At 40.5% G+C, this 129069-nt stretch overlaps 7 protein-coding genes across 11 annotated transcripts; 3 read left to right on the plus strand and 4 right to left on the minus strand.

The window, feature by feature from the left end:
- Window positions 1–5887: 5887 nt before the first annotated feature.
- On the minus strand, window positions 5888–7228 carry purbb (purine-rich element binding protein Bb). Its single transcript, XM_028026179.1, has one exon. The coding sequence runs from the start codon at window positions 7129–7131 to the stop codon at window positions 6223–6225; it is 909 nt and encodes a 302-aa protein (XP_027881980.1). The 5' UTR covers window positions 7132–7228; the 3' UTR covers window positions 5888–6222.
- A 1583-nt stretch (window positions 7229–8811) lies between these two features.
- On the minus strand, window positions 8812–15963 carry ved (ventrally expressed dharma/bozozok antagonist). The gene is made up of 4 exons (XM_028024590.1): window positions 15738–15963; window positions 13444–14095; window positions 12188–12444; window positions 8812–11283 (listed from the first exon to the last, which is right to left on the minus strand). The coding sequence occupies exons 2-4, from the start codon at window positions 13655–13657 to the stop codon at window positions 10912–10914; spliced, it is 843 nt and encodes a 280-aa protein (XP_027880391.1). The 5' UTR covers window positions 13658–14095; window positions 15738–15963; the 3' UTR covers window positions 8812–10911.
- Window positions 15964–24779: 8816 nt separating this feature from the next.
- polm (polymerase (DNA directed), mu) lies at window positions 24780–32731 on the minus strand. The gene is made up of 11 exons (XM_028026474.1): window positions 32238–32731; window positions 31255–31426; window positions 30401–30499; window positions 30128–30298; window positions 29976–30047; window positions 29183–29303; window positions 27155–27287; window positions 26569–26671; window positions 25540–25809; window positions 25386–25469; window positions 24780–25311 (listed from the first exon to the last, which is right to left on the minus strand). Exons 1-11 carry the CDS (start codon window positions 32432–32434, stop codon window positions 25225–25227), a joined length of 1509 nt encoding a protein of 502 aa, XP_027882275.1. The 5' UTR covers window positions 32435–32731; the 3' UTR covers window positions 24780–25224.
- A 2637-nt stretch (window positions 32732–35368) lies between these two features.
- gnsb (glucosamine (N-acetyl)-6-sulfatase (Sanfilippo disease IIID), b) lies at window positions 35369–55895 on the plus strand. The gene is made up of 13 exons (XM_028025128.1): window positions 35369–35889; window positions 38290–38349; window positions 44883–45086; window positions 46320–46385; window positions 46465–46563; window positions 50965–51132; window positions 51251–51333; window positions 52021–52139; window positions 52405–52508; window positions 52606–52707; window positions 52791–52901; window positions 54011–54121; window positions 54201–55895. The coding sequence occupies exons 1-13, from the start codon at window positions 35704–35706 to the stop codon at window positions 54348–54350; spliced, it is 1563 nt and encodes a 520-aa protein (XP_027880929.1). The 5' UTR covers window positions 35369–35703; the 3' UTR covers window positions 54351–55895.
- A 1080-nt stretch (window positions 55896–56975) lies between these two features.
- Window positions 56976–59715, minus strand: mrps24 (mitochondrial ribosomal protein S24). The gene is made up of 4 exons (XM_028025130.1): window positions 59446–59715; window positions 58730–58807; window positions 58326–58437; window positions 56976–57433 (listed from the first exon to the last, which is right to left on the minus strand). Exons 1-4 carry the CDS (start codon window positions 59485–59487, stop codon window positions 57150–57152), a joined length of 516 nt encoding a protein of 171 aa, XP_027880931.1. The 5' UTR covers window positions 59488–59715; the 3' UTR covers window positions 56976–57149.
- Window positions 59716–60602: 887 nt separating this feature from the next.
- Window positions 60603–66429, plus strand: nudcd3 (NudC domain containing 3). The gene is made up of 6 exons (XM_028025129.1): window positions 60603–60961; window positions 61745–62064; window positions 64241–64373; window positions 64460–64603; window positions 64683–64871; window positions 65746–66429. Exons 1-6 carry the CDS (start codon window positions 60764–60766, stop codon window positions 65854–65856), a joined length of 1095 nt encoding a protein of 364 aa, XP_027880930.1. The 5' UTR covers window positions 60603–60763; the 3' UTR covers window positions 65857–66429.
- Window positions 66430–68440: 2011 nt separating this feature from the next.
- Window positions 68441–120194, plus strand: camk2b2 (calcium/calmodulin-dependent protein kinase (CaM kinase) II beta 2). 5 transcript variants are annotated; one of them, XM_028025502.1, is made up of 21 exons: window positions 68441–68784; window positions 75807–75901; window positions 78606–78665; window positions 79867–79921; window positions 80334–80399; window positions 85697–85769; window positions 92404–92506; window positions 95025–95108; window positions 95193–95287; window positions 95400–95522; window positions 96891–96974; window positions 98517–98559; window positions 100028–100099; window positions 101365–101402; window positions 108357–108425; window positions 110027–110071; window positions 110699–110747; window positions 114096–114171; window positions 118059–118153; window positions 118232–118468; window positions 119035–120194. In XM_028025502.1, exons 1-20 carry the CDS (start codon window positions 68723–68725, stop codon window positions 118465–118467), a joined length of 1623 nt encoding a protein of 540 aa, XP_027881303.1. In that variant the 5' UTR covers window positions 68441–68722; the 3' UTR covers window position 118468; window positions 119035–120194. The 5 variants fall into 5 exon arrangements, with proteins under 5 accessions (XP_027881303.1, XP_027881302.1, XP_027881304.1 ...); XM_028025501.1 differs by lacking the exon at window positions 85697–85769 and adding an exon at window positions 86420–86492 and having other exon boundaries at window positions 68442–68784; XM_028025503.1 differs by lacking the exon at window positions 85697–85769 and adding an exon at window positions 86420–86492 and having other exon boundaries at window positions 68442–68784; window positions 101368–101402.
- The last annotated feature ends 8875 nt before the right edge of the window (window positions 120195–129069 follow it).

Genomic DNA, 129069 nt, shown 5'->3' on the forward strand with positions numbered 1-129069 from the left:
AAAGGCTCCACTTCATCGTTGCTCCACGCAGAAGACTCTACTTCCGCTTTGTTGTTCGCCATTCTTGTCTTCTCGTTGTTAACCGCTCACCTCGTGAGGAGGATTTACGTCCTACAATCTATGTTTAGCGCCACTTACAGGTCTGGGGGAGTAAAAGCAGCCTTTAGGTTGAGGTCGTGTGTGTGAAAATATTTCTGGGAACCGTCCCATGTGGATGTGGGGGGTCCGTGTATTTGAAACTGACATCCCATTAAAAAAAAAGAAAGAAAAAATCCCATGTTGCCTTAGAAATGCAGTTTGAAATGCATACCGTTTTATCTGACTCCTGCAACTCTGCATGTTTGTAGTCAGTCAGCCCCTATCTGATGTCACTTTCAAAAGTCTTGGAATCGATATGAACTATAGCACAGTAGAAGTATTTTAGTTGTTTTATTTTATTATTTTAGCTTAGTCCTTAGAAGACAGACATTGTATTTAGTAAAAATTACTATCCATCCTTCCATTTTCTGTACACCTTTGTCCCCAGTGAGGTCTGGAGGTGCTGGTGCTTCTCCAGCGAACGTTTCAGGCGAGAGACGGGGTCACCTGGACAGGTCACCAGTCTGTCGCTGGGCAACACAGAAACAGGACAAACAACCATGCACACACACACTCACACCTACTCACACACCCACACACACACACACTCACGCCTACTTACACACACGCCTACTCACACACACTCACACCTAAGGAGAATTTAGAGAGACCAATTAACCTAACAGTCATGTTTTTGGACAGTGGGAGGAAGCCGGAGTACCCGGAGAGAACCCACGCATGCACAAGGAGAACATGCTGCAAAGCAACAGTGCTACCAAATAACTAAGTACATGATAGCATGAAGTATCTGATTGAAGAAATAAATCTTATTTTTGATAAAGTTCCAAAAGTTTTTAAAAAAATTTTTATGTTCTTTATATTTGTAATATAAGTCAATCCAGGCATAGGTCAATAATTCATCCTATAGGGGGCGCTGTGTGGTGCAGTGGTAGAGCGGGTGTCCCATAAACAGATGCTGTGGTCGCCAATGCTGTCTGGGGTTCGATTCCCGGACTTGAGAGGCTTGCTACATGTCTCTCCCCTTCTTTCTCTCTCTCTGACCATTTCCTGTCAGTAAAGCCAATAATGCCTCTAGTGCCAAAATAAATAAAAACAAAATGAAGTCTTCCTGTAGAACAAATTTTAGATTTTGACAGACTGACACTGATTCTTTAGTCAACACATTAGAATATGCATTCTGAGACTTATTTATAAGATAAAGAGTACTTTTTGGAAAATAAACTTTTATCAGCTATTAAACATACTTTTTAATAAAACATATTTCTATTGAAAATGTTGGGTTTTTTTTGTCTGACGTAATATTCTAATCCTATAAATGTCACGTTTCTATTAGCCAGAAGCAAAAAAAAAAAAAAAAATCACCAAAAATAACAGAAATAAAATCTTGAAAACATCAGCCGTCAGTTTATTTATTGGAAAGAAAGAAACTTTCCAATATCACTAAAATACAAGACTATGATTTTGTAGCTTTTAGCTCTTAGCATCATGCTTTAAAAGTTTGTCCTCCACACTGGTCTGTATTTGTGTTCTTCTGGTGACGCCGTGGCTGGGATGGATCAGCTGACCTGCTTGTGAAGCTGAAACACAATGTTTCCTGGAAACAGCCTCTCTCTACCTGTCTGCACATAGCTGAGTGTGTTTCAGCTGGAGCAGACCTCAGCACAATCAGACTCTTGTACGACTCTGTTCCCTTCCCTCCGCCCCCCCATCCCTCCAGGCGGTGTGGATTCTTATGGCACAGCTGACTCCCAGAATCAGGAATGTTAAGTCAGTGGAGGCTCTCTCGCATTTAAACTCCCAGCATGCCCTGTCAGCACACGTACACCTGGGGGCCTGGCAGCTGCCAAAACTCACCCGCAGAACAACCGGCAAACCGGCTCTGACAACAGGATCACCAGGAGAGGTGGGGGTAAGAGGATGGAATCGAGTTACCCCTAATTACCCCCTACACTCCCAAACACCCCCTCCTTGTCCCTCACATGTTCAGCTGTACACGTTTTCGGTTGAGTGCACAGAGAGATGAGGCAGCGGAGAGTCATGGACGGCAGAACAAGCTCTTGTTGTTCAGAGCTTCAACAGTCCTGATTAACTCTGGTGACAGCAGAGTTCATGTTCTCCTCGCAGGACACAAGTTCTATGTTAAAGGAACCTAGAACTGGTCAAACATACCAACTGGAACCACATTTAAAATGCAAACTTTGTCCTTTAAACAAAACAAAACAAAACAAAAATCTTTAAAAAGAAATGGGATTCCATCAGGCGTCCAAAGTGTGGTCCGGGGGCCATTTGTTGTGCATAAAATCCTTTTGTTCGGCCCCAGACCACAGGTCAAGAATGGTAAAGGTTTGGCCAACAAAATAGAAAACAATTGATGACCCCCAAAATTTGGAGATTGTCAGTTTAATACGGCAACAGCCTGAAGGCCTTTTATGATTTGGACCTTTAATGATGTACAGATTTCATAAATATTTGTGTATTTTTGTTGAGCAGATTAAGCAAAAAGAAAAAAAAATCAATTAAAAATCATAAACATTTTTTTTGTTAATTTTTATTGGAATTAATTTGATGGCCCACAAGTAGCTTCAATTTTCTGGTTTTGGCCCTCAGGGCAAAAAAAAAAAAAAAGATGTGCTAAGTGGAGCAAAGAGTGCAGACTTCTGCTTTTATCTCCTCATTCTGCAGCCTCTCTGACGGGCGTTGGTCTGCTCCATCAGTTTTTGTTTTGTGTAACACAGAAGACTTTCGTCAGTTTTGTATGTTACGGTTATATAAGCGTGCAGCCGTGTGAATGTGAGGGAGACAGAGGAACGACACAGAGTCATTTCATCCAGTTTGTAGACCCTGTTTAGACCAGGGTGTCCAAACTGTTGAACTGACCAAGGCAAGACTCGGTTACTCTGTTGTTTGTGTCGTTTCATTTTTCAATAATTACGTATTAGGCTCCGGCCTTAGTCATGTATAACACCTCTGATGTGTTTTGTATCCAGGAACCTAAGAAAAAGCTTAAAGACCCATTATTTAGCTTCTTAACATATTTTTTGAACATATAGATGTTTTAGATTCTGGTGTTTGTCAGAGTCACTCTCAGCTGAGCCGCGGTTGCCACTAAATACGTTTTGTTTTACCATACTGTACTTTCCATGGATGTAATTGCTGTTGTTATGATTTATGCTGCTGTTTGTTGTTTTTTCTTCTCTCTTCCTGCAGGTTTAGAGGCAGACTGCTAGGATGCTGACTTGTGTTCTCTCTGCTTCTCTCTCTCCTCTACTCCTGTCTTCTTTCTCTTTAAACCTTTTCCCCCTTTCACTTCTTTTTTTTTTTTTCATGGCGAAAGTCGCAATGTTCCACTTGTGAAAGTAAACCTGTTGGTTCTCACTTTGACACTCAGACAAATGGGCAAGCATGATCCTCGACTAAGCTTGCATGACGGGGTAATGAAGAGGTCATTTAGTTTCATTTTATGTGTTACAGGCACAAACAAAAGCTACGTCCACAGGAAGGTCCTGAATTCTCTTATTGATATTTCACAAACTCCCGCAGTGCAAAGACTTTAGTAATTGTTTGAGACGTGGAGCACGATAAAGGAAACCTGGATCTTCTCGAGTCTCTTAAAGTCGCAGGAGAAGAAAAAACGTTCAACGTTCTAGGAAATGGTTTTGGGTTGTTTTAGGTTTTCACCCTATGAGAATATTTTAATAGCTGCAGCCAAAAAGCGATGAAATTGTTTACAGAAAACCAGTTTCTGAAAATTTGAAGCAGTTAATTAAAAAAAAACAAAAATAACAACAAACATTTTATAAAGAGATCCAACTGAATCAAACACTAATATTTACTTATTTAAGCTACAAATCATAAATTCTCCACAAAGTAGGAGCAGAAAAATAGATTTGTTCTCATTAACTGGAGCAAAAAACCTCTGAAAAAAATACCCTAAAAATCCTGTATTTATTCGGGTCATGTTGGTCTGATATTAAATGTTATTTGATGAATGTAAAACTTTTAAGTTTGACATATAAAAACCTGCCCTGCGACAGACTGGCGACCTGTCCAGGGTGTACCCCGCCTCTCGCCCGGAACGTAGCTGGAGATGGGCACCAGCAACCCTCCCGACCCCATTAGGGACAAGGGTGAACAGAAAATGGATGGATGGATGGATGGATATAAAAACCTGTTATAGCAAGAAATATTTCCCAGTATATTTTGGTGTTCTGACAAGCAAAACATCCTGTAAATCACACGGTTTACATTTTCATTGTAATCTATGCATGAAAATTTAAATAATCGATGCAATCAATATATTTTACAAGCAGTAAACATAATTAGATCTATAAGTGGGCAGATCGATCCAAAATATCAATACCAAGTCTGTATCAATATCGGATTGAAATTGAGGTAAGACTTCTATTTCACATTCCCTCTTGAAATCCGTTTTTGTGTTGCAGTTTCTCAATTCTACTTAAAAATCTGGTTTTTCTCTAAAATATTTTTTTTTTGCATTTGAATGAATTAGGGGGAAAAAAATGCACGCACATTTTAGCTTTTCTATTGTTTCTGTTTTTCGTTTTTTTAAGGCGTTTTGTAGATGCATATCAACGTCTCTCCAACGTTTTAACTGAATAAACCAGAAAGAAAAATACAGAAAAACAGCTAAAGGTCAGAAGTTTGATGATACAACCAATAACAAAAAGTATCAGTATCGATATCGTATGAGATTGATACCAAAATAGGTGGTACTGCACATTAAGTCATTATAGAAAAAGTGAAATAAAATAACACAGGTCCTTAACATAAAAATCAAAACACCAAACGTTAAATTTAAACTCGTTTTAATCAAGGAAATCTTTATAATTTCACTCTGGGAAAAAAAATAAAAATAATAAAAAGTCTGGAACTTTAAAATCACATCTTTGTTTTATGAAAATTTACTTTTTATTATTATTTTTTTTCTTTAGTCAAGAAATTTAGATAATACATTTTCTTTTATACATATTTGAAAATATCTTTTGCTGGTTTTGCTTTAGAATATATGTAAGCAGATTTATTTATTTATTTTTTATTTCAATATACTTCTCATTTGGGGGAGAAAAAAAAAAATCCATCAATGCATATCAGTCCAGACGTCGGATACAGCAGCTGTACCAGACATCCATCATGGCTCCGGCCCCTGGACCACAGAGAGCCTGGTGGTTGGGGGGGGAAGAGAAAAACTCCTCGCCGTTTCTGATGTAGCGTTAGAAAGTTGGACCCTAGTGACCGTGCTGTTGTTGTGTGTTGTCCATCGTGGGGCCCGCTCCCCGCGTGTTTATAGCAGTGACCACCAGGGATGCTCTGGTGGTCGCCCTACTGAAAACACTGTGGATTTTGCTTCGCTAAAACAATTGTATGTATAACATAAAACCCAGCTGATTTGCACTGTAACTGACTGCTGGAGTCAAAGCTTTAATTTATTCCATAACCCCCCGACCCACTTAACACCCCCCCCCCCCCCCCCCCCCGGACCCCCCTGTGCTGTGCGGATAATCCTCCCCCTGACATTTTGGGTAATCTTTTCAACGAAGAGCCTACAGATCTCAAACTGTACGTCCCTCTCTGGTTCTCTCTGGACCAGAGCAGGATTAGTGCTCACCTTCTCCATAAACTCCGGCACAGGAAACATTTTAAAAAAAAAATCATCTTAAGCAGGTCCTCACTCTTTAAATAAGAACTATATGTTCCAAACTGGATGGTGGTCATTGGTTTCAGTTATTAAAAAACCAATCAGCTGGTTTTAATAGCACCTCTCTCTCTCTCTCCTCTTTTTTTAAACATAAAAGCATATTTCATCCTTTTTTTTTTAAAACCAATGAGAAATATCTCATTTGCACATTTTTTTCCACTTTCAGAGAATCACACAACCACTCCAACCTTTAACCCTGCAAACCTTTTTGAGATAATATACCAATAAGTCCCTGCACATGTACTTTTTACGCCACAATACTTTTTAGTAGGCTATTACAGCACGATTTGTCATGCACTTTTATCTGTCGCTTCTGCTTTTTTTTTTTTTCTTCTTTAATAAAAAATACCCCTAATGTCGCACATCTGCCGTGTGGCTTGGACTAACAGCTGCTGTGATTCTCCTGCTCAGTCGTCATCCACGTCGTCCCCCTCGGACTCCTCTCTCCTCTCGTACATCTTGTCCCTCTGCCGCTCCTGGATCTCCTTCATCTCCTCGGCGTACCTGCAGAAGGCTCCTCCGAACTTGCCCCAGGCTTTGAACGGGATGGTGATAGAGTTCCTGTAGCTGGGCTTCACCTCGCTCACGCGCAGGAACACTCCGTATTTGTTGGAGCCGACGTCGAAAAAGAACCGCTTAGAGTCCACCATGATGGAGGTGCCCTCCGGGAGCTCGCTGTAGCCCCCCGCGGCCGTGCCCCCTGTCAGCTCCTCGTCGTCTCCCCCGTAATCATCTATGAGCTTAGCCAGGGCGTCTCTGAACTCTATTAGCCCTTGCGCCGGAAGGGCAATGGTCTGGCCGGCCAGCATGCCACCCACGGGCCCCCCGACCCCAAAGCCAGGTCCGCGGTTTACGGTCTGCCGGATCCGCAGGAACCTACCCCGCTGGTTCTCCTTCAAGTCCAGGTAGTACTTGCGGTTTTCCCGGACAAGAAACTCGCTCTTTAGAGCTCGCCTCGGCCCACCATCTTCACCCGAGGTGGCCTGGGCTATTTGCTCCGGAGTGCTAGGCCCCAGCTGGGCGTAGTGCTCGATGAAATCCCCGAGGTAGTCACGGAACTCCGCCGCAACTGACAGCGAGAGGGTCAAGCGACTTTTGGAGCCCCCGGCCCCTACCTCGGCGATTTTAATGAACCTGCCTTTACTGTTCTGTTTGACATCCAAATAGAAGCGCTTGTTCTGAATGTCGAGGCGCTTAGACGCCAGCTCCTGGGTCTCCTGGTCCCGCTGAAAGTGCTGGAAGCCGCCTCCTCCTCCTCCGCTACTTCCACCGCGCTCACTCCCACTGTCACCATCCGCCATCTTCAGCTCCACCATTCGGCTTCTGCCCCCCTCTTTCTGAGCAGCAGCTCCCTGCGTGCAGTCGTCAGCCAGTGTCGCGCGTTCTCCCCTCACGTTCTCCACTGAAGCGCTGTGATTGGCCAAAACACTTGCCACTTCGACAACTTCACAAGTTTATGGCGTTTTTTATTGGTCAAGAAATTTGCCTGCTATCGTCCATCTTTAATATCGCTGGTCAGCCATTGGTCCACAAAATAGTCGAAGTTATGTCAGATAATACGTACTTTTTTCAAACTTTTTATTTTATTTTATTAAAGTTGTAAAATCACAATAGTTGTGTAACATAATTATTTTTATTTTTAAAATACGTTTTTGAATAATAGGAGAAATAGTTTCTTCTTCAATAATAGCTACAACGTGACGTGACTGTCCAGTTCTTTAACTAAAGCCTGGAGTATTAGCTACTGGAAATATAAGTAACTATCAAATGGGCAGATTTTTTTTCACACTTGTTTTCTAAGCCATGGTGTTACTACATAGTTGTTGCATTACCCGATTTTGCAAGTGGATGTCGCTATTGTATACTCTTCACCCTCCACTTCTTCTCAGTCAAGTGTGACAGCATCCTCTCTGTAAGATTAAATGACAACTAAAATGTGGTTTGGTAATATGCAAAAAGTCAAATTGACAAGAGCTCTCACAGTAGTAACACTGAATTTAAGTGTAGCTCAAGTCAGGTTTATTTGTAAAACACATTTCAGCAACAAGGCAGTTCAAAGTGCTTTACATAATGAAAACATCATAATGATCAATTAGATAAGTTAAGATAAGATAAATCTTTATTGTCATTGTCACAAGGACAACGAAATTCAAAGGGTGCCATCAGTCGGTGCACATGCCCAAAAACAAAAAATAACTGTCTCACAATTCACACACAACGCAAGAATCAACAAACAACTGGCAAAAAAAAGAAAAATAAGAACAGCCACATTCTCACATACATCATTCATGATGATTAATGGTTGTTTTTGATTGCATTTAGTTTTGTTATTGCTGTCGGGTAGAAACTGTCTCTGAGACGGTTGGTTCTGGTTCTGGTTGCTCTGTATCTTGTGCCTGAAGGCAGCAGTGTGAACAGAGAAGGTCCGGGGTGAGAAGTGTCCTTTGTGATGTGTTGTGCTTTTCTTAGACAGCGGTCGCTGTGCAGGTCCTCCAGTGAGGGGAGAGGGCAGCCAATGATTTTTTGGGCTGTATTCACAACCCTTTGGAGAGCTTTCCTTTGAGCCGTAGTGCTGCTGTTATACCAGACGCAGATACAGTAAGTCAGTATGCTCTCTATGGAGCACTTGTAGAAGGACACCAGCAGCTTCTCCTTGATGCTGTTCCTCCTGAGAACCCTCAGGAAGTTCAGTCTTTGCTGGGCCTTTTTTATCAGCTCCAAGGTGTTCATGTTCCATGTGAGGCCCTGCTCAATGTGGACCCCCAGGAAACGGAAATCAGCTACCCTCTCCACACATTTTCCCCCAATGGTTAGTGGTGTAATGTCCGTTTTATTCCTCCTGTAATCTATTATGAGTTCTTTTGTCTTTGAGTTGTTGAGGAGCAGATTGTTCTCCCTGCACCACTGCAACAGCCGCTCCACCTCCCCCCTGTAGGCGGACTCATCGCCTCCTGAGATGAGCCCCACCACTGTGGTGTCATCAGCAAACTTGATGGTGTTGCTGTGGTGGGCAGAGGTGCAGTCGTATGTGTACAGACAGTAGAGCAGGGGGCTCAGCACACAGCCCTGTGGAGAGCCAGTACTAAGGCTGAGGGCAGTGGATGTATGTTTTCCCATCCTAACTCTCTGCTGTGATATGAAACAAGGAATAAACATTACATTTTGTCAAATACCATCAACAAAATTATCAGGCAAATATACATCAAATACATTGGTCAATGTTTCACTTTCTACTAATCAAAGGCAACTCTAACTAGACAGGTGGGTTTTTGAAGCCTTGTTTTTAAATAACTGTTTTGGTGGTTTTACAGTTTAGTTTTAGATTATTTATTATTATTATATTCTTTGTTCAGATATAAAAAATAGAAGATTTGAAGTTTAATCTACTATGTCATTTCATCAGGTTTTCCTCCCTGTAAGTCACAGTCCAGTACAAACCAGTAAATCAAGTTCCAAACTCTTACCTGCACAGCCAAGCATTGTGAAGGGCTTCGTTTCCATGGGAACCTTCATAAAGCCAACAACCTCGAAGCTGTCAGCTGGAAGTTGCTGGAACCTCAGTTTCAATTTCCATAATGGTGCAACAATTACATAATTTCACAGCATAATTTCAAAATTGTAAGGGTGCTGGCCAAAAAGCACACCCTCAAGCTTGACTGGATACCAATCAAAATGTCTTCTACCGAAAAGGTTTATGGTCAAATGAGACAAAGTTTGAGTTGAAGTGATGAGAAGTATGAAAAAAATCGAGGCTTTCAAACATATTACTTTCAAGTGGTTAAAATAAAATAGCACACTTAAATACCACTCCACATTTCAAAATCCTTTTTTTTGTATGCTGCTCTTGTAAAATTCAAATCAACAGCCGTAACACCAGAATGATGGAAGCTAATTATAAACAACGCTAACGATAGCAGCTATGTCACACACATAGAATAGCTTTGGAATGATGGAAGCCTCTGCTGTTGACATGTTGGTATGGTGGGCCCTTTAAAAATCTGTTAGGGCCCCAAAAAGGCTTCAGTGCTACCAGCTGATGCCTTGTGTTCTCAGTGCAAACAAAGAGAAAAGAAGTAAACAGCACAATTTTCAAATTATTTTATTTCTTCTGGACAAATGTGATATGTAAAAAAAAGAAGAAAGCATTTGTCCTGGTTGTGTCGTCTTTTACGGCTCAGTTTTCAGAGACATTTTTGGCCATGAAAGTCATAAGAAAGGAACTTGATTTTTTTTTCACACATCACATACTTCACTGTTACGACAAAGAACATCGTCTTTTTCAAATAAAAGTTACATACCGTAGCTTTAACATAAATCACAGCATAATAAAGAAGCACACCTGCACAGTAGAGCCTACTTTCACTCTGCTGAGGAACCCGTTCTCTCTGGCAGGAGCTGCTCACACAGAACACTCGATGATTTTTCATTTATTTAAATTCATTTTCACAGTCACAATAACACTCCACTCTAAACAAACAGCTTCGTCGGTCCAGTTTTAAATAGATCAAAACTGTACAGAGGCAGATACACACTGTTCACATTATTGCACGCCACCCAGTTCAGGTTGGAGTTTTAGGTTGTTAAAAGTCTTTTGGTTCTATGATTAACTAGAGATGCACTGACCTAATATTAATTATCTGTATTGGTCGCAAAATAGAAACCATTTGAAAGAAGGTTTATTTTTTACATGTTTTACCAAGACAGTCTGCCTATTGTTTTTGTTAGATTCAGTTTCTTTATTATTTATGTTAAATTGGCTGTTATACTCACAACTGCACTGACTGAACAGATTAAAGTTGTTTTTACGTGTTTGACCAAACTTGTGAAGCTGTTGGTGTGTTTGTGTGTGCTGTACCGGTGCAGAGTTATCAAATAAGTTTGCAATTGAGTACAATTATGTCTGAGTTGGAAAAAAAAAAGTTTAAAGTCGATTCAGCTGCACTGGATCGGTACTGGCCCATACTTAACTTCAGATATCGGTATCAGAAGTGAAAAAAGTGGATTGGCGCATTTGTATGATTAACAGGATGGCTTCAGTAGTTTTGTTAAAAAATAACAAAATCTGCTGGTTCTAAATTTGGTACCAACATCACCAATCAATAGTACTGGGGGTACGGTGGGTAGGTTCCTCTGAGGTGAGAGGCGGCGGCGGCGGCGGGCAGCATGACTCCTGGGAGGCTGCTGTACTCGTAGAAGGAGTCCAGGGGCAGAGCGGAGGTGCTGGACAGAGGCGAGTTGTACTGAAGGCTGTGAGGGTGAACAAAGGTCGCGGGGGCCTCGGGGTCCGGCACCACCACGGCGGCGGTGGCAGCGGCCGGGTGGTACCTGGGGTACGGGCCGGGCCTGTAGGCCTGCAGCTCGGGGTAATGCAGGAAGTGAGACCCAACGTTGGCCTGGCAGGCGTGGGCCAGGGCGTCCTGCACCGTCCTCTTCAGCTTCATCCGCCTGTTCTGGAACCAGTTCCTGATCTGAGACAAACATCACAGAGGGAACGTACGAGGCTGAAGCAAACGTGACAGATGATAAATGGCGTTTCACTGAAAAATCTATGTGAAGATGAAACATTTTACAAAAAAAACTAAAAAAGTAAAAAGTTAAATGAAACTGACATTTTTTAAATCAATTTATACATTCAGATTTGTTTGGTATCAATAATTAATAAATCCTTTTCTGTCCCAGGTACAAGAGGGACAGAAGAGGAAGTTGAACTTAGTTGAAAGTAAGTAGTACTTTCAACATCTTACAAGATATTTTCACCCTGATTTATTATGAAGGTACTTGTAACCTGGTTACTATCTTATTTTTTTTGTAGTTGTGCCACCCTAAAATTTTTTACTGGCCAGCCTGGCCAAAACTGGTGATGAAAGTTTTCTGGAGACATCAATGCCAAATATAGCCTGTAACATATAGAGTGCAAGTTTAAAGTGAGGAAATTAAAATAAAATTAAAGTTTTGGAATGGCTTAAAAAGTAACATATGAGTTCCAGACAGTGACTGCTTTACTAAAAAACAACCCAAATATCTACTAAGTTCAAAATAATTCTAAGAAAGTAATTTTCTAGGGTTCTGAAAGTAACATGAAAACGTTAAAGTTCCAAGCTGTTTTATTAAATGTTAAAATAGAGAACAAACAAAATGTAAAACATCAAGAATGAATCCTGTTAGATTAAAACACATTTTCCAAATGGTCATAACAAAAAAAAAACATGAATTGAACTTAAAGTATTAATCACTTCTAATTACGGTGCATAATTAGTGAAGACATTTAGAATTGATGTGTGTTAAAGGTTAAAGGTCAGAACAAGAATATGATCTGAGTTTTTTCTTAAGCTGTCTGCTGAGCAGCAGTGGAAGCTAGCTGAGGACAGTCACCTGCTTGTCAGAGAGGTTGAGCTTCTTGCAGAGCTCCGCCTTGTCCTGCGTTCCCAGGTACGCGTTCCTCTTGAACGCCCCCTCCAGGCTGCTGATCTGCTCCGCTGTGAAGGCCGTGCGGGGCCTCCTGCCCACCGGGGGCGACGGTGGAGACGTGCAGGAGGCGCTGTCGGCGTGGGCGGAGGGGGATTGAGGCTGACCGCCTTCGCTCTCGTAGCCGGAGGTCTCCTCCTCGGTGCTGAAACCGGCCTCACTTCCTGCTTACAGCCAGAGACGAGCAGGACAGGACTTTAAGGGAACCTTAACAACGAGCAGACACAGAGCTGAGCGGCCACTGGTGGCGTTATATGAAGGGAAGCACATGGACCACTGTTTCTGTGAAGGTTCCCAGGAATTCTCAGTGGCGACCACAAGGGGGGGCCAGAGGGTGACCATTGCCCCCTAGAGAGCCATGTTCAGTTCATACAAAGACAGTCATCTTCCTCAATCAAAACATAAATGTGAAACCCAATAAATACATTCTAAATATTTTTTTATTTTCACCTATGCCACCCGCAACTTTTTTACCTGGACTTGGACTTGCCACCCCAAAGAAAAATGTAGAAATTATAAAGCAAATGTTGACATATTTGTGTGGTTCTGTGAGAAAAGACATATAATTATCTCATAGTTATTGCTTTGCAGATAAATATAGAGAATAGTATTGTCTTATAAAACTAAATACCAGTGAAAACCAACATGTTTTAATTCTAATTTGTAATATTAAAATCCTTAAATTGTTCCAGCTGATACCGAAAAACATATTATACTAGTTCACCAGAACAAAGACACTAAACTAAACTAAGTAAAAGGTTGTTGAATGTTTCTGCAAAAGTGAAAAGCAAAAGTAAATTGATTACTATTAGAGTAGTAGAAATAACTATTATTAGCCTAAAAATGAATAAATAATCAAATAAATGAAAAATTTTAAATTCAGTAAGTAGTATATTTTAACTGTACTATTATTTATTAAAGTTAAGTGAAAAAAATATATAAAGCTTTAAGTTGTAAAACAGAAATTTGATTAATAAAATAAAGCACAAACTTGAACTATCCTGATGTTGACATTTAAAATGTGAAATCCAATATTTATTGGTACTTTTAGGACAAGAGTCATTAGAATGTTTATGTTTTTTTCCCCATAAAGTGCATAAATAAGCAGCAGATAGCAGTTCTGAACTCGCCGCCTTTAACGGTTTACAGAGTGAAACTCTCACCCTGATTCCTGGGAGACGTTCGGAGCTGAGGAGCTTCCTGACTGATGGTGTCGATGTGCTGCTGCTGCTCCGGTTCTGGAATCTTCTCAGGTTTTGGTTTGCAGTAAAAACCCGGCAGACTCTCCGAATGCGTCCCCCAAACTGCCGGCCCGGATGCTGGCCCCGCCGGCTTGCTGCTCTGGGCCAGCCACTCGATGGAGAAATGGCCCTTCATGCTTACTGAAGGTTCAAGTTTCTCAGTGAATAAGGAAAAAACCTTTTTGTTTCATTAAAAGAAAAAAAAAAGAAAAGTGAAGCTCAGCTCAGAGTCCAGGTCAGAGGGAAGTTCTCAGGACGGTCTCTTGCAAAGGTCAGAGAGTTATGATTGCGTCTCAAAGTGGGGGCCGCATTTATAGCAACCGTCCCCAACCGGAAGATCAAAGCGTGCTGCATCCCCTCCTTCAGTTTTCACAACTGGAGTAATTAAGACGTCCCATTCAGTCTCAATGAGGCTGTTAGAGCCAGGCTCCAGCGAGTCTGGGAAGGACCCCCGCCTGTCCTCCAGCGCCCTCCTCCTTCCTGCCTGCAACAGATAATAGACTCACCTCACCCCAGACCGTCTGCAGCTCCTCCACAGCCGCACCGCCGTAAAAACATGCGGAGCGGCGATTCTCTGCAGGGGAGACATTTCTGCTCAGGACCTGTGTGGAAGCGTGTAAAGGTACAGCACCGAATTCATCTCAATTAGTCTGGAGTCAGGGTTCAACACTCTGGCTTTAATGCAAACCAACCTGAAATGGAATTAATGTTGCATCTGTTTTGAGAATATGTGCTTTTTGTCACTGAGTTGGCTCTTATATATATATATATATATATATATATATATAACACAATTCTAAAACAGTATACAAGGAGAAAAGCAGTTTAAATAAAGTCAAAAAGTTCCATGTGTGACAGCTAATATTTCCAACTTTCTTTGTTTTCATAGGACAGTAGAATCATCCACTGTTTATTTTAACCCTTAAGAACCTGTTAATCAGTTTTAAAAAAAAAGAAGAACAATCTCATTTTAATTGGCGCCGGTCAGAATTTGTTGCTGTTTAATCCCAGGGAAAATAATGACCGTTAGATGATCCCTGGGTGTCGAGCGGCTCATCATCACAGCCAGTAAATCAGGATCAGCTGCTTTAGAAAGACGCTTCCTGCATCTCCAAGTGAGAAGGAGTCATCGGGTTAATAAGCAACATAATGAGCAGTGAGTGGTTTAACATACAGACAACAGTTAATCCTGAGATCATCCTGAGATTAAAGGCAGACTTTGTAAAGACTGATATTACTCATGCAAACACACCACCCACACCCCTTCACACACACACACACACACACACACCCACACACACCTATAGGATGCTGGCTGTGTGATCGAATTCAGCTGCTTCCATATTGTACGCATACTTAAAGTATAACTAACCCCCAAAACTAACTTCTTTTTTTTAGCTGTTAAACTAGTTAAATAGACAAAAACTGCAAATGTCCAAAACAATGAGGTGAAATGACCAGCAACTAGTACCATGACGGCATATTAGGGTTATTGTAGATAGGAAGAAAAAAAAAAGAAAAAGTACATTTGCACCAAAAAACTCAGAAAGTTTGAGATTAATGCCAGAAATTTTCTAGGAAAATCTTGAAGTGTCAAAAGTTGAAGGATTTTTCTAGCAAATTTTCATAAACTGGCAAAACAAAAGGGATGAAAACAGTGAGCTCTGTTACCACTTGCTAGTTTCACATTACGCATTTTTCTGTGCTCTGTATTCATATGAGGTTTTTTTTTATACGAAATGCAAAAGAAAAGGGGAAAAGTGTAAACTTAAGCTACATTACTGCCTCTACTAGTGGACAAAGCAAGTAGACCTTTTAGAGATAATATCCCTGCATTGAGACTATACCGTCTTTTAAAAGACAGTAGGATTTGGATATAGATATCTTAAAATATGTTTAACTGACTCTGTTTAGTTTTTTAGTATTCTAATTGATTGAATTACTGATGATAATCCCAGTTGTGGATTAACTCTTACCACGCCACCATGACGGACCAGAGTTCATTGCGGGGAAAAGCAAGTTGGCCTGGCGACGATGTATTATTGTTCGCAAATGCTGAGTGGATTCAACGTTGCTGTTCGATTTTAAAGGTACGTTAAAGTCAAACAACAGGCTCCGCCGTCGCGCGCGGTAAGAAGTCACGTATTTTCTGGCTCTCGATATATTTCCGCGCGGTATCTGTGCGCGAGAACCGACCGGTGTTAAAAGGTTCTTACCGGGACACTTCAAAGGCAGTCGGCGCTTTGATATCGACAGGCGGGATGAGGGGGAGAGAGAGACGGATCGCCTCGCAGCCTGGAAGCGACCAGTCAGTGTTCAGCCTGAGGCCGGACCAATCACGTGCAAGAATGCTTTCAGTCATTTCATATTTCCCGCTCCAGGAAATAAACTACGAAATAATCAAGCAAATAAACGAAATACTGTGTTTTTGACGTAGAATGTTAAATTTTGAAACTATTTAAATTAAAAAATACGTTATTGATCCCGTAAGGAAATTAAATAAATAATATTCATGATATGATTGTGCATTTTTACTTTCATTATATATATTTTTATGTATTCATTTTTATGTATTCATAAAAATATAAAAATATTTTATTTATTCATTTATTTTGGCGCTCTTGGGACAAAATTGTAAGACTCGTGCATGATTTATTTTGTAAAAGGAATTAAATATAGTTAGGTTAAAATAATCGGATGGTGTAATCTGTAGGGTCTTTCAGGGCTCAAGTAACTGAAAAGGCTTTTTTATACATTGTTTCCAGATTGACTCAAATAAAGGATATTGGTTCATTTTTGCTTTGGCATTATTAATGATTAAAAATAATGTAAAAAATAAAATAACCAGAAATAATAATATTTCTGGATGAATGTTATGACGTAAAATTGCTTGATTGTTGTGAGGAGCCTCCCGACCCCACTAGGGACAGAGGTGTTATCCTATAAAACTGGAAGCAGAAGTATGATTTATTGGGCTCTATGTCAATAAGAGACATTATAATAATGAGAAAATTTTTTCCTCCAATTCTGAGGAAATGCTGTTGTAATGCCAATGAAATTGAAACATTTAGACAGTCATATAAATACATTTTGTTTTGTCATCAGTGTCTTTGTCACCACTTGTTTCAGCCTTACTCCTGCCAGATGTAAGGGCAAAAATGCGACAAGTTGTTGCTTATTCACGAACCAATGTTCCAGTGTGATTAACACCAAAGTGTGGCTCTAGAATCTGTGCTTTTCTGCAATAATGGAGCCACTTTTTCCTCCCTATATACTAACAGAGCCAAATGTATGGGCTTTCATCTGATAAACTAACAAGAAGACCCTCTTGGTCATTGGTCATAAAAAAAAAAAAGATAATAATATATGTTCTAAATCTTTGTTTTCACTGTGTGAGGAGTCATTGTAGCATCAAAGTGGCTTACAGCAGGTTGCATTTTTGAATGTCAATCTAAAATTGTGGAGCTTGACCAAGTATCCCAAAGTAATCCCTTAGCTGTGTGTTTCTGTCAGTGTTTACCTTCACCGTCAACCAGAAATGACAAAACAGGAAACTGCAGATTGTTGATTGGTCCAGTTTAGAGTTCAAAGGACTGCTGGTGATTGGTTTTAACTGTCACCTCCACCGCTGCCTGCCTCTGTCTGTCTGTCTGTCTGGATGATAATGATGATGATGACGATGTAGTATGGTGGGGTGGATGTCTGATAATCAGCCTCCTCCTCCTCCCACTCCTTAATCTGAGGACTGCAGAGACAGACGACAGGACAGGAGACCGTCTGGATTTTCTGCTGTTTCTAAACTCAACAAAGAATCTGTGAAAACCAGACTAATCTGCAAATAAAAAAAACAACAAACAATAAATCTACTAGTCATCATCACAACCATCTGAAGTTGTGATGATGTTCCTGACCTTTTCTGTATTTCTCTGCCCATTTCCTGACCGATTTCCATACATAATGTTTACTAGTGCCGCAAAATCTTAAATCGGCAGTATTATGTATTTTCCAGGCACATTGTGCCTTTTTGTAGCTCAATCAAGTAACTGTTTTTCCTTCAGTAATTATTAAAATGCTACATATATCTAACATGACTTGAAAGAAATTTGACTTTGTAATTTAATGCCTTGAAATTGGGCCTCTGTCTCTTTAAAAACATTTGCTCTTCCTGAAACTCCACCTTTTGTTTTTACCAGCGTTGCACTGAGAAGTAGCTCGTCTAATGAGCTCAGGGGAGGAGCTTCATCCCTGAAGGCGGAGCTTGGTCCATCCAGGTGTTTTGTACAGTTGAATGGTTGCCACGGTAGATTAAAGGAGTTCTCAAAGATGCATGAAAGCAACACTCCAGGTATGTTTATGGTGAGGGAATAACATTATAACATGATGTTATGCTCAAAAAGTCAATTTTGCACAATACTACCCCTACGAAATAATAATAATAATAATTCCAGATTTTGTCTAGTCCATGCCAAAATTGTCATTTTATGGTTTTGAACCATTCAGAACCATTTGGCTGGATTCATCCATAATATCGATAATGTCGATACCAAGTCGGCATCAGTATTGGATCGATTCTGGCGTGCTAAGTTTGATACTTTTAGTTTCAGATTACCTTGTGAATTTCTATTTGGTATTGTACCTGTACCTAAAAAAAGATTTTGTTTTGAGTTGCTCTCTAATGGTAAAATTTTTCAACTTTGTCAAGCAAAAATGTGCACAAATCATGTTAATATATTAGTAAAGTATCTTGTAGACACCTATAATCTTTGTCCAAATTATGTCCTGTTGGTTTGAAGAAAATAATTCAAAGGAAAAACAACAAAAACACCCAAAAGTCAGAAGTTTGACAATATATCAAAGTTAAATAAAAGGTATCGGTATCAGTATCAGTATTGGTGATACGGGCCGTGCATTTACTCGGTATCAGATACATTTTGAAATATGGACTAAAACGTAGAATGTCTTGCAGAAAGCAGCTACTTCTCCCTTAAAGATTTGCTCACAAAATAACAACTAGAAATTTCCCAAACGGCCAGCAGTCGTCTGGTTGCAGCTGTCGTTGTTTATGTGTCGCCTTGTCCTCAAACGTGGAACATGGAGTCTGGTGAATGGCTAACATTCTTCTCTGAATGGTAACAGATTGTGAGTGAGATTGTGAGTGGTGTGTTTGTGTGTGAACACGTCTTATCCGTGACATCGATGGGTGGGGTGGGGGTGGGGGGACATTTATCCTCCTTCGGCCCCAGTCGCAGGCCACCGCTGTTGGCGGGGTGACGGACCCCCTTGCTGGGCCCCTCTTTGATTGGCTCCATTCTGAGCCTTTCATCTCTAATGGACCTGTTTGCTGCTCTGTTATGGACACAAACGCACCTCGACCGCCCCTCCCTCTCTCAGCCTGGGAGGGGGACGCATCCCGACAGATCGTCCCGACAGATCGCAGTCTCTGACTCCTTCATATCGCTTCATGTGATTCCCCAAACTGAGCCAGAATAATCTCACCTCGACTCCTCCTCTCCATGAACCGTTTTACAAATGCTTTAAAGTCAGCAGCTTTCAACTCCGAGTTCATTTTACGCCACTCAAAAACTTCTTTAAGATGTTATTTGTGTAAAAAAAAAAAAAGTTTGTAAGGATTTTTTGCACATCTTTTCAAACTATAGGGTTATTCAAAGGTAATTTTAATGACCTGATACACATTTAAATGTGTAGTAACGATTTACTACACTTTCTGATGCAGTCAAGCTCTTCTTCAATAAACATCCCAATATCTTTTATTATGTTGATTTAAAAGATGGGAAACTGTCCATTTGTTACATGTTTCTGTATTTTCATTGGTTGATTCCAGGAGGATGTAAAGAAATCCGGCGGGTCGACAAACTTCAGATGCAGGAAAAAGTGTGAAAACAGCACAAACTCATTCAATGGCCATGTTCAAGTTGTATGTTGACTGATTATTGACCAGAGGGACCGTAATGTGAGTCTGATCCTCAGGCCATTGATTAATTCATTTTCCCCATTTTCTGAGTTATCTATGACAGTGTAGCAGGGCCATTGTAGAGAAGGAAAAAAAAAAAAATCAATTTCTGCCCCCCAAAAGTTGTTGAGATTAATCTCAGAAATTTTCCAGAAAAAACAAGGAAATATTTGAGCTCCAAAAGTAAAAAAAAAAAAAAAATGCTAGAAATACTCAAAAGTTTTGAGATTAATCTCAGAAATGTTCAAATGTTATTTGAAAAGTCAAAAAAATTACCAGAAAAAAAGTCCTAAAAGGCTTTTTAACTTTTGAAACTCAGAAATTTCCAGGTTTTTTTCAACAAACTTTCTGACATTTTTAGTGGAAATGTACCCCTCTTTTTTTTCTGCCTACAATCGCTCTAATACAACATGGTAGTTTTCACTTCTACTTCCACTTCTCTAGCTAATCTGTGTATTCCTCAGGTTGCCTTGACCAAAACCAGCCACGTTTCTACGGTTACTCTCCTGTTTGGTAGAATTTGCTCAGCAGCTTGTTACCCCAGACGATTATTGAACTTCTCCTCTCTGTTAGTGGGGAAGCGGCGCTCTTCGGGTTCACTCCCAGAACCAGTACAGTGTCGCCCTTCTTTGCATCAACCATTTAGAATAAACAGAACAAATGGGGAGGAGAAAAAAACAGGCCAAGATGTGGCCTTTGACACAGAAAGCTGGGATCTGCCAAACACCTCAGAAGATGGCCCTTTGATGCTGAATGGATTCCTCTATGCAGATCAAGGCGCTGATGGCGCCTAATAATCATTGATCTCCATTGCCGGCAGTCTCCAGCAGTTGCCCGCCCCGTCTGTAACACAGTCAGTTAAGGCCTCTACCCTCGTCCCATTGATCCCTATCAACCTCATCAAAGGCTCCCCGGGCTTTGATGGGGGCCAGTGAGACCGGTCCCAGTGGATGAGCAGGCCCTGCGACTCCCTTCATCTGATGGGGCTGGATGGAGCGGGGCATTTAAATATGAGCCAGTGATTGCAGGGCTGGAGGACCGGCTGGCTGGGGAACACCTCCAATTACTGCAGCTGATAGTGGAGAGACCTGGCAGAGTCACTTTGGTTAAATGGTCCTTGTTTATGGAAGCTATCTGTTGTAGTCTGATGACAAGCTAATCTGTACATAGCTGAAATATTCAGTTTTTGTTCAGAATTTGATGGATTATTTCTGTAATGAGTTTGTTTCTCAAAAATTGGAAAAACCCGGTAAAATGTATTGAGTCATATTTATTTATTCAATGTCTTGTAGTCATGTAATCTTATAACTGAGTTAGTGAAGTAATTTTGGAAACAAAGCTATAGCAGTCTCAGATTTTGCCTCCCTTAAAGGGGCAGCGTTATGTAAAATTGAACTTTACATCATGTTATAATGTTATTCCCTCATCAGAAACTTACCTGGAGTGTTGTCTTGATTGTTTCATGCGTCTGAGGAATTCTTTAATCTCCATGGCAACCATTCAGCTGTGTAAAACGCCTGTGTGGACGTAGCTCCGCTCCTCGAGATGCAGCTAATCCTCTGAGCTGCATTTTCCAAGCTTACAAAACGTCGCTCTGCCACAACTCTCTCAGCTCCTTCAGACTAGTCAGCAGCAATTAGCAAACACCTGGTGGAACTGAGCATCCACTGAGCTCATTATAGGAGCTACTTCTCAGTCCAACGCTGGTAAAGGGTCAATAGAGGAGCCATGTTGTGATGACTTCCTGAAGGTCGAGTTTCAGAAAGAGCAGGAGTTTCTTAAAGAGACAGAGGCCCAATTTCAAGGTGTTAAATGACAGAGTCAAATTTCATTTATGTCATATTTGTTATTTGATTTTATAACAACTGAAGTTAGCATAGTTTCTTGATTGTGCTATGAAATTGCAATGTGTGCCTGGAAAACACTTTAAGATTATAATATTAGATGACCAATAAACAAACAAAAAAATATATTTTTAGCAGAAACGTGTCCTTAATGAAAGCATGTTTATTAAGGTTGTTAATTAATCTGACAAACGAGCCTCATTGAAAGGCATACTTCATAGACATAAAATTAACGTATATTTACACTAACTTCGTCTGCTTGGCATCAGTGAGACGGGAGCTGATCTATGTCACCTTTTGTTCACACATTCAGAGTCAAAGACAGTCACATGGAAGGCCTGGTCCAGGAACATTGAAGGAAACCGTTTTTCAAACCGGTTCCCTCCCTGGCCCAGCCTGCCACCACCAAGGTCGCCGTTCCTACAGCCGCAGAGGGACGTCGGACCTGCCTCTGCAGACCGGTCCATGCACAAGGAAGTGTGTGGACCCAGAGGAGATGGAGGTGTGAGGAGTGACGCCGCCTTTGATGTCAAACCGGTATTTAGAGGATAATGAGGCTGTTAGAAAGAGCAGAAGGAAACGCCTGCTAGTTCACACTCACGCCAAAAAACACGCTCTCAGGAAACTGAGGAGCTGACAGAAGTCTGCAGGAAGAAACCCGGTGAAAGGTGGTAGCAAAACATGAAGACGGAGCTGTCCAAAACGTGGCCCGGGAGACACTTGTGACCCCTCCAAAATGAAATTAAAAAAAAGGAGACAAATTTGACTCATCCAGGAGAGGTGGCTGATGCAGATAAAGACTTTTAAAAAATCTTTAATCAGCTGATTTGAGTGCAACAAAAATGTTACAGTCATCTCCAATTGTCCACTAGCAGGGTACATGGACTCTAGATATAATGGAGCCTGTGTTGCCACCTGTTGAACTCATCACACTGACTGTTTGTCCCACTGTAAACCAGATGACGGCTTAGAGCTTCTACATATTTGCTGGGCAGTTCAGGGGCTGCAGAAGCAGCTGCTAGTTCTTAGAGATGTAATGAAAAATGCTGCTTTAGGTTGTAAAGGTTGCATCACTAAAAGAATCTCCACAGAGCCATCGATAACTACGTTGATGTGAGTTACAACAACATTTAATGTTCCTTTGGGGTCAATAAAGTATTTTTGAATTTGCTAAATTGACCCTCATAGGCATCATATTTATTCCCTATGGGAGTTTTAAAAAATTGTGGATTAGTTATTAGAAGTTCTTCTGAAACTGGTCAACTCATAAAAGTAAAAACAAATAATAATAATAATAAAAATACTTGGTTTACATTTAATTAAAGGGAATGCCAGAGTGTATTACTATTCAATAACCCTTTTGCTGCTAAATTATTGAATAAAAGCTCAACAATAACAAAAATATTTATTATCTTAGTGTTATTCAGGTTATTCAACCATCAGATTGGTGCAAAATGCTATTTTAGCCACCATTGTTATTCAGTTATCAAATGTTTCAAGAAACTTCTTTAGAAAAGTGGACTGTGGACACTGACCTCAGCGCTGCTACATGTTTAAATTTGGGATGCTATTATAGGCTTTAACAGCATCGCTAGCAGGCTAACTCCTTTTAGCTCAACTTGAACACAACAGTCTTTTCCATCCTCCAGTCATATCAGTTTTGAAGCAAAAGTTAACACCCTTTGGGCCAAGAGAGCGGCTTCGAGGATGTAGCTTGTGCGTCAGATTTACCGGCCTACCAGAAACATGCAAATACAAATGTTCCGGCCAGAGCCTCTGCTTGTTAAAAAAAAATCCAATAAAAATTGTGTTAACATTTGTAGACACGCGAAATAAAATGTAAAACTTTTTCACACGTTTTCCAGGGATACCCTTGAATGTATGCACATCTGCTTATCTTACATGTTGGAGCTGTTTTAATGAAGCTCTATAGAATATTTAATAGAAGTTTGTCAAATTTGCTGTTAAAGGGTCATTCAGAGACTACATCCAAATTATGTAGTTTATTTGTCAAATATAGCAGGCTGGCAAACAATATTTTACTCTAATCTGGTGCATGATGGCTCTGAAGAACCAATCCTTTTACTATTAAAATGAACTGTCATGACTGCGTTGTGGTTTCTGTGCAGAGAAACTGATGAGAACGGTGCTGAATGGAGGTCAATGTGACACAGGTGTGTTTGTGGGGAGAGTCGCTTAACGGAACCCTCTTTACACTAAAACTGAGCAAAACGTTAACATTTACATGCGTAGCAAGGAAGTGCACCAAAAAGAAAAAGAAAACTGAAACCACAAAAAACCCTCCTTGGACAGAACCATGAATGCTTGTTACTCTGCCGAATTTTAGTTTTCACTTTATTTCTGCAGAAGTAAAGCTGTGAAAAATGGAACATACTAAGATGTTCTGAAATTTTTTTTGCTTCCCAGATTCAAAGCTATTTACATGTCAGACAGTTCTGACCGCTGTGTATTATTCTGAGGAATCCATCCATCCATCCATTGTCTGTTCACCCTTGTCCCTAATGGGGTCGGGAGGGTTGCTGGTGCCCATCTCCAGCTACGTTCCAGGCGGGAGGCGGGGTTCACCCTGGACAGGTCGCCAGTCTGTCGCAGGGCAACACAAAGACATACAGGACAAACAACCATTCACACACAAACACACACCTAGGGAGAATTTAGTTAGACCAATTAACCTAACAGTCATGTTTTGGACTGTGGGAGGAAGCCGGAGTACCCGGAGAGAACCCACGCATGCACAGGGAGAACATGCAAACTCCATGCAGAAAGACCCCAGCCGGGAATCGAACCCAGGACCTTCTTGCTGCAAGGCAACAGTGCTACCAACTGCGCCACTGTGCAGCCCTAAAATATTCTGAGGAATACAAATGTTCCGGCCAGAGCCTCTGCTTGTTGCTGCTAAAATATTCTGAGGAATATTTTAGTAAAACTGTAGTTGGATTTAGAATTGTTCTGTTTCAACACTTCAGGGAGAGAAAACAGTGAATGAGCCACAGCAACGCTGGAAACCGAAGAGGAGTTTGGGAATGTTTACTATAACCACATAATACAATAAAATACAATTAAACTTTGTTTAAACTCATTACAAAAACAAACACACAAAAGAAACGCAATATATGTGCAAGCATTTTATTAATTTTAATTGAAATAAGTCACTCCACATTTTTAAAAAGCTATTGCTGCCCATATTTATGAACATTCATAAAGCTAACAAAAACAAAAAGCATTCGAATTTATATTCTGAAAGGATTTAATCTATTATGTTGGATATTTTCACCTTATTGTTTTTCATTTTGGGGGAATTTCTAGTGAAAAAAATGTAAAAAAATACAGCAGTAACTCATTAAGGTGAGCTGCAAGCCATGCCGTGCTCATTCTTTTGAGGATGACATGTTTTAATAACTTTATAAAAGCAATAAAAAATCTTTTTTTGTTTCATGATCAGCTGATTGTTTGTTAAAGCTCTGAGGTTTCAAACTGTCCAAGTGTAAAATGTGAAGCTGACCAGATCACTACCACAGAGTACTGGGGCCATACTGAGAAAAAAGAATAAAACACAATTACGAGAATAAAGATGAAATAATATGTGAATAAAGCTATAATGCGAGAAATAAGTCATAATATGAGTAAAGTTGTAATATTATCACTTTATTCTTGTAATAATTCTACTTTACTTTCATATTATTGTGACTTTATTCTCATACGACATTTTTCTTGTAACATTATGACTTTATCCTTGTAATTTTATGATTTTTTAAAGATTTTCTCTCACAATGGTGCATCCAGCAGCAGGATCACAGAGCATGGAGTACCAGCTGGAGTTTTTCCAGTCGTCAGCAGAGCGTTCCTTGATGCCCCTGCAGGGATTCTTCAGGCGTTTCTTTCCGTTGGAGGAATGAACTCCAGACCAAGGTGAGCAAATATCTCCTCCTCTGAAGAAGCTCTTATATATCGACCCTGTAAACATGATAACTGATTCATTTAGATCGTTTTTCTTTCATGGCAGAAGCAGAGCCTTTTGATCGGTTCACCTGTTTGTTGTCGTACAGGGCGTGGCTGCTCAGAGACATGCCCTTCTCGTGCCCCGCCCACCGACGCAGCTCCCTCTCAAACAGCTGCGGAGGACGTGATGTCGGTCAGAAGGCGAGTAAAGGAGACCCCCGGAGGGCGAGTGACGATGCCCACCTTGGATCCGGTCCAGCCCAGCAGAGCAAAAGCAAACTGGCTGATGGGGGAGACCACCAGGTCCACTCTGACCGCTCTCCACTGTCTCTCTGCGGCCGATGGAGACGCTGCGGTTTCCTCTGACTGGACACCGCGTCCCGTTTGTCCTGCCGACAGCTTGAAGATGGACAAGCATCTCTCGAAGCGATCGATGTTGGAGGGGGGTCGGCCTGGACCCTCGCTGCCCTCCAAATAGGAGTTCCTGGTGGTCTTCTGGTACAACAGCAGACCCTGTTCGTGGAGAGAGGCAGAGAGCATCAGGCTCACGTCTGCAAATCTAAATTGTCGTAGATTTATTCATTTCAAACAAGAAGCAAGAGAAGGTTTTATTTAGATGAGAGGAAACCTAAAATGTTCTATACTTTTCCTGGACTTGCTGATGATCCTGAGTCAGGCGATCCACAATGCATCAAGTTCAGGTGTGGCTCTAACAGGAATGGAGCCCTGGGCAAGCCCTGCCCCCCCCAAACAGAGTTCCACCTCCAAACAATTAAATACAATTTAATTGTATTTAATTACAATTAAATACAATTATCAGATTTTTTTCCCCAAGTGAAAGCAGGTAACCTAGACTCCAAGCAAACTTGTTCATAGGAGAAGATTAGGGCTGCGACTAACGATCACTTTTAATAATCACGATTAATCGATTAATTGGATGAAAAAAATCCCAGTCGCATTCTGCAGAATTTTTTATTTAACAACTTTGTTATACAATATTGTTTTTCAAGTCTGTATACTCCAGTTAATGATTAATCAATTACTGGTGATTATTGTAGTAACTGACTCATCACAATTAATCGTTTCAGCATAAATTATTTTCTAGTTCTTGGTGGAACTTTCTAATACCGCCCTGGATTACTGCCCGTATAAAAAAAATGCCATGTTTTATTTTACACCTCTTTATTTGCTCCTGCTATTTTACTTTTTTTTTTTAATGGAAAGAAAAATGACATCACAGATTAAAAGCACAACTTGCAGATGAAATGATACCTGTGACTCCAGCCAGGACACCAGTTTGGGCATCAGTCCCACCTCACTGCCCTCCTCGGGGTGAGTAATCAGGAAGTCAACATCGTGACCCGTTAGCTTCCCCCTGGAAAAGAAAAGGCAAGACACACAGTGTTTACATCTCATTTATATGTCATATTAGCAGAATAAAGACAAAAATACCAGAAGAAAGTCGTAAAATGACCCAAGAATTGTTTTAATGAGAGCAAAGACTTTTTTTGTGTTATTACAATTTGTTTTGCATTATTACAGTTTTTTTCTTGTTTTATTATGACGTTATTCTTGTAATATTGTAACTTCATTCTCATACCACTTTTTCTCACATTAATTGTTTCTCATTGTTTTAAGTTTATTCTCATATTAGTGCAAATTTATTTCCATCTTAAAACCAGCCCTAATACTCCACTGTCCGTTTATCAGCAAAATGTTAGGACAAAAAAACCCTGACACCCGAGATCCCAGTTGAAACTCTGTCAATGAAATGACTGATTTCATTTTTGGTTTCTAGGTTGTATTAGATATGTAATTCTTCTGAATGTGTCATCAGATAAAGCTGCTGATTTCAGACCTTCTGAATCCTCCTGTGAGAACAATCTGAGCCTCTGGTGAGACGGAGGCGACGGCTCTTCCCACAATCCCCCTGATGGCTTCAGCCTCCGCTAGGCTGACCGGCTGCTTGATGTCGTCGTAGTGCTCCAGACCTGCAGGACCACAGCATACAGGGGAAAATATATTTGCCCCTCTAACACGATTCCTATGTTTTTTCTTATATGCCGCACTTAAAAAATTTAATAAAAATAATATATATATATAAAAAAATCACTGTTCCCGAAAACAAACGTGTCTTTGGTTCTGTTTTTCTATGAATCTTTGTTGGGTGTTTTTTTCTTTCCCACTATTTCTTCTTTTGTTGCACTTTGAAACGTTTTTGTTCTATGCTATTAGCATTGCCTCCTTCACACCTGGTTGCTGATTGCCATCAACTGTTGATTATCCTCTTCCTCAGTGGGTCTACCATTTGTTTTACTTTGCTAGCCTTCAATCACTTTTTCTCGTTTTTGTTTCAGTCTTGTTTTCTCTTGCACTAGTGTCACACTGTCTCCTAGTTTCTATCTATGGTGGCATATCAAACAATTGGGTCTCAATGAGAAAAAAAATTAAGTTAACTTTGTTAAACATAAACCCTATCACATGTTTGAAGCATGTGAGATGCACAGGTTTTGCACATAGTGTGTGTATTGTGATGAAGGATGAAGAACTCAGTGTTCTGCTGGGTCAGGACCCGGTACTGAGTGCTACTTTTGTCACAACGTTCCTGTTTTGCTTTCCTTTCATATTAAATTATCAACTGATGATCTGAAGATGAAAGTCCACTGCTTATTGATCGCTCTGCCCCCAGATAAATATTAGCCAAATTAATCAAAAAGTAAATCCAGTTGCAGATCTCAGCAGGTGAGTAAATCTTCATCAGTGCAGACTGAGCATCTGCACAGGATAGCATGATGTTATGTTACTGTTGCAATTGTTGCTTTAACATTTGAGCAGCAATTGTGTGACTTTTTATAGCACAATCAAGTAACTATGTTACATTCAGTTGCTGTCAAATTACTAGATAAACAGCTCTGAAAAAAATGAAGAGCCCTCTGCACTGAACCCCATTGTGAACCTGCTGGTTATTTCAGCAAACATTGATTTCTAAACTCTTCCTGAGTTGAAACATTAGTGTTGTTGTTTCTAAATGAACATGAACTTGTTTTCTTTGCATTATTTGAGATCTGAAAGCGCTGCATCTTTTTCATTATTTTGACCATTTCTCATTTTCTGCAAATAAATGCTACATTTTTGCTTGGCATTTCAGAAACCTGTTGTCAGTGGTTTATAGAACAAAAGAACAATGTTCATTTTACTCAAACATATATTTAAATGAAAAATTACATCGGAGAAGCTGATCATTTTGCAGTGGTCTCTTAATTCTTTCCAGAGCTGTATATTAAATATAACTTAAAAGAAATATGACATCGTAATTTAATGCCTTGAAATTACCAGTTCCACCAAGTGTTTGCTAATTGTTGCTGGCTAGTCTAAAGGAGCTGAGAGGGGGGAGGGCTGCTCTGTAATGAAGAAGCTTGGAAGCTCGAAAACTGCAGCTGAGAGGAGGAGCTTTCAGGTGTTTTGCACAGCTGAATGGTTGCCATGGAGATTAAAGGATTTCTCAAGCCTGCATGAATCAAGAATCAAGACAACGCTGCAGGTGTGGTTTTGGTGAGGGAATGACATTATAATATGATAAAACTTCCAAAAAGTATCTTTTACACAATACCACCCCTTTAACGGTGCTGTGTCAAGTGGTAATAATCTGGAGCCACGTTACATAAGAATATGTCTGAATCTTAATCATTAATACTCTGTACTCTGGTCTGCGAGTGATATGAGGACCATTAGAGTTTATTAAATAAGATCTAAGGAATAACAGAACAGACTCAAAACACAAGTAGCTCATCTGCTATGAGAACCAGGTCAAGTCAACAAAGTCAGATATCAGCTGCTTTGGATCAAATATAAAACAGGACAAAAACATTTAGATGATGTTCTAAACCTGCTTGTTGAGCACGGTTGAGCGTTTGCCCTGAATCTGTCAGTTGCTGCAGGTTGTGGATCCCCTCTCGGATCCATCGGTCCGCTGTCTTTGACCCGACTCCAAAAATACCCGTCAACACCTGAAGCACAGCAAACGCTGCATTTACACACAATAAAATGGTTTGTACAGCTTTACTAGTAGAGCTAATTTTGTTGAATGATTACACAAAACTCATACATCACTGTTAAGTTGAAATAATGGTTTTCAGCTTAGAGTATTACTCATTTATTTTTAAAAGAACTGCATTACTCAGCTAATTTTATTAGGCACAAATAATGAAAGCAAGATAAATTGTTTATCATCATGTTTGCTACTTCCTGTTTCAAATAAAGCACCTTATGGAGGTTCGATCATTCCCCAAAACATTTAAAGCATTTTAGATCAATACGACTGATCTAAAATCGATAAGCATAAGCATCGGCAATACTGAGTTAAAGTTTTATCTTGATATACATAATATACTTCTTCTTCCAGACACATAAAAAAGCTCCACTTACAAATATTAAACATTTTTGCATCTGCAACAAAATCTTTACTTTTTTAATTGGGCCTTCAGATTTTTCTTGAGGGCCAAAATATGAACCATAATATTTACATCTTTACAGACAAAGAGCTGATAAGAAAAGCATAAAAATCACAATTGCAGGCTTTTCACGGACATAAGCACGACGTTTTTCTGAAACCAGTTCTTCAGCAGACTAAGAACTGGTCTATAAGAAAATGCCATTTTCATTTCCATACGCTGACACACCTTTAATGCTTTAAATCGCTCAGACTCCTTAGTGGATTCAACTTCACTTGATGCTCCGTTCTCCAAAATGTCCTGAAAAACAGCAGGAATAAAAGAGGGTAAAATCAGTTCTATTCATTTAGAAAGAAATAAAAAGAAACACATCCACTGACTTTGATGACTCTGAGTGAGTGTTCCCCCAGGCAGGGCAGGCCTTTGAGTTGGGACATCTTAGTGACAGCGGAGGGAAGAGCCTTCAACACGGCGGCCGCCCTGCGGAACGCCACGCCTCGGCCGTCCTCGTCGCTCAGCTCTGCGTTTTCAGCCAGGAGCGACAGAGCATCCTGAGACAACAACAACAAAAACACACAACACAGCTCTCATGTGACATGGAGGTTTCAGGAAACAGTCACATGACCCTGAGTTAGCCGCGGGCAGGACCCTACGGTCAGGACAGCGTTGTGGTTTTTCAGGGTGCTCCTCCTCTGACAGGCGTAGCTGGGAACGGAGAAGGGAGTAACCTCAGTGTCGTTCACTGCAAACTCCTGAAAGACACACGACCAACATATTAAAGAGGCAGTACTTTGTGTTTCCAGGCAAAAGGTGCCATTTCTCAGCACAATCAAGGAATTGTTGCCTTCGAATCGCTGTACATGAGAGATATGACTTAAAAGAAATTTGACTTTGCAATTTAACACCTTGAAATTGGGCCACTGTCTCTTTAAGAAACTCCTGCTCTTTTTGAAGCTCCGCCTTCAGGAAGTCACCACAACATGGCTCCTTTATTAACCCTTTAACAAATTTTTTTATACCAGTGTTGCTCTGAGAAGTATCTCCTATAATGAGCTCAGCAGATGGACAGGTCCACCAGGTGTTTGCTAACCGCCGCTGACTAGTCTGAAGGAGCTGAGTGGGGGAGGAGCTGCATCTCGAAGGCGGAGCTAGATCCACCCAGGGGTTTTTCACAGCTGAATGGTTGTCATGGAGACTAAAGGATTGAATGAAAGAATCAAAGCAACACTCCAGGTCGGTTTTTGATGAGGGAACATTCATTTCATTTCTCTTCATTGACAGAATTGACTGTTGCTTTTTTAGCCTATATTTATGCGGCTATAAGCCTAATATAAATAATTTTAATGTTATAAGTAACTGAAGTTTTGAAATATTTATTTGTCAAATTTATCTGGAGTTATACATGTTTGCATCAAGGTATTGTAGTCATTTCTTTTTCTCTGTTACAAGATGACCTAAATAATGCTTTCATCCAAAAACTGAGCATTTATGAAAATGGCTGCTGCACCTGTAGTTTATGTCTGTCCAGTATCTCCACTGGGTGTCCGTCACGCATGCTCTCTGTGTACCAGCTCACGTCCAGCAGGTGGCGCCCTGCCTGCCCTGCTCCCTGCGCCTCCAGCCACATCCGGGCCTCCTGAGCGGTGTTGCTCTCACAGATGACGTGCGTCACGTTTTCACTGTGGGGTACAGACCGGTTTTCATCTCACAACCACAAACTGGAGACAGGCTGACACAAATTAATGCTTCCTGTTAATGTAGAATGATATTTGTGTATGGTTTTCTATTTTATTTGCCAGTAAAAATGTGAAAGGTTTTGCATTTGTTTTAATATTTTGTGTTAGTGCCACTAATTGCAGCTGTAAGCCTCCCTGCCGTCTGGGGAACAATGTCCATCCACTCTTCTTTGCTAAATAATAATAAAGTCAGATTGAATTGAGACCTGCTGTGAGTGTCAACTTACAGGTCTTACCACAGATGGTCAATTAGACTTTGACCGCTGTAACTTATGAAAATTGCTTTGATGAAAACCGTTTCACTGTTCTGCTAGAAAGTAAAAACCTGCCTCTATGGCAGGCCATTTTAGCACAAAATTGCTTTCGTTTGACTTGGCCTGTCACAATATCAAATTTTGCCAGACGATATAATTTGTTCCAGAAATTATTGCGATAAACAATAATATTGTTATCGTTCTGAGTCCATTTTCAATTAGTATATTATTAGTATTATTAATGACATAATAATAGACGTTTGCCCTCTCAAAGACATCGTCACTTTTCCACAACAGCCGTGCGGACAAGTTGCAGCTGAAAATATTTTATTCATTTCATTTTATATCAATGTTCTACTTTGTGTTGGTCTATTGAAGTTTGACTAGTTAAAATGTAAAAAGTAACAACAAGAGATATGAACACCTTTTCAATGCCCCAAGTTAGTACAGAGACTTGTCTGTATTTTATTTCTGGTCACCGTCAGTGCGTGTTCCCTCACCTGAACAGTTCCTCCACCTGAAATCCTTTCCTCCGTCCGAGTTGAGAGAGAAACGCTCTTCGACTGGCTCCCATTTTCCTTTCCAACAAGAATAAAACAACCTGAGGGAACTTAGTTGGTTGTGTTGCTGCGCTGTTGTGTGTCCCAGCGTTCAGAGTGCCCGAGTTGGCGACTTTCCTCCGCTTTAAAGGCACCATTTTTTTTTACCTGACCTAAAAACCGAAGTTTAATAACTTCTTATTTGATAAAAGCGGACATTACTAGCGCGGTTGTCTTTAAATAAACATTTGTAAAAAAAAAAAAAAAAAAAAAAAAGAAGAAGAAGAAGATAAATAGAACACATGACTATAGTTTAATCATTGAGTCTCTAAAAACCGACTGTCACCCCATAGCATCCCTTCAGCAGGTAGAAGTACCCGCAAAGTTTCAGTGCAGAGGGTGCAAGCAGACGCAGCTGTGCTCGGAGTGCCGCACCACCGGCGGAACGTTATCAAAATAGTTCCGACTGGAAACAACACGCGAAGCCAAACTGTGCCTCGCAAATGTTTTTTTCTTAATTTTATTTAAAAACTGCTTTTGCATTAACAGTATATATATACTGTGCAATATACAGTATATGTAAGAAATATGGAATCAATATCAGACACGAACTTGAGTGAAACTAAAATAGGCTGTTGCTTAAAAAAACACACGTAAGTGGAAAATAAATTATAAAATTAAGGAACAAAGGAGATTATACATTCCGGTAACTGGAAATAAACGACAATGAAAAGTAATCTTATAACCAAAATAAATAGCCAAATAAATAATAATAATAATAACAACAACAACAACAACAATAATAATAATAATAATAATAATAATATAATAATAATAATAATAATAATAATAATAATAATAAAGAGGGAGTTTCCAATAGTTTCACTTTGTTTATCATATGATGCAGTTCCACTTCTTATTGTTCATACATAAGAAGAAGTGATAGAGTTCCTTGTGAAAAGTGGGAAAAGATAGTATGAAAGGTTCACTAACAACAGGAATAATTTCAACCTTGAGAGGATTATTAGGCACAATGCATTCAGGCTAAAGCTGGAGTGAATTCACCAAGAAGAGTCACTACGTACAGATGAATACAGTATAAGTGTCGCCTGGGCTGAAGAGGAGAGCAACTGGACTGTTGCTCGGTGGTCCAAAGAAGACAGTAAAGTCATTTAGAAGTCAAGATCCCAGACATATAGGCTCACACAAAGGATCAAAAAGTGTTAAAAATATATTAATCATCATATATTTCAGTTTATATGATCATTTCTTTATCGATCTTGTGTAAAATTCGGTTTTGTTTTTTTTAATTTTCTGTAAGTCATAATAAAATTACAAGAAGGCTTGAAATATTTCATTCTAAGTCTATATAATATGTGAGTTAAACCCTGGATTTAGGTCCATCCAGCTTCTCGTCGCCTGCTTGGACCAGCTTCCCTGTCAATGCTATAAAAAAAAGTACATCCCCACAGCATGATGCTGCTGTCATTGGGACAGGGTGGACAGGATTGAGTTTAATCTGGGATTAAATGAAACAAAAGTCACCAATATTTAATAAAATGTTTGAAGACAATTGATGACAGGAAGAAGGGGACTGAATGCAAATGTGGGCCACAATTTTTAATTACAAAAATGTTTACAACAACGTTTTCATTTTGTAAAACCTCACAATTATGGAGTACTTCATGACGGTCTAGGCAAAAATTGCCAGTCAAACAAATCGAAATCTGCGGTTGCCAAATAACAAAATATGACAACAAATTCAAAACTAACTGAAAAATACAAAAAGTGTATGAATAAAATGCATAGCATTGTATGTTGTGTCTTTCACATTTCCCCCCTATGCTCTTGTATGATAAAGAACAATTTAAAGCATTTTGAAAGTTTCAACAGTTGTTCTGACCGAATAGATCAAAATGATGTCACTATATTTCAGAACGTTTAGTCACTCTAACATACTGGATTTCAAATGTTTAAAATGCCGACTCATAGTGACCCGTTGTGTATTTAACACTGGGATTGAATCAGAATCTGTCGGTTTCTGTTTCTGTTGTTGCTTTTTGAGAACTGACCACAGACTCTTAATGAGGTTTAGGATCTGGGAAGTTTAGAGAACCACAATTTCAACATTTCAGCGATCAGATGCCCGAGCCACGCCGTTCTCACTTTTGCCTTGTGATAGAATTTCATCTTCCTGAAATGATCCCAGACCATGTGAATAGCAGGGCTGCCTGTAACTCTCGATTATTTATGAATCAATAAAATCAGCTTTAAAAAAATGGCACATTCTAAAGATTTTTCCTTGAACCACCTAAACTTTTTCTGAACAATATTAGAAATACATTTTAAAAAAAGGCAGAAACTGAAATAATTCAGTTTCTTTTTTAAATGAGAAAATAATCATTTGATTACCCATCCATCCACCCATCCATTTTCTGTTCACCCTTGTCCCTAATGGGGTCGGGAGGGTTGCTGGTATCATTTGATTACCTAAAATATAGTAACATGGCATTCCTTTAGTCTGAGCTTGATTTGTAGCAAAGGATGCTGGAGATAAAAATGATTTCTAGCTTCAACATGTGAAAAGCTCAACCCTTTCTGCTTGGCTGTACATCTATACAGTGTTGGGTTTATCTTTTTATTAACCAGTCAACAACTGGATAGTAAACTGGATAGGGGGTGAAGGAGTGCTGCAAACTCCATTTAATGATTAGTTGTTATTTAATTGCAATTAATTGTAATTAAACAACGATTAATTGTTGATTATTTCAACCATCAAATCATCATGATTAAGCCGATTAATCGTTTCAGACCCTATTACAGGACAAACCTGGAAGAAAACATATTACAAGCTGGAAAAGAGTGATATTTTGGTGTGTTTTTTTTTTTTTTTTTTTTTTTTAAAAAGGAAGAAAACCCCCAAAATAATTTAAATTCCACTCAATTGCAATTCTGTTACATAAAATACTCTGCTTATGGTTACATAACATGGCAAAATGTGACGAAAAAAGACTAGTCAAAATGTATTCGGGAGATTATGAAGACATTCTGTTATATTTATAAGACAGACAAGTTTTATGTAGGAAAAATGCAACAGAAACTGCATCGGACTATTTTAACTCGGTGAAATGTGACTGAATTCGGTGAGGTGTGAAGTTGGTCAGCAGTTGTTGTTCTCCGTCTCCTCCCCCTCGGTCTCAGTCATATGACACCTGACTCTTGACTCCACTTCCTCAAACTTTAAAGCCCGACTCCGGGATTCCAGGCACCGCGTGCGGCTCGTTCTCTCTGTCTCTCCCCGGAGCACGAACCTGAACGCGGCCTTCATCTGAACGGCAGCGCCGGGGTGAGAGCGTGCGAGCGCAGCAAGGCCCGGAGCAGCACCGCGGAGGCTCCCGTAGCGGCTCGAGGTTCCCCCCGGGCAGGCATGAGCGGAGGCAGGGGCGGCGGAGCTGCGGCACCCCGGCGGCGGAGCGGAGGACGCGCCGCAGCCGCAGCCCTGACGCTGCTGACGGCGTTGCTCACCTGCTGCGTCAGGTGCGCGGAGGGCGTTAAACCGAGCAACATCGTCCTCGTGCTGGTGGACGACCAGGACATTGTGCTGGGGGGGATGGTGAGTCGGTGCACCCGGAACCACATGCTTTATCGATTGCATTGATCCTGAGGGAGCTCGTGACAGCGGTGTGACATCATCATAAAAACTTCGCACGAACACTTTGAGCTTCAAACATAGTCATCCTAAAGTGCAATGTTATTATATCTACTCTGGGATCTGAAGTCCTGTAATCGCATGATCTCTAAGTGTTATCGATAAGAATTGCCCACTTGGTTTCGGTGAATAATGACTAATCACTTTAACCGAGACTACTTATACAGATGGTGTTGTTATTCTGTGAGCAGATGTTTATGCAGGTAGATCAGGAATGTCACACCTTTAACTGATTACCAGTAAAATGGAGATGATGAGTGATTAGTCTTACAACATTCTGACACGAGTGCATTTGGGGAATGCACGGATCTGGCTAATCTCCAGCGATATACAGATCTGTGGGTTTCTTTTCGGTCTGACCTGTTGATTACGATGTTTTTCCCCCCCCAAAAGATGAAACATAAAGAAAAGAATGTGCTGCCAGTTTTGAATGATGGCTTTTCTGTCGAATTTTAAGCCACCACGAGATTACAATCAATCACATTTCTAATGTTTGCAGGATTTGTATATATATATATATATATATAAAAATGCCTCGGAGTATATACTGCATGTTAGGCATAGCCCGGTAGGAAATTCTCAATGTATGGTAATCATAAATAAAAATGCCACAATGTTAAAGTATTGTGGTATTTACACAAAATCTAAAAATAACCCAGAGCATACACTGCAAGGACACAATCTCACCAAGTATTTTTTCTAGTTTAAATATCTTAGTACACTTGAAATACTACTACTACTACTAATAATGATGATGATAATAATCCATCCATTTTCTAACACCCTTGTCCCTAGTGGGGTCAGGAGGTGATGGTGTCTATCTCCAGCTAATGTTCTGGGCGAGAGGCGGGTTCACCCTGGACAGGTCACCAGTCTGTCGCAGGGCAACACAGAGACATACAGGACAAACAACCATGCACACACACACACTCACACTCACCCCTAGGGAGAATTTAGAGAGACCAATTAACTTAACAGTCATGTTTTTGGACTGTGGGAGGAAGCCGGAGTACCTGGAGAGAACCCATGCATACACAGGGAGAACATGCAAACTCCATGCAGAAAGACCCCGGGCCGGGAATCGAACCCAGGACCTTCTTGCAAGGCAACAGTGCTACCAACTGCACCACTGTGCATCTCCCATGATGATAATAATTATATTAATATTTAAGACAAAACTAGCAAGAAACTTTTCAGCAAGGTATAGGAGCTTGGTTTAAGTCAATAATTCTTGAATATTACGTTAGACTAATAATACATTTTCTCCATGTTAAATGAAAAAAAAATAATATAAAAAAATGGACTTGCAGCAAACTCCTATATCATGCAGAAAAGTTACTTGTAAGTCAGTTTTATCTTCATATTTTTAGCGTACTAAGATATTTACACTAGAAACTAGACAAAAACACTCGATTAGATTTTATTTTTTTCTTGTAACTTTCATTGAAAACAGAAAAGCTCGCCAACTTTAGTGTTAAAACTACATTAAAGATGGCGGGTGTCATTACTTTTGTTTCCTCACCAAGACTCTGTTTTTTTATTTATTTGGGACAATAAATATTGTTAAGCAGCCAAATTTGTTTAATTTATTGTAAGATATGCCACAAAACTATAGCAGCCATTTATTCACTCAACAGAAACTGGTCTCTCAGGTTCTTTTCTGTTCATCTTGTTAAAAGTACTTTGAATTGTTCGAACTTAAGCTGCTTGGAAACGGTTACATTTTAAAACTTGGTACAGCAGCAGTAAGTCTCTGATGCCTACTGGACCTCTGAGCTTACTGTCAGTAAGGAGCACTGGAACAATCGATCAAACATCACACTGTGTGTTCGTTAAATGGCTAAATTCTTACGCAGAGATGGCTAACACACTCCATACTGGTTGGTGGCAGTGATGCTTCATATAGTTGTTTCCCAACCGCCATTAAAATCAAGAAGAAGAAAGGTCTTAATGCAATTACAGTATGATGTTCCATTCACCTGTCCAGTGTCATCGACTTAAATTTACAAATTTAGACTCGCATACATTTTTAAAATTGACATCCTCACCCCGTACACCACCTGTTTTTGTTTTATGGAGCAAAAAAAAAAAAAAAAAATTACAAATCAATAGTTTTAGTACATTAGATGGAGGAAAAAAAAGTTCAGGTTTATTTATTTTTGACCGGTTGATCACCAATCACACCAACGTATGGTCGATTGATCGCTGCATCTCCTTAACTTCTTTTGTCAGCTGTCTAGTATGTCTGCATGCTGGGACACGAGCAGCTTTGCGTGTCTCACGCTTCTCGTTTCATTTCGGCAGACGCCTATGAAGAAAACGAAAGAGCTAATAGGGGAAGCAGGAGCAACTTTTGTGAACGCTGTAAGTATTTCAGTCTTCTTACTGTTTCTTGTAATCTTGTATCTGGCAATAAACCACCAATAAAAGTGGTTTATTGCCTCGTGGTAAACGCGCCATAATGGTGCGTTCACACCAATCTTAACTCTTTCTTTCTTCTAGAAAAGAGAGGGATGCATTTTTTGGCAAAGCTAATTATTATCTTGCCGATATATACATGGCCTGTCTACTTCCCACAAATATAATGTTATTGATATGAAACTCATACCAGTAGTTTGTAGAATAGGTGTGATTATGCAGAAAGGCTTACTATGTTAGCAGGGATGCTTATTTTGGCACAGCAAGTTATTAGCCTGCTGACATTTGCAAGCCCTGTTTTTCATCTCGAAATGTGTCAATACAGATATGAAAGTCCTACCAGTAACTTAGTGGTAACAGGACTGTAATCTTGTATATTTAAAGTGGTTTATTGCCTCGTGCTAAACGCGCCATAATGGTGCGTTCACACCAAACACGCTATTATCGGAGCGTCCATCAGAAAACAGCGGCTAGAGCTGATGCGTCTGACACGCCTCCATATAGACTGTGAATGTAAACCAGATGGGCAAAACGATAGGTGTAGAGCAAAACGTCAAGTGCCTGAATTCTAATGGTGGTTCACACCAAACACGTTACTTGCATCAAAAACGCCTCCGAAGCTTCAAGTTCGACGCTTGTGCACTTTGAATGCAGACGCTTGATGCCAAATGCTTGACAACTAGCATTTGGTGCGTCTGGTGTACATTGAAAGACTATGTGGAGGCGCGTCGAGGGCACGTCAGCTCTAGGTTGGACGACCTTGACGCGTCAAACGCTCCAAACGATTCAAAACGCGCAACGGCCTTCGACGAGCCTCCACATAGACTTTGACTGTTAACCAGAATCGCCTGACGCTCAAAACGCGTTTGGTGTGAACGCAGCAAAGTGGACAAGCGTCGAACTTGAAGATTTGGGCACGTTTTTGACGTAACGCGTTTAGTGTGAACGCACCTTTAGACAACCCCAAACCTTGACATTACCAGAACACAAAACTACTCCTAACCTCAGTCTAAACTTAATCTACACCTTAACCCAGATACTAAATATAATGCTTCACAGCATTAGGATCAGGCTTCAGTAAAATATATATAAGTGAACAATAGAGACTATGTAGACACCCTTATGTCAAAATTTAATCTATATTCTTTATTTTTCTTCCGTAACCGTTAATGCGGCTCATACCGCTGCGTGCACACCTACAAATGAGGTATCAAAACGTGCAGAAAATTCACGCCATTGGAGTTTTGGACTTTTGGTGGGATTCGGGGTTAACATGGCGACATAATTCGCAAAAACTACAAAAAAACCCCATTATAAGTCAATGGGGAAAATCCTACAAATACCCTATTTTTGAGGATTTTCTGTGTCGTCATGAATTCACGTAGAAATGCCATTCAAATTTCATTTTGTAGATACGTCCGTGATCTCTTCGAAAGTGAAGACGGCTCGTCGATACCAATTACGGTTTGTCCACAATTTGTCTCTAAGCGACCCAAAGTTTTTGATTTTTCCTGAAATGTGTGAATCTTACTGATTGCAGCTCCGCTAGAGTGAGAAATGAAGAGAATTTTTGACCCCAAATCATTTTTGAAATCGCCATCACGCCCACAAATATTGCACGATTGGTATCAAAATCGGTCCTGACATTGATACGCCTGTCTGCTCCGATAAAATGTTTTCGAAATTTATCTAGACCGTACGGTTTTCTGTCACGGTGCTTCAGAGCAAAGTCATGCGACAGGATTTTCTGAGGCTGTCTGAGGCTCTCTCCCATGTATTTGACTACAATTTCAGATCTGGGCACATAATTTCTTTCTCTCATCGCTGTAAATGCTGTGAGTGAGGTACAGATATGAATCTCAGGACTATCGCAGAAGACACATAGCCCTCTCATACGCTTCAAACGGTTTTCGAATATGTATTACGGTTCCCGAACGGAAAGGATTTGTTCCCAATGCTTTTTTTCAGTAAAACTGGCTGGCTCAAAGAGAGAATTCTCTGCCCCAGCATGTCTCACTCACAGCTCACACTTTGCTGAGAAAATTATTTACCATAGCAACGGAACTCAAGAGGCTATTGGCTGCTGGTTAGGACTACAAATACGCATCACTGTAGTTCTATCTATGGTGGAACGCTCAGTTGAAACAGATCAGGACTGAACTGGCCTTTAGAACTACTTCCTGCTGTGGGCTGTATATAACTGATTTAACTCAGTAACTGTTACACATGGGATTAGTTTGGAACTTTAAAATGAAGCATAATAATAATTTCAAAATAAAAGCTTTGAATATTTTTACATGACGTAGTTGCTCTTTTTGGCTTTATTTGACTTTTTCATCCAAAGCACTGTTACACATGGTATTAGTTTGGCCCTTTGAAATGAAGCATACTGAAAATTTCAAATTAAAAGCCTTGACAATTTTTACATCAGGTATTTGCTCTTTTGGGCATTATGTGACTTTTTTATCCAAAGCACTGATACACATAGGATTAGATTGGCGCTTTGAAATGAAGCTTAACAAAAATTTCAAAATAAAAGCCTTGACAAAATTTTAAATCATACTGAATGGTGCAAGTCCACCTTACTTAACATTCTTGTGATTCTCCACATGCTATTGATTACATTGCAGCGTTCTTTAGCATTGATGCTAATTTCTAGAATGAGAACGCCGGGCCCAAACCAACGGGCAAGCTTTGGCAGGCCCCGGTTAAATTTCTTCAGGAATATTTTTTGACATATTGTGCTGTGGCAGCTGAAGGAGGAACAGCTTATCCTGCTCTCTCTCATCCTTACTGATAACTTTGCTTGAGTTATTTTTAAAGTGACAGTTTTTATAGTTATATTTACATTTTCGACATCATAACTGGATTACTTCAAACCTAAGGACTGGGGGATTTTCTTACTTTTACTTTTATTTTTTTTACCTTTTCTTCATCTCCAAGTTGAACCAGGGCAAAATGCCTCCAGCCGACCCAAGGGACATTAGCAGTATTATAAAACGACTTCAGTCTATAGAAATGAAGATTCAACTGCTGGAGGTGAACTTTGAGATCAACGCTACCTGTGGAAATCAGACAACTCTTCCTCAAATCAACGGAGAGGCCGTACGCCTCGCATCAAGCAGCTCACCCTGGAACGCTCTGGGTGCCAAGCCGAAGCAAAAGTCTCACCCCGCAGATCCGATGAGATGACTGACAGGGAGAACCCCTCACCTGGACGAATCAGCGTGGCCGGCTCTGAGCCGAAACCCACCTTCAACCTCAACACCTGCTCCACCAAAGGAAAACAAACAAACAAGCAGCTGCAACCAAAACGGTTCCACCGACCCCGCTCCCAAAGACAGAGCTACCAGCCCGGGCCTCAAAACATTCTGACTCTGTGGGAATCCCACTGAAAAACAGATTTTCTTCACTCCAGCCTGAGCCTCTGGTTCCCTTCTTCCTTCCCCCCTACCCTCCCCTCTCTGCTCACCCTCTCATTCACAGGATTCACAAGATACCTATGAAGAAATGTCTTCTGGACCGGAGTTTCTTAAATTTACAGATGGAATGAATCAACAGGTTTTACTTGGGACGTCTCTCCTTAGCGCTCACGTAGCAGACCTCACTTCATTTAAGTCACCTGCCTCTGACTTCCCAGAGGATCCACCACTCTGCGTTTCTGAGGTCTGAGGCCGGGGTCCAGATTTTATCTTTACACATATCTTCCTCCAGAATGTGTCTGGCCCCCCGGCACTGCAAAACAGGACATTACCCGTCCGGATAACTACAAGAAAATTTACAAAAACCAGAAATATAAAATACAACTGTCCTAATTCAAACCTCAGACTGTTCCCCTGCCTAAAGGAACCTCAGACTGAAGAACTTTTGGCCTCAAAGGCACTTAAACTAGCTCTTTTAAATACCAGACTTCTCTGTGCTGAAGCTCTATTAATTAATGATTTCATCACTGTGTTTAACATCATTGTTATGTTTCTGACAGAAACATGCTTGAGTGACAATAATGAAGCAATCATACTAATTGAATCAGGCCACGGTGAGAACTAATGTGCTCCTGGAACGGACACTGAAGACTTTAGAAATTAAAAGGGCCATGACGGCAACCAGTTTCGTGTTGTTGCCGACTCGTACAGGTCCAGGAAGGCGTGTCCGATTCTCTGAAAGATGGTGGTCGTTGGCGTTTCTTCCAGCAACAGCATCTCATCCTCTGATTCTTTTACCATCCTGGATTTATGTCTGTCCATCTTCACTTTCAAAACAACTATCTCTTTGTTTAATTCATCATTTTCTCTTTCCAGCCATTCAATCTTTTCTGTCTTCTCTCTCAGCGAATCCTGTATGTTTTCTTTTATAGTTTTGTGTGTCCGTTCCAGGAGCACATTGGTTCTCACTATGGCCTTGTAGTCAGTTTGTAGTCTTTGTAAATTATTCCTGGCTTTGTCCAAATCTGAATGGAGACGTCTAATTTGTTGTTTATAATGTTCTTTGCGACTTCGAAGCATCTCGTTGACAGTTTGATAGTTTCTCACATCGTCGGTGTTCTGACTAAGTTGGAGACGCTCAATTTTTCTCCTCAACGTTGCCACCATGTCTTTAAGCTGCTCGTTTTCATGCTGATACTTCATGCAGCTGCTCTCAAAAATCTCTATTCCTGCCAACAGGAAACCGTTTCCTCCTGTTGCAGTGTTCTTTATTTCTGCAAAAAAAAATTCCTTCTGTGCCATGATACTTATCTCTCTGTGTCGAACCTAAAACCGCAAATGAATTTTTCTGTGGAATCTGGGAATACAGAGACAGTGACCAGTGATGTCACAGACAGGATGAGTGACATCACTGCTTCAAATCAAAGTCACAAGAAGTCTGTTGCGTGGGCGGGGTGGGGGGGAGGATGTTTTTTTTTAAACTTTATTCGCAGATACACTGTATAACGACAGAGTGAAACATTTGTTATGCCTCCAGAAAAACTAATACAGATAAATACAGATAAACAGTATTCAAGAAAAAGCTAAGGGGCTTCGGTTCCCAACTGTACATTCAAAGCAGGACAGATTTCAATTGTTTTAATAGCTATTTTTGTCAGAGTCTTTCATAGTCGGGATATAAAACTTCACTTCATTGTAAAATGCAGCAAGGCATGGCTTTCTCTACCTGGAACAATTAATATGATATTTAGCTAATGACAATAAATGATTTATGAGAAACTCTGAATTGCTTTTAGTGAGGCCAAGTAAGACATCTTCCCATAACGGATTGTGCTTCTATGTTGTTGTGGATGAAGTCACACCGATTCTGCCAAAAAGCATCAACAAAGGGACAGCGGCAAAACAGGTGGACAACAGTTTAAGGATATGAATCACAAAACGTACAATTTACATCAAATCAGATACAGGAAATCCTTCCTGCCACATGCCATCTCACTGTACAATAAAAACTAAATCATTGTTCTGCACTAATCAGTCCGATTTTGCACAACTGCACTATGGCACACTTGCTGTACATATATTTACATATACATACTGTATTTGCATTTTTTTGAATCTTTGCAAGGACTGCTCTAGAGTTGCTTTTTTATATTAACAGCATTTCATATTTTTACAATTTATAAACAACTACTACTCAGTGGTAGTTGTTGTTGTGTCTTGTCTCTACGCTGTAACTGCGAAGTAATTTCCCTGCTGGGATGAATAAAGTAATTCTATTCTATTCTATTCTATTCTATTCTCGTTTTCACAGGAAAACCACCTCTTTTTTTTTCCAGCCACAAAGTCTCACAGATGTGTTCACTTTGGTTTTTGTAAGTCAACAAGCTTACAAAAGATGGCTCTTTTTGTTTGTTAGGAATTCTGCAGGGACAGTGTGTGGTTAGTTTAAGCAAAACCACAAACATCTCAGTATTTGCCCTTTTTTTTCTCTTTCAATATGATAACTTGATTGTCCATTTTAGTGACACATCCTTATTTTTTTATACATATGTGCCTTTGAAGGCACTCAGTCACCTTCCAATAAAAGACATCACGAAAAGCATGTGGATAGTACAGAATAAGAAAATGTTCTGTAGAGGTTCATCATTTATCTACATAGTAAATTGTGTGAGTTAAATCAGGAGATATCTTGTTTCGTGAGCAGTAGGTGTGTGACCAAACATCTATTAAATGACTCAGTTACTTCAGGGCAAAAAGGGAAAATATTTATCTACATCGTCATATTTAGGATTATACAGGATGAAGAATATGCTAACCCCAACTCTAAAATGTTTTGTTTGAGGTTCTAAAAATGGTGAAAGTTTAAGTTCTGCTGTTATTAAAAAATTAGAAATGTGAAACCTTATTGAACAAATGATCTATTTTTATGATTTTTGAGATAACTATGAGATATATTTTTGAAAATTTAAATGCCGGATGCATGTAACAACTTAGAAATAACATTTTTTCTTTGGGTTGTGCTGAGTCGCTCTCTCCTTCGTCGCTCCTCCTGTGCAGTTCACGGTCACGCCGCTGTGCTGCCCCAGCAGGAGCGGCATCCTGTCGGGTCGGTACCCCCACAACCACGAGGTGCGGAACAACTCCCTGTCCGGGAACTGCTCCAGCGCTCAGTGGCAGAAAGGACCCGAAGCCGAGGCGTTCCCCGTCTACCTCAGCAAGCAGAAGTACCAGACGTTCTTCGGCGGGAAATACCTGAACCAGGTCTGGATTCCTGTCCTGATTTATCCAAACAAAAACGTCTTGGAGCAAAACAAAAGGCTTTCAACAAGCTCACCGACGGCTGTTCTGTGTGCTGAAGTTTGTAATGTTCGCATTAGGGGTGGGCATTTGTCGCATCGCTTGTCATTTATCGTGATACTTTTTTTTTTATCGCGATAAGAATTTTGATTTATCGTCACAATAAATCCAGTGAATGACGTTTAAAAAAACCATCCATCTTGTTTAAGTAAATTCTCCACTGTTTATTCAATGAGCGTATCATTACATATCAATATATTTGAAAATATGATTAAATGCAGTTACTGTGAGCATTTTGGTGATACACATCATACTTTTGCTATGTGACTGGTGTCAAAACGTTTGTGTTTTTGGGGCTACAGTCACAGCCATACAGTTATCTAAAAAATAAGTTCTTATTGTCACTTTTATTGTTCTGAAAGTGACGATCACGAAACACATTTTAAGAATTAATTACTCACAGATGGATGTTTGAATGCCTTTATTTTTATGTATATATAGTATATGAGCCTACGTGTGTCACTTTGACTACATTAACCTGGTGGTGTACTGGGGCCACTGTAGATACAAAATAGTCATAGATTTTTCTAGAAAAACAAGGACATTTCTGAGCTCCTAAACTAAACATTTGCTAGGGATAAACTCAGAAATGTTTGAATTAATCTCAGAAATTTTCTAGAAAAATGCGGCCATTTCTGAGTTTGAAAAGTCAAAAATTTGCTAGAAAAAACTTTAAAAAGTAAAAAAAAACCATCAGATTTTTTGAAACAACTTTTCTTGTTGTTTTTCTAGGATATTTCTGAGCTTAATCTCAAAAAAGATTTTTGGTAGAAATTTACTCCTGTTTTATTTTTTCTGTCTACAGTGGCCCCAATTCGCCATCGCATTCACCTCCAAATTGCACTCAAAAATTTTGAACGTTTTTCTATAAATTCTCTGAACTAGTACAGTGGAAATTTGAGGAAAAAAAAAAACTTTTGGAAATTTTCTGAGCTTCAAAAGCAGAAAATTTTCGACTTTTGAAATTCAAAAATTTCCAAGTGCTTTTTTTTTTTCTAGAAAATCCCTGAGATTGAGCTCAAAAAGCTTTTTTGGCAAAAATGTACCCTTTCTTGCTGTTTTTTTTTCTCTCCCCTACGCCGCTAATACGCCGCTGTATTAACCTCCAACCCGCGCTGTGTGCTCCATTTCCACCAGTACGGCACCAAAGCCGCCGGAGACGTCGACCATATTCCCCCTGGCTGGGACCAGTGGAACGCCTTGGTGAGTGCTGCGTTAAAACGTTCGTTTGTCCTGCGGTCCGTCACGGCTCTTGCCTCACCAGCGCTGTGTGACCCTGCAGGTGGGGAACTCCCAGTACTACAACTACACTCTGTCTGTGAACGGCAAAGCGGAGCAGCACGGGGACAGCTATGAGAAGGACTACCTGACCGACCTCATCGTGAGTCACAGTCACACCCTCACACCTGTGACTCCCGCTCACACTCAGCCTGGTGATCGGCAGCGTTTTGTGAAATCAGTGGTTGTTTACGCAAGAATTTACGGCAGAGCTGCACAAACCGGCTGCTGCAGCGCAGAAATATGAAAAGCTCAGCGATGTGTGAAGTTAATCATCTGCCAGAGAAACAAGTTGCAGCAGTCGCTTTACTGAGCTTAATCAACACGTTGGGCGTCTTTATGTAGTGATGAGGTTTCCTGCAGACACATGGTTTCCTCATCAGGTGATGGTTGATAATCCTTTGGTTTAACCAGAATAACCAGCTGCCTGCTCATGTGGGATTTGTGATCGGCAGTTTATATAAGAAGAAAAAAAGTTCCTGTAAAAGTAAAAAAAGAAAAGAACAATGTAAGGACAGGCCTTTTTGTGCTCCTAAAGAGCAGAATGAATCTGTCTTTGTGGGAATATTGCATTTTTTCCCTATTTTACTTCCTGGGTTTATTTATCAGGACTCGTTTCTACTTGGCTCTAAAACCATCTAGATGAAACCTCATGTGTTCAAGTTTATCCAGTTGTCTCCATGTCATTCAGCCTGGCTGTCACTGACCTTATGGAGCGCCTTTCACTCTTTACTCTTTTCAGAGATTCTGTAGATTTGCTGCCGTTTTTCAGATCCTTTGTCGTGACCCGGTTTGGGTCAAACAGCAGCCTCACTTTCCACTCTTACTTGGTTGTGCGTTTAAATTAAAAAATACTTTAGTTAACCCAAAAGGAAATGAAATGTTGTCACATCCAGAGTCAGTTTTGTAATGTACTTTACACATTAAAATTACAGTACATTAATAGCTAGACCAACAGGCCTGTGTGTATGAATTAATGTTGGTTTAAAAGCGTCTGGCTGATGGCTGCATGCTAAAGGATGTGCTATAGCTTTACATTCTTAAATTTCTATAGACTTAATTATTTATATTGTTAATATTAAAAAGCATTCAGCAGTATTAATATACCTTAATCTTGCTTGTACAATATGCATTTATAAGAAATGGATAAAAAAAATAAATCTTTGTTGACCCCAAACAGTCGGAGCCCTGGGCTGCTGCCCCTGGCTCGTATCTTCAAGGAGTCATTGAGATGTTAGAGTAGGGGATATGATGGTTTCAACTCCTGAGGGGTTCGGGGTCATAGTTCAGCTATTATTTGAGCTTTAGAGATGCTAATCCAGTTGTGAAAACAAAACCTTTTTGCCTCGGTTGAGCATTATAACAACTCTTCAAGAATACAAACAGTAGAAGCGAAAATTCTTCCAGCAGCACAGCATCCAAAACCGGCAGGAAGAATTGTCCAAACATGCAACGCCTCAACCAAGGACACTGAAAGTAAAAAAAACAAACAATCGGAGCAACATGCTGTTACCATGAGCGACAGAAATAAAAGGTTTTCACATCCCTCTAACCTTTTGATGTTCTGTTATGCGACAACCACCAACTTCATTGTATTTTATAATGGTGATCGGACTGAGTGTACAACTGAAGTTGATGGATGTGACACATGGTTTCCAAACATTGTTCTGAATCTGAAAGGCCGTTGTTTTCAACCCGCTGATCCGGAACTTTGTGGAATCGTCTTTTTCAGATGCGAGGCTTTTAGGGAATGTCTCACCGATCAGCCTCCTACACCTACAGGCTGACATTTGACTTATTGATCTTTGCAACATAACTCAATCTCACACTTAGTTCACACGTTATTTAACGCCATTTAAAAGTAGCTCAACTTTTATAATTGTCCCCACAAATGAACAACCCTGGGTTTCCCTGGCTTCCTTCCTGGCGTCCAAAAGTAAGGATGTCAGTTTTAATCACGCTCTCTAAACTTCCCTTGCGTATTTTGCGTGCGTCTTTCTTCTCTCTTAAAGTGACTGCAACACGCAAACTGAGATCAGTAGAAGGTGAACGATATTTCACGCTGCGGAACGAGGAGCATGATTTCCAGCAGAAACCGTTTCCATTCTTTGCTAAGCGAGCGGTGACCGTTCTGGCATGTCGGCACGTGCTGCTGATGAAAATGTTGCAGATATGAAAACATTGGTTTGCATATCTAGAGCTGGTCCAGATCATCAGAGCGCTCGACGCTTTAAACCAGAACCATAATCGTCTTGTCGGCTCATAAACCAAACAGATGCGTATCTTGTTATCACAGGAAGTCGCGCTCCCTCATCTCCTGATAACGAGATAATGTTCTTGTTATCTCCAGGAAGCCACTTAAAACTTACTCTTAAAGGGCAAGGCAGATCTCTGCGTCCACACAGTCCCACTCTGCAAGTGAAGATGCACCGATTTTTAACGGCCAAACAAACCGTTTCGGTGGGCGAGCTAAATTTAACCAAGAGAGAAATGCTAAAACAAATCACCCTGGTTCGTGACGGTGAGTCGGAGGTTTGGCTTCTGAGAAAAAGGAAGTGCTGTGTGGCGCAAACTAAATCAGTACTGTCACGAACAGAAACGCAACATGCCGAAACAAAAAGTATTCACCCCCTTTGGATGTTTTTGTCCTTTTTGTTGCTTTTACAAATCAGTCATAATCAATAAAATAAAATGTTTTGCCAAACAAGCATCCTTAAGTGCAGGTGTGTTCAAGCGTTCTGTACCGTGGGGCTAAAGTTGGCAAACTAACACATCTCCTCCACCTCCCCAGTTAAAAACGGCCAACAATTTTACTGTTCATTCTTGTCTTTTTCCAGCATTAAAATAAATATTCAATGCTTAGATGAAACAACGTATAAAATAACTAATTATTGTAAGTCAGAAAAAATGATCTGGGATGTTTATCTTGATAGCGTACGTTCTCAGGCCGAAGCTTTTCCATTTCTGTTGGTCTAGAAAATATATTCAGCAACAAAATAGAGAACTCTATTATTGCTTTTATTGGCTTTTAACAAATGTGTGTGTAAAATAGTTCTTTTTTTTAGTAAAATGTTGCTTGATGTTTAAAAAGGTTGTCTTGCAGCTGAGCCTTTCCATTTAAGAGGATAAAAATGAGTCATTAAAAAACTGCCATCCTAAATATTTGACCAAATTTGTAATATTCTGGAGCCAAAAGTGGCCCCAGGGCCTCACTTTGGACACCTGTGCTTTAATGTCAAAGTGAAAACTGATTTCTGTGTAATCACAATGAAACCGGAGACGGGCGTCATTGTGAGACTACTAGCACCAATTGACTGGACCTCAGTTGAATTAGGTCAGTAAATTGAAATGGGGTTAAAAAAAATAATAATTTTGTTTTAGCTTATTTATATTTTTTTGTTAAGAGGATGAATCCAGACTTATTTGCAGAGGAGCCAATGGTTACTCACACAGGAAATGAATGTTGGAAGGTGGTGCACCACCAGAGATCTTCCTGTGTGAAACGCATGCTGAGAACCAAACGTGTCAGTTTCTGGTCAGAGCCTCGTTTTAATAGTTTGACTTTACATGAGAGTTAACGTTCTCACAGCACAACATGTTGTGACAGAATGAACTAAACCTTTAGACTACAGCTGATAACATGACAGAAAGGCTTTTTGTTTCAAACTGAGAAGCAACAATTATTCCTGCTGCTGCTAAAATAATAGAATATATTAATTGTTGCACTCTATATTTTTTTTATTATTTTTGGTTTGAACTGACAGACATGAAGAATGAGGGAACACAGACGAGTCTGTTTTATCAGTTTGTTTGTCAGTTTTATTTCTTAGCTAAAGTTATTCATAAAAATCTATAAAAAACTGGATCTGCTCCAGTCTGTCCGTCTGAATATTATTCTAAGGACATTGAACAGAAATATGGTGGTGATGAGGGAGTAAGCACTGTTCTCTGATTGGCTCGGTTTAAATCCAGTTTTATGGCAGAAAGCCCAGACTGTTCTGTGAGGGGAGATGAGAATCAAGCTGAATTTCGTAGGAAGACGATGGAGGGCAGACGGTTGTTGCTGAACCGTTCATCAAAATGTACGTTCTTGGCAACAAAGAAACGTCTAAAAACCTGTAGAACAGTGAAGGACCAGTGTAAACTACCACTCTGTCACTTCCTGAACCTGTTCAAACCTCTAAATGTTGCAAAGTCCACATCCAACCCACAGGTTCCTTCTTAATCAGTTGAGCTGAAGGGAACTGAGCTTGACAAACAGCAGACAAGTCTGTTAGTGTGGAACGGCTGAGACTGTCCAGTTTTCTTTACATCTTTTATCAAAACCCATTTTGATTCTATTGATTCAGAGTTCGACTTTATTTTATAATGACATATATGGAGTATATATGTATTTGTATTTTGCTATCTTACTTTATTTGACTGAACTGCACAGTCCTTGGACAAACATCTGTGGTTGTCATGTGCTGTATTGACATAATAATCTGTTTTGCCCTCGTTTCAGCTGAACCGTTCGCTCAGCTTCCTGGATGACAGAAGCCCCCAGCATCCCTTTTTCGTCATGCTGGCGCCGCCGGCGCCTCACTCCCCGTGGACGGCGGCGCCGCAGTACCAGAAGGAGTTCAACAACGTGCAAGCCCCCCGAGACGGCAGCTTCGACAAACCGGGGAAGGTGAGGACACGGAACGGACGGCGTGTCACATCCAGCATGAAACCTGCTTTTAGTCTGGACCTCTGAGGAATGCCTGTCGGTCTCCTTTTCTTTTTTTTTTTCTGTTTGCTGTTTCCAGGACAAACACTGGCTGCTGCGTCAGCCTGTCAACCCCATGCCAAACAGCTCCCTCACATTCTTGGATAACGCCTACAGGAGGAGGTAGGAAGAGATGCAGTGGGATGGAGTTGTGATTAAAAAAAAAAAAATCTCCAAACACAAAATGAACAAAAATGCAGATGCACAACGTTCACTGTAAAAAAAACCTTGGAACTGGTTGAACTGGTGGAACACGCAGCATTTTGCAGCACTTCCTGCACCAGAATGCTTCTGCAAGCATTTATGATGTGGAGAAAAGTGTTTCCATTGCAGTATTCTGAGATAAACAAAACACAAATGCACCTCATCCTAATGCCAAAACCTTTTCTCGACAAACAAGGTTTTTTTGTTGTTGTTTTTTAAATCGCTGTGTTTCCATTGAGCAAATTTCTTTTCAAAATGTCGACTTGCGCAAATATATGGCCAATGGGAACACAGCTAGCGACGAGCTGGATGTGGGTCGTCCGGTCCAGGTCTGATCAGAATCACCTCACTCAGACTGTGACAACCGACGTTCCTGCAGACTCCACACATCCTGGACACAAACTGTTCAGTGTTTTACCTTCAGATCACAGCTGCGGCAGCGACGCTCTCTGCCCCACTCTGCCACCCTGACTAACCCTCGAGAGCAAAATTGTGTTGTTTTTTGCCTTTCTGGATTTTGTTAAAAAAAATCTCCTCATCCGACTCTCTGATCAGACATGGTGCTCCGTCGTGTGGAGGCTGAAGTAAAATGTTTCCCTCCTGCAGGTGGCAGGCGCTGCTGTCTGTGGACGACATGGTGGAGAAGCTGGTGAAGAAACTGGACAGTATAAACGAGCTGAACAACACCTACATCTTCTACACCTCAGATAACGGCTACCACACAGGTCTGCTCCGGCCGGCGAACCCCTGAGAGCGTCCTCAAGTTTCATTTAGCATCTTTTGAAAAAAGACGTTTGTGTCTCGTGAGACTTTAGTTTCAGTTATTTAAAAAAAACAAAAAAAACATGCACATCCCGTTAACACAGGAACTACAGTTTAAAAGTTGCAACCGATGCTCATCTTTTCAACTTAAAAAAAAAACGAAAAACAAGTAAGCAGCTTCACGTTGTGTTTATACTTGAGTTTAATTCTTCTGTCCGATCTGTCCAGGTCAGTTCTCTCTGCCCATCGATAAGAGGCAGCTGTATGAGTTTGACATCAGGACGCCGCTGCTGGTCCGTGGCCCTGGCATCAAACCGAACCAGACGATAAAGGTCACAACCATCTTCCACCAACACTGACTTTCTGCTGCTTTTTCATGCGAGTTATTGTAACGTTCCAGTTTTTTTATTCTTTATTTCTCCCTTTCAGGCTCCGGTGCTGAACATCGACCTCGCCTCCACCTTCCTTGACATCTCTGGCGTCAACCTGTCCACCGTTAACGTGGACGGACAGTCTTTCCTCGCTCAGATGGTCGGCTGCTTCGTTTCACTCAGACGCGTTTTCCTTTTATTATTCCGAATCCACCTTAAATCCTGACTGAGGTTTCTGTTCAGGCCCCGTCGCTGCGGAACGGCACGGTGCGACCGTTCTTCCTCATTGAATACACCGGAGAGGGAAACCCAACCAAGGACCCGACCTGCCCGAAGCTTGGCCCCGGAGTGTCTGTAAGCAAATGCTGACGTCTTCAAAAAGGAAACATTAAGAGAGATTTGCTCTTCGTTGCAACATCACCGCTCTAAAAACCGGGACCCGTACGCACAGAGGTCCTTATGGTCTCAAATCTGAACAAGTTCTCACTTGTTCAGATGCCTAGAAAGTCTGATCAGTTTGAGGAAGTGTGAATGTATTGTTACGTCATCTAGTTGATGTTAACGAGGACGCTCAGCTGTCAGCAGTTCACTGTGATTTCCTGCCTGTGCAAACTTGTTTGATTTGGCAAAACGACCAACGTGAAATGGGGAAGTAAAGGAAGCCAAAACGGGAGCAGAACCTGCTGAACAGCGCCGTGGCAACTCTAAACTCTGTCGGTTTTCCCCGTTTTCCCTGCTTAAGACGCTTTCAGCCTCTCTGAAAGATCCTCCTAAATGCGCTGAGAATTTTGTCTCAGGTGCTTTTGTGAACATATTTCATCTTTCAGAGGGAAAATTCAGTGCAGCCCGTCTGGTGGGAGGAAAAAAAACCAACTTGTGGGCTGCGACCATAACATTATAACTCAAACCCACGACCTGTTCAGTTAAGTTGTTCCCATGAGATACTGAGCCGTTTTAAGTCTGGAGCACAAATTTTCGTTTTTTTTGTTTTGTTTTGTTTTTGTCACCAGATGAGCTCCGTAAAACTCTAAAAACTTTAGAATTAAAAAAATCCTACAATTTTCACTAGAACCGTTTTCAGTCTTAGGATTCTTTGTGTATTTATATTTCTATGTTTTAAATTGTCAATGCTGGAGTTTACAAAGAATACATTCCAAGTAAAATGGTGAGTAAAATCTTTGTAAATGATCATTTCATGCAGTACGAATGTATCCTAAACACTCGCTGAACTTGTGAGCGTTTTCTAAACGCGTTTAAAATCTCATAGGATTAAAGTTTCCACAGGACGTGAGTCGTGGATTTTAATGGGATTTTCTGTGCGAGTCCAACACAATCTAACGCGTAATTAGGAAGTGGAAGAGAAGCTCTCCGTTTGTTTTCAACAGTTCACTTCAGATAGAAATTTGTTGTCACTTTGCATTCCAAATGTGTGCACATCACGGAAACCTGTACTCGTTTTCCAGCAATGCTTCCCGGACTGTGTGTGTGAGGACGCCTTCAACAACACGTACGCCTGTGTGCGGACGCTCGACGGCAAGCAGGACCTGCAGTACTGCGAGTTTGCGGACAGCGAGGTAACGGCGACTCGGGACCTGGACCTCGGACTGGTGTATGTGAGCTGAGGCGCCGTTTAAACCTGTCTGGTATCTGCAGTCTTTTGTAGAAATGTACAACATGACCTCAGACCCACACCAGCTGGAGAACATCGTGAAGAAGGTGGATCCGTCGATCCTGCAGGACATGAACCAGCGGCTTATAAAGCTGCAGTCCTGCATGGGGGACAGCTGCCGTAACATCAAGTAGAGAGGAAGAAGATGGCGGCGAGCGTCCTGCCACGGTCAGAGGGAAACACCCAGCGCTCTGATGCTTCCGGACAGGTAGACAGACATTTTGATTGGTTTACAGAGGAAATAAGAGTCCCGGATGAAGTCCATTCATAATCGCGTCAGTTTCAGGCTCCTGCTGTTCTTCACTTTTGATATTTCTGGATGCCACTGTTCAGAGGAGAAAACTCGTTTTCTTTTAGGTCTGAACTCAGAGCAGATAGGAATGGTTCACTCTAATAGTTCTTAAAAATCTTTGAGTTTTTGAGTAGTGAAACTCCTGTCGTCTATATTCCATCTCGGAAAGCTGGAGGTCATCCAATATGGCCGCCATGCACATGAAACACAAACAAGTTGCAGTATTCACTGGTTTATTTATCAGATGGTGTCGAGATAAACCAGTGGCACATATTGTCCTGTTGCTCTTTGTCAACTTAACTCTAAAGTGTCTGAATGCATAAAATGCTAATAAGTAAATTGCTGTTAGTGTTTCTGGCTAATAGCAGTTAGCTAGCTCACTTAGCAAAACGACTGGCTAGTTCTGCTGGATTTTCTGACCCTTAAGGCAAACAGACCATTAGCTTAGCAACAGCTAGCCTAGCTTAGAGCAGCTGAAAGGACAAAATAAAAAATTGTTCTGCTGCTCAAAAGCAACAACCTACATGATAAAGGAATGAATAAACAGTTGTTAGGTTTTACATTCAGCCACGTTAAAAAAGCTTCAACTAGCACTTGACAAATCAAAATGTCTGCCGCCTTTCTAAGCTGTGCCTGTTCATCTCGTCCCTTTTGTCTTTTAAAGCACACTTCTTTTTTTTTTTTTATTTAATCCATGCTGTGACATTTTGCATCATATAAAATGCACTATGAATGTTCAACTCTCTAAATGTTTGATTAAGACAGAAACATAAGAAGCTGTCAGACATAACGGTTTGTTTCTGATGGTGACGTCCAGCCAAAGCCTCGTCCGTTCTGTCATAAACCATCTTTCTGTTGAACTAAACGAGACTTTAGGGTTTTTGGTTTTGTCTTTTTGGGTCTGATGTCTCCCACTCCATGCACCAACCACCATTAGACAGTTGAATCATGTTTGTCACCCAGGTGTAGCATCACTCTCCATATTTAACTCACAGTAAACTGTAGAACTCATCTCTGTTTTCATGCAGATCTTTTTATATCATTTATTCTCTGCAGCACTTTGAGGAAAAGAAATGAAAACAGTTTGCCTGGAGTCGGACGCTCAGTCCCGTCTTGTGCCTTGAGATGTGAAAAATTGACATTTTATACTAAAGTTTGATTTTTTTTTCTTTTTTGGATTATACATGTTGTGTTTTGGAGGTGAAGGATTATTCCCTGTGTCCCTGAATGTCTTCTCTGATTTCTGAATAACTGGAAAGGGATTTTTTTTTTTTTTTTGCCTTTAATCTTGTGTGCCTCTTTGTTTTTGCACAGAATATGTGTAAATTGCCTTAAATGTGAATGGATTTGCACTGTGATGATTAAAATAAAGATAATTTTACTATGATCATGCGAGTATTTCCTTTACTGTCGCTGTCAATTCAGGTCCTGTTGGCTCTTCAGTTTGACTCATTTTTGTTGAGTTAACCCAACATTGGATTTTATTCCTGTATGAAATACTTTGAATTTGGTGAAAAAAAAATTGCAATGCTTTATTACATGTGTGCATAGTATTTATGCACACATGTGTGCCTTTTGGCCTTCAAATCAACACAAGGAGAGACTTTTTAAGTTTGTAGAATCAGTTGTCATGTACCACATTTTTTAATCCAACAGTTTCAAACTATTTGATTAATCCTAGCTCTGCCCACTGAGTTTAATGGGTGAAGATTACAGTTTAAATGAATTCATAATGTGCTTCATTTAAAAAAAAAGGAGCATGACATTTATTAAATCATTAATATGTATACTTGTAAAATGAAATCAATACATTTAGCTTAGCTCAAATTAATTCTACATAAAATTATTGCTATTTCCAGAGACATTTAAATAATCTTAGGAGTTATATATTGTAATGTGGCACTCTTCACTCTCCATAATGTTCTTGGTAAATATTTGTATTTGTTCTGGTGGTTACATTTTTTTTTTTTTTTAGAAAATTCCTTTCTTTAAACAAAAATAAAAATATTCAATGTTGCCAAAATATGAGAGGAATCCAAATTTACACTACTCTAGATAAACATGTTTACTTGGACAGTTATTTGTGCTATTGATTATAAATTCAGTTTGAATGAAAAATAAAAAAATCTAAAATATTAAATTTTATTTGAAGGAGTTATTTAGCTGAAGCTTTCTGCAGGGAATTGATATTAATCTGCTGGCATTCAACAATAATCTTAAAAAGTTGTCAGCAATATAAACTAGTTACAGAACAATGAGTTTCTGCCCATAAAAGGTCACATTGTACAAATAAAAAAGATTACTTTAAAACCTGGATTTTATTGCTAATTTAATCTGTTCATATTCTACGTCTATTCATTATAACAGCAGCTCACATGTTTACATCTCCATTCATTTCTAACAAATCTATGCAGAATTTAAATGCACAAATTTGCATAAATTGTACAAAACGCAATCTGATATCATCTCAGTCTGGACATTTTTGATTTAATGCAGATGCCATAAAAACAAGGTTTATGCTCCAGTTACAAATTAAAAAATACAAAAGACATAATACATCATTGGACAGTTTTGTCCAATGCTCCGTTCTTAAACGTTTTTATTTTAAGAGGACTCAAAGACAAACGACACGCTCGTCCTTTCAGACGTACTTGTACACGGCTTTTTCCTGCAGCGTCTGAATCTCTAACTTCACCGGACATTTATAGAAGTGGGACAGCAGCGACTCGGAATATCCGATGAAAAAGTAAAACTTCTGAGGCGGCATCTTCTGGAGCATCAGCGCGCACACGACGAGCACGTTTCCACGGCGCTTGATCACCACCTCGTTGGCCAGGCAACCGTGGAAGGTCCCGAACATGAACTTCCGGATGAAGACGTCCTCCACGGTCCGCTCCGCCGCACCCTGCTCTCCCTTCAGGTTACCTGCCAGAGCCAAATATACCAGATCAGCAAAAAGAAAAAGTGCTATATTGTGCTAAGCTAACGCCATAAAGAGCCAAGTATGGATGGAAGAAACTCTTTTTTTTTTTTTTTGCTCCTACTGAAACTGTTTATATTTGGTGGCTTACCATAAATCTTTACCTGCAACAAATTAAAGCGTGTATATGTATGAAAATTAAAAATGACATGCAAATATTTTAAAAAGCTGCTAGTCTTTGATTGTTTGCTAATAACTGAAAATTGAGATTATCAACACCTTGTATAGATTTATTTATTAAACTATCTAAAATAGAAGTTTTACAGTTTACATTTGTTTTATAGCTCCTTTAATCTGGAAACAGTTGCTGCTAGTTGCCTCTAGAGGGCAGAGGATTTTGTCAAATGAGATTTGCTCACAGTCCACATGGTCTGCTGTAAATAAATGAGAGTTTATGACTCCAATAATTAATATCTGTTTGCAGGGGGTCACTGGGAGCTATTTTTTAATCTGTCATATTTCATATAAGTCAACCATCTCGACAGGACCAGAAACAAAATAAATGATATCAAAGTTTTCATGAGATAAAACAAGATCAAATCAAATCATGTATGAGATATTTGCTCATTTTATGGCTATTTATCTCCATAAATGCTGAAAACAAATAACTATCAAGACCATACACTGATAAAATATAATTTTATAACCTGGAAACTAAATGGAAGGAGGAAGAGACCTAATTGTAATGTGAGATTTGAAAATGGGAATTGAATTGGCTAAAAGATGCCATTTCAGAAATATAATGTGGCAGAACTGATGTTAATATGCATCTCAGTATGTTTAGTTGGTGGATTTGTGCTGTGTAGCAGAGTTTGGCCTTTCTTCGGTCGTGCTTACTGGCGTGCTGGGACAGCCATCCTTTGCGGTGAGCGATCTGATGAGGATGAAGCGCTTGCTCGTACGTCAGCGGCTTGTCTCCTTTGCCAATTCGGATCCGAGCCGCTCGGTTCTACGAAACGACGGGAGAGGGAGACGAGACGGGAAAACAGCAAATGTTTAAAGAGTTATATCAGCACAACCTCCTTTAGTGGACACGCCTTAGTCACAACCGATGAGAAAAACAAGAAACGACCGTGTACCGAATTGTAGGTAACATAACCCAGTTGGGTTTTTAACAAAAGCATTTCACTACGACTGCAGAAAATTGTGTAATTTTTTTTTTTAAAAACAAACAGAACAAAAGAGTTATGAGATCTTTCAACAGCTTAAAAGGAACCTAAAGCAACAGGATGGATGTTTACCTTGCAGCACATCGCTGTGGCATGGAAGCTCCTGCTTTCAAAGGAATTGTGCAGCGCACTAGATCGGGCCAAAGCAGTCTGACAAAAATGGAAGAACATCATGAAGACCAAACCAAAGTCCAAGATGAGTCTAGACTGATTAGATGATGTTTGTAGGAAGTTTCAGGAAACAAAATCACATTCAGAGTAGGCAACAAATAAGTTCCACTCTTTATATTTATTTATTTTTGTAATTACATCATCCAGACAAGCTAAAGACTTGTCTATATAATATAATATAACATAATATAATATAATATAATATAATGGTCTTAGTTTAAAACAAACTGTAAGGGAAGTTTTTAACCACAAAGAAAATTATTTACTTATATAATATACTAAATTGGATAACTGACATGATTAGCGATTTTACAGTGATTATTATTATTAGGAATATTTACTTTACAGAAACATACGGATTTATTTAATTATTTGTTCATTCATTTGCTATTTTATTTTTTTATTTCAATGGTTAAGGACAGAAAAAAAATACATCCTTTTTTCTATTTCGGAAAAAAAAGATGCACTCAAAAGCTAAAGACGTTTTCAACAATAAAGTTATAAAGCTCTTGTAACACTGAGTTTAGGTGAGCACACATTAAACAGACTAAAAGGTAATTATCAACAGAAATAATGTTTAAATATTCCAAACATTTCACTTTCAATCATTTTCTTACCAGCAGCCTCGCGCTCCCTGTGAAACTCAAGGACGCCGCCATGTTTCCCTCTCGTTAAAATGTGAACACAGCGTCAACTAAAGGGACATAAATGATTTCATCACTCCGGAACAGTTACTAAGATATGGTGGAATCGGTTTATGGACGCTGCGATTATTACAGCTTGTGAAAGATTCCCTAAATATCCAATCTTGCTGAAAGCTGCATTGCCAATCTGGAGCTGGAACTGGAACTCAAGCGGTGGTTATAGGTTTCCACCGGACCCAAGATAGCGTGTAACAACCGGAAATTCAAAAAATAAAGCAGGTTAAAAACTGTTACCAAAGTATACATTTTTAGTAGCAGTAAAATAAAACAAAAAGAAATATAATTTAGGAGGTTCAAAAGTTTGTGTCAAAAATATGTTTTGCTATTGATAAAAATAAAATAAACACAGAAAGATATGTCTGTTGGACTATTCATTTTACTGTTTGTTGTTACTATGTTGATTTTGTTGTTTCCATTTATACTAAACGTAAGAAATTGGTCTTACCAACTGCATTTGAACTGCACTGAACAAGTAATCAATTTAATTGTTTTTAAATACACGTTTGTCCAATTGTGGTATTAACTTAATTTTAAATTCACTCAATCCATAGTCATTCGGGAAAGTATCAAAATTAGTGCCTCAAGTTTACCTACATAGGGCAAAAACGCATCATCATATTTATGAGTCAACTACAGAAAATATTAACTACTTATAAATATTATTAATTTAAGTAAGTGAGCAAAAATAAATACGATTTTTTTTGGGAATGTGTTTAGTTGTGCCCCATCATAGAAAAGCGTTATTTCTTAGGTAGAGTTAAAAAACTACAATATAAAAATAAAATAACATGAAACTAAAGTATTGTTCTTAGCACACTTATCGATCCAATACTAATACCGACTTGTTATTGATGTTTTCAATATTTTGCATCGATCTGCCCACCTCTACAGATTAGACTTGCTGCTTTTCACACAACTTATTTAAGATATATCAGCTGTAGCTGCCCTTGATCCAACTGTCTTCAGTCAAACATACAGTCTCAGTGAGGAAAAACGAAGAAAATGTCCACATCCTGGCAGCAATCGTTCTCGCATCTCATAGAGAATAATGGACTTTTATTTTGAAACCCAATAACCGGAACAAGGTGTATTGTTCTGGAAAGAGGAAAACATTCGTAAAGAGAGCTCAACTCGTCTCGCTTATTCTCAAACTTCTGTGTCCTGACGGTGTTTGGCTGTCGGACTGAATAGTCCTCAGGTTTGTTGACAGACGGAATCATTAGACGGTGGGATGGCGTCGCCGCTGGAGATGACAGAGATGTACGACAACGCTCTGCTGGGGATCCTCCAGCACGTTGGGAACATCCAGGACTTTCTGCAGATCTACTTTGGCTTTTTGTACCGAAAGACGGACTTTTACCGGCTGCTGTCTGGTCCTAACGACAGGATGGGCTTCCCCCCAGGAGCAGCGGAGAAGATGGTGCTCAAGGTAAATTTTAGTTGGATTACACAGGCGTCATGGCAACAACTACCTGGGAAACTGTCATTTAATCTGGATTTCACGCCTTTGAACCCAAAGTACATCCTGTAATAAAAAAAAGCATTGATTGTGAAAATGTGCAAATAATTTACGTTTTAGACAAGTTAATAAGGAAGAAACATTACATCAACATTAATGAATAATAATTATAGGTAAATGTTTATTTATTTAAACTGTACTTACAGGCCGAGTCAGTCCTTGAACTTGAATTTATTTTTTTTACACTTCGTGATTTTACATCTTTCTTCTGCTGAAATTCCGCTCAGTTTCAGTCCAAATCTCGCTTCACAGACATGTTGGAATTTCTCCCATTCACCTGGATTTCTCCGGTAGAATTTCTACCTGACCAATCAGTGAACAGAAGGAGAAGTAGCGAACGACGACTAAGATTTTCTGCGCTGCTTTAGAATTGTAGTCTGCCTGTAATTTTAGCAATGGCAGCAGAGGGAGTGAAGGAAGCCATTCAGTCCATGTTGGCCACCCTTCTAAATATGAACAACTTGTTCACTTTTCTCTGTTCGCAGCACAGACAATTAAGATTTTATGCAATAGACTAATAAAAAGTGGTGGATAATTGTGAAGTGAAAGGATTAAACATATACATCTATATCTATCTCTCATTTCCAAACACTTTCTGCTGACAGTGTATCACTGACTCTGCGTTTTGCAGAAGCTTCGTCACTATTTCTACTTTTAATCAGGCCATATGCTCTGATTTTTCATCCTCTCCAGACATTTGGGTTGTTTGAGAAGCTGGCCGAACACGACAGAGAGCGAGGGCTGAGCGAGCAGCGACAGAGGGAGGCGAGCTCGCGTGCTCCCCCTGCTGCCCAGGAGGTGGAGGTGTCCTCTGAGCTCTGCCAGGCCACCGAGGAGAAGAGCGGCGCGGAGCCGTCGCGGACTGAGAGCGCTTCCTCTGACGCGGGCCAAGTTCCCGCTCCTGCAGCCTCTGAAGATTCTGGGAGATCGCAAGCTGCTAGCAGCGGACCAGGAGGTGAGGAAGGACAGGCAGCGGCTAACCGTACAGCAGCAGCAGCAGCAGAAGGAGACAGGTGAGTGCCCCACCATGTTCCGGCTCTGGGGTTCCCAAACTTTTCCATGCCATGGCTCCATAAAGACCTTTCAAGCCGTTTGAAAAACCCACAGACAATGCTACAAAATATGTAAAGTTGCACAGCAGAATGACAGAAATGGTAAAATATTTATTTTTCTATAAATATTAAAAAGATAATAATTTACTAATGCGACTGGTGAATATGTTTTGTAATCTCACTTTCTGCAACATGGCCAAATAAACTCTAAAGGAATGTTAAAGCTAAATCTCCTAACAGAGCTTGGCTTTTTAAAATTGTCTTACGCTGCCCTCAAGTGGTAGCAACATGCTATAAGAGATAAAAATGTCTTTTGAGGAAAAATGAATTTTAAAGGCGGACAAAATGTGTTCAAAGGTTCGAAACAGGGCCGGCCCAAGCCTCCATGGGGCCCTAAGCGATATGTGGGGGCCCTCTAGTTCTGCTAACAATGTGGACTGGCTGCAATCAGCAGTCTGATCATTAGATCATTCACACACCTGCTATAAACTTATTACATCTCTGGCAGAGCTGTTTACACTGCCAGAGATGTAAACAGCACTGTTTACATCTCTGTGCTGTTTAATAACATACATTTATTGGCCAATTGATTTATCGACTGGTTAATTTCTGGACGCTGATTGCCTTAATTTTGGTGGATCGTGATTGGCTGATACTTACATGTGAAGCCCATCTTATCCCCTGATCCAGGGGTGTCAAAGTCAAATGGACGGAGGGCCAAATAAAAAATGTAGCTACAAGCCGAGGGCCGGACTGATCGAATGTTCATTGAAATTTTTTTAAATGACGCATATAGTCTAGTGAACCTAATTTAACCTACTGAAAACCTAACAAATATATTCCAATATGATCAGATAAATAAAGCAATATTTTCTTATGGCTCTGTCAGTAATCTTTAATTTTCAACAGACACAACTGAAATATTTTTAAAATATAATTGGATTGAAATACAATAAAATAAAGTGCAAAATCTATTAATCAAAAACAGCACTTTCATCAAGGAGAAGTAACATGCAGTGAAAACAAATATTAAACTTTAACTTTTAAACTTGAACTGAGTAAAAACTCTAAATATGTGATTGCACAGTAATGTTCACTTGTTTGAGGTTGAGGGTGACACTTGGTGGTGTCCCATCTTTTCCACAAGTTCATCAATGTTCGGGGTAAGGTTCTGAGCTGAGGAAATCCTCAGAATTGAGTGAAGGTGTTCAGCAGTAAGTTGACTTCTGTGTGATGTTTTGTTCAGGTTCATCAAAGAAAACAGTTGTTCACACAGGTATGTGCTGCCAAACATAGACAACGTTTGAGCAGCCTGGATGCGCAGCTACACGTGTCGCCGGCGACACATCTAAATTTGCAGTACCGTAATTCCGCCACACGTAGCGCTAAGTGGAAAAGTTCCAACGGTTTCTGAAAGGGGAGACGTTGCACTTTCCAGCAAGTATCGGGTTAATACTGTAACTTCGCAGCTGCAGCTGCAGAGAGTGTAATTAATCCGGGGGGCACTCCTTTAATAGATGGTATATTTCGGCAATAACTTGGTGGATATTGAAAGTTCTGGTTGTTATGGATACATGGGTAAGTACATCATCTCACAGAACATTTAAAGAACTACTTACAGTTCAAATAAGGAAGGTATTTTTTTTTTTCAGACGGGGTGCCGGCTTACTGCGGTCTGCGGGCCGGTTCTAATAATAAATCAAGATCATTCCAGGGGCCGTAAAAAACCTTCTCGCGGGCCGGATGTGGCCCGCGGGCCTTGACTCTGACATATGTGCCCTGATCTGATCTTCGTCAGCAAAGGTTTATAAATCAGCCTCTGTCCTCTTCTGCTCTACAGTGAGAGGTTTGACTGACAGACTGACCCACCAGGTCAAGTCTGAACGTTTACAGTTAACAATATTCAATATTATTACTTAAAAAAAAAAAAAATCAGCTCCACTGAGGGGCCCTAAGCTGTTGCTTAGTTTGCTTATGCCTTGGGCCGGCCCTGGTTCGAAGGTAACGTTTGAAATAAAGTGAAGCAAAGTTATTTCGGGTGAATCATTTGAAAATGACTTCTGCCTATCCTATGTTTGCATTTTAAATAAGTAAAACAATTTTTTAAATCCTTTTTTTTGTGATTATTTTGTTTCAGACCTCAGAATGAGTTCCAGTCCGACCCGGACAGTTACAACGGAGCCGTGCGGGAAAACTACAGCTGGTCCCAGGACTACACCGACGTGGAGGTCCGTGTGTTCGTCCCCAAGACGGTGGTGAAGGGCAGACAGGTGAGCTGGGTGTTCATTCCACCTCCTGACATGTCTGGACTCTTCCGTCGTCATGGCGCTGACCGCTTCCCACTACCATCCCTCAGGTCAGCGTAAGCCTGCAGAGCGGCGGCCTGCGAGTGAGCGTGAAGGACGGAGCGGAGGAGAGAACGCTGATGGAGGGAGAGTTCACGCACAAGATCAACACCGAAGAGACTCTGTGGAGTTTGGAGCCTGGGAAGTGCGTGCTGGTGAGTGTGGCGTTCACAAGAGTCTGACGCCGCTGCACGTTAGTGCCCAGGCTAACCGGCAGGTGTACCGCCGCCGCAGCTTTCTCTCAACAAGACGTCCGAGGTCTGGTGGAACGCGGTGCTGAAAGGCGAAAAGGAGATCGACATCAACCAGATCAACCGCGAGCGCTCCATGGCAACGGTCGACGAGGAAGAGCACGCCGTTCTGGACAGGCTGACGTTCGACTATCACCAGAAGCAGCAGGGGAAACCGCAGAGTCACGAAATGGTGAGGAGCATCAACACATGTTGTAATAGCAGCCGCGTATCCGTTAACCATCGCCTTGTGCAAATTGAAATTACTCAAACAAATTTCCTAAATGGTAATGCGCCAATTAAAAAAAAACCTCATGTTTTATTTATTAAAAACATTTTGCGCTGGAATGGTGTTTTTTTGGGGGGGCACATATCAAAATAAATGTATTTCATAAAACTGCAATGGAAACATTTTTTTCATATCACGTGAGTCACATGATCAACAGCTGATTTTACTACTGGTGAAAATGACAAAGGAGACGACAGGAAGTAGCAGGAGGATGATGGCTTGTTTTTGTTTGTGTTGGACAATGTGCAGCTGCCTCCAGCAGAGCTCTCAGCACCACAGTTCATAGAGACGTTGTGTGTCATTGTAACATGTTGAATCCATAACTCCTTTGTAAAATCACCGTCAACAATCTCCCCAAAACGCTGCACGCTCCCAACTAGACGGGGTTTGTCGCTCCAAAGCCTGAATAAGACGCCGATTGGCTGATAGATGACGATTACTAGCATCATGGCTGAGTCACAAATAAATCTGATTTCACTGAAGCTGCCGGGATTTTTAATGACGTAAATGTTCGGAAAAAAGTGTTTCTGTTGCAGTTTTGCAAAATGCACCAATTTCGATTTAACCTCGTCTTAGTGGAAATACTTTTGATCAAACTTCTTTTTTTTTTCCGATTCATGCAATTTTATAGTCCATTGAAGAGCAGCTAAACACATCAACACTAAGGTTGAACAGATGAAGCGGATCTCGACCTCAACTCTGTCTAAAACCGAGTCACGAAGTGATTTTCAACTCATCAGGTGTTCAGGGTAACGTCTGCTTGTCTTTTGGCTCCTAGAAAGTGCATGAGATGCTGAAGAAGGGCTGGGACGCAGAGGGCTCACCTTTCAGGGGCCAGGAGTTCGACCCGTCCATGTTTGACATCCCGCCCAGCGCCGTGCAGTTCTGAGAGGCGGCTCGGGCCGGGCCAAAGACCAACCGACTCACTTTTATCTGCAGGACGCATGGCAGGACGGTCAGACGGCGGACATACATGATCATCAAATAAGAAGGGTGGAAGGAGAATAATGACAGAGGCGCGTCCTGATGGCAAACACCAGGTTGATGTTTTATCAGAGTGAACGGTTTTCTTTGTTCGATTATTATTTATTGAGATCCGTTGTGCCTATTTCTTTTGTTTTCTGGTTTGATTTTGTGGAACCAGCTCCCCCTGTTGGTAAACATCTGTACAACAGGTTTCCTGCTAAAGTCTCAACCAAAGTTTCGGGAGATTCAACCCAGTCCTGCTGCAAATATCTGTTTTTATCAGTGGAACCAATGCTGGAAAATGTCATGGAGATAAAAGGGTTTTTTTTCTTCACCAATTCATCAATTTCTGTCTAATTTTAAAAGTCAAAGAAAGACAAAGAGCTGCCAACAACATTACACTGACAGACATTTGAGCAAAGGGGCGACCTGATGGGATGATTGTTTGGTTTAGTGCTTTTCAAATGATTTGTTGAATAAAAACATGTTAAATATAAAAAAAAAACCTTAAATCTTGACTTTTTTCTTTTTAGTTTTCAATTTTAAAAAAACAGAGAAGTTCCCAGAGGTCACCAAAGATCAGCCCTCTGCACTAAGGGGCGCCTCAGTGGAGCTGATTTTGTTTTGGTAATAATTTCTGTCATTATAATATCAAAAACGCACAATTTCACCATGAAGTGATTTGTTTTTACAATAATATATATTTGATAATGTATGTAGAAGTTATTATTTTATAGATAAAAATTAAAAAAAACTAAATTGCTCTTGGGGGCCCCCTGGTGGTCGCGGTAGGTACCGCACGCTTCGCCGGTAACATGAGCTGCAGATATTTGAGCAAAGGGGCGACCTTTGCAGAGCATCCAAACGTCCAAAGCTCCGGTCAGAAGTTAAGTTAGCAAAACAATGTCTACATAAAGGACTTATCCTTCAGGGAGGGAGAAAAGAGGAAGAATAGATAAAAGCCAAGATAAAGTTTGTTTTAATGTGCCTTTTTGATTTGTAAAGCTGCTAATAGAAAATAATCTTGATAGCGACCTGGAACGGTCCAGTTCAACAGCCAAACATTTATGCTACATCATTTGTATTTATGTGAAACTGAGTTTAAACTTTACATGAGTTGATTCTCATGGTTGGCTCTGGATATTTCTGAGGTATTTTGGCTTCAAAACGATAAAGTTTGATAACAATAATTAAAACTTCTCAATCTTTGACATTGTCCAGCAAAATGTTTTTACGTCAGGCTACATGGATGAGCTGCTCTATGCTTTAGTTGAGGATTTGCTGTTTGCTGCTGATTATAATCATTTTGTGGCTAAAACAAACATTATTTTTATATCAACTTCTAAATTATGTGAAACTTCTGTGAAAATCATTTGAAAGCTCAGAATCAGTCCAGTACCGGTACCGGTCCACATTCTCAGGGAGAAAGACTCACCTGGTATAAATTACATTTTTAGCCATTGGAGTAACGCTTAAGAGAAATTAATTTAATCATAGAATGTCGGCTGCACCGGTTGTAGTTTTCTGGCCAATCCCCAAATCTTTAAAAAGCCTGACCTGCCGATTTTGATTTTGGCTGATAAATTGTAAACGTTCAGACTTGACCTGGTGGGTCAGTCTGTCAGTCAAACCTCTCACTGCAGAGCAGAAGAGGACAGAGGCTGATTTATAAACTTTTGCTGACGAAGATCAGATTAGAAGATAAGATGGACTTCACATGTAAGTATCAGCAGATCACGATCCCCCAAAATTAAGGAAAAGAAATCAACTGGTCAATAAATGTATCTTATTATACATGTATAAAATGTAAACAGAGATGCAATAAGTTTATAGCAGGTGTGTGAATGAACTAATGATCGAACTGCTGATTGCAGCCAGTCCACATTGTTAGCAGAACTATGGGGCCCCAAAACCACATTTCACTTAGGGCCCCATGGAGGCTTGGGCCGGCCCTGCCTGAAAACTTTCACTAATAGATTTGAATTTAGAGTGAAGGCCAACTTCAAACTTCTCCCAGGTGCTGAAAAGCAGGAGCTTCTTAAAGCTGGCTATATATTAAAGAGACAGATACCAATTTGCGATTTTTGATAAAGCATTTTCATATCAACCGAATATAACAACAACAGTTGTTTGTGCTGTGAAATGGCACCTCGTGCCCGGAAAATACATAACACTGTCTTGTCCTCTTCAAAGTGACATAATGAAGCAAAAGGTTCCTGGAGAACCTGAAAGGTTCTCTGGTGAACTCTGACGGGTTTTCCTCGCTGAAACCTAAAAAGACATCCCCTGCATCAGCCTCGCTGCAATGACGCGAAATCACCATCATCTAGAGAGTTCTGGAGTTCAGCCCCTGATCTATCAGATGAAACCAGATCAGCTCCTAACACCCTCCTCCTCTCCTCCTCCGTGGTTTCCACGCGTTCCCCTCGTGTTTTCACTTTCTTTCCTCCCTCTCCGGAGGATCACGTCATGTACTGAGCGTCTCCTCCCGGTATTTAAAGCGTCCGCGCTGCTGCTCGCCTTTGCGGAGCGGAGAGAGCCGGGAACCTCGGGAGCGCACCGGGCTGCAGCTCAACCACTCAGCCGTCCGGAGCGCCGCGGTGGGCGGAGACTGAAGCCCCCTCCACCCACCCACCCACCAAAAAAAAAAAAAAAAAAGGTCCGCAGCCACAGCATTTTGGGACTCCCCTCCCTCACACTCACACTTACAAACACACGCCCACGCACACACACCCCTTCACACACACACACACACACAAGCATCCAGTCCGTCCGAGGAGCAAGGCATCATGGCCACCACCACTTGTACGCGCTTTACAGATGAGTACCAGCTCTACGAGGAGCTCGGCAAGTAAGTCCGCGTTCGGGTCGTTGTGTGTGTCCTGCATGCCCGCCTGCATGACCCCGTCCTGGGCGCGGACGCGGCGTGAGGGATGGAGGTCTGGAGACTCCCCCTCCACCTCCTCCACCTCCCGCTAATCTGCAGGGAATGTTCTCCAGAATGTTCTAAAAAGCTCCTTTTTTTTTTTTTTTTGCCTTTGGACTTCTTTAAAGCGCAGAATAAATTCAAGGAGAGTCGTCAAATGTGCCCGAAGAAGCAAGAATCACTCCTGGGCATCCCCTCTTCCTCCTCCTCCTCTTCCTCTTCAGCTCCCCATGCCCAGAGGCTAATTAGGGACAAACAGGCCTGTTATAGAAGGGGGGCGGGGGGGTGTTCATGTGTTGGAAGTCAAAGAGCGATGCTGCTGCTGTAATGATGGTTTTATTTAATAAAAAATTTATTTTTTTTTTGGCACATGTGTCTGCAGACTAAACGAGAGAGTCTGAAGAGAGCGATGGGTGCCTCAGTGGGCAGATGAGAAGTGGACTCAGTGTCTCTGTCAGGCTGTGCGTGGGTAGAGAGGATCTCTGCAATGTCTGCCTCACAGGAACATTTATTCCACAGCAGGAACAAACACAGAGAGAGAGAAGGAAGGAAGTTGAGATCTCCGTTTTATTAAACCCTAAATGATTAGTTTAGCAGTTCTTTGTTTATGGTGGCCGTGTACAGTCACACGACGAGAGATAAGCTGGAAACAAAAGGATCTGCAGGAGAGGCTGGAGCTGCTCCAGATCCTCGTTGCCACTTTGCTTGTGTATGATTTTATTAAGGACTTCCGCTCTGACACGGTGAATCTCTCTCTGGGACTTTACTTTTTATTTTTTCACTCCAAAACTTTTCCTCATTTTGTCATATTTCAGTCCCAAACTCCAAATGTATTATATATCTGGATTTTAAATGGCAAACTAGCACAGAGCTGTTGGTGGGCGATACGGACTCGGAAGTTTTATCGTGATGTTTTTTGCGGTTTTATTGCGATAAGGATAAAAGTGATGATTTATTGTAACTTTCTTAGGTGACTGCATGGCACAGCCATTGTATATGACAAACGGTAGAGAAAATAGTAAAACTGGTCATTTTTGACAATGACATCATGACATCGTTAATTGTAATTTATAATGACAACAGCGAATGTGAAATTTATCACGATAAATAATAAACGATGCAATATGATACGGCAAATTCCCACCTCTACTCTGAGCGTAATTGTGAAAATTGTGAAGTGGGATGTTGTTGCGCAACACCCCCCCCCCCTTCTTTCTGTCTCTACTCTCTCACTCTCGTACTTCCTCTTCTGAGAGGGTAGATGTGCTACCAGCTCTCCGTCTAACGGGTTAATTGAGTTTCCTAAATCTGCTGGGATTTACCCTGTCCAGAACATTTTGAACATATTGATTTTCTTGACAGGGAGGAAATAGATAGATTAGTTTTTCACCTTTAAAAATTTTTTTTATACCAAAAATAAAAAATTAAATCTGAAAAGTGTGGTGTGCATTTGTATTCCAACCCTCTGAGTCAATACTCAGCAGTATTTTGGCAGTGTGACTCTATGAGAGTTGACATGTTTGTTCATTCTACTTACTGGAATAGATCAGGCTCTGTCAGACTAGAGGGTGTCTGTAAATTGGACTTAGCTCTGGACTTTGACTGGGCCATGCTTGGATCTAAACAGGAGCTTCATGGGGCTGGTTGTGTATTGTCTGTCTATATTCCCGTCAACCAACTGGCTTTCCTGGCTCTGCTGAAGGGAAACGTCCCCACAGAATCATGCTGCCACCACCTCCTGTTTTCCTCTTATGGTTAGGAAGCAAAAAATGATGCTGTAGTCAATGTTTTACTGTATTTGTTCTTTTTAACTCAAGGAAAATAAAATGTTTCCTAAAATGAAAATAAAAACAACCTATAAAATGAAAGCATCAATGTTAGACGTACAAATAGCTGATTTCACAGATTAATTTATTCACTGCAACTTCACATCAAATTAATAGTTTTTGTTTTTTAGCTTATGATTTTTTGCTGTCACAATTTTACTGTTTATCAGCGTTAAAAGGACGTTATTTTACAGTGTGTCTTGAATTAAAGTTTGACATTTTTTTACTGCCACCTCTGTTCATCCTCTTATCACCACAAGGTGATACATTACAACAAGATGATGGGTGGAAAAAAATAGAATTTTGAAAACCATGTAAGGAAAACATAAATTTCTCTAGAATGTTTGAAGTCTTTTATTTAGTTGTTGTGGATTTCTGCACCATCTGCAAAATGCACAAACACAGAGGCAGCATGTCAGAGATGCTTCAAATGCATAATTTAGTCCTGTCATCATCTGGGTTCACATTTGATGATGAAGATGAATATTGTAATATGTCACTTATTAATAATCACACAGGCACCTTTTAAATTTCCGGTAAAAAAACTCGGAAATTTCTGACGTTTGAAACTCAGAAAATTCAGTGTTTTTTTGTTGTTTTTTTTAAATAGAAAATCTCTGAGATTTTTCTAGCAAACTTTTGACTTTTCAAACTCAGAAATTTCAGAGGTTTTCTAATAGAAAATTCCTGAGATTTTCTTTTTGGGCAGAAATTCACTCATTCCTTCCTTTTTTTAAATGTTTTTTTTTTTTTAAATCAAGTATCAGAGCAGATTTACAGCTGAAGCACCGGAGCAGATCAGACTGGATCACTGCTTCTACCGCCATGTTTGATCCTGGAAAGCTTCCTGTAATATCCCGAACATGGCTGTTTTATACATCCAGAGGTTATAATAATAATAATAATTATTATTATATTTTTTCTTTTTGAAGTACACATTACCAACATTAACCATGCCCTAAGCCTTTAGGGAGGGTTTTGTGGCTGTGTAGAGTTTGAAGAAGAAATGTGATCAGGTTAGAGACCGGCTGCCCTCTGAGATGAACTAATCCAGGGTTTTGGCCCCAGACCCCGGGCCCTCCTGCTGCCTCCCATCCACCCTGTAGAAAACCCGCCACGCGGAGGCTCTGCTGCCTGTTTTCCACGCCGCCGTGGGAAGCCAGCGCCTGTCGTGCTTATACTCACCCGGTCTCCTCATAATGTATGCGGCGCTGGAGAGCCTGTAAGAGAGAGATGGGCTCCTGGGGGGGGAGTGTGAGTGTCTCATTGCGTAACAATGCTGAGGTGGGATAAAATTAGCTCGGGATGACAGAGGTGGTTATTTCCGTCGGTCTCTGCAGGATTCGGCGAACAAAGGTGATCCCGAGAGCTTGAGAGCGACGTTTACCCCCCCAGAACGGAGCTCCGGATGTCACTCAAAGTTATTTTGGTCACCATACATCAGACACATTGTGACCGCGAGGCTTGCTGCTGTTGCTTAGATACTACTTTTAGCAGATGTAAAATATCCGTACCTGACTTCAAAGTGGGATCATTAATATAATAGATGTGTCGCAGGCGGCTGCGATGATGTAACGGTAACATTTGTTCACAATTCAATCCACTTACTGAATCTGAACTTTGATTTGCATTCGATTCTATTTAAAGTCGACACAGAAAAAGTTCACAGCCTGAATCAGTTTTGGACTCAGTTCCTGCGGTCAGTTTTCCATCTGCGATCAAACACAGAGAATCTGATGCATTCAAAATTCAGATGTTCCAAAAAATGATCGCAGGGGGCAAAGCCCTTTAAATTTCTTCCAAATAATAAATAAATAAATAAAAATGAGGTCAATCAATCAATCAATAAATAACCCAACAAAAACCATGCAGACTTGACAATAGAATAAACTTATTTTAATCTGTATTTTTTTCTTATTTCCTGAAATTAGAAAAAAAAAAAAGACAGACATTTATTGGTAAGTCAATTGTTGCATATTGACCTTTCAACTTTTAGCAGCTAGCAATAGTCAAAGGCTTTTCTTTTACTGTCGACATGAAATTTGAGGAAGTCCTCTTAAACTAAAATAAAAAAACATTTTATGGCAATTCGATTACAGTAGAAATGGAATCAAATCACAGTAAAATTGTTACAGAATCAGAGTTTTATGACACATATAATGAGATCACAGTACAAACTGTAATTCAATTACAGATTACAGTAACCTGCTGGCAATCCTGCTGACAGTTTATAATTCACTATAAACTTTACATATATATTTATATATATATATATTTATATATATATATATAGCTGACTATGCTGATTCAAATGATCGCAGGTGGCTATGAATGTAATGCATAGTGAGCACTGCATTCTCACTATGCAAAAATCTAACTCTGAATCACTGTGTACAGTTTGGCCGTCACAGACAGAACAGGCTAAACCCACCAGGCTGTGGAGAGGTTCCTTCAGACGGAGCCGGACTTTCTGTTCAGGTGGATGTAAACATAAACATCTCTAAATACCAGTCAGAAACGGCCAAAAACCCTTCAAACGTCTGCTTTAAAGCCTCAAAATGAGGAGAGATTTTATTTTCCAATCTGCCTGTGAGCCCAAGCGTATTTAGAATATGTAAAAGATCAATTTTACCAGAAAATCTATGGGGGTGGGGGTGGGGGGTCTCCTGTGGATTAAAGATTTCCTTTGCAAATTCTTACAAAGGAAAACATTTTCAGTAACATCAGATCTTTACACCCATATTAATGCACAAATTGGTGCTTCCACACAGTATTAGTGGAAGTGTTTGCACTCTGTGCAGCCATGCTGTTAAAGATTTGTTCATTTCTATGTAGGTTCATGTTATTTTAAACAGATTGGTCTGTCCGTTCAATATCTAACAGTTTTTCAGTTGAAAAATTAAAAGTCACAGTAAAGGTGGAACAAGTAGTGAAATGGAAGAAAATAACTTTTGGGTTACAGGAGGTTTTGCATTTACGTTATTGTTTTAAATATATTTAAAACACAACCAAGATTGTTTCTTACTGAAGAACTACAACAGGACATCACATATCTACTTGAATGAACCAACACAACATGGCAGCATGTGTAGCATATGTCATGTGTTGATGTTCTTCTGGAGCTTCAGGAGGATCAGGTATCGTTCTGTAGCTACATGCTAACAAAAGAGCTAGTTAGCAACTGGCTAAAGTGAGCAGGAATTTAATTCTGCAGTACGAGTTAAATCTCTGAATGCGACTCTTTTCCCTTCTCCATATTCACGTAATACTTTGATTAACCCAGAGAGGATTTCATTCATCAAAGCTGGATTTTATTCAGGAAATGTAGCTCAGCTAGCAGCAGCAGACGTCTTTTGAAGCGAAACGAAACGGGTGGATTTAAAGATGAACAGGATTCCTCACATAATCTGAAGCAGGAAAGTGTAAAATGGGGTCAGGATTCTGTTGAGGAGATCAAAAGCTCGGAGCAATTTCCTCCTTTTCAGCACTTTTCTTGGCTTGCTAAGCAAAAAAAAAGAAAAAAAAAAAAGTGACTGCTATGTGACAGCTTAAGAAAGAACAGATTTAATAATGTGGATTTGAACTGTTTTAGTTTGTTTCGCTTTTAGTAGTCACCATCTGTCGTTGAGAAGCACAGTTTAAAAAATAAAATTCATTTTAAAGGGCGGACCTGCGAACCTTTAGTGGTTGAAGTTCTTACTGCTTCTGTTTCAAGTAATCAAACAGCATCCATCCATTCATCCATTGTCTATGAACGGATGAGTGGATGGAAGCCATGATGTATCGGGTTGTTTTTCATTACGGTAAAGTATTGTCGTGAAATAGTGACATAAACGAACAGAAACCAACTACAGTGTACCGCAACTCGTAGTTTATGGGTTATTGTTGTGATCAGCTTCTGTTGTGGCAGCAGATGCAGCACAGAACTGGAAGGGATGAGAGAAAGGTCAGCAATCTGTAACCCTGAATCATCTCATGACCAAACTGTTTCTGACATTCATGTTTTTTTTCTAAAAAATTAAACCCTTTTCTAGAAATAAGGCAGCTTTACATTCAAGGTTTTACTGCAGTCTGTTGTTTTTAGATTTTGTTGGCCTTTCTTTAGCAGTGGTCAGACAGGAATAGAAGGAGAAGGCGTGCAGTAAAGGTCATCAGGTCAGGACTCGAACCTGTGGAATGGAGTACTCCATACTGTACATGGAGTATGGAGGCCTGCACTCCATACTGTACTCCATGTACAGTAGAGGTGTACTCTAGGGGTAGACCTTTAGGTGACCCCTAGAGTGTGACTATAGGGGTCACACTTTACCCCTAAAGTTTATATTTAAAGCTGTGAATAACATCATCGTCTTCCTAAAAAATAAAAATAAAAATGACTTAGGCTATTATTTTAGGAAGGTGACAATATTCAAATCTTTGAATATCATTTGTGAATTGCAAATTTTGCACAATACTTTGACAGATATTGTCAGACACACTGGAAAGTTGAGTTGACCTAAAGTCCAAGGATTAGGAGGTTTGCGGTTCTTGCCTGATCTGAAGGAGAAAAATAAATCCCTTTTTGACGTCTGACTCTTGAGGAATCATCTTGACTCTGTGGTGAGACAGGTTGGGTTTTGTGATGGCTCTTTCTCTGATCAGTCGAAAACAAACGTCGTCACTTAGTGCTTGTCTAACCATCGGAGTTTTGCAGCTCTATAGACGCACAACCTTCACTTTGGTACTTTGAAAAGAAGCAGCACACAAAACAGTTCAGGCAGACTGTTCAACTACTTTCCCCTCCAAAAAAGTAAAAAAGTTACAACAAATCAACCATAAATGGCAGGGTTGTGAAAATCGCTCTTCTCTGTTTTTGGAGTGAGATGTGAGGGAACGCGTAAGCGTCAGAAAAAGTGACAGCTAGCGACTTTAGCTAAAATCTGGATTGGTCCAGCAAACCGAGGGACAGAGTAGGACTGGACTCCTGGATCAGGGGCGTGTTGACATCTTTCCTGTTGACGTCGCCCCCCGGGCCCAGCAGGTCAGCGTCTGACCGCTGAGACGGCCGTTTCCATGCTGACGCAGCTCCAGCGGCGGCTGACCCGTCTCCCCCTTCCTTTGTGCTGTTCTCTTGTCTCCCAGGGGGGCCTTCTCGGTGGTGCGACGCTGCGTCAAACTCTGCACAGGCCAAGAGTATGCCGCCAAGATCATCAACACCAAAAAGCTCTCTGCCAGAGGTGAGGAAAAGGAAAATCACGCGGCGACTGCGCAGGCGCAGCAGCGTCTCGTCAGTCTGCGTGTCCCGGATCCTCAAAGCTCCACATTAGAATATTCTAGCGAACTGTTTGTTTCCAGCACGTAAAGCCTCCACGTCTGTTCCACAGAAAACACATCAGCTTCATTTTTCATTTTAAAATGAAAAGCTTTAAGGTACATACACTGTTAAAAAAAAGAAAAGTAAATAAATAAATAAATAAATAAAGGTCGTTTTTACGGCCATGATTACCAGAGTTTTCCTATGAAAATCACAGATATTAAGTAAATAACTATTAAGAAAAACATGTGAATAAATTTACAGTGATTGAAATGGCAGCTGAATTACATTAAGGTTCAGTCTACAAAAATTAAATATTAATTTTGCATACGAGTTTTCTACATAAACAGATTAAGTGAAAAATGCATAATAAAAAAAGATAGGTTTTTTTAAAAAGTCATAGTCTTTCCAGTATTTGAATGTTATAGTAACAGAATTGTTTTGTTGTGACTTGTTTTGTTTTTTACCATGTGTCATTTTAACAGATACATTTGATTATATTCACATATTGTTTTCTGTAAAAACAACACACACATTTTGATTGACATTTTACAAAGGCTTACTGTGAATTAAACAAAACATTTCTGTTTTCCACTTTACAATATTTTTCTGTTGTTATTTTACATGGAGTCTACCTCTGAAGTACCGAGATTACAGAAAAGGAAGGATTTGGAGTGGCCTATTCAAAGCCTGGACTTAAATATGATTGAGATTATGCGGCCTGATCTCAAACATATTGTTCATGCATGAAAACGAAAAGAATACTTGGCCAAAATGTCCCTATTTCCAGTTGAAGCTAACGCTGGACGTTAGCCAAGGTTAGCTCAACCAGTGATTAGCTTTAGGAGGCCATTACTTTCTCACATAGGGGTTTGTTCGGGTTACCCTCCTCCCACCCCCCAAGAAATTAAATCTTGCAAAAATTATATTTTGTATTAAGTGATGATCCAGAACATTTAAGTGAGACAAACAAAAGCAAAACAAAAACAAAAAAACCCAAAAAACAACAGAAACTTGTTAGCGCTAGACATTTTTCACAGGGCTGCATGGCATGTAAGGCAAACAGTATCCGATTTTATCCACGTTTCTCTCCTCTTTCCTCACTTTTAAGATGTAATTCCATCACCGTCAGTCCAGCTGTGATGAAGCAGCATCTGCTTGTTCTTCTCCCGCTCACATAATGAGCGAGCGCCTCAGAGAACTTCTGAAAATAGCAGCAGTGGTGTTATTAACACTCAGAGCAGAGATTGAGCTGAAAGTCTGCATCATGACAACCTTTATTAAAAACATGACAGCTGCTCTCCGTTCTGCCCTCTGCTCTGGGAGGATGAAGTCCTTCACCGCTTCTCACATTGTGGCTGAAACAGCTGTGTGTGTGTGTGTGTGTGTGTGTGTAAGCTGCAGGGCAGGACCAGCTGTCACTCGGGTAAAAAACTGATTTTTTGGGGGGTAACTCGCCCTCACATCTCCTCAGGATTCTCTCCTCCTCACCTCTGCCTCGGTTTGTCATTTTACTTATGTTTGTTTTTCCATCTTTCTATTTCTCTTCTTTCTGCTTGTTTTCTGGTTTTATTCTTCTTCCTCGTCTTTCTTCGCTATCTGTCCTGTTCTTCGTTTCGTGTGTTGGGCTGTTTTCACTTCTGCTGTTTTCTTGGTTCCTTTTTTGTCCTTTCTGACCCCGTTCTGCTCTGTCTGTTATGTTTTTTCTTGTTTTATTTCCTCACTTCATTTCTGCCACTTTTTGCTTTCTAGTGTTCTCCTTTTCACTGCAAAAACATAAAATCTTACCAAGTATTGTTGGTCTACTTTCTAGTGCAGATATCTTAGTACACTTAAAATAAGATAACTCATAGGTAACTTTTTATCAAGAAGTAGAAGCTTGTTTTAAGTAAATTATTTCTTAATATTGCTTTAAAAATGACTAGTTCCTCTGGTAGATTATTTCACTTATAACAAGATGTTTTTCCCATGTTATAAGTGACAGAATCTGACTGTGGAACTTGTACATTTTCATCAATATTAAAGATTTATTCACTTAAACAAGCTGCTTTTTACTGCTGAAAAGTTACTTGTAAGTTAGTTTTGTCTGACTTTAAGTGTTCTAAGATATTTACACTAGAAAATAGACCAACAATCCTTGCTAAGTGTTTGTGTTTTTGCAGTGCAGTTGTAATTCCATCTGAAGTCAGCTGCATTCAGGAACTAATAAACATGAAAGTAATCATAAAATTTGGATAATATATGAAAACTTGATTCAATTCCCTGTCCTATTGCCTGTAGCTGTTTGAGTCACCTTGTGTTTTCTTTCTTAGTTTAGTTTATTAATTGATTTAAAACAGGGGCAAGGTGCAAAAAAACATTAATAAAAGATGCTTTGTGTCATATCTAGCTTAAGCCGAGCACGTACTTTAATAAAGCCGACTATTATCAAAAACGTACATTAAAAGTCCTTGTCCAGCCTGCAATCACTGTACAAAGTCATAAAATTACAACAATATAAACAACACTAAATACCAAACTTACTACCTGAAGCCATCATTACATTTAACCAGATCGGATCGGAGCAGTAAACCTCGGGCTGCTGTTAGCTTCTCATCCACTGTCTCTGTTCTGTTCTGTCCCATCAGACCACCAGAAGCTGGAGAGGGAGGCCAGGATCTGCAGATTGCTCAAACACCCCAACATCGGTGAGCCTTTCCAAATCCTGATCATTTAGAACCTACGCTCTTTTACCGATAAACGCCATTAACATTAAATGTGTCGAGTGAAAATCAAAACACAAACTATATCTGCTTCTTATGTCAAGGTTGCCTCCTAACTGAACAGGAGCAACTTTATGGAAAAATCATTTGAAGAAGACAAGGATCCGGTCCGAAGCTGTGCTTTAGTGTACCTTTACCTTTACTGTCGTTACCAAAAAGAAGCAACGAGTGACTCTTCCAATAATGAAGATCACTAATTTTGAATAAAAATGGAAAAAAACCCCAGCTAAAAATAAATGCAAATCTTTAACAGTTTTTCAGTTTATTTCTGCAATATCTGCATTGAACCAGTAATATATTTTTAGGTATGTTTTTATTGTCATAAGGTTAAGTATGTGCTTTTTTTTTAATGTTTCTTAAATCATTTCAAAGACTTCTTGCTAAATGTTATATTTATCTTCATTTTAAATCCTAAAATTAGAAATAAATTGCTGGTTGTTTAAAAATGATGACAGAAAACAATAAGTGGTAATTTTTTCAAAAAGTTGTGTGACATTTGTGAGTTTTATTTTAAGACTGCAGAACCCTGATCTGGGGTATCAGGATTTAATAATAATTAAAAAAAAGAATTAGGGTTGTACATTTGTATAAATGTATCTTTAGTCTGTATAAAATGACCTAACAGATTCCATTCTGTCCATGTTTATTAAAGAAACACAAAGCCAAGTGAAAGCTGACGTGAGACTTTTGGGAGGATCCAGCTCAGAAATCTTGCAGACAAATTGTTTGTCCGTCTCCATTTGAGTCGGGTTTTCAGACTGCAAGGAGCGCGGTTGCATAGTTGTGACAGAGTCGACACATTTGGGTTTTGCATGTGTCGATCTGCGACAACTTTCAGCAGATCGGCGTTTGATAGAAACAGGAAATGGACGTGGACGAGGAATTCTAAATATAAGGTCAAATAAATAAAGCATGACAACACTCGGAGCACAAAGCATAGAATTAGACTGATTAGATTTGCCCTTGTGGATTGGGAACATTGTCACCGATACCAGATCTAGGATTTTTTTTTCAATATCGGGTCCTTTGCAGATATTCATATCGTATCGGTGCGTCTCTAATTTCTAAAGAAGACAGACACGATGTGGGCTTCAGTTTAAGGATGATCTTGATGCCTCTGTTGCAGTTCGTCTCCATGACAGCATCTCAGAGGAAGGCTTCCACTACCTTATCTTTGACCTGTAAGTTTCTGAACCTGCTCCCTGCGTTGCTCTGCGCTGATTTTAGCCTTCCATGCGTTACTTTACATCCCCATCTCTGCATTCTTTCTCTCTTCATCCCCTTCATACTCCCCCTCTCCCATTACATAACCGCACACACCCGCCCTCCCCTCACTGCTTGCGGCTCCCGCTTAGCGCTGCTCACACTCTAACACACATACACACACACACACATATGCAGCCCCAACTCCCCCGCACTGGAGCTAGTCTCCATGGCAACACTGTCAGAGAGAATCCTGCAGCCGGGGTTTCCCCCTAATGAGGACATCCCCCTCCTATTCCTGTTGGTGTGTGTGTGCGTGTAGGGGTGTGTATGTGTGTGTGAATGAAACAAAAGTGTGTAATTTCTAACTCCATCCCTTCCGTCTCTCAGGGTGACAGGAGGGGAGTTGTTCGAGGACATCGTGGCTAGGGAGTACTACAGCGAAGCAGACGCCAGGTAACCCCCACCCCCCCACACACACACACCTCCGCTCCCTCTCCTCTGCAGCCTTCCCCTCCATGTGTCGCTCCTCCAGCCTCTGCAGTCCTCCAGCAGCCCGGAGAGTTTGCTCTCCTCTCGTTTAGGCAGAAAATGTTTGACACATTGCTCCTAGACGTCTGCCCCTCCTGTTTTTGGGCATTGCGCATTGTGATCTCTGATGGATCCCACCTCTGCACTGTTTTTTTTTTCTTTCTGTGAGCCAAATGGAGGTCGAAGGGAGCCCCCCCCCCAGAGTCAGAATTTACAGAGAGCACAACACACACACATACAAAAAAACAAAACAAAAAGTGCACACACGCCCACGCTGTAGGGCCTCAAAAAATCAATTTGAGCGAGGAGGCGGTTTGTGGAGGGGAGAAAGAATAGAAGGGGACAGTAGCGTTGAAAGGAAGAGAGAGGCAGGGATAATGAGAGATTTTAGCTGCTTTATTTTCAAAACTCCATAAATATGTCATCTTTCGCCTTCTTGTCACTCCTAGAACCTGTTGCCAAATTTTCTGGCTCGTTTTTGTTCATTCTAATGGAAAGGCGCATTTATTGAAAGGTAATGTAATTTTTAGAGTGGATTTGCTGGTTTTAAATTTACAGATCATACTTTACCCTGAATGAAATATTCTAACAGCAGAAGCATCCGTGTACAGTCAGGAACCAGAGTTATGGCATATGACAAAATGTTCCCGTCAGCCATATATTAGTTGCCTTCAGGTCACAAGGATAAGGAAACACTGACTTCCCCCTCCTCAGCCTCACTTTATTCTGGGGTGTTCCTTAATCAGAAGGAACACCCTTTACACGTGATATGGGATATGATCATACTGTAGCCCTTCAGGAGGTAGACTTAAATCAATTTGAGTGATTTAGGTCTAGTTAAATCACTAGAAGTTGAACTCGCAAGAATTTAAAGTCTTGCAAGTTCAAGACTGTTTAGTCAGTCAGCAGGGTCAAGACAATACAAAGTTCTAGGTCTGCCCCAGTGTCTCAGTCCAATGGGATGCACCTACCTAGAATACCTCCAAAGGAAGTCGCCCCAATGGCATCAGACACTTACTGACTCCTCTCAATACAGAGGAGCAGGAGCGTCTCATTTCATCAGTAAGACTGAATCATTGTCACCCTACAGAAGAAGCTAATTTCAGTGGCTAGTTTCCCAGATTGTACCTTTCAATCATGATCCATTTATCAGGACTATAGTTAGAATTTTGTGAAGGAAAAGCTTTGTTCCACTGCCTGCACTGTCTGCATGATGTACACTATAGTGTCTAATTGCTATTTTATCATGTTAGATCAACACCTGAGCTCAGGGGGCAACAGAAGGGCAAAAAATATACCTGAAGTACTTTTTGCTACTCCATACAGAATAAGCGCAGAGTCCTGTTTACTGCAGATAATACACCAACACATCATAAATATCATATGCAAACTCAATGGAATACCCTAAATGCAATGCACTGGTATCACTAGCATGGGTGAATGATCCTGGAATCTGTAGTTTTTTCTTAGCTCATCCATCCAAATCTTGTAGTTGAGCGGACACAAGCTTCTGACTAGAACTATTATAGATAGTTATTCCAATAGAACATCATGAATGTAAATTGGTCAGTCAGCAGAATGTTGATGCAAACAGATGAAGATTACTGCTTACTTTCTTTTAAAGGGCATTATTTCTGCATTTCATGTTCTTCCCATGTGTTACCCATGTTGCTTCCTTGATTCTATGTTAACTGTGTAAGTGTGAGCGTATGCAAGTCTGGATGTTTGTGTGTGGGAGTGTGAAGAACTTGCCTGTATTCCTGCCCAAAGTGTCTCACTGAATTTCTTTTCTGTGTTCCATCTGCATCCTGTTGAGCTCTCAGTCCACCCAAATTATATATTCCGTTCACTTAAATCCAAGAAAATCTTAGGTATTTGTTTTTGTCAAGAGGTTCTGTGACAAAAAGTTGAGCATGAGCAACTAGTGCCTTTTACAAGCTGGTGTATGTATGATGGCAATGATGTATGGTGCAGTATTAGGGCCAAAATTAAGACTATTGTGCACCCAGCTGTAGCAATGTCCTTAACACAAGATGATACATCCATTTTGAAGCCAGCTAATGATGTGATTAATGATGGGCTGACACCAGCAACTGACTGGCAAAGCAGAAGGAGACTATTCAGTTGCGTTAGCATTGGAGAGGCTAACGACTAACCTGCACAGGCTAGTCACCTAGCATGGATAAGCTAGTTGCAACCTAATATTTTGTAGGTATATTTTATGTTTATTTATTTAGCCTTGATGTCATGCTAGGTCACAGTCAATTCTGTCAAAAGATCACATCCCAACACATCTAATACATGTTGCTTACATGTATTAGATACATCTTGATAAAAGTTTTTTTTTTTTTTTAAGTGTCTTATCCAGTAATTGATCAGCATAAGCATGCTAGTCATTAGCGTTTGGAATAATAATGCCAGGCTACCCATGCTAACGGACAGAAGAGAGAGTAGGTTATCCAGTGGCTGATATGCTAGTCTATCATCCTAGTCATTAGGCTCTCCAATGCTAAAGTAATCAGTAGTTTGCTTCTTAGAGGTGTGGAATACACATGCAGCACATATTGGCATGAAAAACTGTAATGATAGCAAAACAGAACAAGTTTGAGTGCATGTTAAAGTCCTAGTTAAAGTGCAAAAAATTTTTAAAAGTAAATCAAAGCGAAACCTTTCTGAGGTACCGTTGAGGAACTACAATATTAAGATAAACTAACATTTCAACAGGGAGTTTGAAACTAAAGTATTGATCTTACCGTGGTGTTGTCGATCCAACACTGATATCGACCGACTCTATATCGGAGCCATCGATATTTTGCAACAAGCACATAGACAACACTGGCTTAATCTTAATCCTTTGACCTAATACCGTGCTGTCGAGTCCAAAACTTGGAACACGTACAAACAAGATTTGAATCCGCATTGGCTAACAAGATGACACTGTAGCATTGCTGTAGTCACTGAAGATGTAGAATAAGAGCTGAGATAAAGTAAATCAAGTTTAAACGTGACCTTTCACACACGTTTAACATTTTTCATCTAGTACTCTGAAATTGCCATTATTAGGTTCTTTATCGAAAACATATTGTCCCTGTTGGCCAAGTTGGGATTTAAGACATTGAGTTCTGGTCTGGTAGGAATTAGCTTTATTTGTGGCTCTAATCTAGCCAGCCATTAGCTCTAGCTTTTCTATGTCTGAACAACAAATATGCTAGAAGACAGTTCGTAGCCACTTCACAAAACATGAAGTCAACAACATCTGAACTATTCCTTTAGCACAAACTGCAGTCCTCCGTGAATCTATGACCGTTTCCAGTGCCTGTTGAGATGGTAAATATGCATACTAAATATGATTAACCCAATAAGAGAACATTTTCCACCTGGCAAATTCTGAAATGTTTACGTGTAATGTTAATATGAGACATAGCAAAGAGATTTTTTCTGCTGTGGGTTAGTCATACCAGATACAAATATGTGCCCCAAAATACTGTTTGTGAAATTGCTTAAATATGAAGCAATTTTTTTGTGTAGATACAAAACAAGAAAATCTGTTACTTTTAAATCCGACTAGCCAAACTATTTACATGGATGTTCCTTAGAAATAGCTCAGAAAATGTTTTGTATCCCTGGTTCATTTTGAACTAAAGGTCAACTGCCCAGAGACCAGAGTTCATTTTGATCATTCAGCTTTTGTGGCCTCATCCGAATTTTAATTTAATTCTTTCAGCTGTGCAAACATTCAGTTACCCCTGTCCCAAAGATGGTACAAGAACAGTTTTGTTGTTTTAAAAAAAAATACAACTAGGGATGTTCCCCTGAGGATTTTATGGTATCTGATGCATATCAAAGCTGCGTACAGTATTGTGGTTGTATAACACATAACTCACCAATTCCATATTGGACAAAGCGTTGCCATTTTTAATATATTTTGTCAACTGTAGTTTCTGCCTCAATATGCTCCTCCACTTTGGTTAACTCTTTCCAGGAAACTGTAAAGTCTTTACACCACGTCACCTCACACACTCCTAGCTTTACCATACGTTTCTAATGAGAGGTCTGGCTGAACACACGACTGCAGTCTTCAATAAACTGACGTCTTGGTGAAGATCTTTTCACGTTGAGCCCTTTTTCGTAGTGCTAAGCTAACATTAGCTATTTTGCTCTCTGCTTTGATATGGCTTGATGATGATTCATCTCGTAACTGTTTCCATTGCAGTTCAAGTTAATTGCACCCTAAGTTAATACTTAGGGCTAAATACAACCAAAACAAACACACAGTCTAGTACTGGTGGGAGAAATGGCTTGTCGTCTTTTACCAAAGCCAAAAGAGAAAATATACTGCTGCTAAGTCTACTTTAAATCCATTTTTTGTTTGCATTTAGTGAGAAAGGAAGTTGCACTCATGCCTTTTTTAGAGGTTTTCATGTCATTTCCATCAGTGGTTCTTGGTCCAGCGCCACCACAAGCAAGGAGGGGAACAGGTGTGAAAGTGAACTGCAGCAGCAGAAATTTCACTTCACCGTTTAAAAGAAGTTGTTTTCTTCTTACACCTACAGTGTATGTAATGCTTTACATTTATTTTGATAGTCATAATCAGTGTCTTATCTGTGCTCAGCACATCTCATCAGGACTTCTGGGAATCAGAGCAAATTCTGCAGTGCTGGTCACACGACACTAACAAACCATGACCTGAAATAGACAATAATTTCCCCTTCTGCTATCAATACTAGTCTAAAGGGTGAAAAAATTTTTGGTTGTCAGACAAAACCCAGTTTGGGTAAATCAAAGTTCTGAGCTCAGTCTTTGAGCTTTCGGGATCAGTCAAAGGAATGCTTACTGAGTAGAAAAATAGTTTCTGGTCGTAACAGTTGGAATATCAAACACCATTTTGTGTGTCAGCATAAAACAAGAAAAAAAGTATTCTTATTTCATTAATTGTACACATATTTCAAAAAATGTGAATCAAAAAGCATTCATGTAAACACAAATGAAACGTCTGTCCAGTCAGCAGAATGCAGAGAGCAGCCGGCAAAAGCCTATATATATATTTTGTCCAGCCGAAAGCTGGAGGCTTAAATCCCTGTAGAGTGTAATGTGTGTGTGTTACTGTGTCACTTTTTCTTTCTTGAAGACTCCCTTGTCCCATCTTGTCCTCCCCCACCACACTGTCCTTCTCCTTGTCGTCTTTTTTACCTGCTGCTCACCCTGTCGTTTTGTCTCCGCAGTCACTGTATCCATCAGATTCTAGACAGTGTGTCTTACACCCACCAACATGACATAGTGCACAGGGACCTCAAGGTGTGTGTGTCTCATTGTGTCGTATCGTGTCCCTGCATTTACATGCTCGTGTCTCTGAAACATGCCTGTGATTTTAAAACAATCTGCCTGTGCCTGCTGTCTGTCTGTCTGTCTGTCTTCGTGAGCGTCTGCCTGTCTGCAGGGTTGTTTTTTTTTTTTTTTTTTTTTGCTTTTGGGATTCTTGTTGCACTACTATAAACCCAAATGATCAGTTCTTGTCGGTCCTGGCAACAGGACCCGCTGAGCCTCAGCGCAAAAGAGAGTGAGTATGCGTGAGACACCGTGTGTGTGTGTGAGAGAGAGAGAGAGGGTGTATAGGTAGGCATTTTCAAAAAGCAGAGGCTTGAAACTTGGAAGTCAAATGCGGCGCTGCGGCTGTTTGTGAATAAATCACTGTGAAAAAGGCAGGTTAGACTGATGGTCTCCTACGCAGAGCGGCGTCTCACTGTGTGTTGCCTGTCTGAGTTTTTCACAGGCAGGTTGTGTGTGTGTGTGTTGAGAGTGATCCTTCTCAGTGGGAATATGTGTGTGTATGTGTGTGTTGTTGGGGGATCGTGGTGGCTGACTGGACCCTCTGCATGAATGTGACCGAGATGAGATGTGCCTGAGTGTGTTTGGACTAACCTGCTCCCCCTGCTGTTTGCATGCAGTCATTGCATCCAGCAGATCCTGGAGGCCGTGCTCCACTGCCATCAGATGGGGGTGGTACACAGGGACCTCAAGGTGAGTCACCTGCAGGCGTGTGTAGGTGTGTGTCAGTGTGCGTCTCTCTGTGCTGCTTAGTTTTGAAATCAGGAAAAAAAAGGAGACGTGAACTGTGAACTACCGTTTTCAGTTCAGGAGAAGCGAGTCAGTTGTTGAACAAAGGAAGAGCATCTGTATACTTTCTAACTTTATTCAACTGAAGGAAAATTATTTATACTGGTGACCAGGCCTGTCGTGACAACAAAGTTTGCTGGACAATAAATTGTTACTTGAAATGATTGCAATAAACGATAATACTCTCGTTTTGATGCAGTTTTCTACTAATAAATTGAAAATGCCATAATAGTGCAAAACTATTGAACTTTAATTTTGTACAGAATAACACTCCATGCTGGAACTGGACGACATTTTAAATATCCAAAATAAAACACAACTAAAACCAGTAGAGAAAAAGGAAATAAAACCCACAAAAAACTGAAACCATTAATAAAAATGGATTATGAAGTCTCTGTAAATAAAATTACCCTCCAAAAATATTCAACAAAATGGAAATTCTCTCCTCAGGCTGCCACCTTATCATGGTGGAGGGGTTTGAGGGCCCCAATGATCCTAGGAGCTATGCTGTCTGGGGCTTTATGCCCCTGGTAGGGTCACCCAAGGCAGACAGGTCCTAGGTGAGGGACCAGACAAAGCGCAGCCCGAAGACCCCGATGATGAGAAACAACTTTGGACTTCGTGTTCCCTCCCCCAGACGCTGGTCACTGAGGCCCCACTCTGGAGCCAGGCCTGGAGGGGGGGCACGATGGCGAGCTCCTGGTGGCCGGGCTTTTACCCATGGAGCCCAGCTGGGCTCAGCCCAAAGAGGAAACATGGGTCCCCCCATTGGCTCCAGTGATGGGGGAGGAAGCCAGTCAGACCTGGCAGGCCCAAACGTGTTATAAGGGTCTGCTGGGAACATCTGGTGGAATCCCCTGTGAGACGGAGCTTTAACTCCCATCTCCGGCAGAACATGTTCAATGTTCTGCCGGAGGAGGTGGGGGGCATTGAGTCTGAATGGACCATGTTCCGTACCTCCATTGTCGAGGCGGCTTATCGGAGCTGTGGCCGCAAGTTTGTTGATGCCTGTCGTGGCGGCAACCCTCGAACTCGTTGGTGGACACCTTCGGTGAGGGATGCTGTCAGGCTGAAGAAGGAGTCCTATCGAGCCTTTTTGGCCTGTGGGACTCCGGAAGCAGCTGATGGTACCGGCGGGCGAAGCGGCATGCGGCTCGGGTGGTTGCTGAGGCAAAAACTCACCGTCCCACCGGGAGGAGGCCCCGGGGAAGACCCAGGACACGCAGGAGGGACTATGTCTCTCGGCTGGCCTGGGAATGCCTCGGGATTCCCCCGGAGGAGCTGGAAGAAGTGGCCGGGGAGAGGGAAGTCTGGGCCTCCCTTCTGAAGCTGCTACCCCCGCGACCCGACCTCGGATAAGCGGAAGAAAATGGATGGATGGATGGATGGATGGAAAGATGGATGGATGGATGGATGGGTTTTGGTTTGTCTGTAACCTCCACTTAATTGATCAATTACTAAATTAGTTGGCTATTATTTCAATAATTGATTCATCACGATTAATCTGATTAATCCTTTCAGCCCCAATCCTTATTTTAGGCTTTAAAACAGTTTTTTCCAGTCACATTTGCTTTGAATCTAAAACACCAAAAATACTCAACCAGGAGAGGATTTTTATTATTATTTTTGCTTAATAAACAGTAAAGAGCCATTCATACTCTGTTCAGAAGCCAGGAAATAGAGAAAAAAGCTTACATCCATTTTTTTTCCTACGCTGAACCGACCCCAGATAAAGCAGAAGAAAATGGATGGATGGATGGAAATTGAGCTCAAGTTATTTTGTCATGCGATTAATTGATCAGTTAATTCATTGCTTATTCCGACAGGCTTACTGATGAGTTCTGCTCATCAACAGTTCCACCGACACGTGTAATAAACATTTACTAAACATTTAGTCTCCTGTTGTTAAATCAACTTGATGAATTTTCATTTCTGAGTTAAAACCTCAACAGTTTTCCAGTTGACTGTACTCGGATTTTCAAGGAAGCCACTGAATCGTCATTTTCAAACTGAAGGAAGGGTCTGCATTTCCTTCAGAAGCGAAGTATGATGTTCAATCGATGTTCCAATGTCTGTCGTCGTGACAGCTTCAGGGTCGAATCACAAACTCGTACATTTGTGATTGGTACTTGTAATCTTCTGATTTCACGTGTGCGAGTTGAAAAACATGAAACAGACTCCTGCGCGTACATTTCATATTGACACCAACCTTACTCCATAAAACTACCAGCAGAAAATGAAATAAAAAGTGATGGTGAAATGAAAAGCAGACTCTCACTAAACCAGAAATCTGTACCAGTCGGTGACGGATGCTCATATTTCAGAAAGTTCTCACCTGCTGAAACTTTGCAGATTCTCTTCCTTCTTCCTTCCTTGTCCACCTTGTCTGACTGGTGCTGGATGTTGAGACGTGGTAAGTGTAGTGAACGTGTCCAACAGTCAGCATGTCTGCGCACGTCTCTGGGCCCGAATGCATGGAAATACAGATGTTGCCAACAATCTGAGTTATTGTGGATGCTCTTCACTATGCTGCATGTTTCCTACCAAATAGACTGTTTCCAAGACATCGTTCATTTTTAATAACGTGGGATTTTTTTTTCCAGCAGAGGACAAGCAAATGGAAATGTCATGTTACCATAGCAACACAGAGCCATAATTAAGGGCGTGTCAGTAAACTATCACATCCCTGTTGGACATGGGAGGAAATTTGTCAACAAGTTTTTAACAAGTTAGTCCGACAGTTTGCTTAGCAACCCGATAATAAAAAGTGTTCATTTAATAATCAAATTGTATACGCTGATGTCACATTTATTTTTAATGCGTGTCAAACCAACACATCACCAGCTGGAGGATGAACCGTGTTTTACATGGAAATATAAACGTTATAGACAGGGAAGGAACGCTGGGCCTTTGATTTGTGAAAGTTCACATGTTTTACAAACTCTGCTCGATGAGCTCCGTCATGTTACCATAGTAACCTCGTAACAACTTATTATCAGTTATCAGAAGGACTAGATTCTCTTTATCGGTCAGCTCTTTGCGTTACGGAAAGGAATATGAGTTATGTATTACAAAAATAGATTTATTTTGATTATTATAATAGTGGAAACTGAATTATTATTGGCGACATCTGGATCCTGAGTTAACCTGAGCAACCAAAGACGCAGTCAAAGTTTGTAGAACAGTGGTAACAAATAAATAGAACAGAAGAAATAGTGAGAGCAAAACACCAGTGTGAGTTCATAAGGTGAAGATTTATTTGGTTATTTGGTCAGTATAGAGCAGGAAGTCAGAAGAAAGAGAATGGAGACTTAATAAACCAGCACCATATGTAGGGATTTTAAAGCTCACTGTAGTTAGCCTGGTCTAGTTGTACCACACCACAATGAGTAATGCTCATTTGTGATAGAACCTAACTTTAAAAACAGCTGGAACTCAAGTCATTGTTAGCATTATTATTGTGATATTTACTGGCTCCGTGGCTGTGATATTATTACTGTGATATTCAGTTTCCTGTCCTTCACCAAAACAGATAATGGATGGAGAAAAGGAAATGACCAAATTTCATGATTGCCCTCTCTCTTTTCATTTAGCCTGGTATTCAAACTGACCAGTTCAGCGTCCCAGAAGCCCCTTCACTTTTTCCATATTTACGTTACACCCTGATTATACATTTAAACATTGAACATTTAAAAATAATAAGTACATAGGTATTCACTCCCTTTGCAGTTTCCCTCAGAATTAAGCTCAGATGTATAAGTTGTGGTTATACATCTCCGTTGTGATGTATATATCACAACGGAGATGAAATAGTGATTATACAGAAGATTATACAGTCAAAAATTAACACCAATATTTGGGATTATTATTATTTCTCTTATTTAGCCACAAGAGAAAACAATTGGGGTTCTTTTTCCATCATGTTAACTATTCAGTGATAAATGTTACAGTTTTAAACTACATATTTAATTAACAAACTAATTACTTATTCAGTTAACAAACTAAATATTTGTCTCCAGACTAAACATTTAGTTAGCAAGACAAATAAGCCAAATATTTAGTTGGCAAAGTAACTATTTAGCTGCAAATGAAATATGCAAACTAAATTAGCTAAAGATTTTAGTTTATAAACTAAATATTTAATCCAAACTAAAAATTTAGTTAGCCAGCTAAATGAGCTAAATATTTTTAACAAACCCTTTATTTAACTTCAAACTAAATATTTACCTAATTATAATATTTTTGCTTGATAAGTCACAGACGTAAAATATTAAAACTTTCACTTCGAAAAGTTGTAATATTTGGTTTAAAACTTTTAGAAGTAAATGAGTAAAATTGTGAAAATATGACCCTCATTTGTTTTCTGTTATTACAGGATAAATAAACCAAAAATATTGCTATTCATTTTTCATTGTATAACTTCACGATCCCAAACATTTGCATCTGATTCCCACTGGGGTGTTTGTTGGTGAGTTGTCATATATAGTCAGATTCCAGAAATTAAAACGTCTTCCAATAAAACCAAAAGTTTGCACGAAAATTTAGCTTCGACGCTACAGAGGAAGCACAGGGTGAGAGTAGAAAGGAACAATTTCCTTTAAACAGAAACCTCCTCAATGAGGAGTGCTCCAGTTGGAGGTAAACACACAGCTAGCTGCTCCTCTTTAGGCAGATTACTGTTTGATTCATCGGATCAGTCAGTGTGTCTTTCCTCGGTCTCATCATTAACTCAGCATCAGAACAGCACAGACACCACTACCTCAAACAGACAAGCTGTCCTCTGTCGTCCTGAATTAAAAGAAAACAGCAAAAAGGCTTTAAACTCCATCTGTCAGTCTGCAACGTCCACAGCTATTATTAATCTTCACAGATTCCTTTGCTTTTCCTTTGCTTCTGAAAACAATAAGGGAGCAGGAGTTTTGGGGCGCAAGGGTCAGATTGGGATAGTTTTTATCAATGTTAATGTGTTGTTTTTAATTATACAACTGAAAATATTTAAAATTTTTGAATCAGGTTTTACACACTGGAAGAAATCAAAAGAACAGACCTGCAAAACAAACATGGAGGCGTTTTATAGGCATGAAGGACATAAATAGCTCATGTTTTGGTGTAAAAGCAGAGACCAGAAAAAGAGGAAATGACAAAGAAAGACTAAAATACACAGAAATAATACAAAAGACACAGTGGACACAACGACGCACCGCTGCATTATGTAACAATGTAATGAAATCACTGCGTCACCTGCGTCATGCAATAATCAACGCAAAATGTAATAAAACCCCTGAATGCATTTTGAATCATTTTGCCTCGTAGCTCAGGGTTCAGACTGAGTCTGAAAAGGAGACTAAACAATCAAAAGTTTGGCGTTTAGTCACCAAAATTAAAATTTAAATTCATATATGGGATCTACACCATGACTGTTATTAGAAGTACAACAATTAGGATGAACACAATATCACTTTACATAATGCGCTATTTATTACATTACCACTTCTAAAAATGAAAAATAAATAAGAGGTGGCTTCTGAAGGCAGTTGGTTGCCATAAAATGTGCTGAAATGTTGAAATTCACACTAAACATTGTGGCTATGGTGACAGAATGTGAAAAAGTCCGTTCTCCACCGAGCCACGTTGAATTCTTCAGATTGTTGATCTCTTCAGGCGTTGTGGAGTTTTTCCTTCCTGACCCCGGTCGCCGGTCAAAGCAGACTGCTTTGCTCAGATCCCAGACGGGCTCTGTTAACAAAACCAGCGTTCTGCTCCACGCTGCAGTACTGATGGGACTGTTTGTCTGTGGTGTTTGTTGCGCCTGCAGCCGGAGAACCTGCTGCTGGCCAGCAAGTGTAAGAACGCAGCTGTGAAGCTGGCTGACTTTGGACTGGCTATAGAGGTTCAAGGAGACCAGCAGGCTTGGTTTGGTAAGTTACACACACACACACACACACACACACACACACACACACCCACGCCCACACACACACACATATATACAAATCATCCAAAAGGGTGAAGTCATACAACCACAGGTTTATATTTCATAAATAGCTGCGTTTCCATTACAAATGTGTGCAATTCGTTGTCTATATTCTACTAATATCAATAAAACACAATTTCACAATTGCTGCGTTTCCATTAAATAAGAAGTTAATTTAATTCACATGTGAATAAGCTCATTCATGCGGAAAGTCACTAATGAGCAGTTAGCTGTTAAATGTTGCAGCTTTTAAGAAATATCTACAGAAACTGCATTTAAACATAAACGTCTTGTGGCATTTTTATTTCATCTAATTTCATCATAAACGAAATATGGAAACTTGCATGCATGTTTGAGAAATCCTTTAATCTCCATGGCAACCATTCAGGCGTGTGGGTGAGCGTAGCTCCGCCTGCTAGGACCAAGCTCCTCCTCTGAGCACTTTTTCTTCCGCTCCTCTTAACAAATGATCCAGTTGGATCTTCTATTTTCCGCAGCATTTTTCCCATATATTACCTAAAGAATAATAAGAACGAATTTTAAAACAAAGTTGGCGGTTTTCTGTTCAGGAAGCAAACGTAAATGGGTTACAGAGATGAAAAGTGCTTGCACGAACTGAAACAAGTGCTCTACATGTCCTCCTGTCGGTCCGGAGCCAAGGCACAGATGCATAAAGAGGCTGCGCCAAAGTAAAAGCTCTGCCTGGATGTCATCTATTTTTGAACAGCACTCACTGCTGTGATTATCTGAAGCATTTCTTAGCTGCAGTGGAAAACCTGCTGTGGACATGTTTATTAATATTACTTTTTTGTTTTTTTATTTTCTACCCAATTCATCACCGGTCCTCTCTGTATTAAAACATTGAAAGCTGGCCTTTTCTGTAGACGGGTGGAAAGTCCCACTTTTCTAATCTCTCCTCCGTCAAATATAGCTGCCAGCAAACTGATTAAGATGTCTTCGTCCGCCATCTCCAAATCCGCTCAGCGCCGAGACGAGCCAGACGAAATCCAGACGTGTCAATATTTGAGGTTAAAGTAAAACAGTTTCCGCCGATTGATCCAGCGGAGGCAGGAAGCTGGAGTTGTAATGCTGCCGGTGGGTGGAGGGAACTCATTAAGTCTCACCAGGAACAGTTTGCCTCTGAGAGCGAAGGCAGCCAGATCGTTTAATCTTTAAAGATAAGTCGGCGGCAGAAAGGTTCCAGCTCTGGAGGAATGGAGCGCAATCCCAGTTAAACACCGGAAAGAAGGAGAGTCCTAAATACGATTTATTTAATAGTCCCCAGGTGAAACTGTCGCGCAAGTCAAAGGGATAATGATGTGGTTCAGTTGTGATTGTGTAATTTAATCAACTTAATATATTATTAAATAAATTCATTTAGAAATTTATGTAAATACAGAAAAAATGGAGACAGAATCAGAAACCAATCTTTACCGTTTAATCTCCAGTACTTGTTTTTAGTTCATACTACAATTAGCTACAGGTGAAGGTTTTGCACACTTGTACCTGTTTCACTTAAAGGGGCATTAATATGTTAACATACCCGGTGTGTTGCCTTGACACTTTCATGCATGTGAGTCACAAACATCTGCCCCGCGACTCCTCCCACTCAACTCCTTCAAATTAGCCTGCAGCAATTAGCAAACAGCTGGTGGAATGTCACAGAGTCTGGATGAAGAGTGGAGAGGACCAGAACCCACTTGGGTTGAAGTCCAGAGTGACGTGTCCACAGTCAGTGATGGTTTGGGTCACCATGTCATCTGCTGGTTCAGGTCCACTGGCTTCTGAAGTCCAGTCAACACTGCCGTCTACCAGGACATTCTGGAGCACTTCATGATTCCCTCTGCTGATGAGCTGAATGGAGATGATTTGATTTTCCAGCAGGACCTGGCACCAATCAACAATGCCAAAGGTACCAAGAGCTGCTTCAGTGACCATGTTCCTGTTCCTGATTGGCCAGCAAATTACCCTGACCTTTAGAGAATCTATGGACTGTTGCCAAGAGGAAGATGAGAGACACCAGACCCAACAAGAGAGATGACCTTCAGGCAGCTGTCAAAGCAGCCTGGGCGTCCATTACACCTACGCAGAACCACAGGCTGATCGCCTCCATGCCACGTGGAACCGGATGCAGAAATTCATGAAGCTAAGATTCTATTGTCTCTAAATGTTGTTCTGACTCATTTTGACAAGGAGTCATCTACCTGTAAATGTTTTTATTAAGGAATCTTTGAGCTGGTTTATGTGTGGCGGCGTTAACTCTATGTTCTGTGAATCTCAATAAAAATGAACCATTTCACTTTACCGAGATGACTGACATTTTTCACTTTTATGCAATATCCTAATCATTTGAGATGAACATGTAAGAAGTATCTCCTGCATAAAAAAACCTGCTCTTCATCTAAAACGAAGTCTTAATGCTAAGAATGTGCATCCTACTTTCCCTTTGTTTCTGTTTGCAGGCTTTGCAGGAACTCCTGGCTACTTGTCCCCAGAAGTACTGAGGAAGGAGGCGTACGGTAAACCTGTAGATATCTGGGCATGTGGTAAGCTCTATGTTTACGTCGTCATGCTTGCCGCCTCCTTGTTCTCTAGCCCGTCACTCTAGACAGATGTATTCCTGTGTGTAGGCGTCATCCTTTACATTCTTTTGGTTGGGTACCCTCCGTTCTGGGACGAAGACCAGCACAAGCTCTACCAGCAGATCAAAGCCGGAGCGTACGATGTGAGCTTGTTTGTTCCTTCGCTTTTCTCTGACTTGAGATGGAAAAAATATCGCTGCTTACATATTTGTTGAATGTGTGTGTGTGTGTGTATGTATGTATGGGTTTGATTAGTTTCCCTCTCCAGAGTGGGACACGGTGACTCCTGAAGCTAAAAATCTAATCAACCAGATGCTGACTATCAACCCTGCCAAGAGAATCACTGCCCAAGAGGCTCTGAAGCACCCGTGGGTCTGCGTAAGTGGCGTTCGCACATCCAGAACCCTGCTGCTGCTGCTGATAGAAAACAATATTTCGTCGCCTCCACTTTGACTAATTTGTAAAGGCCTAATTGGGAGTCTCAGAAAATCTGATGGAAGCTGCCAAGTCTTCCCACCATCTGTTCCCAAACACGCAATCTATTCCTGACTGGAGCAGATACCAGGCCCGGCTTTCTCTGGACAATTAGTGTCAAAGAAATACAATAGTGTGACTTCTCTCTGAGAAGGTATTGAAAGGTATTACATTCAAGGTATTGCGCAGTTGAAACTTGATATTTACACATATTGTATGAAAGAAGGCATTCTAACAATGAATCAGACTAAACTTTTTCTGATTTAGGTCAGTCAAGATTACCCAAATAATTTTTGTTTGCCAAATGTCAGAGTAATGAGTGAAAGACGTCTTAGATATTTTTGATACTCAGAAATGAGCCTGTGAACAATTTTGGGAAGCCCAGATGAAGGTTTTGTAAGCAAACCTATGTTTCAGTTTGGTTGGAGTGAACTCTGGTGCAGTTTGAAATTATATGTGATTGCCAGCTGGACCGCAGACCATCCAAAAGCAGGAAGACAACTAGAGGGCAGGGCATTCTGGGCAAATACAACCAAAACAAACGAGCTAGTCTAGAAATGACTCGTGGTCTTTTACCAAAGAGAAGTCCCACAACTGCTAAAATTTCACGCCACTCCATTTTTGTTTAGATTTTGTGAAAAAGGAAGTTGCGCTCAGTGTCTTCGTCAGAGGTTTTTGTGTCGTTTCCTTCAGTAGCGCTTGGTGCAGTGCCTCTACAGGCAAGGAGGGGAACAGGTTTTTCAAAGCGTTTGGTTGATTCGTCAGTGCAGTGTGACGAAGATGGTACAAATGTTGCTGTTTTGGTCCCCAATTTAACTGAAGCAACCAGACTATCAGGTGGGAAAACAACCGTAGAGTTCAAGATGGGACGGAATTTCTTGTTAAGCAAAATGAAGTCTTTGTAGGAAGAACTCACTTCTTCTATTTGACTCTGAGCAGCTTTGAGATTCTGCTGCAAACAGCGGCTTCCTGAAGTCAAACATCGCCCCTCGGATAATTTATGCCTTTGTAGTTCAGTTTGCTGTGTTTACCGGCGCCTGGCTCGGCTCCACAACCTCGCAAAGCACTCAAAATACTTTGGCCGAAATCCACGAAGAGCAACGTGAATCTGTTTAGGCCTGGTACCTCGGGAGCCTCAGAATCAACAAAATGTGTTGTGTAAAGCAGAGGCTCTCCTGCAGCTTCTGCCCACATAAATCTGTCAGTGCCAAAGCTGCTCTGCTGTGATGTTTTATTTTCAGCATCTCTCTCTCTCTGTCTCTCTCCCCACAGCAACGCTCAACGGTGGCCTCCATGATGCACAGACAGGAGACGGTCGAGTGCTTGAAGAAGTTTAACGCCAGGCGGAAACTTAAGGTGTGAAAAAACTAAATAGGTCATGAAGACATTTTGTTTCTTCTTCTATTGCTCTACGTTTTGTTTTACAAACTCAGCAGCATTATAGAAATAGAGATCAGCAAAGTGACAGGCAATAAAGGCAAGTAGATTCACACAATGACAATAATATGCAACGTATAAGAACAGAATAAAGATCTATATGCTGTATAGTAAGGGCAAAATTTCAGCATAAATACTGTGCAGTTATAAAAGAAATAGTGTACTCCAGTCTAAAGAAATTTGCAAATGAGTAGGTTCATTTTAATTTCAAAATATGCAAAATCAGCATGTGTATTTAAGCATTCAAAAGAAATGATTATTTCTAATATCTTAGCAATAACACATGAAGAAATACATTTTATCTTCAGGAAACAGGAACCATAGTGTTTCACTTGATGACTCGACCATGAATCATCAAAGTAAGATGGAGATTAGTTTTATCCAGAGTGATTTGATCACAAATACAGCTTTCCTTCACATATTTTTTCAATGGGAAGCATTGAAAAAAAATCTCATTTGGGCCTGAAACTCTTCAAAAAAGTCAGATTTTCCTTTTTTCAAAAATCCCTTCAAAATAAAAAAGAAAAAAAGGTTTGGGAAGGAATTTCCAGTGGAGAAAATGTGGAAGAGAGTGTGAGTCCTGGGAGTCTGTTTCCCCGGAGACAGAGGTGCGACTACTTTAAAAGAAGCGGTTTCACAATAATGGTTCAAAGTTCAGTATAAAAGTCCACAGAATTTTCTAGGCTATGAATTCACAAAAAGCCTGGCTAGACAGACAGAAGCCACCTTTCTCTTTTTGCATAAGAGCAAATATTGACAATTTGTCACAACTATTTCTGTATTAGCACTTCAAAATTGGTCATTTTAATTGCAAAAAAAAAATCACAAAAATTATAAAATCCTGATAAGACTGATTAATGTGAAAAGATATTCAATATTATTTAACTTTAAGAAGTACTTAGTGAATGCAGATACGGCTATTTATTAATATTTTATTTTATGTAACAGTTTCTTGATGGGTTTTATCTAAGGATGTACCGATAAATCGGCCCTGGTTTCCTTAATATTGCTGATCGGTGATCGACCCATACTTACACGTGAGGCCGATCTTATCCACCGATCTTATCTGCCTCAGTAGTCATCCCACTGTTACCAACTCAGCGACTTTCTTGCTTAATTTAGCAACATTTCAGACAAAAAGATATATTTAAAAAATCAGTATCAGCCAAAATCGGAATCGGTAGGTCAGGCTTTTTAAAGATCGGTAATCTGGAATCAGCCAGAAAAACTGCAATCGGTGCACTCCTAGTTTTATCAATACATTCTGCTGCTACCGGCCATTTTGAGAACATCCATAAACTAGACATGGTCCAGAATGAAAATGAGTTTGAATCTGCAGCGTTACACGCCTGATTCAGACATGAACCCTGTTCACTCGTGTGTTTGTTTGGCCTCATGATAATGCTGCTCTCTCTCTCTCTCTCTCTCTCTCTCTCTCACTCTCTTTCTGTCTAACCAAAGGGAGCCATCTTAACCACCATGCTCGTCTCCAGGAACTTCTCTGGTAAGAACTGTGCTCTGATCAGACGGGTGACATGCCATCTGTCCTTCATACACAAGCACACCCACACTAAAGTTCACACTCATTTATGCATATGATGGCAAAGTACAGAAGAAATGTGAAAAATCTCTCCAAGCATGGCAGAGAAAGCCGAAGAAAAACCATACAGTTCATCCCGTTCAGTTTTAGCTCCCTACAGTTTAGCTCCCTACTAAACATGTCTTAATTACAATAGACCATTACGTGTGATGTGTTGCAGTTGTGCTGGTAGAGAAAACCTCGTTCAGGAACTGCAGCTAATGAATTTTATGACCACTTACTCAGCCAAATGAGGAGAAAAAGAAGTTCCCTTTATTGCAGGTTTAATCAGAGATCAGCCTCTGCTTCGGAGTTCAGTCAGCACACAGACACGTACGATCTGACGCACCAAGAAGATGGCAACAGGTGTGAGGAACAAACATGTGAAATGTTAACTTCTGTCTGATGAGTCCAGAACCTAAAGCCTCACCAGCATCTAAAAAGTGTGGTGTGGATTTGTGTTTAGCTTCCTAGTAAAAAAACCCAAACAAACTTATATTTCTGCTGCAGTTAAAGACTGAATCTTGTCACTCAAACGCATTCATATTGGACCTGCTTTCAAGTCTTGGCAGATTATAAATATTTTTGAGTGTGTAGTTTCACTTGGCCATTCTAACACACAGACATGCTTAAAAACTGCTTTTTAAAAAGTTGTTTTCGTTTTTACATATTTGTTAAAATTGTCACTCTGTCGTGACAGTGAAATGTGAGACAGACAATCTGCGAAAAGACCAATCTCCTCCATGTCTTCCCTCACTGCTAAATGTGCTAATGGTGGAGAAACAACTTACCGTTACAGTAAAGCCGTTTATCTGCCATGCTAACTAGCCCTAGCATTCAGGACAGGCTCTATTAGCCGCATAGCGGCAGAGTAGAACAGCGCCAAGCGGAGAGGCAGAGGGAGATGATGAGCAGCGCCACATGTAGGGTGATTGACAGCGCCAAGACCCACCTCCTGGCTCTGATTGGTTGTTTCTGGTTAGCATTGGGAGAAAGCAGAATAGATTGGTTATTTTCACAGATGATCTGTCTCATAACAATCATAATATGATGACAGTTTTAACAAAAAAAAAATTTTTTTTCATAAAAGTGACACACTGCAGCTTTAAATCGAACTCGGGGGTCTACAACCTGTGGCTCACAATGACTCTTGAACACTTAAAAATGATAGAGAACCAACTGATATTTCTTAAATAAAATTGCATTAAATAAATTAACATTTGTGGTTGTATCATGGAAAAATGTGAAGTTCAGGATGGTATGAATATTTTGGCAAAGCACTGCATGCCCTGTAATAAAGTATCAATTCTTACTCAAGTAGAAGACCCTGAAGTTCATGCAGTTCCTGGTTTTCTCTTGTCCAATAGTCTCGTCTCTCTCCGTTGTGTTTCAGTGGGTCGACAGACCACAGCTCCGGCTGCCGTCAGTGGGGTGGCGGGAACCACCGCTGGAATCGTGGAACAAGGTGACCCCGCTTCCTCCTGTCCCTCTGGGTTGGAAAATCCTTAAACTGATTCAGTTACATGAAAATCTGCACATCGCTCACACTCCTTGCTCGTTTTAATCTCTCTCTCTCTCGCTCTGTTCACCTTTAACGCACCTTAAATACCTGCCAAGGTAAGCAGCTTCATCGCTCCTCTGTTGCTGCGTTTCCAACCTTTGTCAAAAATTTTGACAAAGGTTGAACCCGCCACCACTTCCTGTCGTCGTCTTCTTCGTGGTTTGAGCCAGTGGTGACATCCGGTTATTGATCACGTGACTGGTGCGATGCCAAAAAGTGTTTCCATTTCAGTTTTGCGAAGTAAACTAATTTCGATACAACCCTCCCCCCCCCAAAAAAATAAATAAATCATCCTATCGCCAAAACTTTAAGTCAAAAAACGAGTTATTTTATTTTTTCAAAATTAGAGTGTTTCCATTAAGCAAATTTATTTTCGAAATGTCAATTTGCGCAGTCATATGGTTAATGGAAACGCAGCTCGTGAGAAGAGGGTATTAATTTTCATCTCTTCTTCTGTGGTAATAAGAATCAGGAGTGCATGCAGTATTTAGAATATGAGGGGGGGAGAGAAAGAGAGACTGGCCGCGGTGGGAGGGTTAGCTTCACGCAGAGCTGTAGCGTCGCTCCGATGAGGGATTAATGTCGGCGCTGCGGCTCCTCGTCTCGTTTTTAACATCTCAGAAAGTATCCCAGCTCTCTGTGTTTCCTGGCTCTGGTCAATGAACCGCAGTAATCCATCCTGCTGTTGAGATTAACCGACCCATTATCGTTTACCTGCAGCTCTATTCCACTTCCTCCACAGCTCCATTCCTAATCCCCCCTGCGTGGAGCGGTGGCTGTGTGTGCATCTCTGTGTTTGGATTATATGGAGAATTAGACTTTTTAAAATTTTTTTTCATTCCCTCCTCCCCTCATGGCTGACGCCCTCTGCTTATCTGATGCTCCGAACAGCGAATCAGGGTTCGGAAGTGCCAGTTTTTAATGTTTCCCACTGAACAAAAGGGAATGTTTTTGATCAGTTTTACATTAACTTGTAATAATTCCAGCTTGCTTTCAAGCAGGTGGTGTTTTTTCTCATTTATTTTTTTCATTTTTTGCAATGCTTGCATGCATGAATAACCGTGCGTGTGTGTTGTGTGTGAGCAGATTTTTCGGAGTGGTGGTGGTCTGAACGTTTGCTATGATGTGTACTCTTCCGTCTGAGGGTGTGTCGTTCTGCCTCTCCGCAGCAGCCAAGAGTCTCCTCAACAAGAAGGCAGAGGTCAAGGTAGGCCAGGTCCAGTTTTTATCCGCTCCGTCTCTGTTTTGTTCCATATTTATTTATTTATTTATTTTTAATTCATGGCAAACTTGTCGTTACATTAAGTACTGCAGAGTTTTGGCCTTAATGGCACAGCATGAGTCATTGTTTTGCAGGAGGTGGAAATCAAGAGGCAATGCCAGACCTCATTATGCCTGTACACTGAAAAAAAAGAAAAGAGTGGAGGTCCAATTTAAAATAAATTGAGTTGTTTTGTTACATGTAATTGAATTAAGCTTGTCAAACTTTCTTTCGTTTCTTTCTCTTTTTTTAACATTTGTTTAACATGACAACTTACAGTAATAAGCTTAATATATTTACTTGGATAAACTTAATTTGATTGCCTGAAACAAATTAACTTGATTTTTTTAATAAAGTTAGATTACCTGTGTTTTTTTTCAGTGTTCTTGAAGCCTGAAGGAGGCCTGTAGGCATATTTGGTTAATTTATGATCATATCAAACTCAAAACTTGGTATAAGTTTTGTGCTTGATATCACAAACCCACTGATGTTCACATGATTCACATGAAAAAAAAAACAACTTTTTTTTAAGTTTCTTTAAATCTTTTGAAGTCTACATCTGATTCTCTGCATCTTCACTGAAAAAAGAGAAAGCAGCTCCAACTTTAAAAAAATAAATGTGTTAACTGGTCACAAGCCGTTGAATGAAGTTTGTTTATTTACTTTGACAACTTAATAAACTTCCTAAATTAACTTGAAGTAACTTCATTAGATTTTGTGTGATGTATTTGTTGCTGCTTCTTTGTCAGGACTCTCTTGACATATTTTTAGTCTCAATGGGCTTTTTATTCTGGTAAAATAAAGGTTATGTATATAAAACTTATGACCAATTATTGCATTTTCGTTAAGTTGGAGTTGCATTCTATTTTTTTCAGTGTTTGCTCTCTCAGACATCTTCATTCGGCTTGGAGGACACTGTGCAGCTCTGCTGCAGACATTTTCCACTCAGCATATTCCCTCAGTGCCAAAGCGAATCTCGTTAAAGAATTAATTTCTGCATGCTTTAACTCTCCGAAGAGACTTCACAGATGCTGAATGTGCAGTAATTTGGGTTCTGATGGTGTTGCTGCGTTTATTTTTGCTGTAATTTCATCTAAAGTCTGAAGTGTTTGCAGTCTGCTGCTTTCTGTTGTGTGTGTTTATTGTGTGTGGCCGTGCGTGTGTGTGTGGGTGTGTTTGCAGTACGCGGTGTTCTTCTGTTGGAAACCTGTGTAATTTGGGTTCTGTATAAGCATGCAGTGTTTGCATGAGTCAGTGGGAGCCTCTGTGTGTTCTCTGGATGAAAGCTCTGTGAAAGTCAGCTACAATGCTTAAAGGGGCAGCATCAAGTATTTTCAAGCCACATAGTGCCATTTTGTAGCACAGTCAAGTATTATATTAACTTCAGTTGTTGTAAAATAATGTACATATCAAACATGACAAACAAAAGTTTATAATTTAACGCTTTGAAATTGGGCCTCTGTCTCTTTAAAAGCTTCCATTCTTTCTGAAACTCCGCCTTCAGGAAGTCATCTCAACATCACTCCTCTATAAACCCTTTAACAACGTTATTTTTACCAGCGTTGCACTGAGAAGCAGTTAGTATAAAGAGCTCAGCAGATGCACCGTTCCACCAGATGTTTGCTAATTGCTGTTGGCTAGTCTGAAGGGACGTTTGGGGGAGGGCTGCTTTTGGAACCTGCAGCCCCAACAACAAGCTTGGTCTCGAAGGCGGCGCTAGGGCCACCCACACGTTTTGCACAGCTGCGTGGTTGCCATGGAAATTAAAGGATTTCTCAAGCATGCATAAAAAAATCAAAGCAACACTCCAGGTGTGTTTTTGATGAGGGAATATGATTATAGCATGATGTAAAGCTCAAACCAGTCAATTTTGCACTACACTGCTCCTTTAAGACGTGTCTTATAACACAACTGCAAGTCGAACAAATGACAAAAACCAAAGTTAACCTGCTGTTATGAACCTGCTTTCACTTTGACCTCCCAAAAATGATCCTCCCTACTGCGGCGCCACCATCAGTTGATTCTAAACAAGTACATGAATAAATTAGTTCACTGTTATTCTTTCTCATCAGAGTTTCTTTATGAACTCACACGTAGTTTCAGATAATTTCGTTCTAAGCTTTCTAATGTTTTCCTCATGTCACGATTTTGCTAAATGTTAGCTAGTAGCTTCTGTTGCCGTTAGGAACTGGAGTTAGCCTGTGGTTCCTAGCTTGAGTCAACAATTGAAAAATTCGACTTATTCACTGACTAAACTCCTGAGTTGGAAGCCTGCAATCAAATGCTAACTTCTGTTAGGTTTTCTATCTAAAAGAACGAGGAAGCCAGTGTAGGACGGCCTTAGCTTGAGTTTCCCTGCGGATTTGCTCTGTCACAACGAGGCTAATGAGATCTGCAAGGCTTAAAACAAATGAAGAATTGCTTTCAAAATGTTCGTGTACAGTAAATTAACCATATCAAACACATAATTAACATTATTAGCATTTTATATCCTCTCTAGGTGTCATAGTAACCATAAAATGACATGATATAATTATTCATCCATCTGGGCTTGTTAGGTGTGAACACTGAGGCTGTTCTGCTGTCTGTTAATAGTGTTAACTTCACTCGTCTGCTGTAATTATACAACAATTATTTGGATTCCTGTTCCTTGCAGCTTGTCAACAGAACCCTCAACAACCCGCTAGAAATACATTTTCATTTTAAATGATCAGAAAAGACAGAAGCTTTGTGTCAATTACAGTTCTATCTGTCTTACTGTTATAGGCTGAACAGAAACCCAGATGAAAATATGAAGGCACATTGTTTTTCCACCCACATTTAATATTGTTAATACCTGACTCATCCAGTGACTCTATTGCTATTTGTCATGCTGATGGAGACTTACGTTGTGTAGGTCCTGTCAGTTGAGGCTCTTTCTGGGTTTCAAAGGTTAAACATTTTCTAAAATTGTATTAAATTTTTTTAAATAGGACATTTCAGAGGTTCAGAAGCCAAACATTTTCCTCTTTTTGGAAATTGTCTGAGTTTCAAAAGTAGAACATTTTTAACGTTTGAAATTCAAAAATGTTCTTGAAGCTTTTTCTATAGAAAATTCCTGAGCTTAATCTAAAAAATCAGAGTTTTTTTCTCACAAATTTAATCCTCCGCTTTTTTTATATTTACAATGGCCCTAATATGCTGTTGTAGGAAACCAAATGAACTTAGATGAACAAAGTAACTTCCTGATGGGACCAAACCTAAGAATATATAACCCGATGCAGAGATGTTTGTCTTTGCTATCAGGCATCCAGTTAACCATCCTTGATTCCACCATGGTTTTTATTAATAAAGCAGTTTTCCAGTCTCCTCTTTCTGCAGTCTCTCTTTCCCACATCACTAACCCTCCCCTTGCTGGCGAGGAGCGCCCTGATGCTAATCTCAGATTATTTCCCACCAGAGGATTAATCTCTCATTACATAATCACAGGCCTGCCAGTTCTGTGCTGTGAAGTCACAGGAAGGCAGCCAACTTGGAAATGTCTTATTATCCTTCAGCACTGTAGCTTTATCTTAAGAATAGAAGATTTAAAACCTCAGGATGAGCGATAGCTCAGTTTAAATCACTTTGTTTAACGTCCCTTTTTGTCTTTCTCTCTCTCATTTAAATAATGAGGAGCAGTGGTGTGGAAATATTCTGGGTTCACATTATTACGTCTATTTTTCTACCTGCAAATAAAGTTTTTACCCCTTGAATATATTTTGGAGAAGCTCAGGCCAGGTTTAAAGCTTTACCTGGCCTGTTTCAGATCTGGAAACATGCGCCCTCTACTGGGCAGGGTTGGCTTCGCCCACTAAAACTGTGATGGAAAATATTTTGTCAGCTGCCATTTTGCTACATGTGGAAAATAGACTAAAACTCAAGAAAAAGTCAAATAGAATGAAGGATTATTGTTGGATAATGTTACTGTTGATTTAGCTTTATGGTGTAAAAATAGCTCTTCAACACAAATTTCAGATTTTAATTTGTTTTTAAAGTTGGAAAACTTTCACTTCCTCTCACACGAGCAGGGGCGCCGCCAGGAATCATGGGCCCCAAAAAATGAAATTGCCCCCCCCCACCCCCACCTCCCACGCAGCTGCTGTTACAATTTCTTGAGTCTATCTGAATTATCAAAAGCATCACAATTTTAAAGGCTTGTAACTGCCTTGTTTTCTTTGGTTCAATACTGATAACTAGCACAATATTCACTGCTAGTGAATTTTACATGAAACAGTTTGCATACAGTTTGCAAGTAAGTTGCTTAAATTTTTTCTATTAGTTTTCTATTACTGAAATGTCTCTCCCCACGAGTAACAGTCAAAAGCAACGTGCAAAATATAGATGAAGCAATCCAGACTTCTCAAAAAATACTATGTAGTTGCATTTTATTCAAGCTGCAGTATATAACTTTAATAAAATGTTTTCTCTATATTAGTTAAAGCTGTCACCATGTCGTGACAGTTTGTTATGAGACAGATAATCTGTGAAAAGATCAATCTAATCCTCCTGAACTACTATTACTGGTTAAAGTAATGCAACGTTCTGGCCAAAATCAACCAATCAGAACCAGGAGGAGGGGCTTAGTGCTGTCAATCAACTTCATTCTCTCACTACTAAATGTGCTAATGGTGGAGAAACAACTTATCATTATTGCTAGCTACAGCATAGCACAGAGCAAGGAGAGGGAGGGAGCAGCCACATGAGATAGTGATTGACAGCAGTAAAACTCTCCTGTCTCTGATTGGTTGTTTCTAGATAGTACTGGGAGAAAGCAGATTAAATAACATTTTCATAAATTATTTCTATACCATACTGTCACAACATAAAGACAATTTAACAAATATGTTAAAAAAATTATTTTTTTTATAAAAGTTACACACTGCAGCTTTAATTTGACTCAGGAGAGGACGGGTCAGGAGGGACTAGAGCTGCTGCTGACTGACTCATCTGTTGTTAAGTGGTAAAAGGTGCAAGTTAAATATATGAATATCTTGGTAATTTTTTTCTTCATTCATAGAATGCTAGTGAAAAGGAGGCAAACAGTCTGTAGCTAAGCTAATTATGCTAAATGGTTGCTAATCTCACACAGTCTACCCACCTCTCTTGGAGAAAAACTGGGTTATAAATTGACACTTGTTTTTTTCTCCCTCTCTCTATTTCTTTGTGAAAACCTAACTTTATTCTTTTTCTTAGCAGCATAGTAACAGCCACAGTCGTTCTTGTCTTCCACTGACTTCTGCTGAACAGCGTCACCGTCAAGCTCCAAGCAGGAACGAACCATTTCATGCAGATCCAGGAGGTTCAGGGCAAATATGGACGTGTGTTTTTTGATCTGGGAACATTTGATTTTTACTGCTAAAAACTATTTTAGAAAACACAATATGATTCATTTTGTAATTCACAGGGTCCCAATGTTTTTTCATTTCCATGAAAAATAAAATAAATAAATTCCAAGGCCCCCTGTTGGTCAGGGGCCCTTGGAATTGTCATAACTTTTTATGACAATAAAAAAGGGATCATTATACAAGGTATAACTTGTACCTATACGGCGCTCCTGCGAGCTCCTGATGGAACACAACACAACAGAGTTCAAGCTGTATTGTAATGTAATGTAAGTCTCAAAAGATTTAAAACTGACTGGAGAGAAAACAAAACACTGTATAAATGTAGTAAATTACAGAATACAGTATACTGGTTCCATTTTTCAAAAAAGCTCTTCAAATGTTTTCACATTGTTACTGAAAAAGCAATAAAATTACTTACTGAAGGGATTGCTGCAATAACAGCTTTCCACTCAGCAAATCCCCGCTGATGTTTTCTTTTGATTATCACAAACATTTAAATCGCTCAGATTTGCTTCGTAGTTGAGTTTGAAATGTTCCCCAGCAGGGGAAGAGTTTGTTTGACTCCAGGTTCCATAACTTAATAACCTTAAATATAACCACTTCATGTTCCTCAATATTAAGGTACTAAATATATAAACATATAAAATTTTTATAACCAGTTTTGTGCCCCCGCTCGGCTTTCAGCAGCAGGAAATCGGAGCGTTCCTCTGTGGAGTGTGTGTGTGTGTGTGTGTGTGTGTGTGTGTCATGCCTGCAGTCGACCGTTTCTGCATGCTGATTTAGAACATGCACTTACATTCTCGCTACTTACTTAAGAAACAGAGCGGCTGTATATTTAGCATGTTATGTCGTTTGTGTGGGTGTGTGTGAACTGCCTGTTATGCTTCACAGTTCTGTCAGAAGTAAGAGCTGCGGGTCTCGTTATCTCCTCCGGTCAAACAAAGCAGCTACATGTTGCTTTATTGGGGTTTTTGGGTTGGTTTTTTTTTTACTCGGATTTAGTCCCAAAATTTGCTTGATGTTTGTATTTTAATATCAAAAGGCAAAATCTGTAAACTAGCCAGGCCACCCCCAACTGTACAGTCGGCATGTATTCAAAGGTAAAAGTCTCCTAATCTACCTCCCCATCACAACATACCTGCCCTCTAAACCTAATAGCTGGTTGTGTCACCCTTGGCAGTGTCAACTACAGTCAAGCCTTGGTTCTTTAGATCCTTTGATTAGACCACTCCAAACCAAGTGCACTCAAATTATAGTCATAAACTGATCCTTTAACCTTATGAAGTTCTATAAAACTTGTTAGAATCACAAGAAAAGAAACCCTTTTCTTGTCCATACCTGCGTAAAAACACTCCATCTGATCTTCCTAGTGTTATTTTGTCTGGAGCTCTCCTCCGCTATCTATATTTACCTTGATTACACTGTGTATCTTTTTTTTTTTTTTTGTCCAGTCCTCACCCACTTCCAGCCAGCAGATGGCACCTGTCTGCGTTGTCTCTGAGCACTAATGCCACACTTTGTGTTTCCGTCACAGCCGCAGACAAACAGCAGCAGAAACAGCATAGTCACCAGTCCCAAAGGCAACATCTCTTCTGCTGCACTGGTACGCAGCTCTGTGTCCTGTCTGTCTGTCTGTCTGTCCGGACCACATTTACACTGCACAGAGTGTGTGTGCGTGGGCGTGCGGGGGTGTGTGCGTGAGTGAAAGAATGTGTATTTTCTGTGTGTTTGCAAAATAATAAAATTTTGAATCGCAGCTTCGCGAGGAATGTCTGTCGATGCAAAGGTTGACTAGAGGTTTGGTTGACTAGATAGGCTCACACCTATCTATGTAAGGTCCCACTGCTGACAGTGCAGGTCAGAGGTCAAACACCAACAATGACATGAAAGGAAATGTCTGTAGAACTCTGAGACAGGATTGTCTTGAGACAGAAATCTGTCTGTCTGTCTGTCTGTCTGATATTTATTTATTAGGTTTAACATTTCTGTCTAGATTGAAGATGACTGTATTCCTTTGAATAAACTCAACATGATTCTCTGAAGGTTCCCTGTTGGGTGACCAACATTTTCTCCCCTCTTGGGGGCGCCACTGCTTCTCTGCAACTTTAATGAAATGTTAGTAGGAATGTATGTTTCCTACTAATTAATTTGTAACCCGAGGGGAATAGAAAAAACACATTCCTTCAAACCTGTGCTACTAATTCCTTTTTTCAAAACTGAGTGGCGTTTTACCTTTTATCATCATTTCACTCTTAACGAGAGAAAAAAAAGAGCCTTGCATTAATATTTTAAAGCATCATATCCAAGAGGAGTGTATATAAATTAGTGACCAGAGCTGCACTTATGTTTGGATGTTAAAGGGGAAAAAAGTTTGGAAACTTTATTGTTTTTCTTTTTTTTGTATAGTGGTAGAAATACTTGTGTTGCATTCAGTGGACCTAAATCACTAGATGTGTTTCCATTGACCATTTAACTGCACAATTTGACATTTAAAAAATAAATTAAAAATTGTCTTTATTGATAAATAATGATTTTGTGCTAGAATAACTTTTTTTTTCTTCTGTTTTTGTTTTTTTTTAAAACTGCAATTTTTTTGCATCACACGAGTGTCACGTGATCAACAGGATGTTTCCACTGACACAAACCAGATTTTTTCACATGAACAAACTTATTGATTTGTGACTTTTAATTGCATTTTGTATAAAAATAAATAAATAAATAAACAAACACCACAATTGTGTCTTTTCTGACATTAGCGGAATATTGACAAAGTTTCTAGGTACATTTGCATTGGAAACACAGCTACTGAAAAGAATGAAGCTTTGAATCAAACTCTGGGAAGAATTCGGACCAGCAGAGTAAGTTCTGATGGAATCAGTGTCCCCACATGTCCCTCGGTGGGTTATTGGTGTGTTTTAAAGGGCTTAACTCATAGCACAACTAAAAACAATCTGCTAGGTCTCATCTTTCACAAGAGACTAAACGAAGTGGAATAATGATTACATGATTACATTCATTTTATATTTTTTTTTTGCTGTCACTGTTTGTCCCAGATTCTTTCAGAACTTTCTTCCCGTTTCCATGTGTTACTCTCGTCTTACTGTTTCTGACTCTCATTTGGTCATAACTCATTTTCCGTTTCGCCTTCATTTACTCCCGCTTTCTCTTTTTTCCTCCCCCTCTTTCTCTCCATTGTTCCTCCAGGAGCCACAGACTACTGTCATCCATAACCCCGTAGATGGGATCAAGGTACATCCTCTCTTTTCCTCCCTCCGTCTCCCTCATTCCTCGTCTTCTCCCCATCATTTGTCATCCGTCCTCTTTACTCTGTTCCTCTCCCCTGGTGGGCTAAGAAGGGTTTTTCAAAGGGTCTCTTTTTATTTTATACTTTTTACACTGTGAAGTTTTTGTGATTTTCTTTCTCTGCATGAGAGAGGTGTGTGGGCGTGAACCTGTGGAGCTTTTATTTTATTGTTGTCTTATGCTGCCTCACTGCGTTCAGACGAGTGAAGGTCTCTGAGACATCAGTGTGTGCCAGCAGGAACGCGGCCAGATTAACACCCGTTCCACTCAGACTGTGTGCTAAACGTGGCTAAGCGTTCTACCTGTCTCTGCGTTTGTTCCCACGGAGACGGGCTCAATCCGCAGAGAGGATTGGCCTGGGTTGCGGCAAGAAATGCAGTGTTGTGTTTTTTTTGTTTCTTTGTTTGTTTCTCTTTTGTATTTTTGGCATAACCGTTGTGTGAAGATGGCGCTGTAGGCTGAGGTGTAAGTGTGTTGTGTTCAGGTCTGCATGCTGTATCAGGACGAACAGCCAGGTTTGATTTGGTTTCATGGTTCCAGTCATCGACGCGCTCCGTGTTCTTTTTGTTTCAGGAATCGTCCGACAGCAGTAACACCACCATCGAAGATGAGGATGTTAAAGGTAGGCCCCAACTGCACAACTACACCCAGCTGGCTCGCTTGAATTAAAAACTGCAGAATATTAGAGTGCCTTGGAAGAGTTTTGGAAGTAATTTTCCAAATTTATCACGTCCCAACCACCAACTACTGTATTTTATTAGGATTTTACATAACAAACCAGCTAAGCATTATTGTGAAGTGGAAGAAAATGATCGTTTATAAAAATGTTGACTAGTAAAAATTTGAAAAGCGGGGTGGGCATTTGTTTTTGTTCTCTTTTAAAGGGGCGGTGTTATGTAAAATTTACTTTTTTGAGCTTCACATCTTGTTATAATATTCCATCATCAAAAACATACCTGCAGTGTTGCCTTGATTCTTTCATGCACGTTTGAGAAATTGTTGAAACTCCCATGGCAACCACTCAGCTGTACAAAACGCCTGCAGGGACCTAGCTCCGCCTTCTAGGATGAAACTCCACCTCCGAGCTGCAGTTTCCAAGTTCCACCTCCCCCACCACTCTGGTACACGGCACTGAGAAGTAGCTCCTATAACAAACTCATCAAATGCACACTTCAACTAGGTGCTCGCTAATTGCTGCTGACTAGTCTGAAGGAGCTGAGTGGGAGAGTCGGAAATTGCAACTCCAAGTAGCAATTAGTGGCATTTGGTCCCACCATGCGTTTTTCATAGCTGAATGGTTACCATGGGAGATGCAAGGATTTCTCAGTCATGCTGGAAAGAGTCAAGGCAACACTCCAGGTATGTTTTTGATGAGGGGAAACATTATAACATGACATAAAGCTCCAAAACGTCGATTTCAGATAATGTTGTTTCTTAATGTTTTTCATTGGTCTTCAAAGAAAAATAAGGGGGGGGATGGAAAACCTGTTAACCACAAAAACACATGATATGGCAGAAATTGATTAGCTTTGTCTTCAGGTCAAAATTTAAATGAAAATCTTGATTTTAACTCAGACAGTGGAAGAATGACAGACCTAAATACTGACTGGAAGCAACAGTGGGGGGAAAAAGGCCAACACAGAACATCTTAGAAAAGTTGTGTCAGTTGCTTTTCATAAGCAACTTTCCTGACCTGATTTAAGAGCATTGTGAAGAAAAGGAAGGTCGATGGGTAGAAATTTGTACAAAGGAACAATACCTCTACAACATAAAACACCAAGCACCTTGACAGCACTGTGATGCAGGTCAAAGCATAGATAGAATGGAAACTCATCAGTTCTTATTTTATTGCTTCAGTGAGACATCACATGCTACACTTCAGCAAATGAAAATATATCTTGTAAAATAAAAAAATAAAAACGCCACAGAACATGAACATGTTATCACTAGCTGCTTATGTAAGCTGCCCAAAGTCCCGATCACGACCTCGTATGTTTTAAATACGTGAAAGTCTATTGGTACGGCGGTCCAAGCTTTGGATTATGGGACAGAATTATCTCCTTTCTGTCATAAAGGACAGTCCAGTGCTGCCGATGGCAAAAGGAGATTAACAAACCGAGAGAGCTTGATCGAGCTCTTCTCATGATGACTCTCTCAAAAATAAATAAGACAAAAGAAAGTTAGTTCACAAACTGAAAGGCACTTAGCTGTGCCGGCCTGGTCTTTGGGCAGATCAGCAGCTAGCCTTTTCCAAGAAATAGACTTCTGGACAGCATCATTTCTATGCACTCAGTATTTGGTTGGGGCTCCTTTGGTGTCTCTCATCTTCCTCTTGACAACAACACATAGTTTCTCTATGGGGTTAAAGGTCAGGGGAGTTTGCTGGCCAATCAGGAACAGGAACGCCATCGTCGCTGAAGCAGCTTTTAGTATCTTTGGCCGCGTGGGCAGGAAAATCCAATCAGCATCTCTGTTCAGCTCATCAGCAGAATGTCCTGGTAGACGTCTGCATTGACTGGACTTGAGAAAACCCAGTGGACCAGAACCAGCAGACGACATGGCGACCCAAACCATCACTGATTGAACTGGACTTCAACTAGTGTGGATTCTGTTCCTCTGCACTCATCCTCCAGACGCTGAGACCTTTATTTCCAAAAGGAAATGCACATTTTTAATGTCATCTAAGAACAGAACTCTGGACCACTGAGCAACAGTCCAGTTCGCATCAAACGGGTCAGATGATCAACAACCCGGTGTTACTACTGCTGAAAAAGATGAGGACGACGACAGGAAGTAGTTGGAGGATGACGGTGCTCCTTGATTTTTAAAGATTCATCTCATGAGCAATCTTATTCACTTGTGATTTTAATCAGATTTCTAGTATAATGGAAACACAGAAATTGCAAGATCTTTTTTCGTCATTAGGCAAATTCCGAAATCATTTTGCGCAACATTTGTAATGAAAACGCAGCTAATGGTGAGTCAATTTGCAACACAGGTGATTAATTGCAACAGTCTCTGCCCTGAATGAGGTCATCAATGACAGCGGGAAAATCATTTACCTGATAACCCAACACTTAGTTCATTTATATAAATATATATATAAATCTCATTTCATATTCCTTTTCCATTTTCTATCTTTACAAACGTATCTTTTAGTATTTTCTTTTTCTTTCCCAGAAATCAAATGAAACTGTGCATCTCCAACCTTTAATAGTTAAAGTAGCTGAAGATAAATTTATCTGCACTTTATTTAAGTGCTGCCAAATGTTTCACTGTATAAATTTATAATGAAACAAGGACAAAATAATCCAGCAGTGGAAATTTCGTGGGACAGGACTTTGTTGTAATTAAAACTGAAATGTTGCTTTAAGCACATTAAAGAGGGATGCAGTCTGACGTGTCTGTTTCACTGACTTTTCATTATGTGACATGCAGCTATGTGACAGGAGAGCATGTAGACGAAGCACAGAGGTGCTTTCATCATAGAAAATGGTACAAAAAGTAGAGAGAGAGAGAAAGAGAGAGCAAATGAGAGAGAGAGAGAGAGAGAGGAAACTAGACAATCCGAGTGAGTTAAGCCCTTCACTTAGTGTGGGGAGGAAGCGGCGGGAGGAGGACAGGGTAAATCTCGTCCAAAGGCCGGGGACAAGAATAGCAGCATGAGCTCCAGCAGCCTCATGTGTCCAACAGAGATATGATGGATGATGAATGGAGGTAGAGGAACGACCAAGTGCCAAGACACACAATGGGGGGTATGTACGCTGTACGGTGTATGTGTGTGTGTTGAAGGAGGAGATGGAATCAGGAGCCGGACCTCTACCAAACCGATCAGTTCTGCTGTGACTCGCCTCAGCCTCTGATGGTCCTCATAGCCTTTTGCTCTGGCTTAGCCGTTGGGTTTATTTTATTTTTTATTTTTTGAGGGAAGGATGACTGTCACATCCTTCTCTCTACTTCCTCTCCGCAGCTCGCAAACAGGAGATCATAAAGATCACGGAGCAGCTTATCGAAGCCGTCAACAACGGAGACTTCGAGGCCTACGCGTGAGTCTGCCCCCCCCCCATCCCTCCACCCCCACCGTTCCTCATCCTTCACCGCTTTTAAAAGTTCAGGCCTGCAGCAGGAAAGTGCTTCCTGTAAAGTGAACATTTAAGCTCTCCATCAGCCAGAACCATTAATCTGATTGACATGCAAAATGTGTTGTATTAAAAGATTAAAGAGTAATTACATTCATTGTTTCATCCACATCCCCCCTCACCCTTCCCTCTGCTTACTGTATAATTAAGAATAATGCCAAGCAGATTGAGGGAGAGGGACGGGAAGGTTTAGTGTGTCCTCAGCGATGGAAGTGCAGTTCCACTAAGATGGGAGATAACATGAAAAATTTATGTGATGAAAAAAACAAATCAATAGTAGGGATGAACCTGACCTGGTACACTAATGACAAACACGTTGTAAAATGTAACAGTGTTTGTTTGAAAAAGATGAGTGGATGCAACCTGACTTTTTTCAACATTTGGTAACACTCAAGTAAAAGTGACCACTTAGACTTTTCTGGTGAACATTGCAAGGAATTTCTAAGTGTAAAAACCTGCCTAGCTTTTTCTAAGTAAATGTCGCTCAATATTGTTTTCAGTGTGAGCTCAGACTTTTTTTTTTCATGCCAGAAGTTTATTTCTGATGAGAAATGTGAAAGTAGTATCAGTTTAAAAAAGGTCTGTTTCATTCATGTTTTGTTAAAACAATTTCATGGCTAACATTTTTTATACCATTCTCAATACGGCATTTTGCCTGCCGACCAGCTTTCTGTATGTTTCCACTGGCATTTTGAGGATTTGTCCTTGGTGAGGAGCTCCAAGTCTTTCAGTTTGGGCTCTTTGTCGTGGTGAAGAGAGAGCTGAGCCAAAAAGCGAAGCTCTCGATTTACCGGTCGATCTATGTTCCCACCCTCATCTATGGTCATGAGCTTTGGGTCATGACCGAAAGAACGAGATCGCGGATACAAGCGGCTGAAATGGGTTTTCTCCGTAAGGTGGCTGGGCTCTCCCTTAGAGATAGGGCGAGAAGCTCAGTCATCCGGGAGGGACTCAGAGTAGAGCCGCTGCTCCTTCACATCGAGAGGAGCCAGTTGAGGTGGCTCGGGCATCTGGTCAGGATGCCTCCTGGACGCCTCCCTGGTGAGGTGTTCCGGGCACGTCCCACCGGGAGGAGGCCCCGGGGAAGACCCAGGACACGCTGGAGAGACTATGTCTCTCGGCTGGCCTGGGAACGCCTCGGGATTCCCCCGGAAGAGCTAGAAGAAGTGGCCGGGGAGAGGGAAGTCTGGGCCTCCCTTCTGAAGCTGCTACCCCCGCAACCCGACTCTGGATAAGCGGAAGAAGATGGATGGATGGATGAATGGATGGATGGATGGATGGATGGATGGATGGATGGATGGATGGATGGATGGATGGATGGATGGATGGATGGATGGATGGATGGATGGAGGGCTCTTTGCCATCACCCTAATCCAGGGGTGGGCAACTCCGGGCCTCGAGGGCCAGTCTCCTGCAACTTTTAGATGTATCTCTACTTCAACATACCTGAGTCAAATAATGAGGTCATTAACAGGACTCTGGAGAACTTGACTGCACTTAGGAGGTGATTCAGCTGTTGGATTCAAGTGTGTTGAACCAGGGAGACATCTAAGAGTTACAGGACACCGGCCCTCGAGGACCAGGATTGCCCACCCCTGCCCTAATCCCACCAACTCCCTCCACAGGCTTTCTGGTACAGTCAAGGTGGAATTCCAACTCTTTATATATCTTAAGTTATATGTTTCCATCAAAGTAGCTTGAAAAAGCTTCTCCACCTTTTACCTTTTTCAAGTCTTTTTCTAAAGAATCTTGAAGGAGGGAGACGGGATTATTGTGGAGTATACAGAAGCAAGTTGAAGTCAAAATTAAAAACAGCAAGGAGAAGTACAAGAAGAAGCCAGAGTGCAAGCTTCAGCGGCTCAATATCAGAGATGTGTGGTTGGGGATGAAGAAGACCCCAGGCTTAAAACAAAAGGAAGTTCAGATAGATGGATGCCTGGACAGAGCAGACGAACTGAACACATGCTTCAACAGGAACAAGCTCCTCCTCTTCTCCTGCCCCCAGCCACACAGGCACCCCACCCTCCTCTGACCCACAGCTTTCTTCTCAAACCTCAGTTTGAGATGTTTCATCTTCCACTTCAGTCAGGGATCTTCTGCTTCTACAAGTTTGTCTTCAGTCACATCAAGAGATGCTCCCTTTGCCTCTTCCTCCCACTTTTCTGTATCTAGAAGTCAGGTGAGGAGGCAGCCGGAGAGAGTGAACTGGAACAAGGCTGCAGGCCCGGATGGTGTCGGCCTCAGAGTCCTGAAATCCTGAAACTGCAGAGCAGCTCCTTGGGATTCTGCAACATCTATTCAACAATAGCTTGACTTAAGAGAAGGTTGTTGTGGAAGATATCCTGGCTGGTTCTGGTACTGAAGAAAACTCACCCTTCAGTCATCGGTGTCTACAGACCTGTTGTCCTGAGATCCCACATCATAATCGTCCTGGAGAGACTGTTACTGGCCAACCTAGAAAAGCAGACAAGCTCATATCAAGACCCCCTGCAGTTTGCTTATCACCATGGAGATGGAGTTGAAGACGCCATCATACACATGTTTCACCAAACCCACTGTCATCTGGACAAAGCATGCTACACTGTCAGGATCATGTTCTTTGATTTCATTTGAAGAACATTTCAGCCTGAATTGTTTTGTTTTTGAAACTCCAGAAGACATTTGGAGACCCAATGACCTGGATCAATGACCAACTGAGGAGGAACAGCTCCCTTTATCTGAACATGGGTGGTGTTATTGGACTTCTGTGTCAGCCATGGATCGCCCACAACAAACATCATGTTGAAGCATAAGCGTGTCCATATGTGCTCTTGGCACCAAGACGCTTTAGGGTGCAGTTCAATGATTGTCAGTGTGGTTGTTTCATTTGATCGGCGGACACATGTTTTGACACTCGGGTGATGAGATGGGATGAACTGTCATCTGATCTCCACCTGATCACAACCACCTCCAGTGAGTTGACTCTGCTGGAGGAGGATGAATCAGACAGACATACTGTGAGAATCTGTTGGGAATATCTTTTGGAGTCTCCTGTCAGAAGGAGCTTTATCTCCCACCTCCAGCAGAACGTCGATCCTGGTGATGGGTGGGGACATTAACTGGGTCATGTTCCATGCCTCCATGGTTGAGGCACCTGACCAGAACTATGCCTGCAAGGTGGTTGGTGCCTGTAGTGGCGACAACCTTGAAGTCACTGGTGGACACTCGCCAAGTTGAAGTTGGAGTCATATTGGGCCTGTTTGGCCTGTGGGACCCCTGAAGCACCCGATACCGGATACCGGTACCGGATCTCCGAGCAGAATGTAGGTCAAGTGGCCAACAAAGCGAAAGCTCAGGCATGGAAGAAGTTTTGTGCAACCATGGAGAAAGACTTCCATATGGCTTTAAGGAGATTCTGATCCACCATTTGGCATCTCAGGAGGGGGAAGCAGTGCACCATCAGCCACATCTATGGTGAGGATGGTGTGCTGATACCATCGACTTGAGATGTTATGGGTCAGTGGGCAGACATTTTGAAGACCTCCTCAATCCTGCCATTGAGGAAGCGGAATCTTGGGACGCTTGGTGACAATGTCACTCTAATCTCTGGTGCTGAAGTCAGAGAGGTGATGATAAAACTCTCTGGTGTAAAGTCTGAGCTTGATGTTATTTCCAGTTGTTAAGAAGTTTATGCAGGTCTTAAGTTATAAGATTTCAACAAGTATAGTAGATTTTTGGAAGATGATTAATCGTTGATATTCCTTGCCATTTTCAGCTAAACCTGTTCTTTTTGTTTGTTTGGGGTTTTTTTGCAGGAAGATCTGTGACCCTGGTCTTACCTCGTTTGAGCCTGAGGGACTGGGAAATCTGGTAGAGGGCATGGACTTCCACAGATTTTACTTTGACAATCGTAAGATCACAGCTTAACGTTTTATTTATTTATTTCTGAACATCTACATCCTAACGCTGTGTTCCGTCCTTTCTTTAGTCCTTTCCAAAAACAGCAAACCCATCCACACCACCATCCTCAACCCTCATGTGCATATGATCGGAGAGGACGCGGCCTGCATCGCCTACATCCGCCTGACACAGTTTGTAGATGGCCAGGGCCGTCCCCGCTCCAGCCAATCAGAGGAGACCAGAGTATGGCACCGCCGAGACAGCCGGTGGCAGAACGTGCACTTCCACTGCTCGGGAGCCCCTGCCGCGCCGCTGCAGGGATGAGGTATGGACAAACGGAAAGCTCACATGCGGGACAGGTTGAACATCGACAAGTAGAGGCCACACGGCTCAATTCAAATGCCAGATTTAGCACATGCGTAATGGAAAAAACAAAAAACTCACGTTTTCTGATAAGGTTTTGCGGTAGGATGAGGTGTTTTTTTGGGCATATCGAAATAAATGTATTTTGCAAAACTGTAATGGAATCGCTTTTTTCACGTGAGTTATATGATCAACAGCTGGATGTTACTACTGATAAAAGCAACAAAGAAGGCGACAGGAAGTAGTACTAGGATGATGGTTTGTTTTTGTTTTGGGTTTTTTGCAGTTGCCTCCACCAGAGCTCTCACAGCATCACACAGTTTATAAAAAATTGTGTCATTTTAGCATGTTGAATCCATAACTCTGCTGTCAAATCACCAACTACAATTTCCCCAAAACGCTGCTTAAGTAGCCACTCCCAAGTAGGCGGGGCTTGTTGTTCCAATGCTTGAATAAGACACTGACGTCTCCTTTGATTGTCTTTAGCCATCTCTTAATTAGTTGTTTCCTTCTCTTCCTCCCTTCCAGCCGGCCCGAGGAGACGTGACGCTGAAAGAACCGAGCCGACAATCCGAGACCAGGCTTCCGCTCTGAGAGAGACGTGCAGGTGGATGGAACGGTGGGGGGAGGAGGTTGAGGCTTTCCGGGACGGGGGTTGTTCCCCCGGGCACTCTACGCACCCATCTAGTGCTTCTCTCTCCACGACCACAGCAGACCCAACCAGACCTACACCCACAACAGGGGGCGCAATATCAGCCGTGAGCAGGAAGCGCTGCCTGCCTGCGCCTCGTCTTCAGCTGGCCTGCATGCGGCCGAAACACCCAGACTGGACTTTTTCTCTCTCCTGCTCCCCGGTGATGCTTTCTCCTTCTCCGCTAGTATACAGTTATGGATCTTGATGTTATTATGGCTGCAGTCTCTTGTTGTGCTCTTTCCACTATACGGAATATTTATTACCCATTTCAACCCCTTTCTTTCTTCTTTTTTTATGACAAGCATGACTACCTACCTGTGCTCTTAATATTATCGTGGCTGTTTTATTTATTTTTTCTGTATGATTAAAACTGCCTGTGAAGCGAACAAACAGAGCTGACGTCTCTCGCAGAGAGAGACGTGTGGGTGTATTTAACTATGTGTTTTGTTACTAATTTATTGTTTTTAATCCTCTTTCTCTGGAGTGTTGTTGTTGACCCCGAAATGACGCCTCTGTGTGACCCCCTCCCCCCCGGACCCTTCTGGACCCCTCCGAGCTGCTCTGTGAGACAGTGGAAACCCCATGCAGCATGCTACAGTATTCCCTGTTCTTGAAGATTTCCTCCATGTTTGACCTGCTGGACGGCAAGAAGCGGTTGAGATTTACACCCTCCCATTGCACATGTACTGTATATTTCCAGGTTTTGTTGTGCCGGTGTTTACTTGCATGATATTTCCAAGTTAATGCACCACTAAAATTGGATGTTTCTGTGCATTTGATTGAATTTTGTCTTCTATGGACTGATACTGCTGGTGAGCTTTAATCTGTTTCCTGGGCTGTGTAAGTGCAGGTCCTGTTCTAAGTTCAGCGTAGGAAAAAAAAAAAAATGGATGTAAGCTTTTTTCACTATTTCCTGGCTCCTGAACAGAGTATGAATGGCTCTTTACTGTTTATTAAGCAAAAATAATAATAAAAATCCTCTCCTGGTTGAGTATTTTTTGTGTTTTAGATTCAAAGCAAATGTGACTGGAAAAAACTGTTTTAAAGCCTAAAATAAGAATTGGGGCTGAAAGGATTAATCTGATTTATCGTGATGAATCGATTATTGAAATAATAGCCAACTAATTTAGTAATTGATCAATTAAGTGGAGTTTACAGACAAACCAAAACCCATCCATCCATCCGTCCATTTTCTTCCGCTTATTGGGTCAGTAATTAAGCTCAAAATTGTATTTAAGATAAAAAAAATGTCTGTAAACATGTTCTATATAAAACTACTTAAGTGGCTGTTTTAGCTTCACCTGGTTCAAATTTTGTGAAAAAAATTTAGTTCTAAGCTATCCAATTATTAATCACTTATTCCAAAAATGTATCAGCGGATTAAGTAAAAACAGCGGAACTTTTCAGAAGTATCTTTTCAGCTGCAGATGCATCTTTTGCTACACATGATCCACTGTTCACTAAAGGAATTCAAACGTTTGCTTATTTAAAATAAAACAACAAACTGAATTATTTGTCTGCTTGTATCTTCGAATGAATTTCTACTATTGCATAAAAAAGCTTAAGTGGGTCAATAAAAAATCTGTAGAATGTGCCGATTTTTAAAATCCGATTAATCGACCAATCGTCGGAATAATCAATAGAATAATCGATTACTGGAATAATAGTTGGTTGGAGCCCTTATAATGATGTTTGACTCCTAAAATAAATTGTTGCCTTTTACAAAGCAAACTGAAAGCTGCATTTTTACTTTTTATACTTTTTAGATTTTTCCTTCTGTATGTTACATGCAGCGCGTTGAATATCTGCCCCCCTCCTAGAACTTTGCCACATGTTGCTTTGTGTTTCTGTAAGCACTAATGAGAAATATAACACTACGTATAAAACTCATTCACCCAAATCCTGCCCTACATTCCGTGGATTAACACGTAATCCCAACTGACTGGTTCTTTTTCAGTAATGATTCCATAAAGATTTCATCAAAAATTCATAAGGATGAGATCAGACCAGGACAGAGGATGAAGCCCCGCCCACCTGGAACCCAAGAAGCTGCTAAACATGGCGGAGCAAGTGAAGTGGTAACGAATGGATTGATCAGGTTTTTAAGCGATTTTGGGGGGAATAACTTGGATATTTATTTATTTATTTATTTCATTTAAATCTAGTTCCCTGATTTATTCACACGATTCCTTCTGAATGGAGACATTTCAGCCAACACAAAATTCGAAAATAACAACTTTTCAAACAATATGCAGCTTCTCAACTATTGAATCCTAATAGCAAATATATTAAAGCTGCAGTATGTAACTTTTACAAAAAACATTTATTTAATTTTTTTACATATTTGTTGAAACTGTCACTATTTGGTGACACTGGGTTGTGAGACAAAAAATCTCTGAAAAAGATCAAGCTTCTCTGCCTTCCCCCAGTGTTAGCTAGAAACAACCAATCAGAGGCATGAGGCGGGTCTTAGCGCTGTCAATCATGCCCATTTGAACCTTGCTAGCTTTTCCACGTCAGCAGAGCCTGTACTGAATGCCACCGATGACAGTGGATAAACGGTTTTCTTGTCATGGTGAGTTGCTTCTCTGCCTTTAGCACATTTAGCAGTTTTTTCATTTGGATGATTGACAGCAATAAGAACCTCCTCTTGGCTCTGCTTGGTTGTTTTTGACCAGAACTGCTGCATTCCTTCAGATGGCAGTAGTAGCTCATGGAGGAGGTGGAGGAACTCCATCTTTTCACAGATTATTAGTCTCATATCATACTGTCACAACATGCTGACAGTTTTAACAAATAGCCAAATACACAGAGAAAGGTTACAGGTCTGGGTCATAGCTTAATAATTCTTTTTAGTGAGGAAAACATCTTCCTGGTAAAGGTTAAACAACATGTGGGTTCAACACAGATGCAAAGAGGATGTTTTTATTTTCCACATGCTACATCAAATTATTGGAAATGGACATGCTATGCTGCTCTGTCATGGAATACTTTCTTTATTTAGTCTATTTATATATCTTTTATTCACATGAAATGTTTTATTATCCTTTCAAGGCAAACAGAGGCCATTCAGATCTAATTCTATAGAATCTAACAAGGTCCAAGTTAAGTTCAGATAATTCATTCAATTAAGTACATTTCAATGTTAAAGTCAGACAAGTGTAAGAAAAGCAACTGGAGGTAAAAGTTTGGCTTGCTAGGCCTTCTTGCCCGACATCAACACAAATGAATTCTCAAACACACACAAACATGCATGCAAATTCACAACTACACAGTCTGATTTACAAGTACTAAATATTTATGACCAACCCCTCCCTCGTCGTTCAACGTGGCTGTTATGTAATGAGAACATAGTAATAAATTCTTCATTCGCTTCTTAAATGATGTGAGTCTCAATTTAAGAAAATCCACATGTCTGAGAATGTGTTGCTTCAGTGTCAAGTCTATGAATGCAGAGAAATAAATCATTAGCTCATGCAGCTAGTGCAGGTTAGCCCAGTCAGTGATCACTGAGCAAAACAAAAAGTGACTGCCACTGGTTTTCTATCACAGCTCTTGAACATTTAAATTGGGGGTTGCTGTCCCCGGATCCAAGGTCCAACTTCCAATTCAAAATCAAACAATTCTCACCAAATAATCAAGATGTCACACTAATTTAGAAGATGCATTATTGTGATGTAAATGTGACCAAAATGCACATATCAGAGAAGCCAGCTCTGCCTCACAGAGAAGGACATGCTTCTCTGCGAGGAAGCATGAAGCAGGGAAGCATGACCTTGAGACAAATAACCTCGTCTCAAGGTTATTATCAAAAGCATTCTGCAGATGCTCAGCTTTTTATTAGCGTTTGTGCCATTTAGCCCACCCCAAAAAAAGCAACAGGACAGAACGGATTCCCTTTCTCTATCCAGGCCAAGGTTACAAAATTAGTTTTTTAATCAGATTGAGGGTCTCTGTGGAAGCCGGTCTCTCCTCTAATGTGGAGGACTGATTTATCTTGTGAAGCCGAGGCGTTGATGCTGATGAAAAAGATCTGATTGAAAGATTTTATTTTCCTCAAGGTCAGACAAGTAAAAGCAAAACCTACTGAGTATACGTTAAACAAAGCAAAGTTTTTAGCTTATTGTGCCTTTTATCAATATTAAAATGTCCTGTGATGTAATCAGTGTGTGAATAAAGAAACTGACCAAGTTCCTCTGTCTTTGATCTTGACTCGGCGTCAGGAGAATACGGAGACATTTGTTTGTGAGTCACTTCTTGGAATCATTTCTTGTCCGTATTTAATGTCACCTTCTCCTCAACGCGCCGCGGTGACTTTTCAGAGTTTCAGATCGAGTTACTGGACAAGGTGACATTTTCTTGCCACATACGAAGATTTTCGTTTTATTTTAAGTTGATTTGGGTTTTATGAAGGTGACAAAGACAACGTCCTGAGAAAAAATGATGATTTCTTCTGTGAAAATTAAAAATGATTAAAAAAAAATTTATTTAGGCCATTACTTAGGAAGGTAACAATAAATAAGTGTAGATACACATTCTTCGTTTCACTTCAGTTCAATACAACAATACTATATTACTCCCATGCACAAACTGTTTAACTACAGTCAAAAATACACAAAATATTATAAGAGGCTCATAGTGGCGAGACAAGTTCTTTAAACTTTCAGCACACGTTAAGTAGATAGTGGTGCAATAAACTTTGGGATCAAACCATTAGGATAATTCTGAAAACAGTTTAATTGTACTTTCATGGGGTCAGTTGTCATCCAGCTGGAGAGAGTAAAACACTCTCCTTCTGTTTTCCTCTACAGCAGCCCAGCTCATCCTATCAATGCAGAGGAACTGACACAGTAACAATATTCCACGTAAATATTACATCACACTGCAGAATCCTGTGTTGACACTTTCACTTATTTCACACGAGGGATCTGCATCCGGCACAGTTTAATGATTACTCTGAGTGCTTCCTGAGTCAATGTGAGGGTCGTTACCTTGTGTTCTCATGTAGCCAAAGCCAGGAGGACAAAGGTCGACATTTATTGCTCCACTCTGGGTGTAGCGGTGAATAAAGTGAGGCCGCCTGTCAATGAACCTGAACGTCCAAATGGACTTGATGTGAAAGTACAACAGGTCACACATCAGTCAGGGTGTCTTATCTGGAGAGCGTGCAGGACTGAATCAGCAAAAGTCCATTTGTTTCGGAAGCTTACCTCCTCTCTCTGCTCGTGAAATTATATTTTAAACTGAACTCTTGCAAAGCAAAATACATTATTGCTGCTGGTCCAATAATCAGACATGCTTTATGAAACGGCTGCCAGCGGTAAATCATAAATGACATAGAGAGTAGTGTCAAGAAAATCCGAGCTCATCCCACTTCCCCATGCTGGAGATTTTAGTTTAACAGTAATAATAAATAAAGTTATCTTTAAAATGAATCACTCAAGTGACATTAAGGCTCAACAGTAGACTTAAGTGTCAATAAAATAAATCTGGTTGTGTGTGTTGTTTTTGTCTCCAGCAAACTTTGCTTTAATTCTACTTTTTTCTATCTAATCATAAGAAATCATAGTCAGTCAGAGAGAGTCATTAAACAGGAAAAGCAGGTTTCCTGGAAAAAGAGGAAGTTTCCAGCCTGCAGATTTATAAAAATAGCTGAGACTATTTCTTAGTTTAAAGCATGAAAGTTTTAAAGAATGAAATCTAAACATTATTAGTAATTGGATAAGATTCAAAGTAAAATACTTATATTAATATTGGTTTAATTGTAATAATACTTACACTTACATTTGTGAGAACACTTACAAGAAAAACAAGTAACTGTAACTTTGGTATTAAATAATTAGAATCATGTATTATTCTTGGTTTCTTTTCAGAAAAACATCTGTAATAACTCACACTAAGATTATAATAAATATAATTAATAAGTTATAGTTATAAAATTATAAATGAATGATAAATCAGAGAAGCTAAAGAAAATAAATGTGATAAATGTGATTTTGACATTGAACTTGAAATGGTGTAAAAAGTTGTAACTGCAATTAAACATCACTGATATGTTGGAGGTAGATGGTAGGTGAAAGGTGAAAGGATAAGGGAAAAAGGGGAACTAACAGGAGAGCAGAGATGATCAGCGCCTTATTTGGAAACAGATTGATCAACGCCTTATTTAGAGAAAAGGTCGTGCAGGCAATGGACACAGGAGGTTGAGCAACCCTGAGACATTAGCTCAGACATCAGGAAATGTCTGTAAGACAGTGATGGATATGAGATCATCTGTCTAAGCAGACAGCAGGCGCACCAGGGGGGTGGATAAACCCTATAAAAGGTGGGTGCAAAAGAGGAACCTTTTGTTGGATCCTCCGGGCAGCTTCGAGCCAAGATCGAGATGGACAAAGAACTCTGCAGCTGAAGAAGAGCCGGGGCCACGGAGCCGGAGACTGTCCTGCACATGGAGACCAACCCGTCTGGCCCACAACCTGTGGCTTCGAATTGCACTTCTCTCATCGGCTGGGTTCTGACCCCAAAGACAAAGATGAAGACAAAGGCAAAGACAAAGAAGAAGAACTGGTGCCTTCCTTCCTGCCAGCACCAAGTCCTGTGTGACCTCAGCATCCATGCGGAGAAGAAGCTCATCAGACCTACAGAGATCCCTGCCTTCGCCGATCAACATCTTCCTCCTGCTGCAGCACCTTCTTCATCATCAAGCCAGGTCTGGGGTTCGAAACGCCAAACTCCGTCCGTCTCTCTCAAAGGTTCCCTTTTTTAGTTCTCAGTATCAGCAGTAGGGAAAGATAGACTAGATGATTGATTTTACTTATTTGATTATTTCTGCTACTGAATTAAGCTGTACTGACCCTTGCAAAAATGCCTTACTAATAAAATATTTAGCATAAAGAAAATCTAAAGATGTTGTGGACATTCAGTTAATGAGTCACCTTAAAGTTCTTTGATGGTTGTAAAATAGCTGTGATGTTTGATTCTGGAGAGGAAGAGGTGGAAAATGTTTTTAGGTTGCTGGTAGCCCATATTTAAAACCTCATCCTTGGGACTCGCCCGAGTCACTAAAACCTACCTGGTTCAATAACAAATGCAAGTTGTAAAATAGAGAAGGAGCGACCGTTAACAGGTGTGCTCTGTGAAACTAGTTGGCTGTAGGCTGCTCAGTCTGGCTAATTCACAGGGGGAAGAAGGGTGGGACACCTGGATGTAGGCCGTCAGATAACCAGGCGAATCGTTTCTCGAAACCAGCTTAAACAGAGTTTACTTCAGTTCTGGACAGGGTAAATCCCAGCAGATTTAGGAAACTCAATTAACCCGTTAGAAGGAGAGCTGGTAGCACATCTCCCCTCTCAGAAGAGGAAGTACGAGAGTGAGAGAGTAGAGACAGAAAGGAGAGGGGGGGTGTTGCGCAACAACAGTAGCCGTAGCGATTGTTTGTCAGGACATAGAATGGACGGGGAAAAAAATGTCCAAAATATTCCATCCTGCACTAGACAGCACCAGAAACAATAGAAGGCATAAATAATGTGGGGTGGTCAGGATCTTTCAAAAGGGGGCCATAAGGCCCCCGCCCCTCTTGGGTGCGCCTTTGGTCGTTCTTACTTAGAGATAATCTAACATACCCCACAGATCTATTGATACAGCTGAAAGTTGTTTTTACATTTTGACATGCTACAAATATGTCAAGCGTATAGATGAGCATCTCGAAATATCAAGTTGTGGCAATTAGATTGAGGGCTGGACTTTGTCTAGACCATAAAAGAATATCTTATGATATTTGGGTGATAACAAAGATGTTTAAGTATTGATATTTTTCTTGTTGTTTATTTTTATTCATTAGGTTTTATCTGATTTTCTTCAGTCCTATGGGTATTATACATTTTTTTGTGTTTAGCTCGTTTAGGGAATGTGTTCTCTTCTTGGTTCTTTTGGATTTTGTTCTCTTAGAACAGTGCTGTTTTTCTCTCCTCTGATTTGTTGTCTCATACATCTGTTATTCACCTTCCCTCACCTTATTTAATATCATTTTCTTCTCATCCCTCGTTATTTAAACTTGCTGGTTTTTATGTCCATCATTGGTTCCTTCTGTGACACTAGCTACGTTTCCAATACAAGCTGGCGTAAAACTTTGTCAGTATTTTTGCAAATGTCGAAAAAAAAACCACAACATTTTGCAATTGCGGAATTTCCATTAAATAAGAAATGCAATTAAAATCACATGTGAATACGTTTTTTTTAAATTATTTTTTATAATAAAACATGCTGCTCCATCATCCTCCAATTACTTCCTGGCGTCTTCTTCTTCTTCGTGGTTTTCGCTAGCAGCAACATCCGATTGTTGATCATGTGACGTGTGTTTCTACTGCAGTTTGGCGAAGATGACAATTTTTCTGCCGAAAAACAACCTCATCCTAGCGCCAAAATTTTGTATCGAAAAAAGAGAGTTTTGGGTCCATTATTAAGCAAATTTATTTTTCGAATTGTCATAATGCACAATTATATGGTCAATGGAAATGCAGCTACTATTTGTTTCCTCATTTTCCAGTCTGTGTTTTGGTCCTGCTTCCACCACACCAACCATGACAGACTGTGATCTGATCTAAGCTCGTGTGTTTAGGGTCGTTGTCCAGCTCTATCTTTCACATGTTTTGTAACCTCCTAACAATAGTTGTCTTCAAATATTCCTTTACTGCTGCTGAGGAGAATAGGCAAGGCAAGGCAAGGCAACTTTATTTATATAGCACCTTTCAGCCAAAGACAATTCAAAGTGCTTGTACAAAAAAAACACTTTCATTAGTCACAGAATGATGCTGCCACCACTTTGTTTCAAGTGGTAAGGTGCGAAGTTTTTTCCTCCACAGGATATTTTATATGTAGATGTTTAATTTTGGTCTCATGTGATCATAACGCCTCATCTGAGATGTTTGCTGTTTCCCACCTAACATTTCACTCCTCCATAAAAGCCAGATGTTTGCGGTGAATGTCTAATACTTATTCAGTCTATCTTTGTTTCCTACTTAAGCTGCCAATCTCTGCAGTTTTTTCCCAGTTTCCATGTGTCTCTTGGCTGTTTTTTTTTGTTTGTTTGTTTTTTTATCATAAATGCCTTAAGCCCTGTATAGACTTTAAAGACCAATAGGTTCATATCTTAAGACAAAATATTTTGAAATCGCAAAGACTTATCAAAATTAGCCTCCAAAAAATGCAGGCAGGTATCAACAATACATTTGATGAAAAGTTAAATATTCACTAACTTATTTCATTTATCACCGCTAATATTCCCCATTTAGTAGAGTTTAGTTTTCTGCCTGAATACCAACATACTAAATCTAATGTTGGAAGTCGGGCTTTTTGCTTTTTCCCCTGCAGCTCAAAGACCCAAGCGCTTCGCTTCTTAAGAAATGACTGGAATGTGTTTCACCGAACTGTTGTCTTCCTGCCTGTCAACCTCTTGTATTACAAAGACTTTGTTTGCATCTCAGCGGGGGTTTGTTGACAAAACACTAACTTCATTATAATACACATTAGCATGAAAATGACCGGCACAAGGATGTAAAATTCAAGGAGATGGTCTTTGTTCATTTCCAAACTGAGGTTTTTCTAAAGCATTTTGGAAAACACATGTCTAATTGTAATGAGAACATTTCAGTCCCTCAGAAGTGTAGTGGAGGATTTTTCCTCTCAGTGTGAGATGGAGCTGTTTGATTTCCCTAATCTGACTCAAATATTACTTTTTACAAGTTGCCTTCACTGTGTCAGACCTCCTGAACTGTGTAATTCTGTAACAGCTAGCAATTCTGCAGATCCCACACATCCTGGACACAGGCAGTTGCGATGTAAACTTTCATTTGGATAAAGCAGCCACCACA

This window comes from Xiphophorus couchianus, chromosome 8, assembly GCF_001444195.1.
Source record: "Xiphophorus couchianus chromosome 8, X_couchianus-1.0, whole genome shotgun sequence".
Taxonomy (NCBI): Eukaryota; Metazoa; Chordata; class Actinopteri; order Cyprinodontiformes; family Poeciliidae; genus Xiphophorus; species Xiphophorus couchianus.

Coding starts and splice junctions, on each gene's coding strand:
- nudcd3 (XM_028025129.1), top strand. CDS start 60,764: ATGGCGTCGCCGCTGGAGATGACAGAGATGTACGACAACGCTCTGCTG. Junction 60,962..61,744: donor CGGAGAAGATGGTGCTCAAG/GTAAATTTTAGT, acceptor CATCCTCTCCAG/ACATTTGGGTTGTTTGAGAA. Junction 64,374..64,459: donor CGGTGGTGAAGGGCAGACAG/GTGAGCTGGGTG, acceptor ACCATCCCTCAG/GTCAGCGTAAGCCTGCAGAG.
- camk2b2 (XM_028025502.1), top strand. CDS start 68,723: ATGGCCACCACCACTTGTACGCGCTTTACAGATGAGTACCAGCTCTAC. Junction 92,507..95,024: donor AGACCAGCAGGCTTGGTTTG/GTAAGTTACACA, acceptor TTCTGTTTGCAG/GCTTTGCAGGAACTCCTGGC. Junction 114,172..118,058: donor GGAGACTTCGAGGCCTACGC/GTGAGTCTGCCC, acceptor GTTTTTTTGCAG/GAAGATCTGTGACCCTGGTC.
- purbb (XM_028026179.1), bottom strand. CDS start 7,131: ATGGTGGAGCTGAAGATGGCGGATGGTGACAGTGGGAGTGAGCGCGGT.
- polm (XM_028026474.1), bottom strand. CDS start 32,434: ATGGTGCCTTTAAAGCGGAGGAAAGTCGCCAACTCGGGCACTCTGAAC. Junction 31,427..32,237: donor CAGGTGGAGGAACTGTTCAG/GTGAGGGAACAC, acceptor TGTACCCCACAG/TGAAAACGTGACGCACGTCA. Junction 30,048..30,127: donor ACTCACTCAGAGTCATCAAA/GTCAGTGGATGT, acceptor GCTGTTTTTCAG/GACATTTTGGAGAACGGAGC.
- mrps24 (XM_028025130.1), bottom strand. CDS start 59,487: ATGGCGGCGTCCTTGAGTTTCACAGGGAGCGCGAGGCTGCTG. Junction 58,438..58,729: donor CCACAGCGATGTGCTGCAAG/GTAAACATCCAT, acceptor GTCGTTTCGTAG/AACCGAGCGGCTCGGATCCG. Junction 57,434..58,325: donor ATGGCTGTCCCAGCACGCCA/GTAAGCACGACC, acceptor TGGCTCTGGCAG/GTAACCTGAAGGGAGAGCAG.
- ved (XM_028024590.1), bottom strand. CDS start 13,657: ATGAAGGGCCATTTCTCCATCGAGTGGCTGGCCCAGAGCAGCAAGCCG. Junction 12,445..13,443: donor AACGTCTCCCAGGAATCAGG/GTGAGAGTTTCA, acceptor GGCTGTAAGCAG/GAAGTGAGGCCGGTTTCAGC. Junction 11,284..12,187: donor TCAACCTCTCTGACAAGCAG/GTGACTGTCCTC, acceptor TGTTTGTCTCAG/ATCAGGAACTGGTTCCAGAA.
- gnsb (XM_028025128.1), top strand. CDS start 35,704: ATGAGCGGAGGCAGGGGCGGCGGAGCTGCGGCACCCCGGCGGCGGAGC. Junction 45,087..46,319: donor GCGGGAAATACCTGAACCAG/GTCTGGATTCCT, acceptor CATTTCCACCAG/TACGGCACCAAAGCCGCCGG. Junction 52,902..54,010: donor AGCTTGGCCCCGGAGTGTCT/GTAAGCAAATGC, acceptor CTCGTTTTCCAG/CAATGCTTCCCGGACTGTGT.